At 41.0% G+C, this 144,179-nt stretch overlaps 2 protein-coding genes across 3 annotated transcripts; one reads left to right on the forward strand and one right to left on the reverse strand.

The window, feature by feature from the left end:
* Positions 1-26,440: 26,440 nt before the first annotated feature.
* LOC137260059 (helicase-like transcription factor) lies at positions 26,441-102,587 on the forward strand. 2 transcript variants are annotated; one of them, XM_067797749.1, is made up of 23 exons: positions 26,441-26,547; positions 32,645-32,972; positions 43,627-43,793; positions 51,339-51,627; positions 51,867-51,941; positions 52,180-52,345; positions 53,334-53,464; positions 54,958-55,297; positions 61,590-61,695; positions 62,170-62,465; positions 63,996-64,046; positions 64,688-64,785; positions 66,495-66,638; positions 69,040-69,175; positions 73,203-73,338; positions 74,593-74,772; positions 77,175-77,311; positions 77,657-77,847; positions 79,865-79,993; positions 81,031-81,143; positions 96,485-96,665; positions 97,831-97,911; positions 98,951-102,587. In XM_067797749.1, the coding sequence occupies exons 2-23, from the start codon at positions 32,646-32,648 to the stop codon at positions 99,098-99,100; spliced, it is 3,624 nt and encodes a 1,207-aa protein (XP_067653850.1). In that variant the 5' UTR covers positions 26,441-26,547; position 32,645; the 3' UTR covers positions 99,101-102,587. The 2 variants fall into 2 exon arrangements, with proteins under 2 accessions (XP_067653850.1, XP_067653851.1); XM_067797750.1 differs by lacking the exon at positions 74,593-74,772 and having other exon boundaries at positions 98,951-99,187.
* LOC137260060 (uncharacterized) lies at positions 102,248-109,170 on the reverse strand. The gene is made up of 2 exons (XM_067797751.1): positions 108,321-109,170; positions 102,248-103,310 (listed from the first exon to the last, which is right to left on the reverse strand). The coding sequence occupies exons 1-2, from the start codon at positions 109,093-109,095 to the stop codon at positions 102,874-102,876; spliced, it is 1,212 nt and encodes a 403-aa protein (XP_067653852.1). The 5' UTR covers positions 109,096-109,170; the 3' UTR covers positions 102,248-102,873.
* Between the last annotated feature and the right edge of the window lie 35,009 nt (positions 109,171-144,179).

Genomic DNA, 144,179 nt, shown 5'->3' on the forward strand with positions numbered 1-144,179 from the left:
GTCACGATGTGGCTGAAATTTTGCCGATTTGACATTACATCTACCTCCCTCACTCATTCAAACCGGGAATCATCTGAAATGTTTTATATCTTTAATCCTCGAAGGCCTGTGACTTTCATGAACAACTCAAAGATATTCCTAGATCATATTCTTGTTTTACTATAACATCCATGAAGGTCTTGTTACGGTGAATAATTTGCCGTGACAAAAGGTATAAGAAATCCTATATAAACAAGCAAAATGTAACAATGACAGGTATAAAATTTCCAATATTATGTGTTGAGCAGAGAGCAAGATAAACTCAGCAAAAATGAAAACTTGACACTCATTATTTTTCAAATAGTGTTTTGAAACTTTTCTTGTTGTGATTCTGATTAAATGCATTGTCAAGGGCATTACGTCACACATTCATTCCTACTGGTTGGGCCTACGTAGAAAGGGGGAGAGCACTGCATGCTAAAATCACGTTTCCACGTGCCACAAGTCATGTGACCTATTGATACACGTGCAATTGATCTCAAGATAGTAGGGCAGAGTGTCATCTCAGAAAAACACGGTTTTATGGTTAATTATTCGTTAATTTGCAATGCCACGACTGTCACTTTCAGCGTGAACGTGCCATTGGCATGCTGAATACAGGAACGTCCGTCACTGATGTTGTGAGGGTTATGGGATGCAGTCGACAGACCATCCACAATCTTCAGACACGTGTCCATCAAACTGGCACCAGAGCTGACCACCCCCGCCCCGGTCAACCACGACCAGAAGACTGACAGATTGTCTTACGCCATGTGCATAATCGGTTTGTCACTGCCACATCCACTGGGAATGTATTGCTTGGAGGTCGAGTGATGGCCCAAATCCTTCGAAATCGCCTGCGCTCTGCTCGTTTTCATGCACGGCGACCATATCGTGCACCAATTCTAACCCGTTTCCATCGACGCAAACGTCTTCTCTCGGCACGACGGCACCTGAAATGGACCTTGGGAGATTGGAATAGGGTTGTGTTTAGTGATGAATCAAGGTTCACATTAACCTTTGCTGATGGAAGGGTTAGAGTTTGGAGAACACGAGGAGAACGCTATGCCCAGTGTTGCGTACTGGAAGTGGATTAATTTGGGGGCGGTAGCGTTATAGTTGGGGTGATATCGAAGGTTATGGTCGATCCCGATTCATTGTCACCCGATTCATTGAAACCTTAATGCGTCGGCATACAGGGATCAGGTGCTCGTTCCAGAGCTTTTACCATTCATGGCAGCTCATGGTCAGACTTTCCAACAGGACAACGTCAGGCCTCATACGGCCAATTTAAGAACAAATTTCCTCATCAATATCATGGACCGGCCCTCAAGATCTCCCCACCTCAAACCCATAGAGCATGCGTGGGATGTGTTAGGCAGGCGGCTCCTTCAAGTAAGGAACCCCCCACAGAACTTGCAGGAGCTTGGTGCCATGTTGGTACAAATATGGCGGCGCATTCCCCAAGCTTTGTTCAGACGCATCATCCAATCGCTGATGTGAACGCCCATGGAGGACACACCCGATATAGACATGATTTCATTACGTTATGACTCACAATTGATCATGGACATTGTAGTGGCACTTCCGGTGGAACCGATTCCATGACAAACATGATCTGTATGATATAGCATCTTTAATGACAAGAGAATTGAATACAATCGTTATTTCAAACCCATTTTCCAAAATGTTCATATTATTTTGAAACGAATGTAAAGTTTTTTTTATTTTTGTTGAGGTTACAATGATTTACAATAGAGGTTTCTAGCACAATGCAACTGAGATAAGTCTAAAATAATGGGTCACAAACATAATATCAACTCACCAAAGTCTTGGTTTGAGAGTTAGAAACAGATATACTGAATGTAACACGGCGATGTTGGATGTAGGTCAGTGTTCACAATTAGACGAAGAGGTAGACAGACGTATAATAGGACGAATAATGACAACTCCAGTAAATCCGTGTATAAGTCCGTGTGTGTGTCGTCAACAAAATAACCAGTCTTATATTTACAGTCACTGATTCCTGAATATTCGAGCACTTTGCATCCACATTGCCACTCTCATAACAATATACAGTCCTCAGTTTTAGTTATATGTAATGATTACCACCAAAGAGTTACACATAACATGGTTATGGCACTATGAGCATTGATCTTGGCAAGTGGGATGCGATGGCATACATCAAACAAGTAACTGAGAACGACCACATGACCACAGTAGTTCCCTCTTATGACAACCTCGGTTGACAAAGATCAATTTTGACCTAACATACTTGTGAACCTCAATAAATATATAGTATGTGTCATGATATGGGTTGTATTAGGGCTGGGACAGGTAGCCTGGATACCCGTGAAGGGTGGATTGCGAGTTGAACCTGAGATCCCGCCTCAAAACCAGGACCCGTTATGCTCATGTGACAAATAGATTAAACACTGCAATATGTTGTATATTCATCCATGAATAAAAGGTTGCATTATCAGGGAAGATTTAGACACAATTTGCAGTCACGTTATTATTATAATACATGGTTATGATATTGAAAAACTCGAAATTTTAGCTTCAATGCTGAAGAATATATTTGGTGTCAGGAATTAATATAACGGGTAGGGTAGGGTAATAGAGGATGGGGTACGCGTGTTGAAAATTTGCACCAGTTTCAGCCTTTGACTGTATATGATTCCCAGTAAATGCTGTTACTGACAGCACAATGTATGTCGCCAGTATCAGCTGGTCTCTGCATCAATCGTACCTCAGTGGGTCTATTCTCAAGTTACATGTAACTAGTCAATAAGCGCACAGAAGTTGGTATTTACGCAGTCACACGTTTTCGACGTAGATTTTGTACGTAAAAACCTTCACATTGTCTGATACATACCATCTGTCGTTCCTTTCACTCTTTCAGTATGTCGCATGACTACCTTGTCCTTTAAGCAGAACGCCAATGAACTGACATGGAATTGGCTCAGTTGAGTCACTATTTCATCAGCTGATGAACGTCGACAATACAACATCAGCTCTAAAATATTGACAGACCTCACTAAACGAACACTACCAAGTCGACTGTAGTCAACTGCATTTTTCCAAAAGATATTATGAGCCTGCCAGCCGCGATCAGCAGGGAGTGCGTTAAATGCCAGTTCTATACACAGTGTATTTATATTCCGAAATGCAAATGCTAAGCGGTTTAATGTGTTTTGCTCCTCGTCCGAACCATATTTCCTCTTTATGGCTTTCTTTGTTGCAATAGTCCAAACTACAGCCACTCCAGACCCTCTCCTATACGTTAAAAATCTTAGGGAATCCTCATTTTTCCCCATTTACGATTAAAAATATAAAGGAAATTCATCAATGTTGATATGATATTCTTGAATGTTTTGATAGTGCATCATCATTTGCACTTCCTTAGTTATTTGGAATGTAGTCGCTTTTGAAAGATGATTGGTTTATGGCATGTAATTTGCATGTATACGATTTTCATTTTAAAAAACGAATTGAAAGAAACAATAACAAATGTGTGATGTGTCAAAATTAATGTTCTAAGTGATTCCTCGATCTTTTTGCAAAAAATTGGTCCACCAACTCGTTTACAGTGGGTTGCGACCCTGTGTCGGTGGAGGGAGGGATCCTATTGCCCAACACACCACTTGGGCCCTGACTTCACGTAGACGGGTGGTTGAATGGGCCCGGTTCAACCTATCGGCTGGTCATGCCAAGCCTTGTGCATGGACTGTGTATGTGTCATTGCAAGAATTTGATTTGGAATTGTTTGAATGTCGGTCGTGGTACTATTGTTGATCTGTAGCTTTTCTGATTTTGAAATATGATCATAATTATTATGAATCTTGCCTAGAGTCCTATGGCAGAAGGCGATGGCTCATGGCGATGACCAATCTAGTGGATTAGTTATTTATAATTCTTCCGTTGGAGTATGTCATCTGAGTATCCTTGGTGCTATAAGTCGGATACCCACTTGTCATTAGCATTGTCCTTGTGAGGTGGGTGGGGAGCTCAGATGATGAAATCTAACTAACTAAACATAGCTTACGAGACCCCTAAAAAAAGACCAAGCGTCATCTTGATACTGATCCCGTTGAAACTGACCACATACGACCCAACTCAATTGATTACTGGACACGTTTTCTTGTCGTTGAGACTATTTACAAGACACCTTTTAAGTTGAATCCTTTGTCGTAGCTAAGGGTATACAAGGCATCGCCGGTGATGTTAAGAACATTAGATGATTACGTTCGGGTGCTCTTCTTGTTGAGTGTGCAAAAAGGCAGCAAGCCACCAACCTTATGAGTACTAAATCTTTTGTCGGTATTCCAGTTACGATCTCAGCTCACAAAAAAACTTAACACAACAAAGCAATTGTCAGGGATCGTGTTCGATTGTTTGCTGACATGTCAGAGCTTGACATTGTCTAGGACATGAAGGATCAAGGTGTGCTTTATGTCAAACATTTTACAACCCGTAGAAATGATGCTACTGTAAAACCAAATAGATATTTGTTCCCTTTCTCTTCTCCAAATGTTTCAAAATCACTAAAAGCAGGATACTGTAACATCAACGTTGAAATATACATTCCAAACCCTCTTCGATGCTTCATATGCCAAAAATTCGATCATGGGGTTAATAATTGCATATTGTCTGTAGTTTGTGCTCACTGTAGCGAAAAAAACACATACAACAGAAGATTTTGACAGCAACGTTAAGAAATGTACAAACTGGGCTAGCGCCCATTCATCATCCTTTTTAAAGAATGTCCTGTCTGGAAGTATCACATGGAGATCAACAAACCAAAAATCACCCGAAACATTAGTTTTGCAGATGCCAATAAAATTGGTCCACAGTTCTGAACCTAAAGAAAGCTATGCTTCAATAACCAAAACATCGTTGGAAGCATGTTAAAACACAATCAGCCACAAGCTGTCAAACTGACTAGACTTGGATTACATCAGAAGCTCTGATTTGTTCACCTACAATATCTACTCAAACGCCAGAATCACTTTCGTCTCAAATCCAATCAGTAGCATCCTCTAATCATGAACCATCTTCTCAATCAACTCCAAAATCTTCAGAAACCATTACAACTAAACCTAAAAAGTCAGATCCTTTGAAAAAACTAAGTGGCAGAGCCCCGAAAGGGTCAGAAAATAGAAGCAAACTGTACAACAAATATGGATCACTTGAGGACATGGACATGTCGGAAAACGTTCGCTCTAGGTCACACAGCTTGTCGCCCTCCTAACAAGTGCGGGCAGATCCCCCATAAATCCACCCGAGAGGTAGGTTATCAAAATAATATCATACAGTGGAATTGCAGAGGACTAAGAACTAATTTCAATGAATTACAACTATTAGTCCAGGATTTTACAACATCAGCAATATGTCTGCATGAGACATACTTAAAACACACGGATACTTTTGACCTATTTCAGTGCTTATCATTCTTTCTCACATCCGGGTGATCGGGCCACTGCCGGATCTTCGATCCTTATCAAACAGAATATTATCCATAGCCCAGTTACACTTACTGTACTGTTGATCACTTAGTGTGTTTGGAATCATTTCTTAAAAATGTTGTAATTAATAAACAACACGCTGTGTCTATCTTTTGTGATCTAGAAAAACCATGTGACATGACATTACCTGGAAATATGGCATTTTAAGAGATTTACATGACTTCTGATTGTGAGGTCGTTTGTCTGAATTTATAGACAACCTTTTAAATGACAGACAAGTCCGGGTCCGCGTGGGTTCTACCCTGTCTGATCATTACAATCAGGATCAGTGTGTTCCACAAGGTAGTATTTTGTCTGTCACACATTTTCGTATAAAGATCAGCAGTTTATCAACAGTTTTAAACAATTTGGTTGATTGATCGTTATTTGAGGATGAATTTAATATTTCTAGCCGTGGGGAAAATATGCATACTATTGAACGGCAACTACAGCTATGTTTAAATAGATAAATAGGTAAACGGCTTTAATTTTTCAAAATCAAAAACCAACTGTATACACTTCTGTCGTAAATACAAACCTTACATACAGACCCAGAACTATTTCTAAGTGGCACCTCAATCAAAGTTGTCAAGGAGGCCAAGTTCTTGGGACTTATTTTCGATTCACATTTGACCTTTTTGCCTCATATTAAATCCATTCAATTTAAATGCCTGAAGGCACTCGATGTGTTAAAAATTGTCTCAAATTCTAAATAAAGAGGTGATCAAGCTTCCCTTTTTTATCCATCTGTATCGATCACTTGTCCGTCCCAAACTTGATTATGGCTCCTTTGTCTATGGTGGAGCCTGTAACAGCAACCTAAAGCTGTTAGATTCTGTTCCCCACCAAGGTCTAAGACTTTGTCTTCGGTCCTTTAGAACCTCTCCTGTTGACAGTCTCTATGTCGAGCAGATGAACCATCTCTTACACAACGCCGAATAAAATTAGTTTTACAATATATCACAGAATTATACGCTAACGAATCTAACCCCGCAATCCTCTCTTTGTATACCAACAAGTCGTCTCTTGTCCCACCTCCTGGGCACAGAATAAAGCCATTTATTGCTGCTGCTGGCATTGAGCTGGATAATATAGCTCCTTTCCGACTTCTTTCTTCTCCTCCCTGGCAATTAGTTAGACCACAAGTTGACCTAACATTAACTACATTTAAAAAATCAGAAACGAATTACAACATAAGCGGGAATATAATCCATTAAAATGTAAATATAGCAATTACAAATCTTTATTCACAGACGGATCCAAGGATGGTTGCGAGGTTGCTTGTGCCACGGTCATTGGATCCAGGAGAATATCTACTAAATTGCCAGATAACAGCTCTATTTTCACAGCTGAAGCAAACGCCATATTAACGGCTCTAAAATATATTCAAAGAAACCCTACACTTAAACATTATATATTCCATTCAGACTCTCTTTCTTGCCTTCAGGCCATTAAAAATTTAACATGTAAACATCCACTTTTAATATAAAATATTGAATTGTATAGAGATCGCCTGTTGTTGGTTACCCAGCCACGTTAGTATTTCTGGGAATACGATGGCCGATCTTGCTGCCAAAACAGCACTCAACAAATCTGTGACACGACTTCTTATTCCATATTCAGATTACAAAGCGAGCATTAGAACGTATATCCGTGATCTGATGGGACACCCAAGTAGGTATAAATAAATTACATGACATAAAACCTTACATTGGTTATTCCTACTTGGGCTATCAGTCCAGATTTGAAGATGGTGTTTTAAGACGATGTCGTATTGACCATACAAGATATACTCATGCATACCTGTTAAAAGTGAGGATCACCCTTTTTGTATCCCTTGTGATGAGAGAGTCACGGTCAAGCATATTCAACGATTGCTTATTTCATGTTTAACCTACCAGCTTGAAACTTTCTATTTATAACCACCACATCCTGTGCATTCGCGGAATGCTAATATTTAAATCATATTGTTCCTGTTTCACAAATGGTGACTAAATTTTTAACACCGATCATACATTCGCCAACAAAACAAGCACGCGATCACTGCAAATGCATTCGGACAGTCACCCTATCACTGCACCTCTGCCGGACAGTGGTTCCAGGGGGGGATCAAGGATCTTTTTAACACATTTAGTTCTCATTTAATTATTGTTTTGTTTTTAAAGGATATTGATTTCATTGTTGAAGTTTGAGTAATATGTTCTGTAGATAGATTATTAGGTAGATAATTATTGTTGTTTAGATTAGTAACTAGAAATGTTAGTGGCTGTATCCTCAAAGAAGTTTGAATTACTGGAAAATTATTGTCCTCCTGAGAGGGTACGTTAGTCCTACAACATTCGATGTAAATTTAAGTCTACCGAGTTTTTTAATCGTTGTATTGTTATTTCAATTTCGGCTAGCATTTTGTACACTAGCCTGCGGCTAAAGGGAAGTGTAAATCCATCTAGGGTAAATGCAGGTAGCAAATGTACTGTAAGTCCCTATGGTACCTAATATGGTTATCTGTAGCCAGTGTTTTATATTGTATTGTCTTCTTTAATTAAAATGTTTTAGTCTTCATGCTAGTCTTATGTTTATATCTGTGATATTCTAGTATTTCTCCATGTTAATGTTCCCGTCACGATATGGCTGAAAAATAACTATTGACTCACTCACTCACTCACTCACGTTTTGGGGCTGCATTTTGCCCCTGCACCTGTTGGTAAGATGACAAGACTGAGCCCAGTACCATCGTGTAATTTTTGGTATTGAAGCTATGCTTGACCGTATGGAAATGGAAAAATTAAAAATTAGTCTGAGTGCATTGTATGTGTGATCTCGTAATTAGCATGATTATTTTCTCCCGTTATCCTTGGGAGAGGGAGAGAGAGAAAGAGAGAGAGAGAGAGAGAGAGAGAGACAGAGAGAGAGTAATAACTGGTTTAAACAACTATCAACCTCAATGTGAATGACAATATTTAAGTCCACAAACATTCAAAGTAAAGTCATACTCTCCGCTATTTTAATCATATTATATGTGTCATTTTAAATGTATGGCTAGATATCCTAAATTGCTAACGACTGAGGGAATGGTGTAAATCCAGCTAAGATCCATGCAGGTAGCAAAAGTAATGTAAGTCCCTATGGTCCCTAGTATGGTGATCTACCGTCGTTTGTTAGCAATCTATAGTCCATTTTTATATTGTATTGTCCTCTATAGTTAAACAGTTTTAGATTTAATTACTAGTCTTAAATGGATATCTGTGATATTTACTAGTGGTTAACAGGGTTTTAGTTTCTTATATTCGTTCATTTTACAATGTCATTATTACTTGTTCTCGTCACGATATGGCTGCAATGTTACCGATGTGACCATAAATATTAACTCACTCACTCACTGTAAGCCCGCAACATTTTCATCCCTTTTCTCCTGCTCACATTTCCCGAAAGAAATGACAATGGGTTGAAGCGAAGTGATTAAGCTGGTGGTCTCATGGAAACCTGTTCGCTTGCATAACAATACCGTGCAAGTCCTGCTGAATTTATGTATATTTCAATTGTGTACTATATGGCTTTTCGTCCAGTGAAAGGACACTTTCTGGTAATGAAATGAACGGCCGATGTATGAGTGAGTGGGTTTAGTTTTACGCCACACTCATCCCATCGTTTTGCACAATTGAGAACCGATGACAAGTATCAACCAAGTCAGCGAGTCTGACCATCCGATACCTTTAGTTGCCTTTTAGGGCAAGCATGGGTTGCTAAAGATCTATTCTAGCCCGGACCTTCACGGGTGGGCCGATGTATTATGCATGTGGTGCTTGTGTTGGTTACAAATAAAACAAATTCTGAACATGGATTCAATTCTTAGTTTAATATGAGCGATCCATCTTGGAAGATGTTGGCAATGCATAGCCTGTTTTTATATAAAGTCAACACCTCCCAGTAACTTCCTTTCACAGTGGGTCTGATCCTTAAAGATCATGATGTAGAATAGGCCTTATCAACCCACGCTTGCCACAAAAGGCGACTATGCTTATCGTAAGAGACGACTAACGGGATCGGGTGGTCAGGATCACTGACTTGGTTGCCACGTGTCATCGGTTCCCAGTTGCGCAGATCGATGCTCATGCTGTCATCAGTGGATGGCCTGATCTAGACTCGATTTTTTTACAGACCGACGCAATATATCTGGTTTATTGCTGAGTGCAGCGTAAAACACTACTCACTCACTCACTCTTAATATTGTTATACAACATGCACTGACAACATTTCTGTTTGGTTATTTACAGATCGCCGCCATCATTCAGCTGGAATATTGCTGAGCGCGGTGGTAAACAACAAACATGTCTTCAGCAACCAAAAATCTATGACAACCCAGCTGTTTTCTTTACCTTTGTCTGGCTGTATCCGTATTTCCATTAACAATCAAGTGTTGGAATAACACGCTGATCGATCTTGGGTTTCATACATTCATATGTTTGTCAGTGCTTTCTCACTCATTTCCTCAGTTGTGTTAGTAAAACAGACAGTGTTTGCAATACTTTAATTTGACAGCTGCCCATAAGGGCCTGTTGGCTTTAAAATCTACAGTTTGGTGAGGTTAGTTTTACACCGCACTCAGCAATATTCCAGCTATATGGCGGTTAAAATCTACAGGCCCTGAAAGAAATCTGCGGACCCATTCTGTCAAACCAACAAAAACAACGACTAGACTCTGTACACTAGACTACTGCTTACACAATCTGTTAGCGAAGCCTATGGCGCAGAGACAAGTTTTTATTTGTTAAAGACCGGTGTTGACATTCCTATGCGCAGAGCACTCTATACAAATAGCATGAAGTGAAACTGTAAGTAAGAATCGTATAGATGGATGATTCCCAACGTTAATATAGCAAAAATATATTTGAAAGATTCTAGTTGAAAAAAGACAGATAATTTACTGAAGGCCACAAGGGCCTGCAAATATTTAAAACTGCTGGCACGGTACAATAACAACCGGCGCTTGGCCTCCTGGCCGGCGATTATTGTTACAGAATAATACCAGAAAGCAACCGTGTACGCATGTGTAGACCTGACGTCGCGATCTCACGTGTAACTGGCTGCGGGTGTGGCGTCTCTAGGGTTGCAAATGGTGTGGATGACGTCAAGGACGTCCATTATGCCTCGTTCACTGTTTTTGAACTGGCGTAGCGTGTTGCGTCTGGGCTTGTCCTGCGAGGCATGCTGCTTCAGACCTAATTATATATAAAAGAAACATGGCTGATTATAATATTTGGCGGAGAGGAAATATGGCAGCACGATACATGCCTGTCAGATTTGTGAAAGTATCCGTGTTTTACAGAACGCCATAAAGAAACAACCATTTCAGAGAAAAGGGAGGTTGATTATGGTTTCTGCATTTTAAGAAGTTTAAGAAGCACATGATTTACAGTAACACAGTAACTGTATTAAAGAAAATACCACCGCTCTCTCCCTCGTTAATTACTGTATATGACATTTATAACCTTAAATGCGCACTCTCACGCCACATATCTCTAAAAATCAATATTGCATTTCTCTCATTAATACTTTCAGCCCTCATGAAAGCTACCGTTTAATCTATTTCGAAACAAATACGCATTAGAATTCCAATATGAAATTAAAAGTTAAATTAATTCATGCAAACGTTGCAGTAAATGGACGCTCGCGCTCTCTACCGACAGAACTTTATTTTTTTAAAAATCCTCAAAGTTTTGTCCTTTGGAAGGCTTTTTTACGAACCTCCTTTCACGTAACTTGAGGCTGAGGCCAGTTCGGCAAACACCGACAACACCGTGTGCGACAGTTTTCGATGTACGGAGGCAAGTATTTGGAAGCTGTTCGCCATGAAGTTTCAGTTATCGATATTCATTAAAGTCGTAATGGAAAATGAGTGTTTTATTGTATCAACAGGAAGCTAATTTAAAGGTGAGTGCACATGCCCCAATATATACTACAAAGAGAAAGTATGGGAACACCCTAAAATTTGGTAGTCATATATAAACTTATACATAGTGACGTCATTTATACGGTGAATTTAGAGTGATTATAATGGTTACTTTAAACGCCATGTTAGAATCTGCAGTGAAGCAACTGATGCAGTATTTACGGCAGCCTATTAGGGCCAGGATCACAAGATTTTACGGAAGCCTGTTAGGACCAGGTCATTTCTTCATGTCTCGCTTCAGTAAACATTCGCTGGGTTTGTGTGAAATGAAACAATGTCAATAACAGCGAAAACAGGGGTGCTGAAACACACCAGCACCATGTTTGATTCAGATGCCTAACACCACAGCTTAGTGCATGTGGAAGATGGACGCTATGCACTCAAACACACAAAAAAATGTCGAAAATGGATTTTCCTCTGACGTCAAACGACGACATTTAGATCGAGCAGCAATACAGATACCGGGGGCACAATCGGCTCACTTGGAGAGAATTTGCTGTACATACAGGCACACCATTCCGTGATGTTTCTTTCGTTCTCTGTAAACCAAGCTACTCCTGTGTAAACATTCCCCTTGTGACCGGACATGTGTCTGTATTATGACAATTAATAAATGTTTTTTTCAAAGAAGGACGACATTGTATTATTTGAGATAGCAGGATATATCGATATGGATGGCTCTATCCAATGTGTAAATTAGATCTAAGATTCCAAAATTGTCCTGTTTGTGAGGATCTTTTTGACAAATTTTTCACCATTATAACAGTAATAGTTAGCCAAAGGAATAGTTTCAAATGTAATGCAATTACTGAAAAAGTGCACGATTGTAGTTCATTGGTATAAAATGAAAAATGAAAAAGGATAGTTTTTCTTGTATTAAACTATCCGACTAATGATGTAAGGTCTATCCAAATTGAGACATGACACGGTGTATATTTTTAAAAAAAATATTTTCGTAGGACTATATTCAGTTCGATAAATATCGAACCTCGATAATTTGTAATCCAATATGAATCTATAAAATAATCAAAAACAATGAACGTTAAACGTTGGTGACAGGCGCACACCTGGCTAATCATTATATATCATCGGTTTGTCTACGACACAAACAAATTCAATGAACACGACAGTTCATTTAAAGATTTATACATTTCATAAAATATATATAAATCATTTTCTTTTATATTGTGAGGATTACTTACAAGACTGACGTACATTACTGTGTTATAACATGTTCATACGAAACTGTAACACTGGTCCCATTATTGAATATTGCACATCATATGGACTAAAATACATGTTGCAGTTATGACTACGTTTAATCTTGTAAGATTTGTGTAAAGGATTAAAATATCATGTGCAGCACTAAATATGTCAATTCCTCATGTAAATTATTCAAACAGACATATTCGTGGAATAAACACGTAGAGCTGAGTCGGGCTAATCACTATTTAATAATTCAGTAGAAAAATACAAAAGGAAAGTCCATGAAAATGAGTGCTGTATTATTTTTACCGCTATCACTCAAATGATATTTTGTTCAAAACGCAGGTCTTATATTTACTTGTAAATGATATAACTGCCAAGAATCAAACGGGTATTCCTGAACAGAGTCTGTGTACATTCGCTTTACAAACGCGTTCCAGTCTCTGTCTATTTATCATCTTTTCTAAATCACCTATCTTTATTCAAAAGTTTTATTATTCTGTCTATTTGACACGTCTAGTCGCTCTTTTATTGAAACATTATTTCAGTAATGTATGTTATGTAAAAAACTGAACTGTTTTGTGTGCAAAGAGACTTGATCACATAATGACATTAATTCGAATATCGTTAGTGACTACTTTCTATTTTTTTCTGAATAAAACCAAAATGGGGAATACGGAAGGTGAGAATACAAAAAAGAACTAATGGAAGCCTTACTTTAATTACATAATTAATGTGTATACTTTTGGGTGATATGTGGACGTGTTTTATGGAAGACAACATTAACTGCCCACGAAGTGTAATGGAATTACGTATTTCAATAGCGTCGAAGTTAAAAAGTAATTGACATGCAAGGTGCCCGTCCGTCAGTAACGGAGTAGAGTCTTAGGGAAACTACTCTCAACAAAGTCGTGAAATTAATATATAATAATATTCCTAAACAATTAAACAATATTCATATAAGGTCACGGTCGAATATTTCAAACTTTGTTGCTGATGTAAACGTAAATTGTCATATTTGACTTGGGAGAAGGCGATAGCTTGGACAATAAAACCCATTTCTTGATGAAGCAATCATCGTGTTTTTCAGCAGGGAAAGTTTCCAAAGTTGACGATTATTCACACAGGACAAGTTAAACTCTAACACCTACGAATGGTAAATGGAGACTTGAATGTAAAGAATGTAAAGGAGCAGATCGAGGAGAAAAAGGAAGATGTGAGCGGAGGAAGGAGGAGAAAAGGAGAATCAAAGAGAGTAGGAAGGAGAAGAAAGAAGAAAGCTTAAGAGGAGCGGGAAAAGCATTGAGAGAAGAGCGGCAGAAGGAGATGGAGGAGAAAGAAAAGAGGGCGATGGAGAAGGCAAATAGGTTGAGACGAGAAGGGAAGGAGAGAGAAAGAACAAGGAAGGGACACCCAAACAATTTGTTTAAATGGCCACTAGTTAGAAGACGAAGACAGGAGATGCCTGGTGGTCATGGCGTCCGCCACATCAGCATCTCTGTTGTGAAGTGGTGGACGCTAGCAGAGGAGTAGGTGTCTACATTGTGGACACATGTAAATAGGAGTCTTCATGATTATAGAAGGTATCTGATGTAAGAATCCTCACATTTGTAAATATATATTATGAAAAAATCCCCACAATTGTAAATATATATTATGTAAGAATCCCCACAATTCTAAATATACATCTAACACTACTTGGCATTCAACTAAAGACCTTTCTTGGGCGCTCTTGTAGCTGATACCTGAGTTTTGTTTCCATTTCAAACGAGTGTAATTAGTTCTATAATACAGACCGTTTGATTTGCCTTCAGAGGATAATGTTATTTTCCTATTTTGGTTATTTTTGTTCTGTTTTTGGTGTAAATGAGTTCAGTTTTGATGATATGTTCCATGGTGGACCTTTATAAGAGGCGAATCACACCCAGGAGCAAAGCACAGTTAAAAGTATATGCTTTGTATAAATAATTTGTTAATGTTGACCAGAACGTATTAAAATTATTAATATTGATTTGGGAGATTTTTTAATTAGAGATATCAGTCAGTTGTACTGTAGGACGTCACGGCCAGCATGTACCGATTTAGAGTATGTTTCTAATAAGTGTCTTTGTAAGCGTATATTTGTAGATATGTTACCATATTAATAAATTAGTATTGTTGAAATGAATCTTGTACGTTTGTTTCAAAGACGTTTCATGTTTCTGTTTCAAACGTTTCGATCCCACCCGTGAAGGTCTACCCGGGGTAGAATAGGCCTTCAGCAACCGACCCGTGAAACAATCCATGCTTGCCATCAAAGGCGACTAGGTTTGTCGTAAGGGGCGACCAACATGATCGGGTGGTCAGGTTCGATGACTTGGCTGACACATGCCATCGGTTCCCACTTGCTCAGATCGATGCTCATGCTGTTGATCACCGGATTATCTGGACCAGGCTAGATTTTTCACAGACCTCCGCCATACAGCTGTAATACCGCTGAGTGTGCCGTAAAACTAAACTCACTCACTCACTCACTCACTCAAAAGTTTCTGAGTTATGGACAGTGAAAGTTTGCGGGCTCGGAAACCAATGACAAGTCTAGGTATTAGTAAACGTCAGGTAGCTAATTATATATGCATATAGCTGCAGGGATGGTGTAAATCCAGCAAAGGTATATGCCGGTAGCCAAGGTACTGTAAGTCCCCTTGGCCTCTAGTAGCTGATCTACCTTCAGTCGTTGGTCATATGTAGTCTGTTTTTTGTTGTTGTTTTGTTGTTGTTGTTGTTTTGTTTTTGGTTTTGCTTCTTTTTTTGTAATTTTTTATTGCTGTTTTTTTTTTTGTTATTTTTTGTCCTCTCTAATTACAATGTTATAGTTTTATATGCTAGTTTTATGTTCATATCTGTGATAATATACCGTTTTTACTGTCCTTCGATGACAGGTTTTTACGTCCTCAATTTATTGACTTTAATATTGATATAAATTAAATTGTTTTGTTTGGTTTGTTTTTTTTGGGTTTTTTTTGTGTGTTTTGTTTGTTTGTTTGTTTGTTTGTTGTTGGGTTTTTTGTTTTGTTTTTTTCTTCTGACTCTAATATTGATATAAATTAAATTGTTCTCGCTACGATATGACTGCACTATTGCCGACGTGATGCTAAATATTAACCCACTCACTACATATTTCTTAACTCTTTTATTTTTGATGAGTCTACGTATACACATCTAAGTCAACATCTTAGCGCTGTTTACTGTCACTGAGAAAACATCCTAAAATCTCGATTTGCGCAGTGATTCTTTGACACATGAGCTGTACGGGTCCATATGTGCTGTCATCGAAGCCACGTGGAGAGCAAACAATGCAACCGGTTGCCACAGGCTAATCTGCATATCACGTGACCGGACTTTTCTCTTCTTTGTAAACAAATGCGCATAGTCATAAGCTGAGACTGGCATGACGCAAGCGATTCGGCGAGGTTTTCATAATGGTTTACGCTGATACGTAAATATTCTTCTACAAGTGCCCCAGTAAGGTTTATGACAATACATATTTATATTTCAAACCGGCTGCATCGTTTGCTCTCCATTGGGCTTCGATGACAGCACGTGGAACCTTACAATCGATGTAAACAAAGGGTCGCAACGCAAATCAAACTAGTGTTACACGTTTTAGGATAATTTTTCAGTGAAACCGAACCATTTAACAAAGATTATTAGATATGAAATGTGTACATAACATTGATTGAACTATGTAGTGACGAATCGTCACATCTTTCTGGCCTGTGGCAGAGGTACTCTGCTGGCTCGCCGCATGGAGCTCTGGGTAGGAGAGTGGAGCGTGGCTAAATCATCGCTGGTAACAGTGAGATGACAGCGCCACCTGTAAATACTGTCTCGTGTGGAGAGGCTTCCGTCGCAATCGGAACTCAAAATGTTTGAAATGTTCAGCTTTCACAGAAGTTGGGGTCTAATTACTAATATTCTGCCATAGAACGTAATGCACTTTGAGAACCTTCGTAAATGTGATCATAACTTTTGAAATAACGCTCGCAACTTATCAAGTTGACCATCGTGTGCTCGTGTAAAAAGCCAAACATAAATATCACGTGACTCGAATGGAATGTTGCCGACGTAATAAAAACAAATGAACACCGAACTGATCGTTTCTTATATATTCTTTTCGTGCAGCAGGTACTAGGCATGTGACCTTTGGGTTCATTTAAAATACTTCTGCGATCATATTGTACTGCGCACATATGACACGTGTTATTGTCCCTACAGCTGCCATGGCGGGCCATGCAGTCAAGAAGAATAAAATGTGCAAATGATTGAATAACTTACATGTAAATATGTTTATTTTTAACAAATTTCACAAAAAATTAAAATAATCAAGAAAAAAATTACCCGTTTGCTTGGCTTTTAATTAAAATGATACGTTTTATTGGTTGATTTCTGTGGAGAAGAATGCATCACATGCGCTTCGATACAAGGGCATTACCCCGCGCTATAACGAGTAACCCGAAAACGTGGTACGTCACTTCTAGCGCTCGTGCTTGCGGACAAGACACGAAATGTATGTTGCATTGGAAACCAGCTGACGACAGAACATTCTAACAATAAATTTATAACAGGTGAGGTCATATTTATTTACGGAATTACAGTTTTGATAATCTACTGATACTTAGTAATGTTCATGATCATCTTTTGTGCTGTTACCCCGAAAACACGTTACACCATGGTAAGATAAGGTCATAGAAAGGGAGAAAGAAAGAAAGTTGCTCTATTTCTTTGATAAGAAGTAACGCTATTTTTCGAAGGCCTTCAATGACTGCCGGATGAGGGAGGGTTTATGTAAATGATAATCCACTGAAAATATCTCTTGCCGCTATTATAGCTAAAATGGGTTTAATTTTTAATATAATAAAAACAATCAACGGTATCGGCTTTGAAGCATTTACTACGCAAGTCACTGACGCACCGTTTTACAAATATGGAAACGTCATCTATGTAGAACAAAAGATATGAGAGATGATGTCATGAGCGAAAAGACATTTGTAAAGTCTTTGCCTAAATGAATTCACAATATTCATTTATCTATATCTGAATGGATCGTGAAGTGATCGGGGTCCAATGACTGTGCACCCACTGTGCATGCTACGGTGATCGTATTCTTTCTTGCAGTGATCGGTATCGTACAGTCTTTTCAAACATGCGCGTGGACCATGTAGATGTGAAGGTGACTGAAATACATCGTTTGTATCTAAGCTTTATTAGACTCAGAAATTAACCCCCTGGATGCCGGGGGTTTTTTTTCTGGCGCACATTTTCGCAAGGTTTGAAAAGTGAACGTTGTACAAGAATTGTGCTCGCGTTGTCCTGGATCTGCGTACGGCTATACACTTACAATATTTAATTTCCTTTCCGTTGGTAGAAATATAACTGTGACTACATCAGGGGTTTGAAAAATAAACACTGCTAAATGTTGTCCAAAATTTTTGTGTGCATTAAAAAACAGTAAATTTCCCCATTTTTTATCCTGCACCAATAAAAGCACTCTGCTACGAATTTTTCAATTTGTCATCTTTCGGTTACGGAAAGTGTGAGCGAAGAAAATACAGCTTCATATCTGAACGACATAAGTGTATGTGAAATAGATTTATAAGCTAATGTAAAACGTCATACGCACAAAATCAAAAATGACCTGCAATAAATGTCAAAAATCGACTTTCTTCTATCACGTCAAATGTCGAAAGACAGGTCATAACACGTATAAAGATAAGGGGGAAAAACTCCGCAATGCTTTACATTAGGTCAATGTAACTCAGATCACATGGAGAAAATTTGCTGTGGATACGGACAGTATATTTTCGTTATGTTTTGTTCACTATGAACCAAACCATTCCAATACAAAGTACCCCAATGTGAGCGGATACCTTTTGGTAGTTTCACAATTTGTAAGAAAAGATGCCAATGTACTACATCAGAAAACAGATAATAGCGATTTGGATGACCCTATTCGATACACAATTTAGTGCTTAGCTTCCCATATTCTCCTGTTTGTGTAGATGTATTTTGATTAATTTTTCATCATTATTAACGGAGTAACAGACACATTTTCAAATGTAATGAAATAACTGAAAATAATGCGACATTTTAGTTGACGTCATGACATGTTTTGTGCATTTTGTGACGTCGGTAAAAGACGACACTGATTTGCTGATTAGTATATATCTAACCTAATTTCCACTCAATGTGCAAAAGGTCTGGACTTCTATGTCAGAATTCAACTCTGTTTATACAAAACATAAAATGAATGGTTTTACCACTGAAAGTGTCCTGAATACTAGTATATCAACGATTAGACGGTTTTACTACGTATCATATTGTGGGCAACACGCGCACCTGTCGGGCATCAATTTGCGTAAATGAAAATTTCACTACACCTGAATATTCATTAAGTATTCATTTAGGATATAAACGTTTTTCCTAATGATTATATAATTATTTCTCTTCATAAGTATGCAATGAAAGGTACAAAGAGAACGGGTTTTTTTAGTATGGAATTATTAGAATTTGGACGTAAGGTTTGTCCAAATTATGACATTACCTGGTTTATAAACTAGTATTTTCAAACAGTTTCCGCAAAAATATTGTTTGAGTTGGATATTCTGCCATCAGATATATTTTAATCGAATTAGGATTGACTTTATTATCGAAAAAAATGATAAAGAATCATAAAACGTTCTTGACAAACTCGCACCTGATCAATCAATATTCATAAGTGTTTTGTCTATAAAAACGACACAAACCAATACAATGAACAAGACAGTTCCTTTAAATATGAGTGCCTCTACATTTCATAAAATGTACAAATCATTTTCATAAATATTATCAGTTTTACTTACAAGTTGGAATTAAATAGCTGTTTATTAACCTGTTCATATGAAACTGCAATATTTGTCCCAATGTATTGAATATTGTACATCACGGGAACAAAAGCATATGTTGCAGTAATGGCTACGTGTGATCTAACACTTGTGTAGGGGCACAGATTGTGGTATAGTACACTTACTGAGTCAGTTTCCCATGTAAATATTATTCAGACAATCAAAGCCTTTCAAAGAATAAAAGCGCATAGCCTATATCCACATGTGATATCATGTTGAACATGGATATATGTAGATAATAAAATCACTTTCATGAAAACATATCTGATCGATACGCAAAATATACACCAGAATACTGAAAGTGCAATCGGAATGTTATGTTTACTTTTGTTCAACCGACCTTCACCTCAAAGAAATTGTTTAATATGTGCAACAATGTTGACGTGTGACATCACTACCGAATGGTACCGATGACCGATTTCTTTCAAAATGGTGGCTTCGCTGACGAGGGTACACAGGATTTTGCGAGGACACTTTCCTTGATTCAGGGATCTTTTGTGCATTAAACTGAGATATAAGTAATCAGAATTATTCTGACTATCTGTTTATTGTTATATGTTTTTTTATCGTTTACTTTGTAAATGAAGAAAGACGCCAGAAATGCCGATAAGTACGATTTTGCATCAGTCATGGCGTAACGCTGCACGAAAAGGTTGACAGTTTCTTATGAATTATGAAATGATTGCATTGTAACTACTTTCAATTTTCTGTTTCTTGCAACGATACTCTTCCCCTGAATATTCTAAGCGTATTGAGCCGTTGTAGGCAATGATTACACGGCTGGATGTTGGAAAATTTCCGAAAATGCTACGCAGTGTAAAATCGGCATTGTTCTTTGTTTACATTTCAAACAAGCGGAGTCTTTCGAGCACAGCGTTTGTTTCCATATACCCAGTATGTTTCGTTTCGTTTTATCTAGACAGGTAGTATTGGTGACAAGTCCATTTGTAATTTGATTCTAAGATGTTAAGGGAATTAAATGATGCATTTGTCGCAGCTGACTATGAAATACACGTGATGTAATAGTCGTCTCAATACCGGCCTTCTCGAAACGTGATTTTGTAAACACTATTCAATATGGTGGAAAGCGCACTGCGGCGTTCGTGTAAGTGTATTTTCGAAAACATCCCAACCGGTTGTGGGTTCATCGGCGACGTTTCAGAATTATAATTACTGGTTACATGAAAACTAGATATCAGTACGTGATCCAAAAATATGTTATTTTTGAAATTCAATACTCACAGTATTTATCCGATTTTCACATTTCAAAACATACCGCAAATAACGCTCTGAATCGCGATTTCGGATAAGGCGAAAAACGGCGACATTTACGATGAAGCCTATTTTGAAAAGCAATTTAAAGCACTTTAAAAATTTAGCTTGGTCTGCGATAATAGTGGATGGTATCAAGAAACAGGGAACTTTCCGCAGAATTCAAAACTGTAAAGCACATTAAAGCCCAAGCTATTGTTCCGCTGAAGTCAACTAACCCCACAGCAAGCAATTTTTATTCGGCTTCATACGGAAGCCTATTAGGGCCACGCTTCGCTATTTTTCGGCATCTTGTATCTTGAAAATTCAACTTGGTATGTTGAAAATTCAGCCTGCTATCTTAAAACATTCAACATAGTATTTTGAAAATTCAACTGAGTATCTTGAAAATGTAACTTACTATCTTGAAAATTCAAATTAATATCTTGAAAATTTAACATCCCATCTTGAAAATTCGCGTTACTATCTTGAAACTTCAACCTACCTTTGCTGAATATTCAAGTAAGAATATTGAACATTCAACTTAATACCTTGAAAGTTTAAGATAATTAGTATTTAAGTGAAATGTTCTTTGTTCATCGTATGCATTTCAGGCTTTGATTTATATGATATGTGCCGAACATGCCGATGACAAGCACATGTTCTTCGTACAGTATTTTTAAATACAGTACCAAACGTACGTTCTTAGCCATGCGCATCAGGTGTCACCAAACATCATCTACATTCAGATATGATTTATGAAAGAGGGTGTATAAAGATATAGAGGACACTGAACGACCTTTCGTGTAATACTGTTTTTTGTTAAACGAGCGAAAACGAGTTTGATACTAAAGCTTTAACGAGTTTAATTAAAATGGTATTTCACGGAAACGAGTTTAGGAATCTGTTTATTACTCGCCAACATAAATTGACAGAAACTGCGTCGCAGTTGCCTACAGCGTGAGGACTCTCACCTTTCCGCGCCTCACGCGAGGTCTAGTAAAACTGCGACAGCGATGTTAGCATTGTGACGTCACAACTTTGAACCATTTTGAAACTTCGTTGAATATTGGTTGTTGCTCAACATGTAAACATGATGAGGGTACGTAAGGTTCATAGCGGCTTTCTGCCATACAACTTTTGGACTTATTTTCCCAGCGTGTGATGTTTTATGTGAGTGATACAATTGTTCATCGTGCCACTGAAGTCATATTCACCTCGAATTAATTTGAAAAAGATAATGTTCTGTATGAACCATTGTTTGAACAACAGGCCAAAAGACAGATTACACCCACGTTTGCTGACCAAAATGAAACAGAACTAATGCATAGGAATGGCTTGCCATACACACGTGAGTTGCGTATCAAAGTGTCATTTTGACTTGAACCATAAACAAAACGAGCGCAAACTCTATCCAGTGATTAGGACAGGGATTTCTGTTTCAAGTCCACAGGCGGCAATGTCGATACCTTGAAACTTGCAAGAACGGAGACGGACGCATGTTGATTTAAGCGTTATATTTTTTCGTTAAATGATTAAATGAATATTTTGAGGAATATGGAATTTCACAGTTGAAATTATAGGCAAGTTCATGTTTACTTCTCAGATGAGAACGCAATGTTTCCCGATTCTTTTTACATGGAATACACTCAAAGGTTGACATTTTCGAAAGAGAGCCTATTCGGTTTGAATTGAATCCGTTTTCATCTGTAAAGAGCACACCACTGGACATAATGTGTACTTCATGTCAAACGCGTGGTGGTGTTAATTTGTCGACATAATGCACGTCGCTTCCAGCAGAGTCTGACTGGCCTTAGTCGACGACCGGTGCCCCTGGATGTCCTTATACTGTTAACACTGAAATGTGCTATCTGAAGCCCTGCTGCGTTAAGGAATCGGTCACGTAACGGAGCGTTATTCGTGTGCCTATTATCTCAGACTGCTGTGACTGGTTTGCAGTCTTGAAATCTCTGCCACAGTCTACCATCCTGACTCACAAAAATGCGGATAGCAACCTACCGCTGACTTTGACCAGAATATTGCCGAGTGCGGCGTAAAACTAAACTTACTCACTTACTTTATTTTCAAATCACTGTGTTTCTGCACACAATGATTCTCCACTGCAGAAAAGTCATCCATAGGAGGGCAGTATCCACACCTCACCCTCTCATTCATGTTGCTCGGTCTGAAATTTAATGAAAATATACTTTGTTACATCGAAACACATACCTATTCCTATTTCCGATAAACTTCGATCCTTGCATATTCCAAATTTCTGAATCACTGAATTATGTGTTCACTGTACGCCCGCGATCACATCACTGAATATCAGTTTTACATTTTGTACAATGACTTCTTCAGTTTTGACCTGAATGATTTCCCCTTTTCATAGAGGCTATTACTGGTGATACTTATTAACTCTGTATGTCATTCACAGCAAAAAAGGAAATATACTTAAGTAATTTGGTATTTGTCTACGTGAAAGGATATGTTCTGCCGATAATCGATGATTGCGTTCTTCATGTTTAGCCTAGCAACTTGAAACTTTCTGTTCACGGCCATCAGAACCTATCTATAATGCATTCCTGAAATGTAAATACTGAAATGATATTATTCTTGTTGCACAAATGGTGACTAACACCGATGTTACTTTCACCACCAAAACAAGCAAACGCAGCTGGACAGTCACCGAATCGCTGCACCTCTGCAGGACAGTGGTTCCAGGGAATGCAAACGAGCACTAGGACATGCAGACATGTCAGTAAACTGAGACTTGACGTTGGTTAATTTACGTCATTCAGAGGTATATAACCACGGTATGTATTTCTGATTTTCCAACGCGAAGAGTCTGTATTTTCTAAAGCGATCTAAATAACGCGGTTATGTTAGCATGGAGATAAACGTATACCGTATTAGATAATCGGAGTGAGTGAGTTTAGTTTTACGCCAGTATTCCAGCCATATGGCGGTGGTCTGTACATAGTTGAGTCTGGACCAGACAATCCAGTTATCAACAACATGAGCCTCAATCTGCGCAATTGGGAACCGATGACATGTGTCAAGCAAGTCAGCGAACCTGACCACCCGATCCCGTTAGTCGCCTCTTACGACAAGCATAGTTGCCTTTTATAGCAAGCATGGGTTGCTGAAGGCCTATTCTACCCCGGACCTTCAAAGGTCTGGAAAATCAGATGTACGTAACGGAATTATAAAACTACATTAAAAAAGTGAAATGTTTCTCGGGCATCGGGCGTCACTTTTATTTGAGCGTGTAACAATTTTTTTTCTTGCCATTTTCAAAAAAATAATTTTAACTTTGCCGCGTCCAGATCATCAAGTAATTGTCCACTATAAGAATGAGTGTCTGTAAAGACAAGTGTGACTGAATCTACGACTCATTAACACGTGCTAAACTTTCCAAACTGTATTTCTGTGAGAAAAAAAGGAAAAAGGTGTTCATCCCTCGTCACGTTTTCTTCTATCACAAATTTTCAAAAAGTCCTACCGCTGTCGTCACTTTTGAAAAAAAAATGTGCCCGAGAAACATTTAATTATTTTCCTGCAGCCTTACAGCTATTACAAACCCGCCTCTCGTATTCTACATCATTCTATATCTATAGTCAAAGGGGCGTTCTTATATATCCAGGTTTTCTTCATAAATACTTGTGTGGGCTTTGAAACGATGTATCAAGTGCATCACTTGGGTGATTGAATATCAAGAGCTAAAAAGGCGGTTTGACAATGGCTCGTGGTGAAGCAGTATCGACCCAAAAGTGAGTGATCCGCTTAAATATCTGATAACATGCATATACGGGAGTTTTAATGATAGTTCTATCTACTTTAGCTATAATTAATAGATTATACTATCAATATTTTTAAGCAAAGCTTAAGGTCAACTTTTGAAAGTAGTCCACGTTGTTTATATTGAGAAATTAAAAATACGCCAGAACAGAAATACTAGAAAGGGACAAAGCGTGAGATTCTCTCTCTCTCTCTCTCTCACACACACACACACACACACACGCGCGCGCGCAGAGGGAGAGAGAGGGAGAAAGAGAGAGAGAGAATATGCGAAATTGTTCCTAAATCCTGCCAGCAAGACGTGCTAGCTGTTCTTGAAAGTTAATAATCCGCACATGGCAAATGCCTTTTGACATATATATGCATAATCATACAACTTCCTGACTATAAATTATGTCAAATTAAGGGGTTTACACATTCTATAGTAAACCCTCTCATAGTTAACCTGAGGCTTCCCCGTTCATTCTCCAGTATGAAATACTGAAAATTTGAAATTAATTGTTCTGCAGGTATAAAGTCACATGTTGCCAGTTCAGTGCTCAAATACGAAGTGGAACTTCCATGGTGAACAAGATTATCTCAGCGATTTGAGTTAAGACATTTTATGTAACTATTTTGAATCTATAACTACTACAAGAGTTCCATCTTTTTCACATTTTGATGTTAACAAATCCCAAATCATTTTACAAGTTATTTTTTTTAATTAGTTGTGGCTACGTGAATAGTTTTAGTCTGTATTTCAAAACTAGTACTTAGAATGTTTACCAGTGTTTCGGGAATTGGGATGGAGAAGTTTAACAGTGGGCTAATTTCAGGATTATTAGCCATTTTCTGAATTTAGAATGGGCCACTACCCTTGAATCAATAGTAAACTTTAAAATGTTAATGGGCCTTTTTGTAATCTTATATGCGAAATGGCCCATACCCGCTGCCTTGCCCAATCCCTGATGTTGTTAAAACGTCAAAATGTCCTCCCGTGGCGTCATCCCCTACATGTTTTCTTTGGAGTTTTAATATCCAGCTGGGTAGAGTTGAACATGTATCATATATGTGCTATAATCTCGTGTCAAATTCATTAATATTGAAACATTTTCAAATGATTTACGGCATTTTTAGCTTGATATCTGAGTGTTGAAACTAAGCAATAGATAACGAAAATAGATGAGAATAATTAAGATATATTGTCGACATATCACAGGGTGACAACATTAAGCTGGTAATATGATGAACAGTTTTATCAGGTCATAATCTTTCAGGATTTAAAAATGTGTTATTACAAGTCGGAGAGGGTGATATATTTACAGAATGACCCCATATGAAATTTCACTAGCGTCGGACCATGCAGTGACTATACATGCACATGGGGATGTACTGGCCCCAATGGATTTGTACTAGCCACAGGCTAGTGACTATATTTCGCACACTGCAGACACCCACAGAGAGAGAAAAACAACCACGAAGAAAACGGGGGTGCCAAATCACAACAAACCACCCCTGACTAAAACAGTCAACGTGCCCATGAAACCGCGTGAAAAACATCATAAGTCATAAACAGTTCCAGAAAATCAGCAAGTTAAGTTTCGAGAAAAAAATCCGGCATATTCATTTTCTTAATGTCGCCATATAGTTGGAATACTGCTGAGTGCTGCGCTTAATAACAATCACTCATTTCATTCTGATGTGAACGGAATATATTTAATGTCCTCAGTGGTCGCTGGGGCTTTGTGACTGCGATCAGTTTTCTTTGGTGGTCAACGAGAACAAAGGGAGGTAAGCACAGTGGCAATGCATATACAGCTGTACACCAACATCCGGCGGGAAACAGCTGAATCGAAAGGAAGATAGACTGTGAGACCTTTTCATTGATGCCATCGAATTGACGGATTGACAGGTGCTTTTATTTACTCACATAAGTATATAGATGTACCATGTATGATACCACTGGTTGAAACTGCAGGTCTTGCATGACTTTGTGTGAGGCAAGAAATGTGGGATGTGGCCCCAGTGAGCACTCCATGCTTGTACTGGGCGACTAACGGGATCGGTACTGGCTGTCAAACAGTTATCACCGCGTAACAGTTATCGCCAATATACATGAGTATCACGGTTGAACAGTTCAGTCAATTACAATTTCGGTATATTTTTGGTTTATAAACACCGCTTATGACAACAATGAAGGATAGCAAAATAATATTCTTCACCGTTGGTTAGATTCACAGAAAAATTGAAGATAAACTTATCATAAAGTTATGAACACTATACTTTTTAAGGAAGGATGAGAATATGTGGGAGGACAAGTTTTTTTATTGTAATGAGAGCGACGTGTCGGTGTAGGTTCTAACCCCGTTATCAAACAAGTGACTAATATTATCGCTTGATAACGGTGATAGAACCTACACCCGTAATGTCGCTCTCATAGCAAAAAGGAAGTTGTTCATCCATGTCTTGTCATCCCACCTCAATACTCTGAACTTTTTAATGCCTCTCAAAGAAACTATGATATTTGTTAACCTAGTCGGGGAGATGTCACACAGTCTGTAAAGATCCAAGAGCAAGTTCAAGTTATCAAAAGTGATTGTTTCATTCCCTATCAATCTAATGTGAAAAAATCCCATTCAACTAGTTATACAAATTCGTGGCTAACTTTGACTCGTGGATTGAAAGGTAATATCATGCTTTCTCGTAAAAGTAAGTAAATTAATGTCATAAAGCATATTTTAGATGTTTACAATGCACAGGCGAATCTAGGGGTAGGTGCAGGGGTGCGCAGCCCCTCTTTTGCTCATAAATTTTCTTATATGACCATTGTAAATTGGGTGAAAATGAAGTGTGCACCCCCTTTTCTCAATGATGTACACCCCTTTTCTCAATAGTGTGCTCCCTCTTTTCTCAGTAGTGTCCACCCCTGTTTCTCAATAATGCACACCCACACTTTCTCAAATAGCTGTATCTGCAATGCCACACCTCGCAGACAGAAATGTTCCTAAGCTCTGCATTAGACATGTCAGTACCCTAAATCTAGAACTGTCTGGCAATGAGATAAATAGCCCAAGATCTCTAATGCCACCATTAACAAAGTATATTTTACAAAAAGGCAAGTACGAAAGATACAAGTACCTTTAAATTTTGCTTCACTCTTCTCACTTTTCCTGGTCAGCTTTCTATGGGGTCAGTATTCATAATTACTGCAGTGGGCTGTCATACATGTGGTACCATATAAAGTAACTAACTGCCTAATCTGCAAAACAAAGTGACGTCATAGTTTGTGGTCATGCGGTGGTGATTGCAAATGGCTTCTGTGAACAAACATTAAATATAGGCATAAATATAGGTATAGGGATATTAGGCATCTTCAGTTTGCTGAATTAATAAATAAAGTAATAAGGGAGTATTCAAAATGAAATCGTACATTGAAAATATGATATTTGATGCACTTCCCTATATCCATGAGTCAAAGTTGCCCGAGTGTATTTTTTCACAGATGACTTGAGAAATTCTGTAATTCTAAAAACTGTGTAAGAAAACATTTATTTGTACTGCCATGATCCTGTTGTATCTCTTTATGTAAAAACACAATCAGTGTCATAGAGGGGCAGGACAGAGCGATGAACAGCTATTTACACATCATAATTAATTCTGCTTTATAAATGTTATGAAAGCTGATAACAGTGCATCAGCCAGTGGTGATTTAGGCTCACCGCGTCAGTCGACACTTCATGGAATCCCAATTACGTAGGTCAAAGCTTATGTTGTAGAGATGCCAACCCTCCAAAATTAACCAGAATCATCCTGAAAAATGGGGTCGATTCCACCACACCGTCAAAGCCACATTCATTCAGGTTTCTTTCAAAACATAACCAACATGTAGACAAAGGACAAGGATCATCTTTGACTATAAATAATGATATGTAAATAAATAGAACACTTTATTTACTGAAGTTCTTTAATTGTTTATGCATGACAGTAATGTGATGTTGAGTATGCTGCCTGATAAACTCCACACACTGTTCATTTTATTCACCAGTACTGCAAACCAGTTTCAGTTGTAGAAGGATCACTATGTGCATTGATATTGCTAAACTTTCTTCCTTGAGAGCAACAATTTATAGAGATCCTTAAGTTTTTAGAGAATTCCTATTTTTTTCTGATCTTAGTGAGCTCAGATTCCAAATTGCACCAATTTGGGACTGGCATCTCTGATGTTGGTAATCACTGGATTGTGTGGTCTAGACTCGATTTACACTCCAAAGCCATATTACTAGGATGTTGCTATCTGTGGTGTGAAAGTATTGAAACATGATATATTGGAATCTGTCAAATCTGGAGCCTTTGTAAACTTTTCCCCCTTATCGGGACTACTTTCTGAGTCACAACAGATTTGTTCTTCATTTGTCATAAATCATGCTTTTTCATCCAGACTTCCTCAGTTATGGATTACCGACTAAAGTAACAGTTCTGACAATGGAGCTGCAATGAAAACAATGCCTTGGAAATGTATATTTTATAAGGAAATCAGACATGAACTCTTTGAGAAACTGGACATGTTCTTCAATGCCTTCTCTTCGGTGTGGGTTCGAATCCAAGATGGGACTTAACTAAAAAAAGTACTAGAATTTGTTCTTTACTGAGAAAGTGTAATCCCAAATATAACATATGTTAAATTTTACCACATTCTAAATGGCATTGACTAATTTGATCACGAATAGTTGATCCCAATTTCCATTTGGCATACTCATCCCATTCTGTAATCTACAAGATGTACTAAGTGATGTGACCCGTGAAGGTCTGGGGTAGAATAGGCCTTCAGCAACCTATGCTTGCCATAAAAGGCGACATTTCTTGTCTTGATCGGGTGGTCAGGCTCGCTGACTTGGTTAACACATGTCATCGGTTCCCAATTGCGCAGATCGATACTCGTGCTGTTGATCACTGAATTGTCTGGTTCAGATTCAGTTATTTACAGACTGCTGCCATACGGCTGGAATACTGCTGAGTGGTGTCGAATGTACCTTTACGGCATTAATTGAAAAGGACTGTAGATGTTGAATTCATTGTATAAATGGTAGGGTTACTCTTGAAGTTGAAATAAGTATTGTGATAGCAAGAATCTGCCTCTGCCAACGAACCATTGCTAAAAGCTGCATGAAATTATACTCACTCTCAAGTATACCTTCAACGACAATTGCTAATGTCAGTCAGATATGTCCCTGTCAAACTGTTTATGTTATTTTATAAAAGTTAGATACAGGTGAATGTCAGACCTTTTCCTTGAATGTCATTCATTTTTTAACAATATGTAACTGGAATTCTTTCTGAATCATGTTTCAACACCATTTAATAAGACATAACTAGCATCAGGGCTCCATTTAAGAGATAGTAACCTACTTTTGCCAGGTGTACTAAGATAAAAACCTAGTTGCTCCAGACAAATTCCAGATGCACTGCTTTTGAATTATTTGGATGTTAATTCAAAAGTTTATCTGCTGAAAAGTTTACATGCATCTGGTTCAAGTTATACTGTTGCTGTTAACTAGAAAATGTAGGGGGAAATGCTTGTATTACCGTCTTTCACAAAATAGTGTGGATGTACTAATGTTATTGCAACCATGACCAGTGAAACTATTGCTCATTTTATTTTGGCTACGATAGTCACATATAGCACCAAGCTCATTTTGAGAGAGCCATGGCCATTCTTGCAACCGTTTTTTTCTGAAGAACACTTGGTTTGGGATGTTTTTTTAGAGTCAGAGGGACCAGGGTCAGTCTCGGGGTTTAGCTGGCCTATCGATTTACCTGTCTCCTTAACAGACGTATCAGTCTGGGGAGACATGGTGGACACTGTTGCTTTCTCAGTGGTATTTTGTGCAAAAAAGTCAGTTATTTTCATTCGTTTGCATGGCATTATTCATGCCAAATTACCACAAACCGTTGTAAATAAGAATTTTGTATGCATTTGTCGACTGCAACTTCAAGTGATAAAATATCAATATTGTCTGATTGCGAAAACGAAGCTAAAACGAACTGATGTTCTGAAAAAGATTGACGAAACTGTGTTTTGCAAGTGCTGTACACAAGCACTATGTTAGTGTTCATAGTCTAACGTTGTCAATTAATTAGTTAATTAATTAATCATAACTTCATCAAAAAATGTTATCTATTTTCATACTGATATGAATGGAATTTAGTTTCCCCAGTGCCGATAGTGGTTCTAACCAAGGGAGGTTACTCTGTTTTGTTTACATGTTGTTACTCGAACTTGACTCTGTGGCTGACTCCGATTTAAAAAGTTATTCCTTGTCAATATAAAGCTTTTTTCATATGTTTTTTGAAAGGTAGTTAGGGAGCAAATTACTGTGCGCGACAGTTCACGCTTTGTTGTTTTTAAGAGCCGCGATTTGATCATTATTAGCGCGAATCGCACAATCGCACGTCGTAGAATAGACACTGTAAATTAAGTCGATGCAAACTTCTTTCACACATTCGTTTAATTTTTAGGAGGGAAACATAAATTTAGTTAGAAAGTATTTGTAAGTAGTAGTGATAGTTTTATGGCTTAAAAAAATTGGTACGGTGTATTTGAGGTGTGTGAAAAATATGATATATGGCCGATCTGTTCTGATCCGCCATTGAAATACTACACTGCGTTGTTCAAGTGTTACTAGTTATTGCTTCAAAAACACCTTTTATTCTTATGAGGGAAATACACTATTAGATGAAATGTGTTTGCCAGTAATAGTGATAGTTTCATCATCGAAACAAACGTGTAAGGGTGTATTTGAGGTGTGTAAAAAATGTGACATATCGCTGATTTGATCTGATCAGCCATGGAAATCCTGCATTGTTTGAGTGTTTCCAGTTATTTTTCTAAAACTTCTTTCACATACACCTTTAATCTTTATGAGGGGAATATACCACCAGGTGAAGGGTGTTTTGCAAGTAATAGTGATATTTTTATGATTTTAGAAAAATTGTTACGGCGTATGTGATGTGTGTGAAAAATATGACCATCTGATCTGATCCGCCATTGATGCTGGTGATGTTTGAGGGTTCTAGTTCAGTGACTTCTTTCTTGTTTGTTGATCTTAATATTTTTTGTTGATGTTATTATTTGACAAAAATGTTTATAATGCTTTGTGATAATTTTAAACTTTCTGTTTTTGAGGGATGTGTGACAGTGTCAGTTAACATTTTGTTAATATATATGGCATTCCTTACATACAATAATATATCTGAATTAATTATTAATGTAAACAAAAATGTCTTATAGTAGACTTTTTAAAAAGGACAGCTGATGTTAACACATGTGTTACTTTTGCAATATTTGTGCGTTCTTAAACATGTTTTGGGAGGGATACCCGTGGCGTATCATTTATTCTTTCATTCATTCACATGTACTTCTTTTCTTTCCTTAATTTCTTTCATTCATTCACTTAAAATTCTTGCTCTTAATTCTGACTACAATTCATTCATTGTAAAATTCCGACTGATACAGTAACCTGGCTGAAGTTCTGACGCTGAAGTTGTGAGCATGATGAGGCACACGTTAATTAGTACAAATGGTAAAGAAAGCAAGGGAGTGACTAAATCAAACCTAGAACAGTGTTGTCTGTCTCACCTGGATCACGTTATTTTCCCTTCTGCTTAGCCCTCCCTCCAAAGCTGAAGTTCTAAATAAAGTCTAGATTTCCTCAGGTTCTGAGTGATAAATGTTCTCGACATGATGTGGTTGAAATATTGCTGATGTGACGGAAAATACTCACTCACTCACTCACTCACTCACTCACTCACTCACTCACTCACTCACTCACTCGGGTACTTATTTCCAATCTCTCTGGTTCTATTTTTCATTTTAAATGGGTTTATTACATTATCAGCAGTGTCAGACACAGTTGTGTACAAGAAGAACATTCTCCTTAACCATGGTTCATCATTGTCATCACGCCTAACTGGAAAATATAAATGATTTTAAACATACACATTTTTTCCAGAATGGCACGAACAAAATCTGGTAAGCCAGGAGGCTGGCGGTCAAAGTCATCAGGGTTGGTGATAAAAAAGAAGAACAAAAGGACCAGAAATAAACTGAAACGGAATAGTCTGTCTAGGATGATGAAGGATGCCCCACAGCTGCCCTGGCTACCATATATGTCCCAGCTTGATGTGGACTTCATCTCAGGGTTTGCCTACGGGAGTCACCTTCATCCCCAGGTCATTGACTTGGAGGAGCTGGAGATGTCCCCGGATGAGATGGATAATGAAGTAATGTTTGGGACCCTCAGGACTGACATTGTGGGCATACAGTATTACAAGGGCACGGTAGGTGGCGTGCAGTACAACTGCAGTGTTCGCAGTAGGTTTTGTAAGACCGTGTGCAGAAATAAACTTATAAATATGTAGCCCAGATCTTTTGCTAAAATGTTCTGTACAATCCTGAATCCTTTCTAAATGTCTTGCTTTTTTAGGTCTTCCTGTTTTAAGGGACTTCGTAAAATTAGTCAGACAAGAATCTGTGCGTTCAGAACACGCATACCAAATATTTTTTGCATGTTTTTGTCAAGTTTTGCAATGAAAAACACAGCACTACTGGGACATGGTAGGTGACATACAGTACTACAGCGACATGGTAGGTAACATACAGCACTACAGGGGCATGGCAGGTGGCATACAGCACTACAGGGACATGGTAGGTGACATACAGCACTACAAGGACATGGTAGGTCGCATACAGTACTACAAGGACATGGTAGGTCGCATACAGCACTACAGGGACATGGTAGGTGACATACAGCACTACAGGGACATGGTAGGTGACATACAGTACCACAGGGACATGGCAGGTGACATACAGTACAACAGGGACATGGTAGGTGACATACAGTACTACAGGGACATGGTAGGTGACATACAGTACTACAGGGACATGGTAGGTGACATACAGTACTACAGGGACATGGTAGTGACATACAGCACTACAGGGACATGGTAGGTGACATACAGCACTACAGGTGCATGGTTGGTGCCATACAGTACTACAGGGACATGGCAGGTGACATACAGCACTACAGTTACATGGTAGGTGACATACAGCACTACAGGGGTATGGTAGGTGCCATACAGTACTACAGGGACATGGCAGGTAACATACAGCACTACAGGGGCATGGCAGGTGGCATACAGCACTACAGGGGCATGGCAGGTGACATACAGCACTACAGGGGCATGGCAGGTGACATACAGTACTACAGGCATATGGCAGGTGACATACAGTACTACAGGGACATGGTATGTGAAATACAGCACTACAGGGACATGGCAGGTGGCATACAGTACTACATTGACATGGCAGGTGACATACAGCACTACAGGGGCATGGTAGGTGACATACAGCACTACAGGGACATGGTAGTGACATACAGCACTACAGGGGCATGGTAGTGACATACAGCACTACAGGGGCATGGTAGTGACATACAGCACTACAGGGGCATGGCAGGTGACATGCAGCACTACAGGGGCATGGTAGGTGACATACAGCACTACAGGGACATGGTAGCTGACATACAGTACTACAGGGACATGGTAGGTGACATACAGCACTACAGGGACATTGTAGGTGACATACAGCACTACAGGGACATGGTAGTGACATACAGCACTACAGGGACATGGTAGTGACATACAGCACTACAGTTACCTGGTAGGTGACATACAGCACTACAGGGGTATGGTAGGTGCCATACAGTACTACAGGGACATGGCAGGTGACATACAGCACTACAGGGGCATGGCAGGTGGCATACAGCACTACAGGGGCATGGCAGGTGACATACAGCACTACAGGGGCATGGCAGGTGACATACAGTACTACAGGCATATGGCAGGTGACATACAGTACTACAGGGACATGGTATGTGAAATACAGCACTACAGGGACATGGTAGGTGACATACAGTACTACAGGGGCATGGCAGGTGACATACAGTACTACAGGCATATGACAGGTGACAAACAGTACTACAGGGACATGGTATGTGACACACAGCACTACAGGGACATGGTAGGTGGCATACAGTACTGCAGGGACATAGTAGTGACATACAGCACTACAGGGGCATGGCAGGTGACATACAGTACTACAGGGGCATGGCAGGTGACATGCAGCACTACAGGGACATGGTAGGTGACATACAGCACTACAGGGACATGGTAGGTCGCATACAGTACTACAAGGACATGGTAGGTCGCATACAGCACTACAGGGACATGGTAGGTGACATACAGTACTACAGGGACATGGCAGGTGACATACAGTACTACAGGGACATGGTAGGTGACATACAGTACCACAGGGACATGGCAGGTGACATACAGTGCAACAGGGACATGGCAGGTGACATACAGTACTACAGGGACATGGTAGGTGACATACAGTACCACAGGGACATGGCAGGTGACATACAGTGCAACAGGGACATGGTAGGTGACATACAGTACTACAGGGACATGGTAGGTGACATACAGTACTGCAGGGACATGGTAGGTGACATACAGAACTACAGGGACATGGTAAGTGGCATACAGCACTACAAGGACATGGTAGGTCGCCTACAGCACTACAGGGGCATGGTAGGTGGCATACAGTACTACAGGGGCATGGCAGGTGACATAGAGCACTACAGGGACATGGTAGGTGACAAACAGCACTACAGGGGCATGGCAGGTGGCATAGAGTACTGCAGGGGCATGGCAGGTGACATACAGCACTACAGGGACATTTTAGGTGACATACAGCACTACAGGGACATGGTAGGTGGCATACAGTACTGCAAGGAGATGGTAGTGACATACAGCACTACAGGGGCATGGTAGTGACATACAGCACTACAGGGGCATGGTAGTGACATACAGCACTACAGGGGCATGGCATGTGACATACAGCACTACAGGGGCATGGTAGGTGACATACAGCACTACAGGGACATGGTAGTGACATACAGCACTACAGGGACATGGAAGGTGACATACAGTACCACAGGGACATGGCAGGTGACATACAGTGCAACAGGGACATGGTAGGTGACATACAGCACTACAGGGACATGGTAGGTGGCATACAGTACTGCAGGAACATGGTAGTGACATACAGCACTACAGGGGCATGGTAGTGACATACAGCACTACAGGGGCATGGCAGGTGACATACAGCACTACAGGGACATGGCAGGTGGCATACAGTACTACAGGGGCATGGTAGTGACATACAGCACTACAGGGACATGGTAGTGACATACAGCACTACAGGGGCATGGCAGGTGACATACAGTACTACAGGCATATGGCAGGTGACATACAGTACTACAGGGACATGGTATGTGAAATACAGCACTACAGGGACATGGTTGGTGACATACAGTACTACAGGGGCATGGCAGGTGACATACAGTACTACAGGCATATGACAGGTGACAAACAGTACTACAGGGACATGGTATGTGACACACAGCACTACAGGGACATGGTAGGTGGCATACAGTACTGCAGGGACATGGTAGTGACATACAGCACTACAGGGGCATGGCAGGTGACATACAGTACTACAGGGGCATGGCAGGTGAGATACAGCACTACAGGGACATTGTAGGTGACATACAGCACTACAGGGACATGGTAGTGACATACAGCACTACAGGGACATGGTAGTGACATACAGCACTACAGTTACATGGTAGGTGACATACAGCACTACAGGGGTATGGTAGGTGCCATACAGTACTACAGGGACATGGCAGGTGACATACAGCACTACAGGGGCATGGCAGGTGGCATACAGCACTACAGGGGCATGGCAGGTGACATACAGTACTACAGGGACATGGTATGTGAAATACAGCACTACAGGGGCATGGCAGGTGACATGCAGCACTACAGGGGCATGGTAGGTGACATACAGCACTACAGGGACATGGTAGCTGACATACAGTACTACAGGGACATGGTAGCTGACATACAGCACTACAGGGACATGGTAGCTGACATACAGCACTACAGGGACATGGTAGGTGACATACAGCACTACAGGGACATTGTAGGTGACATACAGCACTACAGGGACATGGTAGTGACATACAGCACTACAGGGACATGGTAGTGACATACAGCACTACAGTTACATGGTAGGTGACATACAGCACTACAGGGGTATGGTAGGTGCCATACAGTACTACAGGGACATGGCAGGTGACATACAGCACTACAGGGGCATGGCAGGTGGCATACAGCACTACAGGGGCATGGCAGGTGACATACAGCACTACAGGGGCATGGCAGGTGACATACAGTACTACAGGCATATGGCAGGTGACATACAGTACTACAGGGACATGGTATGTGAAATACAGCACTACAGGGACATGGTAGGTGACATACAGTACTACAGGGGCATGGCAGGTGACATACAGTACTACAGGCATATGACAGGTGACAAACAGTACTACAGGCATATGACAGGTGACATACAGTACTACAGGGACATGGTATGTGACACAGTACTACAGGGACATGGTATGTGATATACAGCACTACAGGGACATGGTATGTGACACACAGTACTACAGGGACATGGTATGTGACACACAGCACTGCAGGGACATGGTAGGTGACATACAGCACTACAGGGACATGGTATGTGACACACAGTACTACAGGGACATGGTAGGTGACATACAGCACTACAGGGACATGGTAGGTGACATACAGTACTACAGGGACATGGCAGGTGACATACAGCACTACAGGGATATGGTAGGTGACATACAGTACCACAGGGACATGGCAGGTGACATACAGTGCAACAGGGACATGGTAGGTGACATACAGTACTACAGGGACATGGTAGGTGACATACAGTACTGCAGGGACATGGTAGGTGACATACAGAACTACAGGGACATGGTAAGTGGCATACAGCACTACAAGGACATGGTAGGTCGCCTACAGCACTACAGGGACATGGTAGTGACATACAGCACTACAGGAACATGGAAGGTGACATACAGCACTACAGGGGCATGGTAGGTGGCATACAGTACTACAGGGGCATGGCAGGTGACATAGAGCACTACAGGGACATGGTAGGTGACATACAGCACTACAGGGGCATGGCAGGTGGCATAGAGTACTGCAGGGGCATGGCAGGTGACATACAGCACTACAGGGACATTTTAGGTGACATACAGCACTACAGGGACATGGTAGGTGGCATACAGTACTGCAAGGAGATGGTAGTGACATACAGCACTACAGGGGCATGGTAGTGACATACAGCACTACAGGGGCATGGTAGTGACATACAGCACTACAGGGGCATGGCAGGTGACATACAGCACTACAGGGGCATGGTAGGTGACATACAGCACTACAGGGACATGGTAGTGAGATACAGCACTATAGGGACATGGTAGTGACATACAGCACTACAGGGACATGGAAGGTGACATACAGTACCACAGGGACATGGCAGGTGACATACAGTGCAACAGTTACATGGTAGGTGACATACAGCACTACAGGGACATGGTAGGTGGCATACAGTACTGCAGGAACATGGTAGTGACATACAGCACTACAGGGGCATGGTAGTGACATATAGCACTACAGGGGCATGGTAGTGACATACAGCACTACAGGGGCATGGCAGGTGACATACAGCACTACAGGGACATGGCAGGTGGCATACAGTACTACAGGGGCATGGTAGTGACATACAGCACTACAGGGACATGGTAGTGACATACAGCACTACAGGGACATGGTAGTGACATACAGCACTACAGGGACATGGTAGGTGACATACAGCACTACAGGGGCATGGCAGGTGGCATACAGTACTACAGGGACATAGCAGGTGACATACAGCACTACATGGGCATGGTAGGTGACATACAGCACTGCAGGGACATGGTAGTGACATACAGCACTACAGGGACATGGTAGTGACATACAGCACTACAGGGACATGGTAGTGACATACAGCACTACAGTTACATGGTAGGTGACATACAGCACTACAGGGGTATGGTAGGTGCCATAGAGTACTACAGGGACATGGCAGGTGACATACAGCACTACAGGGGCATGGCAGGTGGCATACAGCACTACAGGGGCATGGCAGGTGACATACAGCACTACAGGGGCATGGCAGGTGACATACAGTACTACAGGCATATGGCAGGTGACATAGAGCACTACAGGGACATGGTGTGTGAAATACAGCACTACAGGGACATGGCAGGTGGCATACAGTACTACATTGACATGGCAGGTGACATACAGCACTACAGGGGCATGGTAGGTGACATACAGCACTACAGGGACATGGTAGTGACATACAGCACCTGAGGGGCATGGTAGTGACATACAGCACTACAGGGGCATGGTAGTGACATACAGCACTACAGGGGCATGGCAGGTGACATGCAGCACTACAGGGGCATGGTAGGTGACATACAGCACTACAGGGACATGGTAGCTGACATACAGTACTACAGGGACATGGTAGCTGACATACAGCACTACAGGGACATGGTAGGTGACATACAGCACTACAGGGGCATGGTAGGTGACATACAGCACTACAGGGACATGGTAGCTGACATACAGCACTACAGGGACATGGTAGCTGACATACAGCACTACAGGGACATGGTAGGTGACATACAGCACTACAGGGACATTGTAGGTGACATACAGCACTACAGGGACATGGTAGTGACATACAGCACTACAGGGACATGGTAGTGACATACAGCACTACAGTTACATGGTAGGTGACATACAGCACTACAGGGGTATGGTAGGTGCCATGCAGTACTACAGGGACATGGCAGGTGACATACAGCACTACAGGGGCATGGCAGGTGGCATACAGCACTACAGGGGCATGGCAGGTGACATACAGCACTACAGGGGCATGGCAGGTGACATACAGTACTACAGGCATATGGCAGGTGACATACAGTACTACAGGGACATGGTATGTGAAATACAGCACTACAGGGACATGGTTGGTGACATACAGTACTACAGGGGCATGGCAGGTGACATACAGTACTACAGGCATATGACAGGTGACAAACAGTACTACAGGGACATGGTATGTGACACACAGCACTACAGGGACATGGTAGGTGGCATACAGTACTGCAGGGACATGGTAGTGACATACAGCACTACAGGGGCATGGCAGGTGACAAACAGTACTACAGGGGCATGGCAGGGGAGATACAGCACTACAGGGACATTGTAGGTGACATACAGCACTACAGGGACATGGTAGTGACATACAGCACTACAGGGACATGGTAGTGACATACAGCACTACAGTTACATGGTAGGTGACATACAGCACTACAGGGGTATGGTAGGTGCCATACAGTACTACAGGGACATGGCAGGTGACATACAGCACTACATTGGCATGGCAGGTGGCATACAGCACTACAGGGGCATGGCAGGTGACATACAGCACTACAGGGGCATGGCAGGTGACATACAGTACTACAGGCATATGGCAGGTGACATACAGTACTACAGGGACATGGTATGTGAAATACAGCACTACAGGGACATGGTTGGTGACATACAGTACTACAGGGGCATGGCATGTGACATACAGTACTACAGGCATATGACAGGTGACAAACAGTACTACAGGGACATGGTATGTGACACACAGCACTACAGGGACATGGTAGGTGGCATACAGTACTGCAGGGACATGGTAGTGACATACAGCACTACAGGGGCATGGCAGGTGACATACAGTACTACAGGGGCATGGCAGGTGAGATACAGCACTACAGGGACATGGTAGGTGACATACAGCACTACAGGGACATGGTAGGTCGCATACAGTACTACAAGGACATGGTAGGTCGCATACAGCACTACAGGGACATGGTAGGTGACATACAGTACTACAGGGACATGGCAGGTGACATACAGTACTACAGGGACATGGTAGGTGACATACAGTACCACAGGGACATGGCAGGTGACATACAGTGCAACAGGGACATGGCAGGTGACATACAGTACTACAGGGACATGGTAGTGACATACAGCACTACAGGGACATGGTAGTGACATACAGCACTACAGGGACATGGAAGGTGAGATACAGCACTACAGGGGCATGGCAGGTGGCATACAGTACTACAGGGACATGGCAGGTGACATGCAGCACTACAGGGACATGGTAGTGACATACAGCACTACAGGGGCATGGTAGTGACATACAGTATTACAGGGGCATGGCAGGTGACATACAGCACTACAGGGGCATGGTAGGTGACGTACACCACTACAGGGACATGGTAGTGACATACAGCATTACAGGGACATGGTAGTGACATACAGCACTACAGGGACATGAAAGGTGACATACAGCACTACAGGGGCATGGCAGGTGGCATACAGCACTACAGGGACATGGCAGGTGACATACAGCACTACAGGGGCATGGCAGGTGACATGCAGCACTACAGGGACATGGTAGGTGACATACAGTACTACAGGGACATGGTAGGTGACATACAGTACTACAGGGACATGGTAGCTGACATACAGCACTACAGGGGCATGGTAGTGACATACAGCAGTACAGGGACATGGTAGGTGACATACAGCACTACAGGGGCATGGTAGGTGGTATACAGTACTACAGGGACATGGCAGGTGACATACAGCACTACAGGGGCATGGCAGGTGGCATACAGCACTACAGGGGCATGGCAGGTGACAAAGAGCACTACAGGGGCATGGCAGGTGAAATACAGTACTACAGGCATATGGCAGGTGACATACAGTACTACAGGGACATGGTTTGTGAAATACAGCACTACAGGGACATGGTAGGTGACATACAGTACTACAGGGGCTTGGCAGGTGAGATACAGTACTACAGGCATATGACAGGTGACATACAGTACTACAGGGACATGGTATGTGACACACAGCACTACATTGACATGGTAGGTGGCATACAGTACTGCAGGGACATGGTAGTGACATACAGCACTACAGGGACATGGCAGGTGACATACAGTACTACAGGGACATGGTAGGTGACATACAGTACCACAGGGACATGGCAGGTGACATACAGTGCAACAGGGACATGGTAGGTGACATACAGTGCTACAGGGACATGGTAGGTGACATACAGTACTGCAGGGACATGGTAGGTGGCATACAGTACTGCAGGGACATGGTAGTGACATACAGCACTACAGGGACATGGCAGGTGACATACAGTACTACAGGGACATGGCAGTTGACATACAGTGCAACAGGGACATGGTAGTTGACATAAAGTGCTACAGGGACATGGTAAGTGGTATACAGCACTACAAGGACATGGTAGGTCGCATACAGCACTACAGGGACATGGTAGTGACATACAGCACTACAGGGACATGGAAGGTGACATACAGCACTACAGGGGCATGGTAGGTGGCATACAGTACTACAGGGGCATGGCAGGTGACATAGAGCACTACATTGGCATGGTAGGTGACATACAGCACTACAGGGGCATGGCAGGTGGCATACAGTACTAAAGGGGCATGGCAGGTGACATACAGCACTACAGGGACATTTTAGGTGACATACAGCACTACAGGGACATGGTAGGTGGCATACAGTACTGGAGGGACATGGCAGGTGACATACAGTACTACAGGGGCATGGTAGTGACATACAGCACTACAGGGGCATGGTAGTGACATACAGCACTACAGGGACATGGTAGGTGGCATACAGTACTACAGGGGCATGGTAGGTGACATACAGCACTACAGGGACATGGTAGGTGACATACAGCACTACAGGGACATGGTAGTGACATACAGCACTACAGGGACATGGTAGTGACATACAGCACTACAGGGACATGGTAGGTGAGATACAGCACTACAGGGGCATGGTAGGTGGCATACAGTACTACAGGGACATGGCAGGTGACATACAGCACTACAGGGACATGGCAGGTGGTATACAGCACTACAGGGGTATGGCAGGTGACATACAGTACTACAGGCATATGGCAGGTGACATACAGTACTACAGGGACATGGTATGTGAAATACAGCACTACAGGGACATGGTAGGTGACATACAGTACTACAGGGGCATGGCAGGTGACATACAGTACTACAGGCATATGACAGGTGACATACAGTACTACAGGGACATGGTATGTGACACAGTACTACAGGGACATGGTATGTGATATACAGCACTACAGGGACATGGTATGTGACACACAGTACTACAGGGACATGGTATGTGACACACAGCACTGCAGGGACATGGTAGGTGACATACAGCACTACAGGGACATGGTATGTGACACACAGTACTACAGGGACATGGTAGGTGACATACAGCACTACAGGAACATGGTAGGCAACTTAGACAACAGGGACAACTTATATTGGTAGCTATTTTAAACTTCTATGGTATGTCTGTTGGTTTTGTTTGAATATCATTAAGGGTGCATAAAGAAAAAATTAAATGTTTCTCCTGCAGATTTTTTTCAAAAGTGATGAGGGCAGTAGCATTCTTTCTTTAAGTTTTTGACAGAAAAATGTGATGAGAGAGGAATACATTTTTACTTATACAGCTTGCAAAAGTTTATAAGCAGGTGTTAATGAGTTGTAGATTCAGTCACACTCATTCTTGCAGACACTCATTCTTATAGTGGACAAATGGATGATTGAGACGCTGCGAAGCTAAAATATATTTTTGGGAATGGCATTAAATAAAAGCGACACACCGATGCCTGAGAAACATTTCAGTTTGTTTGTTTAGCAGTGTAGTTATTCACAGTTATTACTATTTTGTCAATGTACTTCTTTGCTATGTTGATTTTTTCTTTCATGACTTCTATCACTCCTCATTAACGTTGCAGGTGAACAATGGTGAAATGGTGAGCCTTGAGAGAGAGCCGCAGAATGTGTATGACCACAACGCGATCAGAGTAACAAACCTAGATCATGTGCAGGTCGGCCATCTGAAGAGGGAGGTGGCCAGAGCTCTCGCCTTCGTTTTGGACAACAGCCTGGCCAAGCTGGAAGGGTAAGACAGCATAATATGTCATCGACTGCCCCTTGCTGAGGACATGGGTTAGATTCCTCAAATGGGTACAGTGTGTGAAACCCATTTGTGGTGTTCCCCTCCGTGATATTTGCTGGAATATTCAGGGTACGATTTAGCGTTTTGTTCCGTGCACTGATGCAGTCCAATATTGCCACATGCGACCTAGTTATGAGTTTGCCTTGAACAAGATGCAAGTGGATTCTTGAGAAATTAGTCAACAATAAATCTAACATTTTAATAATGAATAGATTTGTAAGCACATTTTCTTCTAAACCTTGATTAGCTATGGGACGGAAACATTGCTATTCATAGACACGCCTTTGCAATGACACTCTTGTAAACAGAGATCAGCGATGTCTCTATTTTTGCTATGGTTTCATGTGCACTACATCACAGACATATGTTTTTGTGCATTGAAACCTCTGATGTTTGAAAATACTACATTGCAACAGGAATTTGGCTGATACAGCTTGGCCTTTGTGTCAGGTAGCACCAGGTGCAAGTAGGTTAACGTTAATCAGTTAAATCGAGACCTGAATATTGCTAAAAGTGGCATAAAATTGTACTCACTCTTTCAGCATGTGTTCTAGACTAACAACTAGTCTCTGAAATGAACATATTTTACTGAAAAAACGTTCATAGTGAAAAGAAAATAATATAATGAAATGGAGCCCTGAGACTTTCTTCATTTTCTGAAGCTAAGGAAATCTAGACTTGCCACATTTTCTAGACTTGCGTGGGCTTTCTTGGATATATATACTTCAGGGTCTGTACGACAGACTACAAGTGTTCTAGATTTCCAATCTAAGCACTTAACATGGAATTGTTTTGTTACAGAATGAGATGTGAAACTATCAATGAGCAATGTAGTTGGATACACAATGTTATAATTTACCAGTCACAAATCCACACAAATCCACACTAATCCACACTAATCCACTAATCCACACTAATCGATATCACTATGACTTCTATTAGTGGCATTTTAGTTTGGGAGTACAGCGTTGACAAACTTGATGTAGGGCTCAGTTCAAAAGATTTTAACCTACTTGCACCAGGTGCAACCTGAGATAAAAACCTAGCTGCACCAGCCAAATTCCTGTTGCAATTTAGTGTTTTAAAATGTCAGTGGTTTCGGTGCACATAAACTAATTTCCATGATGTAGTGCCCATGAAACCATAGCAACACAGACACTGCTGATTCCTGTTTGCAAGAGCTATCTTAGCTGTGCCTGTCCATGAATAGCATTGTTTCTTGCACTGGTGCAACCCATTATTAGAAAATGCAACCCAGTCATGAGTCTAACTTACACAAGGTGAGAGTCAATTTTTGAGAAGTAAACTAACAATAAATCTAACATGGTAAGCATAAACATGTCAGTTCATTTTTCTTCTAAACTTTGAATAGATGTATCTCCGAAACCAGATTCTAGTTGAGACAGCGCCCTTATGACATTGCTAAATGCTAAACATAATGCATTGTTCCTCAGGTGGGTCTGATTGGCACGCTATAAAAGTACTTTGACTTGTAACATTCATTTAAAAACATATCTATTCAAACTATTTAATATCTTGAACTTGTTTCACAATTTCGTGCAATCAGTTGGCATTTTTAGTCACTTCTGCGCTGTTCACGCTTTCCCTCATCTACTGCAGTGCTTAAATCAAAGCATGGAGCTTATGATATGGAGCATATTGTTATTATTATATATTTATATAGCGCACGTATCGATGCTTGCTCAGTGTGCTGATATTTGTTTCCCTCGATCATTGGATGTCAATTTCAACGTCACATTGTATCAATCTCAACTCCCAGGGGAGTATACAACTCTTGCTGCCACTAGGCGCACCGAGTATATTGTGGCTCTCTCTCCTCCTACAGCTAACAAGGTATCCAATTTACATCTGGGTGGACTGGGATTCATAGTCCCAGGTGTTTGCACATATTCATGTGGCCACCATCTGGTCATATACCAATGGATTCGTGGGTTCTTTTAGGTGTACATGGTTGCATACTGTACACATGGGGTTGTGACAACACGGAGAGAATCTGCACACAAAGTTGACTCCAATTTTACACCCGGTCAAGTTATGCTCTTTTGTTATACTTTTGGAGTGACACCCCTTGCCTAAGTATTTCCCAGGTCTGTATCAAAGGGTGGTAACTGAAGTGGAAAAGACAGTGAGCAGGTATCGAAACAAAATGTAGGGTAAAATGTCGTAAGAGGCAACTAACACGATCGGGTGGTCAGACTCGCTGACTTGGTTGATACGTCATCGGTTCCCAATTGCACAGATCGATGATCATGCTGTTGATCACTGGATTGTCTGATCCAGGCTCGATTATTTACGGACTGCCGCCATTTAGCTGGAATATTCCTGAGTGCTGCAGAAAACTAAACTCACTCACTCACTGATGGAACTGATAGTATCCCTACGTCCATGCTCATGAGACATGCTGAGAGTGCTGACCAAAATTAGTTGAATTATTGAAGGGACAAATGAAAATGGCTGTAAAAATGTGCTTTGTTAGAATGAAAATCAGCAACTCACTGTGTTAAAGTAGTTCTTTGGATGGTAAAGGAAGCCTTGTCGATTCAAAAACATCCAACTTTGATGAATCTTTTGAAAGAATTATGTTGTCCCTTCATTGAGAATTTAAAGATTGGGGAAGACAGTTTTTAGCTTTTGAAGGATCCAGAATTCAGTGTTTCAGTCACTTTTGAGGACAGTCTTGTTAATTTTCAATGGAGAAAACTGTTTCAAAAGATGTGAACAAAGTTACCTTGTGCCCAGTATTACCAAAGTGACTGTAAATATTTCCTGTTTTTACTAACTCAAAATTAAATAAGACAAAGAAGATAATAACTTATGGCCAAATCAATAGTGTTTAAATTAATGGTTTAATTGATACAAGTGAACAGCTGTTCTACCACGAATCAAGAAAACACTTGATTCTTATTGGTTGTTCAGAAAAATCAGACAACAATTCTGGATTGACGCCCCTCTGATTTTTTAAGGCTGCTTCACCGTGCATTAGCAAGTCTTATTGTGAGAACTACTTCCTTTTGACCATAATGATGGCAGATCAGAACAATGTGGAAATTTCCACAGAGGCAGTTCAAAATTTTTTGATTGAAAATGCTTCTGATTACACGGCACTTCACGGTACACATATATCTACAACACTGACACTCTACTTGAGCTTGACTTGAGCTATCTGTACAAGATGTGCACCAAAACATTAGTAGACATTTTCCTACCTGGTAAATGATCATTTTTTTCCGTTACACATTCCACTTCAACTAAAATTTGGAGACTATCCATTCGGTCAAGCATGCATCTATATGCCAAACACAGTTCATGTATCTCCTAATTAATCTATTTAAATATCATTTGACAAATCTATTTCTTTTTAAAATGCAGTAATTAAATTATAACTGATACTATTAAAAGTAATCTTTCATACTTTGTGATTTTAAATATTTATCCCATGTGAAGAGTGAAAATAACAGAAAACAACAACAAAAACAACAACACAGACCTTACGAAATATGAATGTGCAGACCTTAAGCTTGTGCTGTGATACCAGACCCAATGAAGAAACAGGAAAACACATGTTACACAGTCTATGAGTTAAAAACGTTTGTTTGTCAATTTCATTGGTGTTTGTGTTCTCTTCGTCCATATTCAGGAACGTTTCATGTATAAGTAAGTATACGGTGGCGATATTAAGATCCTTTAATGGGGGTATTGACCATGTTCCTGTTTGAGGGTATCAGATGCACTCTTTTAAATCACAATTCAGTTTGTGTGAAAACAGGTATTGTTTGGTGTTGACAACAGTATTTAATATTGATCATACGACACGTGTACGGATCACTTGCGTGAAATATGAATGCAATAGACGCAGTGGAAATTACTGAAATTCAAAAAATACAGTTATATGATTTTTCCTAAACAACTAATAATTATCCTCTCTGTCATGTTATTATGATTATTATCAAACTCAATAACAAGACACAGCCCCGAACATTAACAATATTTAACATTAAAATCTGGAAGCCTTGTAAAAATACATCCTCCTATACAAAATGTGTAGGAAAAGGTCAGTAAACGTATACCTGCTTAGTAAATGGTATATTTGTTTTCGTTTAGAATGGGAAATTTGCAAGATAATGGTCTTGTGAAACACTGAATTTATGGAACTCGTACAACATCATGTCCGGTTGTGCATTGTTCACAAAGTACATGTAAAACAATTGAACCACTAGAGGTATGCTCTTTGCCACAAGGCTGTCACTGTTATGTTTATACACTTTGGAAAGAGCTTGGCCACAATCCAGTTTCAAATGATGAAAACAGTGCTCCAATGAATCCCAAGTTAGTCGCATGTACACAATCTTAAAGCAGCACTGTCACTCATTGGTCGCATGCCGGGATGGAGGCAAGTCCGTCAAATCATCATCTGCACTCTCTGATCATTACAATCAACAGTCTTAGATGAGATACAGGTTGTAGATCAATCGGAAAAGGATCTATTCTTCGATTCTGCAGGGTTCTGATTCCACAGTCAAGTAGTTTCGTCTGTCACTTAAAATTCAAACTTTTGCAATATGTAAACTCTGGCTCAACCACCATTTGCAACTATTGCATAACTCTACTTACAAGAAAATGAGTAGGTCAGATGATTCCGTTGTAGTGTGGCCATGGGAAATACGGCACACAATCGAATAGGCTGGTTTTGGTTGTGTGACGTTTGGATCATGAAAACCAATCTCTTAGGTATTCCATGATTGCATTGAATAAACAGTAGTTGGTATTCTTTGGACAGAATATTTTTTTTACGTTGAAATATTAAAGAGATATAAACAGCACCAACCACTCCCTTCACAAACACATTCCATTTGTCTCGCATCCCGTTCCGAATTACTCAGTATCTTCCACAGAGCAAGGAAATTCTGTTTTAAATGTGTCATGGTAGAATAGATATATCTAATGTGTTTGAAAATCAGAGACATGCTTTACTGAATCAATGACAACTAAATATTTCAGTTGTAACGTCATGCTGCATGTTTCAGTTGTCGGCAACCAATATCTCATTTTTATGTTGTATTGTCCTCTATAGAAACATAGTTTTAGGTCTAATCACTAGTTTTAATCTTTACTCAGTGATATTCTAGGTAGTTTACTGTCCTTCGTTGACAGGTTTTTACAATGTATGTACTATTAATTCGTTTGTATTTTTATAATTAATCGTTCTTGTCACGATATGGCTGTAATATTGCTGATGTGATGTTAAATATTAATTCTCCCATGACTTCAGTAAATACAAGATTGTGATTGGTTAATCTAAGTCATCCAGAGGTATATAATCACGTTATATACCTCTGATTTTCCAACACGTTAAGTATCAGTTTAAAATCTGAATAACACGGTAATTGTAGAATGGCGAGAAACGTATTGTGTTGGAAAATCAGTGGTATATAACAAAATTATAATAGCTCTAAATTTTGTATTTAAGACCTCACGCTACGTGTTCGGTTTTAAATCAAATTTAGAGCTATTATAGTTTCGTTAGATACCTCTGATTTCCCAACACAGTATGTTTATCTCCTAACTCACTCACTCACTCACTCATGCTGTGTTCGCTTCTATTTGAAATTTAGTCACCATCAGTAAAACATGTCTCTGTGTTCAGACACACTAGGTTTATACATTGCCTCCCTTGTTTTTTCTGATGACCCAACTGCAATGGCAAATGTCCCACTAGTTTAATTAGCCATGGGCCCAGGGCCAACTTCATCTGAAAAGTAATTTAGACACTGCTATTCATGGTCATGTCTCATTGATGACAGCTCTTGTAAACAAGGAACAGCTGTGTTGCTGTGTTGCTGTATGGTTATTAAGTGATCGGAAACCTCTGATGTTTTAGCACACTACGTTGCAACTGGAATTTGGCTGGTGCAACTAGGCTTTTATCTTAGCACCTAGTGCAAGTTGGTTATCATCTCTTAAATTGAGCCCACTAAATGTCCCACATAACTGCTCCGCACTGATTAGCACATGTACAGTGTATGACAGGTGCATGGTTCGAAATTAATGCTATGAGGTACCAATGTATTGAGATACATATTGTATAGTGATCTCCGTATCGAGATAGGTATCGCATGGTGAGGCACCTGTATCATGGCACTGCTAACTCTGACACATGTTGATGAATGCACAATTAGGAACTTGTCCTATGTAACACCTGTTATATTTGTGATTACAGTCAGTAAACTACAAATTCTATTGCTACTATTAGCTGAATCCAGTGTTTTGAACCCACACCGTCAGACAGGCATCTACTCACCAGCACATCCGTCTAACCCACCCACCGAAGTGCTGCCAATGGTGTGTGCTTTGGGCAAGACGATTGACTGGCGATTGGATGCCGGACTTAGAGGCTTTGAGTTTGAATCCTGTATGGGTCTCAACACAAGCAAAGTACTAGAATCTGTGCTTCACTAAGAAAGTGTAATCCCAGACATGGCAAGTTTTACATATACCACATGTCAGAAACCTGGAAACTAAAATGCCGTAAACTTGTGGACTTGTGTCCAGGACAGGTAAAGGGCTTACGGCTGTAATGTATGGCTATAAATCAATGACATACGACTTAATATGAAATTTCATGTATGTACCTGTGCATGTCTATCATATCGAAAGTTCAACAGCTGAAAGGTTGCTTTATGTTATGAATAACAAACCACATCACCAGTTCGCTCACACAAATATATGTCAGTTCTCTGTCAAAATTCTGAGCACTTGTAATATGAGAGGTAAGTACACCAACCCTCAGGAAAGTTATCTGAGGACCTGCGTCTGAAGCAGGTACCCAGATAAAACCATGTGGTTGTGACCTTTCATACTTACAAGCAAGTTTCTTGTACCCTTGTACTCTCGACCATCTCCTGTAGTGTTGGGACTTGGCTGAAATCTCAAAGTTGGTTAGCGTCATGCTTAAGATTTTCTATCCAGATTGTTATTTCAGGTGAGTATAGCATGATGCAACTTGATACTTTGAAGTGATGACTAACATATCATGAACATAAACTTCCTGGAGTTGGTAAGAAATATTCAGCCATGACTTTTCAGTCAGTAAAGTATGTTTTCTAAGAATAAAACAAGGTTTCAGACCCCAACACCTTTGAACTTATGGTACAATGTCAGGTGTTTAAAGACTGTAAGAATACAGTGGAAGCTGCCTAAACCGGTACTCATTTGGACTGAAGAAATAATCCAGTTTAGACAACATGCCGGAATGTAGAGGTGATGATAAATGTACAAGCCACATGCAGAACTGAGACTTTATGCTGGTGTTGACAACTTGCCGGACTGGACAGATACCTGTTTTCACAGAGTCCACTGTAGGTCCAAAATCTGTGTTTGATTATGAGAAAATGTGATAGACTGCTTGGTCATGTGATCACTGCGACCTATGTTTACTATTTCAGTTAATCAGAACATCTCCTGTTTCAGTGTGGTTCCTTACGGAGCAACAAACATGTACAAGATGACCGTCGACCTGACACTGTGGGGCCAGCCAGAGAATAAACAGCGGGCAGTGGACGTCTTGCGGTCACATGGCCTGTTCATGAAGGTCACTTCCGCCGGCGTGCCATCCAGAGAGGCAGAAACAAGCATAGCCGGAAACAGAATGGTCGGATTCCGCATGGCCGGACCCAACATGGCCGCATTCAGCATTGCGGGACCCAGCTATGACTACAGCCATGTTGTCACTCATCGCCAGTTCCTGTCTCCAGCGGAGGTAAAGGACAAACCATTTGTATAATAGGAGACTCAGTGAGTGTAGATTACTTTTAGCAATATTCCAGCAATGTCAAGGCAGGCGACTCCAGAAAGGGGCTTCACAGATCGTTGCCATGTGTGGAATTGAACCAGTGTGTGACGTGATGAGCAATATTGGCCTCGATATAGGCTAGTTGACTCTCCTGATTCAGGATGGTCAAATCAAGTTTTCTTATGTATGCCTATTCCATGCTGTAGGTGAAGAACGAGCTTGACAAGCTGTTTGAGTCTCTCCAAGAGGATGACAAGACGACCATGATGTCCCCAGCACAGGTAGGGCAGCAAAGACATCCCATCAAATTATGTTGAGGAGAATGGTTTATTTACGTAGAACTAGCTTTTTGTTTTTTCCAAGTGAGTTGCAAAATTGTATTTGAAGTAGTCCCATCACAACATTCATAAATAAATATTCTTATTCACTACTGTATATTTGTAAAACATATCGTACTAAAACCCACCTATCCTTTTGCTTTAACTGTCAATAAACAAGAGCTATGAACCTTTTCTCAAGGCCATCAAGTCTGAGCTGTATCCTCATCAGAAGCAGGGGCTCAACTGGCTCATTTCCCGTGAGAACGCCAACAACCTGCCGCCATTCTGGGAGAAGCGGAAAAATGGCTACTTCAACAGTCTCACTATGTCCACCTCCAGCAACCAACCGAAGAGCATCAGAGGAGGTGATCGACCTGTCCTAGTGTTATGTTGATAAATGTGTATCATAAACAATGTCTTTGATTAAGTCTCAGATCATGGAATCCATGGTAGGTAACAAACAGTCCATTACGGCCAGCACTATTTGTTACCCTTTACTTTGGTGTTCTAAGCTTCAGGACAATTTCTAACGTTTTGTGGAGTCTTGTTTGTTCATGTCATTTTTCGTGCAGAAGATGTTAAGGCAGTGACGTTACTCTCACATGTTTGGCGAATCGAACCGTAGCCCTTCATGAATACAATTCATTATTCATGGTCACCAGTACCAAACGTGAATGAATATTTACATTTTTTTAATGGCGTATGTGTTACTTGATTACTTATGCAAGAGTGAAATATGTACTAGCCTTGCAGTAGTGCAAATCATGTTAGTTGTCAATGGCTGCACATGGTACTGTGGACTATCACAACTAGTCTATTACATACCAGATTTGTCTGTCATGTCAGGTCACTAGGTAATGCTACAACAAATAAGAGTGAAAATGGGGTTTACATATTGTGCATCAATCTAAGTCTTGTATTCGTGAATAATTATTCGTATTCGGTACCCAAAATTCATGATACAGTCAGACCTGGTATATCCGAACTTCAGATATCTGGATACCTCAGTTTCCGAACATTCTTCACAAAAAAACCTTTCTAGTGACAATTTACGCTGTATATCCGAATGTTTGGTTTTTGTATCCGAACGGTCAATTTTGCTAACGAACATATAATATGTACACGTAATATTTGCCATACAGTTTATTCTTTGCAGCCTTAGAAGCTATTCTTTGTTAATCCCATCATTGTGAATCTTGGCTGTTTTTATACTTTTTAATACCAAAGAAGATTTGCAGGCCTGTTGCTGTTGAAATATTTCAAGTAGGTTAAATATTGAACCAAATGAGTTGACTTATGTTGGGACAATGACCTGATTATTGGGGATAATCTGATTTTGCTGTCCCTCTGTAGGTATTCTAGCCGATGACATGGGCCTGGGCAAGACTCTAGAGATTATCTCACTGATTCTAACCAACTTTGTGGACAAGCAGCCTCTAGCTCAACCAGTCCCAGGGAGAGTGCGTGCATCCAGACACATAAAGGTAAGGGACAGATGTTAATGATGACAGTGAGTGTTTGATTGTCATATGCACACAGTGTAACATAGTGGCTAGTCACCTCCCCCTGGTCAGTCCCAGGTCAGTCCACGTAAGCCCCAAGTGTGTCAACATACAGCAGTAATCCGCCATGTCGGCAATGACACTTTTATGGATGAACACTACCTGTGACCAATAATGAGTTAATCCATGGGGAATCAACGCCGACAATTATGGCATGTGCCCAGCGATTCATACAACGTGGGGGGCTGCAGATGGCTGAGCCATTAAGACTGACCGAGGGGGAGGGAGGTGACCAGGCAGAAAGCAGAGGAGCGGAGAGAGATGACAGGGCTGCTTCCAGCCACCCTGGCTTCCAAGCCGAATAAACAAGAATTACTCCTTTCTTTGTCGTTCCTTACTTTGTTACATCAGTGCTCATCATCATCATTGGTAACATCATCGAGATCAGGTGGTCTGACTCACTGATTCACACACTGTCATATCGCATATCGTCATGCCCCATTTGTGTAGACCGATGCTCATGATGTTGATCACTGGATTGTTTATATAAATAGCAACATATACATAAAACTAAGAAATTATGAAATGATTCCGAGTTGTTTTGAAAATTTCATGTGCAAAAGATTTGGACTACATACTTATGTTTTCATTTCTGTATGCACTATTACAAAACCTACTGCGAACACTGATACCATTTTTATTAAGCGAGTTAATGATTTGGTATCAAACAAGCAAAAGCGTGTTTGATACTAACTCTTTCACGACTTAAATAAAACTGTTCTTTTCACAAAAGCAAGTATAGTATTCTGTTTAGTACTGTCCAACATAAATTGATAAGTAAATAAAGACTGTGGCGAAAGCTGGAATATTGCTGAGTGTGGCATAAAGCTAAGCTACCCCGAAGATGAAGCACTAAAAGTCTGCTTAACTGTGCGGTTAGTTTATGCAAAGCGATACAGTGTCGTTTCTTACCACCAGAAATAAAATTTGACGCAAGTGTAACCTGTCAATAAGCTGATCCCTGTCTACAGACTGCATTTTTGGTCCTCAAAATTTGGCTTAGTAACAGTCATATTCATTAATACAAAGCTCTGTAGAAGTTTTAGCTGGTGCAGTACCAATTCCACTGGAACTGAATTGTTGACGAAGTTATGCTCATGTAGAACCCACTCTGTCTCCAAGACCAGTGAAGATCAAGGTTGGAATCAATGATTAGTAACCCATCCTTGTCATAAGACCTCTAAGTATCTGAAACGGGCTGTTTGGCTCACTGACTTGGGTGACACATGTCATCAGTTCCCAGTAGTGTAGATTGATGCTCATGCTGTTGATCACTGGATTGTCTGGTCCACATGCCATTATTTACAGATTGATGTCACATAGCTGTAATTTTGCTGAGTGCTGGTGTTTAGCAACAAACCAGCAACCATCACCATGACTACCCAAGACCTCACATGCATTGTGTTTTTTTTCAGGCTCACAAAAGGAAAAGAAAACAATCTCTAGCTGATGAGTTGAACAGAGGAGGAAAAGATCAGGCAACAGAGGAGACCGCTTGCCCATTTGAAAAAATCCGAGCCTTGGAGGCGGAGATTGATTCTCTGGATGACCAAAAGGAAAACTCTCAGAGTGGAGAAGATGGGCCTTGCAGCGTTAAAGAAGAGAAGGCCAAGCTTCCGTTCAGACTTCAGCTGAAACAGGACTCCAGTTTTGTGGAGGTTTCAGGGGAAGGAAGGTCATTCCAGATGAAAAGTGAGGACTATGACAGCAAGACCAGAAGTGTTCAAGGTCAAAGTGACCTTGACCTATGGAAAGGTAATATTTTTCCCTTTGCGTAAATGTTTACAGTAAATGGAACTTGGTATAATATGAATAAAATTATCTTGCTTTCATGTAAAATGCTATAATTTCATTGGTCAATGGCAATTTAGCAAGTGTTGTGTCACTCCTCCCAAGACGGACAACTGGAAAAAAATACTACCCATTGCCATGGTAACTGCCAAACTCTCCACGAGAAGCTGTGTGGTAAACGATTGTACCAGCTCGGGTGAAACTGGTTGAAAAAGGAGTACATCAGACAATATTACGTCCTTCGAGAGAAGCATACAACTTGTATCATATGATCTAGTTTGTTTTTGATCCATTGAGACTGAAAAGCTTCTGAAGTGTTACTCTTTCCTGAAGAGTTATTTGAAAGTTTTCTTCCATTTTTGCTTTGCACATAGCTATGTAACAGGACATCCCCCAGATGACATCCTTACCTTGTCACTTTGCTGACGGGATTAACCTCTTTGGTCATGTGGACAAGGCATCCGAATTCTGATCAGAAGGTCCGTCTTTCGAATCCCAGCACGGGACTCAGGTCCATTGTTCGAATCCCAGCACGGGACTCAGGTCCGTCATTCGAATCCCGGCACAGGACTCAGGTCCAGTCCGAGCACGGGACTCAGGTCTGTCGTTTGAATCCCAGCATGGGACTCAGGTCTGTCGTTCCAATCCCAGCACGAGACTCAGAAATTTTGTGGTCGCCACAGCCATGTTTAAATGATTTATTGTCCCAGATTAGAAATAAACATTAATTTTTCCCCCCTGAAGTGTATCTCTCACTGCAATGGCATATGTACAGAATCATGTGAACTGGTCCACAGAGGTAGAGATAAGCTGTGGATTTGCATAAATTATGCATATTTTTATGGGAAAATTCAATTCCGTATATTACGTCTATTACGTAACTTATACTTGAAGTTTTGTAATTATTCAATAAATTTGATCTTACATGCGTGCACACAAATTATTTTAATTGCGGTATATCGAGAGGTTCTATTTAAGCACTTGGCACCTTGGTTTTTTTTTTCTGATTTTTTCTGATATACGTATATCAAAATATATAAATATCAAATTGAGTTTGAGTGAGGTGGGTACAATTTATTTGAATACTCAAAGGTAAATTCCTATACCCAATTTAGATGACGCGAGTACTCAATGACCCCAAAAGTAATCTGCAGCTCTCGGCTATGGAGGTGAAATAAGTGCTCATTATTTGGCCAACACTATCAACACTTTAGATGGAAACATGGCGAAAGCTTGCAAACAAAGAATAGTTCACCTCATATTTCCATCACCTATCACCTTTTCCAGTTTAACTAAGGAAGCTGTGTTAGAGGATTTATCAGTGTTGGACCATTGGGTCAGTGACAGGGCTTGATTCAGTGCTTTGTTACTTACATTGTTGGATCGTACTATTATGAAGTGCAATCTAGTAATGAGTATAACTTGCACATGGTGCAAGCCATTTTTTGAGAAATAGATAGACACTAAATCTAACACTATAAGTGTTTCCCCCAGAGCATTTTAGAAGGGCGCTACTCCTTGCCCTTTTTCTGGTGCCCTGCCCCTTTTTACTGCACCCTGCCTGGTACTTGCTAGTTGTGACAGAGCACAGGAACAGACTGAAAGTCAGCAATTGTAACAAGCATCTTATGATCAGCCTGAACACTGACAGCCACATTGACACCGACTTGGAAAAGCTGTTGTGAAAAGCTTCCTGAGAAAAAGGCAAAGGAGACTGTAGGTTAATAATACATGAGGCCCAATCTGATCATTTTGGTTTGGTTTTTATTGTGGTTTGTGCCCTTTTCAAACTAGCGTGCCCTTTTCTGTAGAAACTTCACCCTGCCCTTTTTGTGGTCTGGAGGAAACACTAACTATAAGCATAAATGTGTCAGCTGATTTTCTTCTAAACTTTGAATAGATGTGGCACTGAAACCAGATTCTAGTCGAGACACATCTCTGCTATGTTCAGCTGTGTCTCTGTGTTGCTATGGTTTCATGTGTACTGCATCATGGAAATTTGTTTAAATGCACAACCTCTGATGTTTTGACACACTGTGTTGCAAGTGGAATTTGCCTGGTGCAGCTAGGTCATTATTTTAGATTGCACTTGGTGCAAGTAGATCAACATCTCTTAAATCGAGACCTGTGGGATAAATGCTGTGCATGTTTACATCTAGTACCTCACTAATTCTTCACTACCTTCTAATTATAAAGCAGCTTGGCCTCCATTTCTAGGGATTTACGATCATGTTTTTTGACCATGTACATGAGTCTGCAGCATATGTCATATTTGGGATTTCACTTCCTCAGTAAAGTACAAATTCTAGTACTTTTTTGGTTGAGTCCCATTCGGGATTTGAACCCACACCCTCAGAGTCGGGCACCTAATCGCCAGCACACAAAGTCAGCCGCCTAACCTGCTCAGCCACCGCGACTTCCACAAAAATGAAAGTCGGACAACTGGTAGTTTAGACTGTGTACTTTTTGTACCCCTCTGATAAGTGTGAAATCCCAAATATGACATATGTTGCATTTGACCGCTTCCTAAATGGCATCGTGTAATCATACATGAGTCTGTAAGTTTTTGCTTTCCATGGGATGTTCACAGACACATTTTTGGTCTGAATGCCATCCTATGTATCCTAAGGGTTAATGCCATCCTCTGTATCCTAAGGGTTAAGGCCATCCTCTGTATCCTAAGGGTTAATGTTATTACTTGGACACATTTCTGACAGTAGTGGATTGACAAATTACAGAGCTCTGATCTTAGTGTCTTACCAGAAAATAAATGGCATCTTGACGCAACATGCAATGAGATGATTTTAGTCAGTTACCCAGATACAATGTAGATCTGTATAAATTATGCATGGGTAATTCAGATATGCAATCAAAAAGTCACTTCAGTGAGTGAAAGACAACTCGATTTCAGATCTCAAAGAGTGTTGGTTGTGTGTATTGAAGTGAAGTCAAGTTTTGTCTTTAATGTTCTTGATTCACATTCAGTTCAAGATTTGTTTGAAAACTTGCACTTAATTAGCAATGCCGTCACAACATTTCTGGTCAGTATCAATAATAAGACAGCTTTAGGGCTATTGCACATTATGTGATGGTCTTAAGCCAGCGTAGGAAAATGTGCAATATATCAACGTTGATTGTCATTTATCTCCTGTTGTCTGCAGTGAGAATGACTAACCAAGGAAAACTTGTTGAGTTTTTTTAAAGGGAAACTGTTTCAGATAGCAGGAAACAGTAGTAAGACCATGCAGCATGTAAATTAATCCTCTGTTTTTTTTAAAGGAAAACTGTTTCAGATAGCAGGAAACAGTAGTAAGACCATGCAGCATGTAAATTAATCCTCTGTTTTTTTTAAAGGGAAACTGTTTCAGATAGCAGGAAACAGTAGTAAGACCATGCAGCATGTAAATTAATCCTCTGTTTTTTTTAAAGGAAAACTGTTTCAGATAGCAGGAAACAGTAGTAAGACCATGCAACATGTAAATTAATCCTCTGTTTTTTTTAAAGGAAAACTGTTTCAGATAGCAGGAAACAGTAGTAAGACCATGCAGCATGTAAATTAATCCTCTGTTTTTTTTAAAGGGAAACTGTTTCAGATAGCAGGAAACAGTAGTAAGACCATGCAGCATGTAAATTAATCCTCTGTTTTTTTTAAAGGGAAACTGTTTCAGATAGCAGGAAACAGTAGTAAGACCATGCAGCATGTAAATTAATCCTCTGTTTTTTTTAAAGGGAAACTGTTTCAGATAGCAGGAAACAGTAGTAAGACCATGCAGCATGTAAATTAATCCTCTGTTTTTTTTAAAGGGAAACTGTTTCAGATAGCAGGAAACAGTAGTAAGACCATGCAACATGTAAATTAATCCTCTGTTTTTTTTAAAGGAAAACTGTTTCAGATAGCAGGAAACAGTAGTAAGACCATGCAGCATGTAAATTAATCCTCTGTTTTTTTTAAAGGAAAACTGTTTCAGATAGCAGGAAACAGTAGTAAGACCATGCAGCATGTAAATTAATCCTCTGTTTTTTTTAAAGGGAAACTGTTTCAGATAGCAGGAAACAGTAGTAAGACCATACAGCATGTAAATTAATCCTCTGTTTTTTTTAAAGGAAAACTGTTTCAGATAGCAGGAAACAGTAGTAAGACCATGCAGCATGTAAATTAATCCTCTGTTTTTTTTAAAGGAAAACTGTTTCAGATAGCAGGAAACAGTAGTAAGACCATGCAACATGTAAATTAATCCTCTGTTTTTTTTAAAGGAAAACTGTTTCAGATAGCAGGAAACAGTAGTAAGACCATACAGCATGTAAATTAATCCTCTGTTTTTTTTAAAGGAAAACTGTTTCAGATAGCAGGAAACAGTAGTAAGACCATGCAGCATGTAAATTAATCCTCTGTTTTTTTTAAAGGGAAACTGTTTCAGATAGCAGGAAACAGTAGTAAGACCATGCAGCATGTAAATTAATCCTCTGTTTTTTTTAAAGGAAAACTGTTTCAGATAGCAGGAAACAGTAGTAAGACCATACAGCATGTAAATTAATCCTCTGTTTTTTTTAAAGGAAAACTGTTTCAGATAGCAGGAAACAGTAGTAAGACCATGCAACATGTAAATTAATCCTCTGTTTTTTTTAAAGGAAAACTGTTTCAGATAGCAGGAAACAGTAGTAAGACCATGCAGCATGTAAATTAATCCTCTGTTTTTTTAAAGGAAAACTGTTTCAGATAGCAGGAAACAGTAGTAAGACCATGCAGCATGTAAATTAATCCTCTGTTTTTTTTAAAGGAAAACTGTTTCAGATAGCAGGAAACAGTAGTAAGACCATGCAGCATGTAAATTAATCCTCTGTTTTTTTTAAAGGAAAACTGTTTCAGATAGCAGGAAACAGTAGTAAGACCATGCAGCATGTAAATTAATCCTCTGTTTTTTTTAAAGGAAAACTGTTTCAGATAGCAGGAAACAGTAGTAAGACCATGCAGCATGTAAATTAATCCTCTGTTTTTTTAAAGGAAAACTGTTTCAGATAGCAGGAAACAGTAGTAAGACCATGCAGCATGTAAATTAATCCTCTGTTTTTTTTAAAGGAAAACTGTTTCAGATAGCAGGAAACAGTAGTAAGACCATGCAGCATGTAAATTAATCCTCTGTTTTTTTTAAAGGAAAACTGTTTCAGATAGCAGGAAACAGTAGTAAGACCATGCAGCATGTAAATTAATCCTCTGTTTTTTTTAAAGGAAAACTGTTTCAGATAGCAGGAAACAGTAGTAAGACCATGCAGCATGTAAATTAATCCTCTGTTTTTTTTAAAGGGAAACTGTTTCAGATAGCAGGAAACAGTAGTAAGACCATGCAGCATGTAAATTAATCCTCTGTTTTTTTTAAAGGGAAACTGTTTCAGATAGCAGGAAACAGTAGTAAGACCATGCAGCATGTAAATTAATCCTCTGTTTTTTTTAAAGGGAAACTGTTTCAGATAGCAGGAAACAGTAGTAAGACCATGCAGCATGTAAATTAATCCTCTGTTTTTTTTAAAGGGAAACTGTTTCAGATAGCAGGAAACAGTAGTAAGACCATGCAGCATGTAAATTAATCCTCTGTTTTTTTTAAAGGAAAACTGTTTCAGATAGCAGGAAACAGTAGTAAGACCATGCAGCATGTAAATTAATCCTCTGTTTTTTTCAAAGGGAAACTGTTTCAGATAGCAGGAAACAGTAGTAAGACCATGCAGCATGTAAATTAATCCTCTGTTTTTTTTAAAGGGAAACTGTTTCAGATAGCAGGAAACAGTAGTAAGACCATGCAGCATGTAAATTAATCCTCTGTTTTTTTTAAAGGGAAACTGTTTCAGATAGCAGGAAACAGTAGTAAGACCATGCAGCATGTAAATTAATCCTCTGTTTTTTTTAAAGGAAAACTGTTTCAGATAGCAGGAAACAGTAGTAAGACCATGCAGCATGTAAATTAATCCTCTGTTTTTTTTAAAGGGAAACTGTTTCAGATAGCAGGAAACAGTAGTAAGACCATGCAGCATGTAAATTAATCCTCTGTTTTTTTTAAAGGAAAACTGTTTCAGATAGCAGGAAACAGTAGTAATGTTGAGGAGTGAAGTATCCCTGAGTTAAAATAATTATCTAGAGCCCTTTTTAATAATGTTGATGATTCAGATTTTCTGTCAATGAAGATGTGCAGTTATACATTTCTTGACAGATTCATTTGTAGAGGGCACACTATTTTTTATCTGGGGAAATGCTGTATTTCTGTAGGACTTGTGGTAGAGAACTCTGCTTCACTGAAGGAGGTTGATGCCAACTATCTGCCAGAGGTGGATTTCGAAGTAAAGAGAGATTCCAAGTCGGCCCGACCTAGGAGGTAAATGGATTTAAACGTCACATGACCAGTGTAATTACCTATGACAGATTGGTTGTTTGGATTTTGTGGAATATTTAGTACTTCAGGAGCTCATTAAACTTGAGCTTGATTTTGTTTGTTTGTTTAATCCTGCACTAATCTGTGTTCTTGCTATATGGCCGCAACAAAGTCAGTGAGCCTGACAACACGATACCATTAATAGACAGGCATGGGTTACTGAAGACCAATTCTTTCCCGGATCTTCACAGCTAGAATGATGAGCAGATGATTATTGTCTGTTGTTTGGGCAATTGGGATGGCAAATGATTCCACAGAACTACGTGGATTTAAGCACAAATCAGTGGTTCCTAGACCCAGTTGGGGGCCTATGACCCCCAGATACCCAGCTGATTTTCCACTAAAATCCATTTCACCTGTTGCCATCCGTGGTATTTAGTGATCAGCAGTTCAGTTTGTTCATTTTGATCATTTTAGGTGTGCCAAAAAGCCAGCCAGGTACACATTCAGTGACACAGATGAAGATGTAGCATGTGAGAAGGTCAACGAAGAGATGATAGATCAGGGAACAGGTCAAGGTCATGGGAGAGGTCGTGGAAAGGGAGCCACATGGACAGGAGGGAAAGGAAAGGGGAAGAGTAAGGGCAAGGTACGGGAAAGCAGCTGTCCACCTCTACCTCGTCTGGACATGGATGAACTTCCGGATCTCGAAATGCCAAGTAGCACCCAAGATGGAGAAGTGTATATCCCTGACGAGTCGGACACAGACTCAAGTAGGTTTCATCTGATGTTGTATTGGTGACAGTGTGCATTTATTTAACACGTTGACTACCTCCCATGAGTATACTGGCATTATCAAGTCTAGTCAAGTTTGCCACTACCAGTTGTCTTGTAGCTATATCATTGTCAGTCAACATGTAAAAAGCTCAATCATGCACAGTTTGTTCACTCAGTTACTCAGCAAACTCTTTCTTGAACTGGTTTATGTTCATGAATAGAAAACATAAATAAATTCAGATTCCAACTGTTATTTACTAAGAGCATGGGTAATAAATAGGAAATGATGAACTGTTATAGGTGCTGATGAACAGTGTGTTAAAGGTGATGTTGAACTGTGTGTTATAAGTGATGATGAACAGTGTGTTATAGGACATTATAAACTGTATTTTTATACGGTGATAAAACGAACTGTTATAACTATTTGTTATGTGATGAACTGTATGCTGTAGGTGATGATAAACTGTTATAGGTGATGGTGAACTGTTATAGGTCATTAACTGTTAAAGGTGATGATGAACTGTGTTATAGGTGATCATGAACTGTTGTAGATGAAAATGAACTATGTTGAAGGCAGTGATGGTGTTAAGGGTGATGATGGCCTGTGTTATAGGTGATGTTTAAGATGATGATGGACTGTGTTTAAGGTGATGATGAACTGTTTAAGGTGATGATGGGCTGTTTTTAAGGTGATGATGGACTGTGTTTAAGGTGATGATGGACTGCATTAAAGGTGATGTTAAAGGTGATGATGAACTGTGTTTGAGGTGATGATGGACTGTATTTAAGGTGATGATGGACTGTGTTTAAGTTGATGATGGACTGCATTAAAGGTGATTTTAAAAGTGATGATGGACTGTGCTAAAGGTGATGATGGACTGTGTTAAGAGTGATGATGGACTGTGTTTAAGGTGATGTTAAAGGTGATGATGAACTGTGTTTAAGGTGATGATGGACTATGTGTAAGGGGATGATGAACTGTTTTTAAGGTGATGATGGACTGTGTTAAAGGTGATGATGGACTGTGTTTAAGGTGATGATGGACTGTGTTTATTGTGATGTCAAAGGTGATGATGGACTGAGCTGAAGGTGATGTTAAAGGTGATGATGGACTGTGCTAAAGGTGATGATGAACTCTGTTTAAGGTGATGATGAACAGTGTTAAAGGTGATGATGGACTGCTTAAGGTGATGGACTGTGTTTAAGATGATGATGAACTGTGTAAAAGATGATGTTAAAGGTGATGATGGACTGTGCTAAAGGTGATGATGGACTGTGTTAAGGTGATGATGAACTGTGTTTAAGGTGATGATGAACTGTGGTTAAGGTGATGATGGACTGTGTTTATTGTGATGTTAAAGGTGATGATGGACTGTGTTAAGGTGATGATGAACTGTGTTTAAGGTGATGATGGACTGTGTTGAAGTTGATGATTAACTGTGTTAAAGGTGATGATGGACTGTGTTGAAGGTGATGTTAAAGGTGATGATGGACTGTGTGTAAGGTGATGATGAACTGTGTTTAAGGTGATGATGAACTCCCAGATGTCCAGGTTCCATTCAAGTGGAATGAAGCAGGTAATGTAGATGTTGGCCATGTTTGTCCTGAAATGACTTTATACAGGTGCTCATGGTAAAGTGGGAAGGTCAGATTTGATCTCTAGAAGCTCAGGATTGTTGAAACAGACCCAGAGTTGCCAACCCTTACTCTTTTGGCATACTTATTACAATTTTGACCAATTACTTGTGCCATTATGTTTAATTTGTGAAAATTACGCTTTTCTACGGGTTTTAGGAAAACGAATGAAGTGGGAACAAATTTTACAAGGAGGTGTTTAGTAAGGCACTAATGTAGGGGTTAAGAAAAGGCGTTACACCAATACAAATCGCTTATTCTTGGAATCACACTCATTCCAATGAATTTTTAAGGAATTAGAGTATCTTGTGTCACCCGACCAGTATGTTTTGATGCATGGAGTTTCAGAATGATTGGTGGTGACATGCATTTCTGTCTAGAATATTCCTTTTGTGAAAACATGCCTTAAGTCGAAAGCAATCAGAAGTATTACAGTTTTGAGGTCTACATCATACTTTTTGACATCCTTTACCAGTTAGGCCCAAAATAGGGTTGGCATCTCTGCAATCCAATTTAAGTTATTCAGCACAAATTCAGGCTTTGTTCCACAATATACTGTTTGATTCTAAATCTCACTTGTCAGGGCTCAGCAACTGTGATATGACCACAGGGAGGACTCACACAGATGGAGCTCGGGCAACTCTCATCATCTGCCCCCTGTCAGTGCTCAGTAACTGGCTGGTAAGTTAACTCTGATCATTTATTCCCTGTCGGTGCTCAGTCGCTGGTAGTAAGTCAACTGTCATCATTTGACCCTGTTGGTGCACATTAACTGGCTGGTAAGTTAACTACGATCATTTATTCCCTGTCAGTGATCAGTGACTGTGGTAAGTCATCTTTGATTATTTGCCCCCTGTCGGTGCTCCGTAGCTAGTGATAGGTCAACTCTGTCGGTCTGCCCCGTCGGTGCTCAGTAAATAACAGATGAGCAGTGAGTGTTTGCTCCCTGTCGGTTCTCAATAACTGGTGATACGTCAGCTCTCACTGTCTTCCCCCTGTTGGTGCTCAGTAACTGGTTTGTGAATCGTGTTTGGTTGGTTTCGCATTGATTCCTATGTTGAAACTGTTAGTCAAATGAAGCTTGTTAATGAACTTGCTGTGAAACAAACAACCAGCCATTCAATTATCTATTCAGTACTAAAATTAACTATGTTTACAAATATAATCCATATGTGTTACAATAACTGTATGGAACAGATTTGCTGTGCAGAATCAAAGGCAGTGTGATTTAGTTTGGCAGTGCCATGTAGCAGTGATTTAATCAATAGCAACAGTGTTGATGACTTTCTTGTATCTGGAACAGTGATTGAAATACTTTTTCAACTCAACCTGACAGCCGGGCTGGTGGCCAATAAATGTTGCCTGCCCATCTTGAAAGATGCCTGCCCACCTTTAAGTAACCCTCTCTTTGATTGGTTCTTATTTAACCATGTTTCTACAGATATCAAACCATAGCGTAGCTTACCAAGCCAGCCAGTTTTGCTATCTTCACTGGCTGAAGAGGTGTCAATGTATAATCATGGAATGTGCTCGTAGCTTTCATTCATCTTTCTTAAATCAAAATATAACATGACAATTAAAATGGAACGGTCGTCCTGAGAGCGAACTGACAGTAGGTCAACCTTAAAATTTTCAGCCAGACAATCGGGCTGGTGGAGAGAATTTCCAGGCAGCCCGACTCAAAATTTACTGGACATGGGCAGTCGGGCAGGCCGTTATTTTGATCAGTGGTCTGGGACAACTAGTCACGTTTCCGAATAGGATTAGGCTATGTGTCCAATATAGAAAGTGATCTTTGTACAAGTGCAGGTCTTATGTAATGGGAAGGGACCAAGAGTTTGCTCCCTTGATGTACATGATAAAACGGTTCTGTAACAAACCAGAAGGGTGCTCCAGGTCCCTGGACACTAACATGCACTTATTACTCAAACACTCTTAAGATAATATCACTTTTGAACTGTAGGTTATGTAGAAGACAGGTTGGAATTCCTAGTTGGCCAAGCCAACATGATAAAGATGGTGTGAAACAAAATTGTTAAAGCATTTGCTCGTCATGCTGAGCACCCGGAGTCGATTCCCCACATGGCATCCTTGATACGTCCAGGTCATATGTTCCGATAAGTCTCCACTATACCCTGGATGTATCTACCGTCGGCCCAGTAATTTTATTACCTCCCTTGCCAGTGTCAACAAAGATAGTGGTCACAACAGTGAAGGTTTGCTCGCAATTCAACTGAATTCCGTGATACTGCTTAAATAGCATAAAACTAAACTAAACTCACTCACTCACTCACTCACTCACTCACTCACTCACTCACTCACTCACTCACTCACTCACTCACTCACTCACTCACTCACTCACTCACTCACTCACTCACTCTTTTGTGCAGGACCAGTTTGAGGAGCACCTACACGACTGTGTGAACCTGGAGATCTATACTTACTATGGCGGAAGTCGCACCAAGGATGTCAGCATCCTGGCACGGCAGGATGTTGTGCTGACCACTTATTCCACTCTAAGTGCAGATGCCAAGGTGAGGCGCCACCCATTCAGATGGAGATTATCACTGAGTTTGAATAATTGTTATCTCCCCGGCATGTAATGGGGGAGGATATAGTCGAGGCCTTGTCCGTCCGTCCGTCCGTCCATTCGTCTGTAATCATTTTGTTTCCAGAGCATAGCTCAGAAACCATTCAATATTTTTAGACCAAACTTGATAGATATAGTAATCTCAGCCTATGGTTGTGCCTTTTGCTATTTACAGATTTTGGGCATTTATATATTTTTTGTTTTTCCATGGAACATTTTGGTGTTAGTCTTATGGTGGGGTGGGCTTCGTTTCCGGAGCAGAACTCAAAAACTGTTCAATATTTTTCTGCAAATCTTGGTAGATATATCAGTCAGAAGCTGAAGTGGTGCCCTTTCACTATGTACAGGTTTTTGTGATTTCTTATTTTCTTGGTTTCCATGGAAACATTTTGGACTTAGTCTCAAAATGGAGGGATGGGCTTCATTTCCGGAGCAGAACTCAAAATCCATTCAATGTTTTTCTGCAAAACTTGGTAGATATATCAATCGGAACCTAAAGTGGTGCCTTTTGCTATTTCCAGGTTTTAGTGATTTCTTATTTTCTTGACTTCCATGGAAACTTCTCGAACATAGTCTCAAAATGGAGGGATGTGCTTTGTTTCTGGAGCAGAACTCAAAAACCGTTCAATATTTTTCTTCAAAACATGGTAGATATATCAATCAGAACTTATAGTGGTGCATTTTGGTATTTCCATTTTCATTTTTTGGCAGACCCCAAAGTGGAGCCTTTTGGTTTTTAAAAGTTTTTGTGATCTATTATTTTCTTGATTTCAACTGAAATGTTTCGAGACTTAGTCTCAAAATGGAGTGCTGTTTTTCTTTCCCAGAGCACAACTCGAAAACCATTTCATATCTTTCAACAGATCTTGGCAGATATATGAGACAGATCTTGAAATTGTGACCTTGCTGATTACGGATAGATGCCATTTATAATTTTCATGACTTCCATGGAGACAATTCAAAATTAGTCTAAGAAAACAATGAGTAACTGTCAGATGATTTGTCCTTTCAAACATGTGCGGGCTGGGGGGATATGTCATCTTCTGATGACTCTTGTTTGAAGTGTGTATAATTTTCGATGGAGTAGCCAACCACTCAGATGGAGATTTTTGCAGAGTTTGAATAATTGTTTTAAGTATGTATAATTCATTGTATGAATAAATGTAGTTCGGATGGTTTATAGGATCAGAGTTATCTCCTCCTCTGGTTCACTTGAAATCTGTTAAAGTTCCCTTCTTGAAGAGAAAGTACAGTCAGACTCACCCGTGAGTAGCCTCCCTTTATCCTTTGGCACCCTAATCAGTCACATGACATGCCATGCTTGTCACTGTCTCCTCCATCACCCTGCATGGTTGGAAGCATCTTGGAATCCCGATAAGGCATTTATATTCTTTTATATTTAGGTCCCTAATCAAAATTTAGGTGTGTATGGCTTTCGGTTTGTTTTTCTTACCAGTTTGCAGTTCTTGATAAATATATGTATTCGTTTATTATGGCAGGTTAAAAGGATCATTATTCAGAAGTAGGAAGAATGTTAACGATCATCAATATGTAAATTCATCTATCTGTGTTTGTGGTAGGTTTAGTATGACTGTGTGTAGAAATAAAACTGTGAATTTGTTGTCCAAATCTTTTGTATGTGAAACTTCAGTCCTGAATCATTTCAAAATTTATTGTTGTTCTATATGTTGGTGTTTTAAGGTACTTTTCAGAAGTAAGTAGATCAGAATCTATGAGTTAAAAACATGCATGCAAAATGTTTTTATGTGTTTTTATTTTATTTTTGCGTGAAAAACACAAGTCTCTTTAACGCGAACACTGACCTGTGCCATCTTACAGCAATGTGTTTTCTTTGCAATGATATTCACATGAGTGACAGGCATCTAGTAGATTTTAAATGTGTCATTAACCGCAACTTCTCTGAGGGGTATTTTGGAAGGTCAGAAATACATTATCAAGAAACACTTTTTGAACTTCTTTTGTTTTTTCAGTGTGATGGTTTGGTTCTTGTACTCTCGTTTTACTTGACATCGGTCCAAGAATTTGTACTGAATCATCACACTCATGAAATTATAGAAATTGCTATTAAACAAATTGGTTTTAATCCTCCATGATTTTGAAGGTATAGGGTTCTAATGGTCTGTACTTTCAGCATTGATTATATTTAATCATAAATTTTAAGAAATCTGACAAAAGTTGTTAAATATCAAAGACCTTCATCAAAATATGAAATGATTAAAAAGCACTGGACCAAACTCGCCTGCTCAATCAATCGATCGATCAATCAATCAATCAGTCAATCAGTCAATCAGCTGCAGAAGCCTTCAACCAGACAAATGTTTCAGACCAAAGAGCGACCTCTACACAAGGTGGACTGGCTGAGGGTGGTGCTGGACGAAGGTCATGTCATTCGGAACCCCAAGGCCCAACAGACCAAGGCTGTGATGGAACTCAAGGCCCAGCGGAGATGGGTACTGACAGGTAAGTGGAAGAGCTGACACACACAGAAAGACAACAGACCAAGGCCATGATGGAACTCAAGATTGAGTAAAAGCATTTCCCATCCTGAACTGAAATGGTTACTAGATTCAAACGCAGTGGACAATTTGAGTTTGAGAGATTATTTATGTTGTTTGGGCTGTTTTTGGGTGGGTGGGTGCCAGATGGGTTAATGAGTTAAAAATTCAGCTGTGTCAAACTCAAGCAACATTTGTCTCAGAGAGTCCTGGGATGGGAGACTGTTTGGCAAATTGACACATTTCTTAAATATTCTGGGACTTCTGTTCTGCACAATAATGACATGTGATCTCACCTAGGGCACATGGGTTTATTGAAGACTGTCTGTTCACCCAGCAGAAAATGTGTACCCACAATAATAAAATAATAATAATAACTAGATCTTTCTATAGCGCTAGTTTCCAGTTTATGAACTGCTGAGAAGCGCTTTTGGAGGCAGCATAAAGATTAACAATATGTTTCGGCGAAAAGGTGGGCTTTCAACTTCAACTGAAAAGTAGTTAGTTCTGTGATGGCTCTGATTCTTGTGGAAGGCTGTTCCAGAGAACAGAGGCTGCTCTGGAGAAGCTGCGGTGGCCAAAGCGTGTTTTGTTTGGTTTGGGGATACTGAGAAAATTTTGTCCTCTTGATCTGAGAGTCAAGGTGAGGCTCCTTGATTAGTGGTGTGATCAGAGCAAACTTCATTGCCCACGGAACAGTGGACTGTTGGAGCGATTCATTGACCATGTGTGTAATCATGGGAACAACTTCATCAATGCACTCCTTCAGGAGCCGTGTTGGCATAGGACCCAGTGAGCATGATTTTGTAGGACTCTTCATGATTACCCGTCAGTGTCAGACATTGACTTCATTGTCAGTGGTAATGTGAAAGTTGGACATCTCTTCTAGTGTCTGGACATTATCAGTGATGTGGTTGTTTTGGGAAACTGATGCTGCTGATAGTTCCAGATTTTCACGTATACTGCTTAGTTTGTCTGAGAAGAATTCAGAGAAAGATGTTGCTAGGTTCTCGTCTGTGTATTCACTAGGAAATGTCTGAGACGCTGACTTGAATAGGAGTCTATTTGAAATCCTTTTGATGCTTATTTAGGCATCCTTTTCACCTTGAGCATTCTTGATAATGTTGTCAAAGTAGCTCAGTTTTGCTTGTTCAACCAGAGCTGGGAGGTCGTTGAGTGCCGAGAAGTGCATCTGTCTGTGAATGGTCAGGCAACTGGATCGCTTCCGACAAAATCACTTGGCTGTTCGAGTTTCATTGTTATACCATGCCTCCCTGGTATGAATGGTTACCACACAGGTAGATACTGGTGCATTCCTTTGAACAATGTTACGAATATTCTTTTTGTAATGTTCATAGCTTTCATCATGATCTGAGCAGTGGTGATTTAGTCTGTCAAATCAATGTTTTTACATTTCCGATACGATATTTGGCATGTTGGTCTCTTGGGCACTCTGAAACTGGCAGTAGCTGTGATTGTAGAGTGATCAGTCACTACAGAATGATCCATGCATGCATTTCTAATATCTTGTTCATTGTTTCTCGTGATGACAAGATCCAAGGTGTGGTTTTTGACATGGGTTGGTTCACCAACATGTTGAAATTAATCAAAGGCTTCTAGGAGTTCCAAGAATCTGACAGTGTCACGATGTCTTTTGTCCTCCATATGAGTGTGAAAATCCCCACAGATAAGGAGTTTCCCTGCTGTCATATTGAATGAATCGAGAAGCCAGCTGAAGTCAGTAATCACTCTCCTACCCAGAGTTCCATGCGGCGAGCCAGCATAGTATCTCTGCCACAGGCCAGAGAGATGTGACGATTCCACACATCTTACACAGTTCATTCAGTATAATGTGCACATTTCATAACTGTTTTATTTTCTATGAGTCTACACATCTAATTAAATATTGTTGTTAAACTGGTTCAGTTTTACTCAGAAATTATCCTAAAACGTGTAACACTATTTCAATTTGCGCAGCGATCCTTTGTTTACATGGGTTGTACGGCCCCACGTGCTGTCATAGAAGCCTTATGGAGAAGATACGATGTAGCCGGTTGGAAATATAAATATGTATTGTCGTAAACCTTATTGACGTAGTTGTAGAAGAATATTTACGTAACAGTGTAAAAAATATGAAAACCTCACTGAATCACTTGCGTTATGTCTGTCTCATCTTATTTACAAATATGCGCATTTGTTTACGAACAAGTGAAAAGTCAGATCACATGACATGCAAATTATCCTGTGGCAGTGATGTTATGCTAAGTCATCGCTGCACCAGGGTGTGGTCAGTAATGAAACATCCACTTCCATCTTTGTCTTCAGAGAGTGAGATTCTTCCTGGGGAGTCTGTACACCCCAGAGACAATCGTAGTTTGGTCGTCAGATTGTAGCTTGATAGAGAGCATTTCAAAAGTATTGTAGGTATGTTGTGGTTTCATTAGAGAACTCTTCAATGAGTGATAATAGATAATGGCCTCACCTCCGCCCCTTCGGCTGGTTCTAGGTGCATGGGTACGTCTGTATCCTGTGGGTGTCATCTTGGAGATAACAAGGCCATTGGTATCCCCTTCCTGCAGCCATGTCCCGGTGATTATAAGAACATCCAATTTGTTGTCCAGAATAAGGTCTCTGATAGATTCTGTTTTGTCCATTTTAGCCGTTTGAGTTTTCACTGACTTGGCGTTTAAGACGCTCAATCTAGTTTGCTTTGTTTAAAAAATTGTTGAGGGTTTGCTTTTGGCATACATTTGAGGCACATAATTTTGACTTTGTTTTGAGTCCACCACGGCACCCTCTCTTAGTTTTCTTCACATTACATATGTTGAATGACTTCAGTAATTCCAGGGTTGACAAAGGTATACTGTGATGATTTGTCTCACATTCTTCAAATTACTGAGTGAATAGACCAACATGATTGCACTCCAGGCAAGTGTTACATAAGCACACATTGTTCTGTACCTAGGGCACTGGCTGGCAATCAAGCAACTACTGGAGTCACCGATTGATCTAACAATGGTGGATGCAAGCTTGGCTCGAAACAGTAGCTTTGGTGACACTATCATAGATTTCAGTGCTTGTCAGAGGCAAAATTAACCCTGAGATATATCCATAAGTAAACGGTCAATATTCACAAGAATTACTTTGCCTTGAACACCACAAGTTCACACATCTTCTTGCATATTTTCAATGTTGTAGATTCTGTTAGTCAATAGATACATAAAGTGCAGACTCCACACGAGATGCAGCCTACTACTGGCTCACCTCTGTCTTACAATGGTGACAGGCCCTGGTTGATAGTTCACATCCAATTGTTGTTTGGTCCACAATATGTCGGTGCTAACATTGTTATCCTGTATTTTGTAAAGGTCACTTTCTGGTAGTTCCCAGGATTGACTTTCATAGGAACCTCTCTATTGGTCATTGGTCAGACACGGGAAGGTGGAGGGTAGAATAGGCCTTCAGCAACCCATTCTTGCCACAAAAGGTGACTGTGCATGGTTGTAAGAAGTGACTAATGGGATCAGGTGGTCAGGCTCGCTGACTTAGTTGACATGTCATTAGTTCCGATTTGCGCAGATTGAAGCTCATGCAGTTTATGACTGGATTATCTGGTCCAGACTCGATTATTTACAGACCTGCGCCATATAACTGGAATGTAACTGATAACGGTGTAAAACTACACTCACTCACTCACACACTCATTGTTCATTGGGGCGCTGGGGTAGACTGATGTTAGCTCATTACACTGAAGGTCCTTGTCTGATTCCCCATATGGGTGCAGTGTGTGACTCCCATTTCTGGTGTCCCCAGCTGTGATTTTGCTGGAATATTGCTAAAAGCGGCAGAAGTCTCAATCAGTCACTCACGAAACAAACCAAGTCAGAACTGGACTACTGCTGAACAACACTGAATGTGTCATTCGTGTGGAGATTCATCTGTGTTGACCACCACTGTATTGTCAACTCTTTGATGACTGTATTCTGTTGCAGGTACTCCGATTCAGAACTCAATGAAGGATCTGTGGTCCTTGATCAACTTCCTACAAGTCTCCCCACTCACAGAGAGACAGTGGTGGTATCGTACCATAGAAAGGCCGCTCGCACTCGGGGACAAGTGTGCTCTAAAGTGAGAATTATAGTTTTGTGTAAAGGATCAGTGTTCACGTTACCCTGTGTCTTTCATGCAGAAACACACAAACAATATTTTGGTGTGTGTTTTGGAGTCATATATTCTGATCTACTTAATATTTAAAATTACCTTAAAACAGCAACATATGAAAGAAAAAATGTTGACATGATTGTAATGAAAATATCACGCGCAAAAGACTTGGACTACATATTTATAATTTTATTTCTGCATGCAATTGTACAAATTCTTCTGCGAATACTGAGGATGCATTCTAAGTTGCAGATATGAAGACGGACATTTTTTTTTCATTGGTAATTTTTATTACAATAGATGTGATATTTGATTTGACACATGCTAAGTTGGTCTGCAATGATTCATTTCAATTCATTGAAAGCCAAATGACACCCCAATTTAGATTTTAGATATCCACTATTTCAATTCAGTATTGGGTTTTGAGTGCAAACATAAGGACCTGTGAAGGTCCAGGTACAACAGGCCTTCAACAACTATGCTTGTCGTAAGAGGAGACTTACAGGATCCGAATTGTCATTGGTTTCTAATTGCACAGATTCATGCTCATGCTGTTGATCACTGGATTGTCTGTTCGAGACTTAATTATTTACAAACTACCGCCATGTAGCTGGAATATTGCTGAGTGTGGCGTAAAACTAAACACTCAGTCACTGACTCACTCGCTGACATGAGACAAAACATAATTGGTTAATGCTGGACTAATTATCAATTGAGAATTATTGTTAGGAGACATCACCAAGTTGACAAAGAATATCATGCTTAGCAAAGCCGACTCTGAGAGTTCAGTGAACTGAAGTTGTTTACTTGTATGAAGAATGAGAAAATGATTGAATTGATGATCGATGATCCAGTATCGAAAATCATATTCAGTTGAGGCCTGGGTGAATTGTTGCAGCACTAATGCAGAGAATGTCATCAGTGAGTGAGTGAGTTTAGTTATATGATTGGTGGTAGTGCTCTTTTCCAGAGCAGAACTTAAAAAACTTTTAATACTCTCCTTCCACTTTGTTATATACACGCCACGACATTAACATACTCATAGCTAGCAGACATTCATAAAGAGTATTTTGCAATTGCAAGGGGATATTGATGTTGTCCGTCTTGCAATTAAAACTTTTTATAAAAAATATTTTATACATTGCAATCCTTGTGTCAGTACTACTTCTAGGGGTGAGAAACGGTTCTCAAATAATGCTTGACTAACCTCATCGTCTCCAGACGCGTGCAGCACCTGATGGCCAACGTAGCGCTACGTCGTACAAAGACCATGAAGGTGAACAACAAGCCTCTAGTGGAGCTGCCTGCTCGGAACACCTTCATTGAACGCATCCAGCTGTCAGAAGAAGAAAGGAAAGTCTACACAGCTATGCAGAATGAAGGCAAACTTATCATCAGCAAGTAGGTGCAGTCTGCATGATCTGACGATATTTTGTACTTTTACTTTGCACACATCATGGCCACAGATTTTCTTTATTATCCATACTCTGAAATATAGCCAATGCCAGATATATCATATTTACATATGTACACATATCACCTTTGCTAATGAACCATTGTTTCTGTGTATTGTCATCTGTGATGTCACAAAACAATGGAATGTGATGTCACACTTGTTTGCTGTATTTTACTGCACAAATATGCATGAATAAAATGGATGATAAAGAATGTTTTACGCGCAAACATTTGGGTCATTTGACTTATATGAAACTCGTGCTAACTTATGTATTGTCCTCGCTTTCACTCTAGCAATGCAAATTTCACGCTTGTATATTGTAAGTCGTATGACACACTACTGTCACGTAATAATCTCCATGTCAGCCTGTCTCTCATTATTTGTTTCATGGTCTGTGAGAGAACTGTTAATTCCTCAACCAGCTAGTATAGATCCAAGCTAGAACTGATCTCCAGAAACAGAGGCAACGAACAGGAACTGATGGGTAATGCAGGTCATGGTATCCAGTTGTGTAGATCAGTGCTCTTGATGTCAGTGACATTATCGCCCGGTCCAGAGCCCGGTCCAATCAGGACACATTTTACATTGACGGATCCAACTTGACTAATACAAGCATATGAAGGGACACAAATATCCCTCATCTGCAAGGGACATGTTTTGATGTGACCCACATGCATCTAATGACAAGCATGTCCGTTGTCAGCGAGGGCTAAGGAGACGCCATTACATGACTGAGCTCTGTCTAGATTAAACATATGCATATCACGCTAGGGAAGAGGCTGTAGTTTTCCCAAAGCATACAGGAATTACCGATGCCTTACAAAGGATCTTTTTGTAAACAACGTCTCTGGTTGAACAACTAAATGTGACTGCAACCAGTTACACTCACTCCATGAAAGGGTCATATTAGAACAGAGGTTCTCCGGAAGATATGACAAGTACACGAATGACAAGAATATTTGTTGCCCTGATAGCCCTGCCCCTGATTGGTAGCGAGATATAAGAAGGATTGGACTGTTTTCATGTATGTGCTACACATGCAAACCTTGAAAGTACCTAAACTTTTTCATAGATGCAACAAAACTGTGTTCATTCATAAACAGTTCCCACTAAGTGTTAGTGAATCGCACTTAAGTAGTGATGACAGCAGGTGTTCGTTATCAGTTCACTGAGTGAGTGAGTGAGTGAGTTTAATTTCACACCACACTCAGCAATATCCCAGCTATGTGGCGGCAGTGTGTTAATTATCAAATCTGAACCAGAAAATCCAGTGATCAATAGCATGAACATTGATCTATGCAATTGGGACACGATGATGGGTGTTAACCAAATCAGTGAGCCTGACCACCCAATCCTGTTAGTCAGGTCTTACCAAGAGCATGGGTTCCTGAAGACCAGTCAGAGTATGAAACTCCTTAAAAAAGCCAGGAAATCCACAGGGCTGATAAGTAAATAATGTCGCAGGCCCTGTTAACATGTACTAGCCCTGTATTAAAAATAGGAATTTGAGATATGGTGTTTAAATAATGTGATCAATGAATTACTTGTAGTGACGTAAACTTAAACATGTGCAAAAGCAAATTTAATTAAACCATTACTTGGTGGTCACTGTTCATTCATTTAGTGTCACTGCCATCTGAATCAGAAAAGAGGGAAAGAAGAACATTGTTCATTGGCTGAAAGGATTATGTAGACCAGTCACATTTAGTGTTAGATAAATGGTAGGTTTATCTGTGGTAGTTACAGTTTGAGTGATCATGACATATACAGACGTCGCCTAGCTACCACAAATTATTTTCAAAATATTTCCCATAGTCAATGACATGGTCAGTTATATACCCTTGGAAAATATATTGGCCCCCAGGACTGGCTCTAAGATAAAGTTGTATGCCTACCGTGTAAGTAGCAAGCAGTGGGCTGCAGGGCAGACATTATTTCATACACTGAGACCAGTTCTAACCTGAATCTTCATGGGCTGTTACAGTTCAGATACAACTAACTTCATTTCAAGGTAGCTTTGAAGGTAATCACTCCATGAAATGGTAGTTTTTTTTCTAAAAGTGTTGTTAGCATGTATCTTTCATACTTGTAACACTGTCTTCACTTCCATTAAGTAAGGTTCTGACATTTGACTGCATTGTGTTGAAGGTGAAGGTCACTTGGTGAGAAGTAAATGTCCTCAAATCAGTTGAGCCTTTATCATTGTATTTTTTTAAAGAATTGATTATTAAGGTGCATGAACTGATTGAGTTTGGTCGTACCAACCATTGATCTAGAAACCCAGTTACAGATGTCTGAGGAATGGTGGCAGCCTGAGGTTAAAGATGTTCTCTTTTGTGTTGACCAGATATTTTCGTGAGGGAACGCTGCTACACAACTACGGCCAGGTGCTGGCTATCCTGATGAGACTGCGGCAGATGTGCTGCCACCCTTCCCTGGTGGCCAGGGCTGCTGAAGCTGTCAAGGACACACAAGACTTCCTAGGTTCCGGAGTTGTTAATGCCTGTTCACTGTGTGGGGAATGAGCCGTCATTGTACTGGGGTGGGAATAGGTTTGATTCTGCTGGTATTGGCCATAGGTATGGATTGTACTGGTGCTGGCAATGGTATGTTATGAATAGGCTAGGATTGCATTGTTAGAACAGTCTCTGATTTTATCAACATTCTTTCTGATAACTTGTTGAACTTGTTCCACACAAGAGTTCATGAGTTTATAGGAACAGAATCAGGTGTTCATGTTTTTTTGCATGATGAATGTTCATCAATCTTTGGTTTGTGCTGTATCAGAACCACAGTGTCCCATCTGACAACAAACGTTCGATGTTGCAGACAAACTAGACAAGGGTGAGAATGCTGATGAAGCAAAGCAGAAGCTGGTGGAAACGTTGCTGATGGTGCTCAAGTCGGGGTCGGATGAGGAATGTGCTGTGTGTCTGGACAGCCTGAAGAACCCTGTCATCACTCCTTGTGCTCACGTCTACTGCCGGAGATGCATCGTCACGGTCATCAACAATGAGAAAGTATGTTGACGGTTCTTTGATACTGATACCCATGAACAATCCTACAGTTACAGCCCGTTCAAGTGTGTGTCTGACCCGTGAAGGTCACAGGGTAGAACAGGCCTTCAGCAACCCATGCTAGCCATAAAAGGCGACAATACTTGTCTTAAGAGGCAACTAACAGGATCGGGTGGTCAGACTAGCTGACTTTGTTGACACATGCAGACCCTTGCTCGAGTTGTTAGTCACTGGACTGTCTGGTCCAGACTCAATTATTTACAGACTGCCACCATATAGATGGGATATTGGTAAGTGTGGCATAAAACTAAACTCACTCACTCACTCACTCACTCACTCACTCTTACAATTACTAATTACTCTGCTTCTTACATATTAATTTGTTATGTCAATGGTAATTTGTATGCATGTTTGTAAGCATGTGGGACTACAGTGGCTGGCCATAACTGAGTTGTCATAAGTGAAACTCCCATAGACATGCATATTAATTAACTCTTGCAAGAATAATTTTCATTAACTTAATTCTGGTTGAATTGCTTGCAATACTTATCCACCAGCTGGGAAATCATTTTAGCTATGTATGGATAATTTCCATTCCATTTTCTGATGATTATTAAGAAAACTGCAACTATTTAAACAATATATATTAAACAAACCAATCAGGTTTACCATGACTGCCTATGGTATAAAATAAAAATTGTACCTGCATTTATGGTTCTCAGTCAGGTGTCATGAGATAATTAATCTCAGTCAGGTGTCATGAGATAACTAATCTCAGTCAGGTGTCATAAGAAAACTAATCAACGGAAAGATGAAAGAAAATTATGGACACATTGATGAAGATGATTTCTAAAAATGTTTTCAGAATATCAAAACTTATTGACTTCTAAATTCATGAAAATTTTTCTTGCAACAGTTAATTCATATGGGAATTTCACTCACACATTCACTCACTCACTCACACATTCACTCTTACAATTACACTGCTTCTTACATATTTACTTATTATGTCAGTGGTAATTTGTTTGCATGTTTGTCAGAATGTGGGACTACAGTGACTTTCACTAATGATGACTCTCTTATTCTCCGGCTTCGTATTTCGTCCACAACAATGACATGACACACACTGGCATTGGGTACCCTGTACCAGCTGAGAGCCGAAATGTTGAATGACAGTAACTTCACACATGTTAATGAGCGTTTGTTCCAAGGATTGTTACATATTATTTATGTACTTATCCTGATCACACATTACAACCCGTCACTACAACAAATAGAAATACATGTCATACACGTATATTATGAACAACTCTCTGTATGTTGTCAAAATCACTTCCAGCATCTCCCATATGGGGATCTCATCCATGTTGTGTACGCTGTAACTAAGATTGGCATATTCAAACTTCTTCACCCCTTATACACTCTCTTGTAACGCCCCCTACATACATTATCTCCCTTAGCTGTATCTTCCTACTCTAGAAGACAGACATTTCATTCAAGTCCATACTTCAAATGAAAGAAATTATGTTGGCTAACTACGGTAGTTCCAATATTTGGATGCTAAATATTTTCCTCCTGCCTATTTTGCAAGATAATTGCACAAGTCGTATTAGGCTAAATAAAAAAGTGAAATGTTTCTCGGGCATCGGCGCGTGACTTCTATTTGTGTGCGCTACATTTTTTTATTGCCATTTAAGAAACATAATTTTGACTTGGCTGCGTCCAGATCATCTATTTGTCCATTTTAAGAATGAGTGTCTGTAAGAATGAGTGTGACTGAGTCTGCAACTTGTTAACACGTGCTAGACTTCCCAAGCTGTATTTCTGGAAGAAAAAAGTGAAAATGCGTTCCTCCCTTGCCACTTTTTTTCTAGCACCAGGTGCAAGAAGCACTTAATTTTTTTATGCAGCCATCTTGCATATGAAATAATAAAGGTATACAAGAAATACAGCTGAATCGTAACTCGCCAAATGTGGTGATGTCTTAACATTACTTTACGGTAGCTTATTACATGTTTAGCCCAATTCCAAGTGCCCTCTCTGTAGAGGAGACATCAGTGAAGCCAGGCTGATTGAAGTGCCCCCTGAGCACCAGACAGAGCACAGTTCCGAACCACAGTATCTGGCAGACTGGCAGTCCAGTGCAAAGGTAAGTTGTCCAGGTCAGGGATTAGTAGTCTGGTAATTGCTGGAGGAAAACGGTATATAGAGAATCTCACCCAAGTGTCTGCTGACATCAAATTTATCAATACGAGCTGATAAAGTAACAAATATCCGAGGCTTGTCAAGGATGTGTCTACCTTTATAAATGAGTGTCAATGTCTATGTTAAACTTGTCTTGCATTAAGCATTCCTTACTTACTGAAGGTTTACAATGTTTTCATGAAGGGCCTGCTTCTGTCAGTGCAATTACTACAACATCTTCACCTTAACCTGAGCCGCTCTACATATGCATGATCCAGGAGGTCAAATGGCACAAATGGCAGGCCGAGATAACTTCATTAAGTCGTGGAGAAGAGCATGTTATCAATGTAGCGTTTGTACGAAGCATGCACACATTAAATCATCTTTAGCTTCATTTTTAAGAAAATCGACATTGCTGACAATTTCTTTACACTGAGATGTCAAATGGCAGCCTTACCTCGGCTGTTGAGTCATGTTGACAATCAACTGATAAAAAGGTGCACCCCTTCACAAAAATAGACCCAACCAGTGGTAACACGGTCACTGCAATAGTATTCACTTAATCAGGTCAAGTTGAACAAGCTGTATATTTCCCTTCAACCACAGGCAAACTGTAGCAAACATAGGGTTGCACAAGAGAGGGACAAATTACCTGCCTTTCTGTATGCAAGCAAAGACAACTGATTCCATCACTAATTTCACAGCTATCGGCCATTGTGTGAAATTCTTGTCAAATTTTACTATTCAGATGGGCTAGCTATGCCTGAAAGTTACCAGCCCACAAGATAGTTCAGTAGTCCAAAATTTGAATATGGATACAGGTTTCACCATTAAGCTACGAACATGGGGAACATTTTCACCAGGCCATAATTTTACATGATTTAAAAGTGTGTTTAAAAGTCTGAGAGAGTGATTTATTTGGAAATGTCCTCATGAAAAATCACTACCAACTCTGGCAGCGACTACTAGCCTGACCACTAACCCCTCCAGCATCTGTTGCAGGTGGATGCACTGATGAGCAGTCTTGTCAAGCTGAGGACTGAAGATCCTACAGTGAAGAGCTTGGTTGTGTCACAGTTCACCTCATTTCTTACACTTCTAGAGGTACCACTCAGGTATGTCAACATTTTGGCTATCTGTTACACTTGTATTTTGTCTGTAAACCCAGACAACCTGTATGATTTTATTATAGTCACCACCAAGTTTAGCCTCAAACTGCACCAATTAGATTGAACTAGGAGTTCTATGAAATTTGAAGAGAAAATGGCAATAAAATTTGTATATGCAGACAAAAACAGGAAGAAATGTAATGCTGTTGGACGTATGTGAAATTGAGGCTTCACTCTTAATTTTTATGACCTTGATTGTAAATTTATTAGTTGGCTGCTAATTTTTATAGTTAAAGTACCAATTTTGATCCCTGAAACTACTATTTGCAGCACTTTAGGGTTTGCATCTCTGCGACCCTGTTGTGTTGTCTGTAACACTTCCATCTTGTATGTAACTCTACTAACTTGTCAGGACTCGTGAAGGTCCAGAGGTAGAATAGGTCTTCAGCAACCCATGCTTGCCATTAAAGGCGACTATACTTGTCATATGAGGCGACTAACAAGATCGGGTGGTCAGACTTGTTGACTTGGTTGACACGTATCATCGGTTCCCAATTGTGCAGATTGATGCTCATGTTGTTGGTCACTGGACTGTCTGGTCCAGACTCGAATATTTACAGAGCGCCACCATGTGGCTGGAATATTGCTGAGTGTGGCGTAAAAGTAAACTCACTTGTTCTGTCAATGACATGCTGTGTTGCCCATAACACAGGCCAGTTGGGTTAGGTATGCCTGAAAGTTGCCAGCACTTAAAATAATTCACTAATCTGAAATTTAAATGTAGACAAAGGCTAATGATAAGGCTGTTACGAAGAACATTTTCTTTTAGGCCATAACCTTGCATGGTTCAAAAGTGCGTTATAACTTAACAGAGAGAGGATGGTATGTTTCAGGGGTCGATTTAGTGCTCTGTAACATGCTCTGGTGCAACCCAGTGTTACAAAGTGCAACATAGTTATTATCCTAACTTGCTCCAGGTGCAAGTCAATTCTTGAGTGGGTAAACATCTGCAAAGAGCATGTAAATATTTGCATCTGCATGTTGCAACGAAAGCGGTGCAGCTGGAATTTGGTTGGTAAAACTAGGATTATATCTGAGGTTGCACCTGGTGCAAGTAGGTTAGCACATCTTAAATCAAGCCTTATATTTAAAAAATGACCCCATGAACATTCACTAGCCAGTGTCTATGGAGATTTGCTGGCCTGCCTTGACTTACACAAGCCATGGGCAAGTGGCTTTTACACACACTGTATGTAGGAGTACAATGGGGGTTTTAAAACACTTTCAAGAAAAGTCTCTACAAAGCCTTATTTACTAAATAAGGCTTTGGTTGGGCCCTTAGCTCTTGCTACTATTACCCCTACTACTTAACGTGTGTTGGAGGTAACACTGTGCCGTACGGTACGATCAATAATTCTTCTCTTACAAACCCCCTACCCGGCCCATCCCTCAAGTAGTATAAGTTAGGTTCGTCGGTTTTCATATCCACTTTATCTATGTTGTAAGTTTTGACTGACCATATAGGATCGGTGGCCCGCTTACGGCTATCACCCTCGTGTTTCCCCGGCTGGTATAGATACCTCACTAGGGCCCTATCTGGTATCTGTTTCTCCTTCCCACGCAATGGAGCGGCCGACTCTGCAACTATTGATTTTAGTTTGATAGCGTCTGCCGGTCTCTTACCGGTGAGACGGGTGACTTCATGGTTGATTGCCGACACCACCTTGGGTAACCTCGTGACCCATTCAGTCGATCGTTTTCCAGGGGTGACCATCTCCCTAGCATACTGATGGCCGAACAAGCGCTCAGCCAAAGTCCTATTAAATCTCTCAACTATGGCTTGGCTGCGATGGGCTCCGGCCGTGCCACGCCTGACCTTTGTATCGTGTTTGGCTAGCAGTTGTGACACGGCACCCATGAACTCCCGTCCGGGGTCAACTTGCAGCTCTGTTGGCCACGACAGCGGACTGCGTTTGTATATGCGTTCGAATCCTCTGGCTACCTGGGCCGAATCTTTCGTGGTCAAGGGTTCGGCTTCCTTGTAACGACTGGCTACGTCCACTACGGTTAAGGCATACTTGTACCTCTTGTCGTGGGGTAGGAACAGTAGGTCTGCCTGGTGAACGCTATTAGGTATGTTAATACCGAACCTCCTTCTAGGCACGTAGCGTGGTGCCGGCAAATAGATCTGCCACAGGGCTTGTTTTTCAAGCCACGCTTTGGCTTCCTCCGGGGGTACTCGCGCTATTTTAGCTAGTTTATCTACTGCGCTAGCTCCTTTCCAGTACCCACGCGGGCTGTAGTAAATAGCCTCAAATTTTTTCATGTCCATACGCGTATGTGTTTATCCCATCAATAGCTATCCAACGTTTAGTGTCCATAGGCGACAGGGACGTCTTGTTTATAGTCAGTCCGTATATCTTATGTCCATCACTTCTAAGTGTGTTCTTTTTATGCCTAAAGGTACGGGTCTTGAACAGGGCTTCCTTGAATCTGGCGTGCTTGATGTGTTGTTTCACCACATACTTCTTAACCCCCTTAGCCTTCCGGATCTCACTATTGTCGGCTTTCAGTATGGAGTACATCTTAGGTCTCAAACCTATGTACTCGGCTATGGGCGTGCCAGCACACTCGTCCTTCATCTTACCTAGGACCTTTTTATTTACCGTACTGTGTATGGCATGGGTCTTAGGGTAGTCGCTGGTGTCGTATAAATCGAGGTGTTTTTTCATGTCCTCGTACACGTCCTCGGTTCGAATCTCCATCAGCAGGGAATCCGTGTCAGTGTACAGCACTTCACACCTGTCACCGTACTGTTTCTTGAGCTCGTTGTAGTAAAAGTCGTACATCAGGTGTTTGGATAAATCGAGGATACTCATCCCCACGTAAACAGGCCGGTTGAATTTTATGTGGCTTTTCTTCATGTGTAGGGCAACCAGGTTGTCTGTGAATATCTTACTACGGTTGAATGCCGGACTGGCTATCAATCTCCTGAGCTTGTCTTCCTCACTCGACCGAACCAGCTTCACGGTCACGCGTTTCCTCAGGTTCTCCATAGTCTTACCAAACACCGAGTTGTTCATGAGCTTGTAGAGATTTTTCTCAAAATCACTGGTGGCTTTTTTTCGTAGGTCTGTGTTCATTCTGATGTAGGGCTCCATCCATGGGCTCTGGTCGAACATGAGCACCCTGTGTATTTTGGTCAGCCTCATACCCAACGACAGGTACAGCTGTAGGTTGCGATAGTGAACGATGTACTTGGTCTTATTCATTAAGTTAGGCACGAGTTTTTCAACGTCTGTCACACGCCCACCTAACAAGTTATGTTGGTACTCAGACATCCAGTCTGGGTTAACCCTCATACGTTCGGGGGCCAGGGGGTAGCTGTTGTGTGATGTGTGTAATTCCTTGGTATACTCTAAGTCAACCTCGAGGATATACCCTTTGTTCGAATCTGGTGCAACCCCCATAACATCAACGTGGGGTACCCATTCGAATCCCCCTGTAGGTAGATACTGGCTCATGGCCCAGCCGTACAGGTTGTTTGCGTCGAGGTAGAGAATGTGATTGGTTGGCTTGTTAGGATCGTAACCTTTCACGTATTGATTATTTGCTTTCGCGTATCGTTTGGATACCATGGAAATCCCACCTCGCAAGCCTTTCTCAATGAATAGGTGCATGTCGTAATCTGTGAGCAATTCCAAATTAACTCCGGTCTTTTTAAGCAAGGCGTCCCACGACAGACCTGGGCTGGTGTAATACCATGCGGGGTCGAGTTTATACTGCTTGAAACACGTCCGCCTAAACGTCTCAAACACGTCGGCTAACAGCAGTACATCTGTCCTCAAGTACAGGTCGTGATAATCACCCAGGTTCTTACAACCCAGTTTATTCCATACGTTAGTCGCGTGCGAGTAATCATCTCATGAGACAGACGCCTCATTCAGCTTGCTATAAAAGCAGTCAATAGGGGGTAGTCTGGTCTCGGTGAACTTGACCCAACTATCCATGTACTCATAGGGGTACACACCCTTCCTCATAAGCAGGGGTCTAGTCTCGGCGTCTGTGTATCGATCGGTGATAGGGAAGGTATTGTTGACCTTGACCAGACTGTCGAGTGACGACAGGAGGAACTGAAACGAGTCAATGAACCTAAGTCCTTTTAAGCTGAAGGAGATGTAGCTCTCCATGTTGTTGGGGATGCACGTTATATTACCATCGATTTTCGCGATGGCCTGCATGATCAAGTGTGAGTCGTACCCTCTCAAGTTGTGAAAGACAACGGGGATGTTTATTGTCTTAGGGTTGATTTTAAGCTTGAGGTTGCACGCGCTGTGAGCGGCGCCTCTATACTTACCAGTTATGTGGCAGTGATCTCTCACCGAATCACCGTTAAGTGGTGAGTCACACACGTGACAGTTAGTGCTACTAGCGTGAGCTAGCCTGTCGACTCGGGTCATACGCATGGGAGCGATTCTATACAATGCATTCCTAATAATTTTTTCTTCCTCCTGCAAACACTTTAGAAACCTTTCAGCCGCGTCAGGGCCCCTATACACTACCGGAGCTTTCGTTTCCCCGTCACAACGGACGACAATGTATCCAAACCCACAGGCTTTATGCTCTTGTGTTTTGTGGGTGAAGCTACCACTGGGGGCCTCGCCGGCGGCACCACTGGGGGGTGTGGGGGAATCCCCCACCACCAAGGCTTCGAAGTCGGCGTATATGATATAAGGCACAGACATTTGGTTCTTGTGGTTACCGAATTTTAGGATATTATCACCTTCCTTAGGCATGTCGACTCGTATGGCCGTCTGCCCCACACCTTGGCAATCCTCCCGGTGGGATTCTAATAAATCAGCTCGTGTGAAGCCATGTAGGCATCGTTCACAGAAGTGGGTCTTTTCTCTGTGTGCCGATTGGTCATACAACAGCCTGCTAAAGTGTTTTATCCATGTGTAGTGATACTTGTCACCTCGCTGGATCATGAATATATTGATAACTTGGCGATCCTTCACCGGGCTGACCCTGTGTACTATTGTTGTGTTACCTTCGTGCCCAAAGACATTTATAGCCAGATTATTCTGTTTTTCTACTTTAGTGATCTGGGATATGGGGGTGGGTTCATCTATACCATCCCAGTTGAGCCCATCATCCTGAGGATAATTAGAAGACCTGTTCGGATTAGTGTCAGCTGGAAATAAGGCTGACCTGATAGCTAACCTCAGGCAATCGTTTCCTCTATTCTTAACGTTTACTATGGCATGTTTGTTCCTATAGTAGGGGGGCAAGGCTAGGTATGATCCGCCTCTGAACGGCACGTAGTTAGCTATGTCTAGATAGACATTATCGATTTTATCTACAGCCCACCCGGACCCCAAGTGTGTGTAGCGTTCTAGGTATTCTCGTATCTGCTGAAAACTGGTATCGATTGATGCGTCAATGGTCTCTGTATGTGTGACAACCTCTTGTTTACCTCGGAAGTAAGGCTGAACATACTCATCCTGCTTATCGAGCGACATTTTCACTGTGATCTGAAACTTGATACTTCCTAGGTTATTTAGTTCCTGGTTGACCTTATCAGCTATCAGAGGCTTGATATCTGTAATGTCTATGTTTCTATCAACGTGCATGCGCCAACCTCTCAAATAGTTGCCTACAGCGCACTCAGTGCGCACGAACTGTAGGTCAATAGCTCTATTCTGTTGTAATAATTCTACAAGCTGTGGTTTTCTCATACGGGAATACCCGCCTAAACCCAAATCGTGTGCCTCGGCTTTCAGTTGTTTTACAGTGGGAGGTTTTGCTACGGGGGCATGTGATAACAATGCGGTTAACCCGGCTCTCCCCAGGTTTAAATAACCCGTGTATCCAAGCTGTTTTGCTTGAGCTTTTAATTGTGTTACCGTAGGAGGGGCTTCTAAACCTAGTAATCTCAACAATGCTGACTTGACCTCTCTGTTTTGCGACCCGCTTAAGCTCGCGTACAGTAGTCATAGTGTTTACACCTAACATAACCAATGTCTAATTGGAGTCTATCTTGAGCAGTCGCCTACGTTCTTTTATGTAGCCCTTTTTATTCTCGTAGATGAGTTGATGTCTGACTACGTTCGCTCCGTGAGCTTTACATAGACAGTAGTGCCCTTTAACCCCGATACCACACACAGAACACGTGTAGTTAGGACTTCCCATATGGAAACAACAGAACCTAGTCCTGCATTTCCTACCACAGGCCTCGGTCTTCCCCATAAGTATGTATTCGCATCGGTATGGAGCGGGTCTCATGTTTACTTATATGGGTATTTAATTTAATTGCTTCGCAACCAACGCAGTAGCTGCTATACCCAAACACTATGAAGCCCAGTTCACGATTCATTTGTCCCTTGGATGGTGTGTAGTACTGAGCGAGTGTGGGTTTATTGAGCGGTTCCAATCGTTTACCAGTTAGTAGGTAGTATTCTTTCATTGCTTCATCGACATCGTTGAATGTTTGAACGGCATGGTTTTCACGCTGGAGTTGTTCGTTAATAAAATCGATCCTCTGGAGGCGTTTTTTAGCGTACTCGACCTGTGTCTTTTGTAAGTTCTCAGTAGCGAGATCGTGCCGCTTCCTTTCTTCCTGTATTTCAGCCGCGTGATCATCTCGTAGTTTCGAGAAGAGGAAATTACTCCCGGAAAATGCCAGGGCATTCACTAACGCCCCACCGACCATCATAGCTATCGTGGCCATCCTATATTTATTTCATTATATTTTCAGGTATTATCCCTTGTTTTACTAGGATGTCTTTTGTGGCCATCGCCATACCAAGGTTCATTATGAGCATACCCATATCCTGCAGGTTGAAATCTAGCTTGATAGTTGGTTGTTTAAGCACCATTTTAGTCAACCGAGCGTACCCTACGGCTAGACTGGCGACCACTGTGGCGTGGTATGCGTCGTTGACGAACGTTTTCCCCTCAGACATTATGTATATATAAAAATATTAAAATTATAACATGATATGCGGGTCGACCTCTAATTGTGTTGGGGTGGGGGGTACCCCCACGTTTCCCTCACGGTGAGGGTTTCCCTCACTATATAACCACGAGATAACCAAGGCAGCAACAGTCGGGTTGGGTTGGTCACTGTAATAATTTTATGTTGGTGACACCACCGTTTTTTACCGGCAGCTACTCTCTTAGGATTCTTCTGTCTGGTTACTGTTGGGGGTACCCCCACTGAAGGGGTCTCCTCCAGTGGAGTTTCCCTCACTGTGGGGGTTTCCCTCACTGTTGGGGGTGTGGGGGGTACCCCCACTGGGGTTTCCTCCTCCTCCCTGGGGGATTGTGCAGCATCCATCTATACTATTATTATTATTCTTTCTCTCAAATTGACAATGCTTTGCCGTGATAATCGCCGCCGTCACTGGAGCCAACAACATGCCATATTTGTGGTACAGCTCGCAGCTGATAGAGCTCACGGCGTGTTCGATAAAAGGGTCTTTCTCGAGGTCCTCCCACAGGTAAAGTCGGCGCTCTGGTGGAATGGGAAGGAAGTATGACACAATACCGGTGTATGTCTGGGTCATAGCCGATCCTATTGTCTTTGTCATTTCTGCTCCGAGCCGGGACTCGTATCTAGCGTACAGCTTATCGATTTCTTCGGCTGACATTTTGTGAATATTATCCGGAGTGTAGTCTCCAAAGTAATGTTTGGCTTTGCCGCCAACAGCCAACGCCACCAGTTTCTCTCGCTTGTCATCATCCCCAGACAATTGTTCGAGCAATTCCTCACACTCCATCTTATAATATAACAAGTAAGATTTAGTTTTAACTATATAATACCCGATACAGACAAAACACAGAGAAATGAAGGTTAAGTTGCACACAACAAACACTTCAAATATCATAGCTATACTTAGCATTTGCTTAGCTTTAGCTTAGCTTTGCTTAGCTTTGCTTAGCTTTGCTAAGCTTTAGCACACCCTATATGCTACTGGTTGGTCGGTCTTGAGCACGAGCTTAGCGTGTTTAGTTTCAGCGAGCTGTTTCTTCACCCGTTCCCGTTCTAATTTGCTCATCACATCGTTCTCTCTCAAACACTCCTCGAACGAATCCCTGTCCTTACAGTGAAATAAGGCCACCCATCGCGTCTGCTCCCTGAGGTCTTTCAACACCGAGTTGAACTTCTGCGTTAGCACCCAGACGCTGTGATTTGCATGCCGGCCGGAGAAGGCCAGGTACGATAGCATGTCTCTCTTTTTTGTTATCTCGCGATTAGCGCTGCAGTCGTCCAGTATAAACAGCGTCGGTTCCCCTTTAAATTTCTCGTGAAGAGCTTTCAACCAGTCCTGCAGGCGTGTTCCAGGGTCGATTTTGTGTACGTCCGGGTCCGTCATCACCCAAGGTCGCGCGTACGTTTTATTCATGCTCAGAGTAGGGCACATGATAACGATGTTATCGAACACATCCTTGTAGTAACCCTCCAACATATCCAACACGAAAACGGTCTTCCCACAGCCAGTCTGCCCGCACACTATGGCGCAGTGTGGGTCAGTGGGGAGGTCAATAGATGGCTTGCACGAATCTCCCATTGTCTATATTAAGTTGCGCGTCCATAATAACGTACAGATATAATTTCAACTTACCAGCGGGTTGAGCCTTCTTAGTAATCTGGATGGTTATCCCTTCGCTGCCGTTATCTATACGGCGCCCGCTACCGTGCAGTTTATCATCCTCCGTGGATCGCATGTCCAACCATAGGGCGTACTTGGTGGTCAGGTATTCACCGATCTGCACGGAGCCGAGGTCCAGGTCATTTGTTATGTAATCCCCCACTGGTAGCTTTTTCATCTCATCCCACTGCTGGTGTGGTCTCATACCATGACTGAACAGCTGGTTGGGCACGCCCTCGATGGTCACTTCCACCTTTTCAATCTCGGGGTTGAAAAACTTCTCGCTGTCCCTCCGGAATGGCTCGTAATCCTCCACGGGGACGACCAGGATACCTTTCATCGATCGCGCCGGCACGTTCAGGTTGATATTCCACACAGTGTCGCTCTTATCTCGCACGACTGATCTATGCCTCAGTACGCGATCGTACAGGATAGCCATCTTCCCAGAGTACTGGCTTCGAACCTGCCTGGCCAGCTCCGGGCTAGTGACCATGTCGAACTCCAGAGAGATGTTGTCTATGGCATAACTGGCCTCATCACCGTTCGGCGTACGCACTACTTTGCTATAGTCGTTAAACGTGAGCTCGTATTCGAGCCTATCACCCAGCGCGGCCTGGTAAAACGGCGCGTGTCCCGTGAGCAACTCGAAGTCGAGCGGCACGCAGAATCGATTCCCGTATGCTCGAGCGATGGCCTTTTCACCGTCCGATAGCTTGTCTAGCTGGTCTGGCGTGAAGGCATACCCTATGCGCGACCGGGTTGATTTGCTGATACCCTGGTACACATCATTGACTCGTTCTCCCTCGCTTTTCCAGAGATCCCCGTAGCAGTGAAACACATCGATGTCGTCGATGCTCAGCACCTCGTTACCGCTGATCTTGACGGTCGTTTTCTTGATGATAGCTCGACCCACGTTCCGCACTAGCTCGCGTTTGTCGTTGTCGGAGGTCAACGTGATATTGAACGCCAGTCGAACAGTGCCTGGTACAATGAGGTCATTCTCACCAAGGTTTGGAAATCTAACCAGCAGAGTTTGATTCTGGTCTATCTTGCTGGGATTGTTGGTGATGGTCACCGACTGGCGCACGGCTCTGGCTCCTAATGGCTCTCTCAATCTTCTGAAAGGATCTAATTTTCTGCCGTACATTGTTATATATAAATGAAATATATTTTTAATACTAAATAATGGATGAATACATACCTATGGATGATATGCGGGGCGATAGTGCCCAGGCATCCGATGAGCAGGAGACCTCATTCAGTACTGGCCTTCTACAGCAGGCTGTCAACGATTATTACAACGAAGTTGAAAATAAATCCAAACTCAAGCCGTTGGGAAGGGAATATTTCAGGTTTACCCTCGATAGCAATGGCACGCTGCGTTTGAAGAGTCACCCGGAGATCGATCTCGTGAATAAACGCACGAGAGAACTGCTTGCCTTATCAACATTGGGCAGTCGACATGGGAGTAACTTTATCCGTGATGAACTAGGCTTCATAGATTACGGTGGCGCGCGACCTAAGCAGTATCCTCCGAAGTTAGTTCAAAGTCTGGAAGACATCAGGGACGCCACATCGGTTCAAAACATGACTTATGATATTGAAAAGGTGTTGGACGACTACAAGAACAAGCCCTTCCCGGGTTTCGAACTTACCTTTCGGGAACTGCGGGGGTTGGACCTGTTGATGCAAACCATTCGTGGACAGATCGCGAAAAGCACGGCCAAAATGAGTGAGATAGACGACCACATCGACTATGAAAAGGAAAAACTCGGTGAAACTGAGGACGAGTCTATGAAAGCCACCATCGAGGAACGAATACGTAATTTGGAAGATGAAAAGCAGGTCTGGTTGGAGACAGCGTCCGGCCACAAAGAAAAGCTTCGATCCCAGGTCAACTGTGTGCGGGAAACCATCAATCAAGTCCTCTACCGAGACACCACGTTAGCAGACAGGATTCGGATATTGTTCCGGGAGCAAGGGATCACCATCGCCAGCATTCTGACTGCATTGGGTTTCATCATATCAACCCTGGTGGTGTCACTGACAGGGGGTACCCCTGTGGGGCCTACCGGCGGTGGAACCCCAAGTGGCGGTGGTGTTAAAGACTGGATAAAAAAACTCGGTGAAGGCCTAGCTAAACTGGCTGGTAAAGCCGCCGAAGCCCTTCCCGGCATCCTGGGTAGCATCGTCTCGTGGTTGTTGGGCGCTCTGGCTAAAACTGCCACGTGGCTCAGTCAAAACCTGTGGGCAGCCATCGTCGCCGTGGCGGGTCTGGTGTACGTAGCGGCTAAGAAATTTTTAACCAAATAAGCCCCAAAGCTACCCCACCAACCACCAGGGCCGTTTTACTATTGATGTGATTGGAGGCCTGAATATGAGGGTGTGTGGGGGGTACCCCCACATGAACTTTAGACTCCGGGGGTGGCGCCACTATACCCGTTTCACGTGGTGGGATATGTGGGATATAGGGGGTGTTAATATCGGGGTTGATACCCAACTTTTGATCCGCCGTTGCTATGACTATTTTGTTGTTATAACCCACCACTTTTTTTACTCTCAGTTGCATATCACTCGGAGCCATGTACAGCCCCACGCCGAACACGTAGTTGACTTTCGATCTGGCGTATTCTAACACGTTTTGGTAGCGTTCGATGGCTCGCGGGAGATCAACTGGAGAATTGATAGCATCCTCAACGTTGACAACAAACTGTTTCTGAGCGTCGTAAGCAGTTCCCTTACCGATGATGTTGGAACGCGTCATCGACTGCGCACCCAACAGCGCCCACACGTACGTTCGAATCGAGTCGTTCAACCTGACTACCCCGGCATTAGTAAACCCTTTCGACGTGTCCAGCATGAACATTTTCCACCCGTCTGCGGTTGACTGCTCCACTTTCTGGACTGTGAAAGCAACACCACCTTTAAAGTTCATACGATCATCCCTCCATTCATTACTCGACAAAGCAAAGTCCTGGCGTAGTATATCTCGTTTCAGTAAATCATCACTGACTTCTTTCACTGGTCGCCCCCCATCATAAGGAATACCCAACCCGTGGTTCGGGCCCGGCAAACGCCAATCCGTCTTCGGGTTTATTTCGAATTCATTGCAAATACGTTCGTAGACCCGTCTATCATACGGGTTGTTTGTTGCGTCCCACGCTTTGTCCTGTGGGAGGGGGGCGCTGATCTCTTTAAGGATACGTCTGACCTGGTAGTACACGTGGAACCTGAACACAGACTGACTCAGCGGTCCACGCCGAGTGTCGGTCAATGTCACACCACACCCCGTTGTAGCGCACCACACGGCAAAGTTGAATTGATTCTGCCAGAACTGCATAGGGTTGTTGAACCAAGCGTGGACTGCCTTGACGTTAGTCACCGAAAGCTTATACTTATCGAACACATCTAAAAGCTGGGCATTGAAATACAACCCAGGAGCAACCACGATCTTCATGGGGGAGAAATCTACGTCCAGTTTAGGGTAAAACACACCAGGGGAATACATTTTAAAACTATTATATAATGAGCATATATACTCTAACATGTACATAACACTTCCAGGAATAACGAGCGGTGAGGCCGTTCAGCTGACGCACGCGATCGATAACACGTCAGGCCAACTCGAAGTCGCACTCTGCGATATCACCTACCTACCGCAATGGACTAACATCAACGCCAGCAACAATAAGCTGTTCGTCAGTGGAACTCGCAGTCAGATAACTGACGGCTACTACAGCGTGTGCTCTCTAAACGACGAGGTCTTCAAACCCCTGGGAGCCGAACTCAAGATGAACGACTCAAACGGTACAGTGGTGTTAATCAACAACGGAAGAAACCCCTTGAGGCTCGGCCGACCATTAGCGAGGATACTCGGTATGTCTCCTGACGAGATAAAACCAACAACAACCGTCACAGGCACGAAGTTACCCGATCTAGTACCGTACCGAGAGCTGTACATTCATCTCAGTCAGGTGAGCACAACGTACAACATTCAAGGAGGTCACCCTTCCACTATACTGAGAGCAGTGCCGGTGAAAACTGAGAAATACAACGACGGTAGAACCGAGTCGTTTTCACCACGGCAGTATAAGAGATTAACCCAGGGCAACATACCTGAGCTGATAATATCGGTGTTAGATATAAATCATAATCCTGTAAATATAGGATACCTCAGCTTAACGCTTCATGTAAAATGACCAGCGCACAAGGGCCCGGAGTGAAAAAATGCGTCAATATCGGGATCTCCGACCTCGGAGACACGCGCGGTTTCGACGCTCCCGGAGTAGATGGTAAATCGTACGCCTTGCAACTGAAAAACAACATTTACAAACGCGTTGAAGTCCCCTCCGGTGGAACACTAAGTGATATAGTAGATACCACAAGAGCAACAGTCAACACTAAGTACGCCCTTGTCAACACTGGTAATAACTGGATAATATACCCATCGTTCGGGGGTAAACTGTTCGACTTAGACGATGTTGAGAGCACTACCGTCGCCCGAAACAAGCCATATATGCTCGTCTTCACCGAAGATGACAAGTGGGTGTTGTTACCTGATAACGACTGGTTTCTCAATATTAGACTCGGCTCCCCCTACGTGTTCACGGATAACAAAGACAACCACATAAACAAAGTCGTGAACAATGGAACCCTGCTCGTGGCTTACGTCCCAACTCAGAGACGTAGCGTAGTCGTCAGCCCACTCGACACTATGGCAGCCCACATGCTATCGAGTAAACCGGCCATACAAAACGTGACATTGCAGTTGGTGTCTGAATTCGAAGGCGTGGTCAGTATACTAGAGAGTCTACCGGCAAACTCAACACTGATCATCAAAGTCTACCTAGGGGAACCATCGGGGAATGATGTCGAGATCGTGAAGGGGATCAAACTCGGGTGGGGGAAACGACACCAATATCAAGTTTGCAACGTTTACGTGCGGGTGGGTGTCGGCTCCAACACCAGTCTGCAGGGGGTCAACGTGATCGTGGAAAACAAGATATCACTAACCAAGATCTTCCTGCCTGACAACATACACTTCATGGGTATGAAGTTCACCCCTGAACTATTATCAGAAAACCAGTTGGAAATTATATCATAATAGTATAATAATGACCAGTCATCGTCCCAACACTACGCTTAACGACCTAGGAGATACGGAGGGATTCGATCAGCCTGGTGAGGAAGATGAATTATACATCCTGCACTTGAAAGACAACGTGTACAGACGGGTGTCGTTATCAGATTTAAAAGAGCCCAAGTGGCTGATCAACTTAACACTCGCCTCACCTTATATCACAATAGACGCAGATACGTGGCACATCTCTAAGATTAGGAACAACGGTATCTGGGTCGGGGATTTCATTCCGGAGAATCACTTAGCATCTCCGATACGTTTGTATACCGAAACAAATGGGTTAAGTTCTGGATCAAAAAAAAAATTAACATTTAGCAGTAATTTTTTGATCCCGGGGTCTCTTGATAGAATATCCTCCCCCTACACACTCATCATAGAAGTCGTCTTTACGTATTTTGACAATGAAAACTCCTCGAAAGGACGCCAAATTTTACCCGGGTTGGTAATACACTGGTATACCGAACACTTAGACCAATATTGTCGTATTGTTATACAACGGGATTCCCCCACGGGTTCTATAAACCGCTTAATAAGCCTCAGTGGGGTTTTTATTACAACAGAAAAGTCTATTAGCCTCTCACCTATTATCATTGATAATGATCTATCCCTTGTAGGCTTCAAATACATTGATAGAGTATTAACTGAAACCCAATTAAAATATCTTTCAAAATATATATTATAGGATGGGTCTGTACCCAGGCGTAGATGAAGTAGCGAAGACGCTGGAAACCGTAGATGAGTTCCGCTTGAGGCAGTTATGTGACGTGAAACGCCAACTAGAACAAGACCGTGACACGCGGAAAGCACTATATAAAAAGTACCATGGAGCTTTCAATATCGTGGACGGGGCTGACACTACCCTTATGACAACCAGCATGGGACTAGGGGCGGCAGGTGTTGGATTGTTAGCTACCATCGTGGCTACACCTATAGTGCTAGGTATTGAAATAACAGCTGGGGTGGCAGGGGTGTTAGGGTTGGCACTTAAGTTGATATCACGCAGACTGCATCGTAAGGCATTGAAACACGACGAGATCAGGGTTCTGGCCGAAGCAAAGCTCAACACAGTAAGTGGGCGTATTTCCACGGCACTCTCTGATAGTAAGATCTCAGAAGAGGAGTTTCGTTCAATCCTCTCTGAACTCACAAAATATAACGGAATGAAACAAGATATTCGGTCCAAGTCTCGTAAGTCTGCTATCAGCGAAGACGAGAAAAAAAAGTACATAGAACAAGGGATACAAAAAGCCCAGCAAGCCTTTATTACGAACACCAAAGAGATCATAGGCGGTTCACGTTAAACTGTTTCATCGATATAAACGTGACATAGGCACAGTGTTACCTCCAACACACGTTAAGTAGTAGGGGTAATAGTAGCAAGAGCTAAGGACCCAACCAAAGCCTTATTTAGTAAATAAGGCTTTGTAGAGACTTTTCTTGAAAGTGTTTTAAAACCCCCATTGTATATACTACTGTAGGTGAAGGTGGTATCTCAGTAAAGATGATATTTAATGTGTAGAACCAATTGACTGTTCTGTGTTTATTTCTTCCAGAGCTAATGGCTTCAGGTTTGCTCGCTTGGATGGCAGTATGTCTGCAGGAAACAGGGTAGCAGCCATACAGGAATTCTCTGAGTCAGGCCCCGAGACACCAACAATCTTCCTCCTGTCACTGAAAGCTGGTGGTGTTGGTGTGAACCTTACAGCTGCATCTCGGGTGTTTCTCATGGACCCTGTGAGTATATCATGAAGTTACTATGGGCTATCCAGATGGTAATTTCTCATGGACTGTGTGAGAATATGATGATTTTCAGTGCTGGTTGGGTATTTCTAATGGCCCCTATGAATTTACTAGGGGTCTATCTGGTTGGGTATTTCTCATTGGGATTCTTCTACTGTTGTCTTGTCGTAACATCAGCATTTCATTTCTCATGGACGCTTTGAGCATATATTAAATTTAGTATGGAAATCTCCTAGTCTAGATGATTTACCTTTGATTTGGGTGGAAGACATGAGGATCTGGCAGTGTTAGATTTGAGTGAAATTTTGAGTGGGTCCAAATTGATGAAAATAATGTTTCTGGATCCCTTTCAATGTTAAATAGAGGGGCAGATGTAAAATAGAGGGGGTCCTCACTGAATTTGATGACTCAAAACACTCCAAAGCCCTCTCTAGAGCCAACACTGATCTGGGGCTGGGACAATTTTCAACCTGGCTGTTGACATGACTGAACTTGTGTACCCACTGTACGTCTCATACATTGCCCATCCCTGCACTATTTGGGTACCAGGCTGACAACATGAGGCATGCATAACTTCATTCCCAAAAATATTACAACATGCTATGCTGGCACATACTGAGAAACGTAAAGCTTGTGTCTTTTCAAAGGCAAGGGGTTGCAGTAGGGTAGCCTAGTGGTTCAAGCGTTTATTGGTCACACCCAAGACATAGGTTCAATTACCCAATATGTGAAGTTCATTTCTTGTATACCCAGCCATAATATTGCTGGAGTGTTGCTTAAAGTTACAAGTGGCTTAAAACCCTCCCTCTCTCTCTCTCTTTCTCTTTCTCTCTCTCTCTTTTTTTCTCTCTCTCTTTCTCTCTCTCTTTCTCACTCTCTCTCTCTCTCTCTCTCTCTCTCTCTCTCAGGACTATTAAGAAGACAAGTGATACTCAGCTATAATATTGCTGGAGTGTTATTAAAAGTGGCATACAACTCTCTCACTCAGCCTCTCTCTCACTCTAAGGACTATTACCAACATAGATATGTGATACGCTGAACAAGACCACCTGCTATGGGTCTCAAGGCTTGTGACATGAAGCATCCTTCCCTTCACATTTCCAACAATTTTACACATATTGTCCAAGCACATAAGCATGTACATGTCTTCTCCTCTTAGGCATGGAACCCAGCAGCAGAGGATCAGTGCTTTGATCGATGTCATCGCCTGGGACAGACCAAGGATGTTGTAATTACTAAGGTAGGTCATCTTAGTTCATATGTTGCGCTGAATACGTCTTTGATGATCATTCCAGTTTCAGTCAAACCCCATTGTCTCAAACCTGGTTCAGGCGAATTCTCAGTTGTTTGCAACTTATCTCTCTGTTCCTCATTTTCCCTGTTTATCATTGTCTCTATGCTAACTGATGTGTCGAACACTCGGATAAGTCAATTTTTTCCTTTTGCAACTTGGACTCAATGGGGTTAGACTGTATATCACTTCATATCACTAAATACAGTAATAGCAGCCATGTGGTAGCATAGTAGTGAAGGCTTTTGCTTGTCATGCCAAAGGCCCCAGTTCGATCCCCCACATGGGTGCAATGTGTGAAACCCATTTCTGGTGTCCCCTGCCATGATGTTGCTGGAATATTGCTAAAAGTGGCATAAAACCGTACTCACTCACTAATACAGTAATAATTTCCCAATATACGTGTTTGTTTTGCTACACTGATATTGGTGAAATTGTTGGGTCCATATCTGGATGTGGCGGGATAACTCATATCTTCCGTAGTATGATATGTCACCCCTCAATTTTGGGCGCGACATCATGGAACGTAACTTAGTACAATGACGCCATGACAATGACCTCAGATTTATGACAAAGGTGTGTTCAAATTATGCAAAATCCCCTTTAATGGGGTTGCAGCTGACAAACATAGAAACACAATAAGGTTAGACCAGCATTTGAAACCAGCCTCAAAGGTTTTGTATGTGGCAAAGGACATTAAGTCTACAGAGCAAATTCACCACGCCAAAGACCTGGGCTCAAATCGCCACATGGGCACAATGTGTGAAGCCCATATCTGGTGTCCGTTGCTGTGATATTGCTGGAATATTCCTGAAAGCAACCTAAAACCGTACTCACACACATCAGATGGGCCACATGTGCTGTAGTTAACTGGTTGATATTTTTGTTGACTGAGACATGATTAGTTGGTCAGTACTACATCACAAGATGCCCAAATAAATGGATTTGTGACATTTTGACAAACAGGAAAACTTATGTTCTTATACAGTTCCTCGTAGAGGAGTCGGTGGAGGAGAGGATGCTGCAGCTGCAGGAGAAGAAGCGCCTGTTGATGCAGGGAGCCTTTGGACAGAAGCAGAGCGCTGAGCAGCGTCGACAAACTCGCATCTCCGAGATCAAGAACCTCCTGGATCTGTAACCCATTTTGGCAGCAACTTGCAGGAACAGAAGGCTTGGACTCTCTTATGTTTCTACACCTGTGTGTTAGGCTCTGTGTCTATGTTATGATCTGTGTGTCTGTTATGATCTGTGTGTCTGTTATGATCTGTGTGTCTGTTATGATCTGTGTGTCTGTTATGATCTGTGTGTCTGTTATGATCTGTGTGTCTGTTATGATCTGTGTGTCTGTTATGATCTGTGTGTCTGTTATGATCTGTGTGTCTGTTATGATCTGTGTGTCTGTTATGATCTGTGTGTCTGTTATGATCTGAGCCTGTGTGTGATATAATCCATGTATGTATATGTCATCTGCATCTGTATGTGTTGTGATCTGTGCCTGTATGTGTTGTGATCTGTGCCTGTATGTGTTGTGTTCTGTGCCTGTATGTGTAGTGATCTGTGCCTGTATGTGTTGTGTTCTGTGCCTGTATGTGTAGTGATCTGTGCCTGTATGTGTTGTGTTCTGTGCCTGTATGTGTAGTGATCTGTGCCTGTATGTGTTGTGTTCTGTGCCTGTATGTGTAGTGATCTGTGCCTGTATGTGTTGTGTTCTGTGCCTGTATGTGTAGTGATCTGTGCCTGTATGTGTTGTGTTCTGTGCCTGTATGTGTTGTGATCTGTGCCTGTATGCGTTGTGTTCTGTGCCTGTATGTGTTGTGTTCTGTGCCTGTATGTGTTGTGTTCTGTGCCTGTATGTGTTGTGTTCTGTGCCTGTATGTGTTGTGTTCTGTGCCTGTATGTGTTGTGTTCTGTGCCTGTATGCGTTGTGTTCTGTGCCTGTATGTGTTGTGTTCTGTGCCTGTATGTGTTGTGATCTGTGCCTGTATGTGTTGTGATCTGTGCCTGTATGTGTTGTGATCTGTGCCTGTATGTGTTGTGATCTGTGCCTGTATGTGTTGTGATCTGTGCCTGTATGTGTTGTGTTCTGTGCCTGTATGTGTAGTGATCTGTGCCTGTATGTGTTGTGATCTGTGCCTGTATGTGTTGTGTTCTGTGCCTGTATGTGTAGTGATCTGTGCCTGTATGCGTTGTGTTCTGTGCCTGTATGTGTTGTGATCTGTGCCTGTATGTGTTGTGATCTGTGCCTGTATGTGTTGTGATCTGTGCCTGTATGTGTTGTGTTCTGTGCCTGTATGTGTTGTGTTCTGTGCCTGTATGTGTTGTGATCTGTGCCTGTATGTGTTGTGTTCTGTGCCTGTATGTGTTGTGATCTGTGCCTGTATGTGTTGTGATCTGTGCCTGTATGTGTTGTGATCTGTGCCTGTATGTGTTGTGATCTGTGCCTGTATATGTTATGATATGCTCCTGTGTTATAATCTATGCCTGTGTCTGTTATGATCTGTGTGTATGTCACATGATCTGTCTGCATGTATCTTATGATTTGTGTCTGTATTTGTATATCTGTCTGAATGTGTTATGATCTGTGTATGTGTTATGACCAGTTTATATATCTGTTACAATCTATGTATGTATCTGTTATGGTCTCTATCAGCATATATGATATGATCTGAGACTACATGTGTGATGATCTGTATGTGTGATATGATTTGTGTATGTGCCATGCTATGTGTTTGTATGTGTTAATATGTGCTATGATACATATATGTGTTATGATCTGTGTATGTTCTATGCTGTGTGTATGTATGTGTTATGATCTACGATTGTATGTGCTATGATCAGTGTCTGTTTGTGTTAAGCTCGGTGTTGGTGTCATTATCTCTCAGCAAGGACTTGACACAGATTCTGTTTGTGCTAAGCTGAGTTTGATGTTCTGTGTTTGTTACAATCTCTGTTTATGTGTCAAGTGCTGTGTTTTGTCTACCAGTCTCTTTATGAGCAGTATGACACTAACCTAAGGGTTGTTGAAAGTGATAATGACATGCTGTTGATTTTGTCTAGCAGTGGGTGAGAACGTTATATTTAGTGTCTGTTTGCCTTGTTTATTAATAAAGTTGTGGGGTGTGTTAGTCTGTCTGCAATATCCCGACCTTGTCTTCAGCTGTCAATCAAGAATCTCAAAACAGTTTACAAGTTTGTTGTTGAGCACTGCTGAATATTTGCTATAACCATTAATCAGCTTAAGTAAATATTTCTCATAAGGATGACTTTCACAATCAAACCCTTGTCTTTCAGAAGTACACTCATCAAGATTACTTGATATGTCAAATCACTATGGAAAAACAATCGATCTGTTCCCCAAAACACTTAAAACCTGCTGTACATGTTTTTTGCATCCTTATCAGTTCATGGTGCTTCTTGTTACAAATAGTAGTTTTTGTGTGTATTCCAGGTGCTCTTTAGCTTGTTTCTTGGTATGTTTGCTCTTTTAAACATTCATTTGTAGTTTTGTTTTGTTCGTATTATATCACTTTGCAATATTGAGAGTACATCTTGCAAAACTGTTTACGCTTTCCCTTATCTAGTCAGACATTGCTTGTCCTTAGATGTTCTCCCTAAAGTTCAGTTATAATTTTTTATAACACTCTGGGCCCAATGACCTTGACAAGTGGCCTACTGTATCCTAATATTTATCTCTTCTTGTAGATATGTATGCATATCACAAATGCATCACCAGAAAGGTTCCAACATATTGAATCTTATCATTGTTAGTTAATAATGAGACAGACTCACAAATTCTACATTTCAAAATGAGGTTAACCTGTAAATCATTCCCAAAGCAAAGGGAAGTATATCATTTTTATGTTTCATTTTTATTATTTGACATCCAAGTTTTTTAACTTACGGCAGTACTCCAGAGACTCAAGTTCGATTCCCCACATATGTACAACATGTGAAGCTCATTCCTGATGTCCCTGCCGTGATATTGCTAGAATATTGCGAAAAGTGTCACAAAATCGGGCTCATTTTTTTTGCTTGAAAATACCTCAAGGCTTTTGATGTTAAGAAGGTTGTAGGAATTGTAAGTGTTGACTTTTCTATTCTGTGTATACAAAAACTTTCAATTATAAGATCTGTACCAGATATATTTTGCCTTAGACTCATTGATATTTCCCAATCACACTGGAGACCTGGGGTTGATTCCTTACATTGATACAATGTGTGAAGCCCATTTCTGGCGTCCCCTCTCATGACATTACTGGAATTATAGCTAAAAGCAATATAGAACTGAACTCGCTCTAAGTGTTTATGCCAAAATTATTTGACAGTAACATCTGTCACAGTAACATCTGTAAACTTGGTGCTGCATTTGTTGACACAGTAAGTACATATCCAGGTGAACTACAGGTCTGTGGCACAGATTTTACACGTATTTAGATGAGTCAGACATTACTGACATAAGGCTTACAGTGCCAGCTGTTAGTTGTGAGGGTGAAAGTCGGAAAGAACAGATTGCATGTTATGCATGGAATGTCTAGACATTAAGTCAGGGACTTGGATAACTGATTTGTTATGCCAGGTTGTACTGTATGAAACATTGAATAAAATGTCTTACATGAACTAAAAAATTAGCTTTTTAGTTATAAACATTGACAATTCACAGATAAACATTGCTTCATCATTTATACCCATTGTTAAATAATATTTATTCACTTAAGCGCTAATCCTGTTATTCACACTGTAATAAAATAAATGTTGTTCAAGACTACTAACAACTAACACTTCAATGGAATTTGAATTGTCAGCACAATATTATAATTCAGAAATCACAGTTTATAAGGAAATGGTTGATTAAATGCTGCTGTTGACACTTTTGCCAAAATGTTACACTGCATTATTACATCACTACCACATTCAGTCACTGTACAAGAGAGCACCACCAAAATAGGATGATGGCTGATCCAGAGAGCCAAAGACCTTCCGTGAATCACTCGTCACCACCCACACAGTGTCCCCTTTCTCAAGGTGACATGCGCTCTGAGCTGACACCACAGAGTCAACTATATCTGTGTCTGTTTCCACAAAGCCAGCACCTATGGTACTCTTTGGCGGCTTGCTCTGGGAAAACCGAACAATATACAGGTACATAGAACTGCCGGTCTCGGCCATCTCCAGCTGTGTCCAGAACAGGTAACTGCCAGATACTGGTGCAGTGAATTTCCCCGAGGAGGAGTTGTAGGCAAGCCCAGCATTATGAAGGACGTGGGGGAATTTCAAAGGAGCAAGAGCCACTGTGTCTGTCCGTAGTCCCGAGTTGGCAAGAAGAGCTTGAAAGGAAACGTCTCCAAAAACTGCAAAAAGAATGTCTTATTATGTCTCCTACAGCGGCAAGGACGAATGACTGTCCAACAGCAGACAGATTACATCAACCTAGATAAGCTTCAAGGTCACGTTAGTCTGCCAGAATGAGTGGGTGGGTGTAGTTCTATGCTGCACTTGGCAATATTCTGGACTCGACACTGTAGTTAACCAACGTTTTAGGCATCAATTGATGCAACAGGGATACGATGTATCCTGATCCTGTTAGTTACCTCTTACGACAAAGATTGGAAAGATCAGTTATATTTCTAACATGGATCTTCATGGGTATAGTCTGTCTGAAGAAGGACATGCTTGAGTTCAACATACCAAACAGCTACCAAAAGAAAATTGTTTGTCTCCTCCAATTGTAAGAATCTCACGTTCATTTACTACAGCTGCTTGATGGTCACATTAATCTCTTATAGCTGTAAAAAGGTCACATTAGTCTCTTAAAGTTGTATTAAGCTCACATAAGTCTCCAACTGTTGTGAGAAGGTTACATCAATCTCCTAAAGCCGTTATAAGGTCACATTAATCTCTTATAGCTGTACAAAGGTCACATTAGTCTCTTAAAGTTGTATTAAGCTCACATAAGTCTCCAACTGTTGTGAGAAGGGTACATCAATCTCCTAAAGCCGTTATAAGGTCACATTAATCTCTTATAGCTGTACAAAGGTCACATTAGTCTCTTAAAGTTGTATTAAGCTCACATAAGTCTCCAACTGTTGTGAGAAGGGTACATCAATCTCCTAAAGCCGTTATAAGGTCACATTAATCTCTTATAGCTGTACAAAGGTCACATTAGTCTCTTAAAGTTGTATTAAGCTCACATAAGTCTCCAACAGTTGTGAGAATGTTACGCCAATCTCCTCAAGCCGTTATAAGGTCACATTAATCTCTTATAGCTGTACAAAGGTCACATTAGTCTCTTAAAGTTGTATTAAGCTCACATAAGTCTCCAACAGTTGTGAGAATGTTACGCCAATCTCCTCAAGCCGTTATAAGGTCACATTAATCTCTTATAGCTGTACAAAGGTCACATTAGTCTCTTAAAGTTGTATTAAGCTCACATAAGTCTCCAACAGTTGTGAGAATGTTACGCCAATCTCCTCAAGCCGTTATGTCACATTACAGGTGTGCGAAGGTGACATTAATCTCTTATCGTTGTGAGAACGTCACACTAGTCTCCTGCAGCTATATGACTGTAACATAAGATTCCTGCACCTGTAAGAAGACCATCTCCATCCCCTACAACCGTTCGAATGGTACATTAGTCTTCTACGTCTGTAAGAAGGTCATGTCCATCCCCTACAACCGTTACAATGTTATATTCGTCTCTTACATCTGTAAGAAGGTCATGTCCATTCCCTACAACCGTTACAATGTTATATTCGTCTCTTACATCTGTAAGAAGGTCATGTCCATTCCCTACAGCCGTTAGAATGTTACATTCGTCTCTTACATCTGTAAGAAGGTCATGTCCATTCCCTACAACCGTTCGAATGTTATATTCGTCTCTTACATCTGTAAGAAGGCCATGTCCATCCCCTACAGCCGTTAGAATGTTACATTCGTCTCTTACATCTGTAAGAAGGCCATGTCCATCCCCTACAACCGTTAGAATGTTATATTCGTCTCTTACATCTGTAAGAAGGCCATGTCCATTCCCTACAGCCGTTACAATGTTATATTCGTCTCTTACATCTGTAAGAAGGCCATGTCCATCCCCTACAACCGTTAGAATGTTATATTCGTCTCTTACATCTGTAAGAAGACCATGTCCATCCCCTACAGCCGTTAGAATGTTACATTCGTCTCTTACATCTGTAAGAAGGTCATGTCCATTCCCTACAGCCGTTACAATGTTATATTCGTCTCTTACATCTGTAAGAAGGCCATGTCCATCCCCTACAGCCGTAAGAATGTTACATTAGTCTCTTACATCTGTAAGAAGGTCATGTCCATCCCCTACAGCCGTTACAATGTTACATTCGTCTCTTACATCTGTAAGAAGGTCATGTCCATCCCCTACAACCGTTAGAATGTTACATTAGTCTTCTACGTCTGTAAGATGGTCATGCCCATCCCCTACAACCGTTAGAATGTTACATTAGTCTTCTATGTCTGTAAGAAGGTCATGTCCATTCCCTACAGACGTTAGAATGTTACATTCGTCTCTTACATCTGTAAGAAGGCAATGTCCATCCCCTACAGCCGTTTGAATGTTACATTCGTCTCTTACATCTGTAAGAAGGTCATGTCCATCCCCTACAACCGTTAGAATGTTACATTAGTCTTCTATGTCTGTAAGAAGGCCACGTTAATCTCCTACAGCCCCTACGTCATATTAGACTCCAACGACTGTAAGAAAGTCACGTTAATCTCCTACAGCCCCTACGTCATATTAGACTCCAACGACTGTAAGAAAGTCACGTTAATCTCCTACAGCTGTAAGAAAGTCACGTTAATCTCCTACAGCCCCTACGTCATATTAGGCTCCAACGACTGTAAGAAAGTCACGTTAATCTCCTACAGCACCTACGTCATATTAGACTCCAACGACTGTAATAAAGTCTCGTTAATCTCCTACAGCTGTTAGAAAGTCACATTAATCTCTTCCATTCGTAAGAAAGGCACACCCATGTACAGCCGCTACAAGGTCAAATTAATCAGTGGGAAGGCTGTCACATTACTCTTCTACAGCATTTAGAAGACCCCGTCCATCTAAAGTCGCTGGAAGGTCTCCACGTCCATCTCCTACAGCCGCCAGCTCACATTAGCCACACCTGTAAGGTTATATTGGTCTCCTACAGCTGTCAAGTGGCATGTATCTGCTACTGCAGTAGGAAGGACACGTCCATTGCCTACAGCCGATAGAAGGGCACACAGCTGTAAAGTTGCATTGGTCTCCTACAGCCATATAGGGTCACATTGATGTCCTCCAGGTGAAAGAAAGTCACCTAATCTCCTACAGTCGCTGGGCCACATTAGTATCCTACAGATACCAGATGGTTACGTCCATCTTCTACCGCCGCTTAAAGGTCACCTAAGTCCCCTACAGATACCAGATGGTTACGTCCATCTCCTACCGCCGATTAAAGGTCACCTAAGTCTCCTACAGATACCAGATGGTTACGTCCATCTCCTACCGCCGCTTAAAGGTCACCTAAGTCCCCTACAGATACCTGATGGTTACGTCCATCTCCTACCGCCGCTTAAAGGTCACCTAAGTCCCCTACAGATACCAGATGGTTACGTCCATCTACCGCCGCTTAAGGGTCACCTAAGTCTCCTACAGATACCAGATGGTTACGTCCATCTACCGCCGCTTAAAGGTCACCTAAGTCCCCTACAGATACCAGATGGTTACGTCCATCTCTTACCGCCGCTTAAAGGTCACCTAAGTCCCCTACAGATACCAGATGGTTACGTCCATCTCCTACCGCCGCTTAAAGGTCACCTAAGTCTCCTACAGATTCCAGATGGTTACGTCCATCTCCTACCGCCGCTGAAAGGTCACCTAAGTCTCCTACAGATACCTGATGGCTACGTCCATCTCCTACCGCCGCTGAAAGGTCACCTAAGTCTCCTACAGATACCAGATGGTTACGTCCATCTCCTACCGCCGCTTAAAGGTCACCTAAGTCTCCTGCAGATACCAGATGGTTACGTCCATCTCCTACCGCCGCTTAAAGGTCACCTAAGTCTCCTACAGATACCAGATGGTTACGTCCATCTCCTACCGCCGCTGAAAGGTCACCTAAGTCTCCTACAGATACCAGATGGTTACGTCCATCTCCTGCCGCCGCTTAAAGGTCACCTAAGTCTCCTACAGATACCAGATGGCTACGTCCATCTCCTACCGCCGCTTAAAGGTCACCTAAGTCTCCTACAGATACCAGATGGTTACGTCCATCTACCGCCGCTGGTAGGTCACCTAAGTCTCTTACATCTGTAAGACGGTCACGCCAATCTAAAGTCATTAGGTCGCATTTGTCTTTTCCTTGCCACAAAAGGCGACTAACGGGGTTGGGTGGTCAGGCTTGCTGACTTGGTTGGCACATGTCATCGGTTTCCCATTGCGCAGATCGATCCTCATGTTGTTGGTCACTGGGTTGTCTGGTCCAGACTCGATTATTTACAGACCGCCGCCATATAGCTGTAATATTAAGGACTGCAGCGTAAAACTAAACTCACTCACTCCTACAGCCCCAAGAAGGTCACATTAAACTCTTACAGTTGTAGGAAGGTCACGTAAGTTTCCTACACCTACACGGTAACATTCGTCTCCAACAGAAAACCCCGTCCATCTCCTACACCCGATATAAGGTTATATTACTCCTCTACATCTGAAAGAACTGCAATTATGTCTCGTGAACTGTATTCTGCAATCAGATATATCTTGTTTTGCATGGTTCGGTATGACACTTTACACCACTGGCTGATAGCACAGATATGGTAATAACATTTTGAGGCGCACAAGCTTACACATTCGATCATTGTTAGTTTGTTCTTAGGACAAGAAGCTACTCTTTCGAGGAAATTTCAATGTTATTTTGTTTTGTTTGTTTCATAAATACTGCAGTCCATGAATGGGAGATGAGGTTAACCTTAGTAATTGTTGCTTCGTGAAACGGGGTCCAGGGTCTCCTTTCACAAAGCAACCTTTGCTAAGGTTAACCTTATCTCCCATTCTTTAACATTACACTAAGGTTACCTAAGTCTAGGGTAACCTTAGTGCAGTGTTAAAGAATGGGAGATAAGGCTAACCTAAGCAAAGTAACCTTAGTGCAGTGTTAAAGGATTGGAGATAAGATAACTTTAGCAAAGTAACCTTAGTGCAGTCTTAAAGAATAGGAGGTAAGGTTAACTTTAGCAAAGGTTGTTTTGTGACAGGAGGCCCAGATTTGTAATATTTTCCGTAGGTACGTCATTTGCCTCAGCTATGAACATTACTAAACCTTTCCAAATCAAGGACTTCATATTGTAATCAATCTCACCTGTCTTCAAAGATCCGTTCCTTAAAGAATTGGTATTCTCACGTAACTGCATGGTGATATTCGACACGTCATGTAACAAACCATTAATTTGGTCCTCCCTGCCACTGTTATCTGCGAACAGTTTCGCAATATTCGTGTTGATCAACCTCACGTCGTTAGTTATGCTGTTGACTTGAACCGATGCTGCATTGACATCGCTCTGGAGCTGCCCTAGCAGCTTCGATGTGTTCTGTGCCAGAACCTTGGTCAGCTGAGCTGTTGACGAATCCAGTGTTTGTTGTTTCAAAATGCTTTGCAGCTGAGCGGAAGTATTCTTGCTGCAGTCACACGACGGATTGTTCACAGTGGATTCTAGGACACTGAGTCGATTGTTCATCATGTGGAAATCGTTCATCAACAGACTCAGTTGTATGGTGTTTGCCTTGATGTCATGAGTAATAAGATTTATCCCAGTCAGATTATCGTGAGTTTGAAGATCCAAGGTGTTCTCGCTCAAGTGTTTCAACTGTTCTTTCAGTGCCGCCATTTCCACAGCTGAAGATGCCTGCTTGTCCTGAAGCCTTATCTGAGTGTCCTGAAGCTGGACCTTGGTGCCTTGAAGTTCCAACTGAAGCTGGGATGTCGTGTTCTTCAAACTGGCTACAGTCTCCTCCAGCTGACTGACATGATTCAGGACAGCTGACATCGCAACCGTGTCAGTTTGTTTTTCGGTAGAAAGGAGAAGACATGATATTTGGCTGGGAAGTGCCAATACGTAGATGAGGACTATTTTCATGGCAGCTCAATAATGTGTGCGCTGAACTACAGACAACTGCAGCCCAGTCTAAGTACTTGGTGACAGGTGTTAGTCAGATTACATTTCGCATGACATAGAAGGCGATAACGAGTTTATATGTCAATTCTTATGAGAGTAATTCTGATAATACAAAAGCTCGTTCATGTCTCTATCTGAAAGGACAGTTGCGTTATAAGAAAGGCTCATAAGGCATGTTCTTGCACGAATGTTCTACAATAGAAGTTGTCAAAACCGGCATCTGTCCAATCCGGCACTTTCCCACACCAGCTTAAAATCTCATCATCAGCTCCACAATCCGGCATGTCGTCTAAACCAGATTATTGTTTCCGTCCTGATAAGTGCCGGTTTAGGCAGCTTCCATTGTATATTCAGAGTTGTGTTTTACATGCCATGTATAAGTAAAACTTCTGGATGATTTCGTAAATCCGGAGTTTCTGGACGTGGCAGGTGGTGACTAAATAGACGACGATGAAACTTAGATACAGATAATGAATTCAGTTCACAAAGTGGAATTTCACAAATGTAATTAAGAAATACAGTTCGCTCTACCAGTGCATCACTTTTTCTTGCGTCCGAGTGCTTTAACGATATAATAGTTCAGGGCGAAAGTGTGCTTTATTACACTATACATGGTGGTAGAGCGAACTGTATTTCGTTTCTAAAATGTCGTATTTAATTATTTCTAAGCCTAATTTCGATTAAACTATGGCAGAAAACAAACGACGGTGTCTGTGGCCTAAATTAAGAATCCTGGCACAGGGCTAACTGACGGGCTGTTCTTTTGACGTCTCAGCCCCCTACGTTAACCCCCTGGATGCCGAGTTTTTTTTCAGGCGCACATTTTCATAAGGTTTGAAAAGTGAACGTTGTGCGAGATTTGCGCTCGCGTGGTCCTGGATCTGCGTACGGCTATGAAATTGCACAGACATGTAGAATATTTGATTTCCTATCCGTTGGTATAAATATATTTGCGGCTACCTCAGGAGTTTCAGAAATAGACACTGCTAAAAGTTGTCCAAAACTTTTGTGTGTGTTCAAAAACAGTAAATGTCTCAGTTTTTTATCGTGCACCAATAAAAGCACTCTGCTACGATTTTTTAAATTTGGCATCTTTAAGGAAAGTGTGAGCGAAGAAAATACAGCTTGATATCTGAACGACATAAGTGTATATGAAATGGATGTATGTGCTAATGCATAACGTCATACTCACAAAATCAAAAATGACCCGCAATAAATGTCAAAAATCGATTTTCTACTATGACGTCAAACGTCGACAGAGAGGTCATGGACGTATAAAGATAAGGGGGCATAACTCAGCTATGGTTTACATTAGGTCAATGTAACTCCGATCACATGGAGAGAATTTGCTGTGGATATGGACAGTATATTTTCGTGATGTTTTGTTCACAGTGAACCAAACTATTCCAATACAAATTTCCCCAATGTGAGCGGATACCTTTTGGTAGTTTCACAATTTGTAAGAAAAGATGCCAGTGTACTACATCAAAAATCAGGCAATAGCGATTTGGATGTCCCTATCCGATACATATTTTAGTTCTTAGATTCCCATATTCTCGTGTTTGTGTATATGTATTTTGATTAATTTTCCATCATTAGTAACGGAGTAACAGCCACATTTTCAAACGTAATGAAATAATTGAAAATAATGCTACATTTTAGTTGACGTCACAGCATGTTTTGTGCATTTTGTGACGTCGGAAAAAGACTACTCTGGTTGCTGATTAGTATATATCTAACCTAATTTCCACTCAATGTGTAAAAGATATCGACTTCTGTATCAGAATTCAACACTTTTTAGCCAAAATGTAAAATGAATGGTTTTATCACTGAAATAGTGTCCTGAATATATCAACAATTACACGGTTTTACTACATATCTTATTGTGAGCAACACGCGCACCTGCCTAGCATCAATTTAGCTTAAATGAAAATTTCACAACACCTGAATATTCATTGAGTATTCATTTAGGAAAAAGACTTTTCTTCTCATGATTATGAAATCAATTCCCTTCATAAGTATGCAATGAAAGGTACAAAGAGATCGCTTTTTCAGTAAAGAAGTATTAGAAAATGGACGTGATGCTTGTCGAAATTAAGACTTGACCTGATGTATATATTTTTAACAATTTCCGTATAAATATTGTTTGAGTTAGACATTCTGCCACCAGATATATTTTAATCGCATTTGAATTGACTTTATTATCGAAAAACAATGATAATGAATCATGAAGCGTTTTGACAAAGTCGCACCTGGTCAATTAATATTCATAATAGTTTTGTCTATAAATACGACACAAACCAATACAATGAACAAGACAATTCCTTTAAATAGTAGTATGTGTGCCCCTACATTTGATAAACTGTACAAATCATTTTCATTAATATTATCCGTTTTACTTCTAAGTTGGAATTAAATCGCTTTTTATTAACTTGTTCATATGTAGCTGCAATATTTGTCCCAACGTATTGAATATTGCACATCACGTGAACTAAAGCACATGCTTCAGTAATGGCTACGTGTGATCTTCCAACACTTGTGTAGAGGCTTAAAATGTGGTATAATACACTTACTGAGTCAATTTCCCATGTAAATATTATTCAAACCATCAAAAGCTTTCAAAGAATAAAAACGGATACCTTATATCCACACATGATATGGTGTTGAACATGGATATATGTAGATACTGAAATCAGTTTCATGAAAAAATATCTGAACGATGCGCAAAATATACATCACAATACTAAAAGTGCAATCGGAATGGTATGGGCATTGTGTTTACGCTTGTTCAATCGACCTTCACCTCAAAGAAATTGCCTAATATGTGCAACAATGTTGACGTATGACATCACTACCTATGACCGATTTCTTTCAAAATGGCGGCTTCGCTGACAAGGGTACACAGGATTTTGCGACGACTTTTTGCTTGATTCAGGGATCTTTTGTATATAAATGTGAGCTGTAAGTAATCAGAATTATTCTGACTATCTGTGTATTGTGATATGTTCTTATCGTTTACATTGTAAATGACGGAAGAAGCCAGAAATGCCGATAAGTACCGTTGTCGTTCTCCGTGATTTTGCGTCAGTCATGGCGTCACGCTGCACTAAAAGTTTGACAGTTTCTTATGAATTACCAAATTATTTCATTGTATGTATTTTCAATTTGCTATTTTTTGCCACGATACTCTTCCCCTGAATATACTAAGCGTATTGAGCCATTGTAAGCAATGATTAGAGGGCTGGATGTTGGGAAATTTTCGAATATGCTACACAGTGTAAAATTGGATTTTTTCTTTGTTTACGTGTCACAGCGTTCGTTTTCATACAAAATATATTTCGTTTCGTTTTGTCTAGACAGTTGGTATTGGTGACAAAGACTATTTGTAATTTGATTCTAAGATATATGGGGAATTCAATGATGCATTTGTCGCAGCTAACTATGAAGTATACATGATGTAATGGGCTTCTCAATACCGGCCTTCTCGAAACGTGGTTTTGTAAACACTATCCAATATGGCGGAAAGCGCACTTCGGCGTTCGTGTAAGTGTATTTTCGAAAACATCCCAACCGATTCTGGGTACATCGGTGACGTTTCAGAATTATCATTCCTGGTTACATGAAAACTTGATATCAGTGATCATTAATATGCTATTTTTGAAATTCACCACTCCCAGTAATTATCCATTTTCACATTTCAATACATACTGCAAATAACGCTGTGAATCTCGATTTTGTATAGTTTGAAAAATGGCGACATTTACGAAGAAGCCTATTTTGAAAGGCGATTTTAAGCACTTTAGCTTGGTTTGAGATGATAGTGGATGGTATCAAGAAACTGGAAATTTTCCGCAGAATTCAAAACTGTGAAGTATTTATATATGCGTGGTATATTTAGAATTTTATTGGACTTCCAAGTGAGGTATGTAGAGGAAGGACATATATGTCCCTGTGGCATCCAGGGGGTTAAGACAAACGTTACTAGAAAAACAAATGATGAACAGTTTGGTGAAGGTTTATGTTCGGGTTAAATATCTTCTCTAGATCATTTCAATTACATCTGTAATTCTCTTATACCATACAAGGCAATATGACCATCTCATTTCTACTACCAACGAAAGTTTAGATCAGTACATTCAGCTGAAGCTGACTTGTCATGCGACATTCCACGATTGCATTGTGGGAATGTAAACATTGCAAACATGACCGTGTCTCTGTAAGGTTTTGAGTCGAACTATGAGGCATTTTATCCTTCGGAAAATATAAACGTAATATTTCCACCAGTGATGTTAGCTGTGTGATGCAACTGCAAACCAAGAAACGGAATGCGACGAAGCAGTTTACTGTAGATGGCTGTACGAGGCGATGGCAACTGACATCCATCGTGACGTCGGTTACATTGTGACGTAATGCAAAAAAGTTCGATTACGAGGGGGCAGACTGGAATGGCGCATTGACGTCAACACATTGTGATGTAATGCAAAAAGTGCACATTATCGTCTGATAAAGTATTGTCGGCGCCTTTGATCTTTTACCGAAGCATCTTAGAATTTTGGTTTCACTGCAGTTGCTTTCATTCCACGTGTATGCCACTTTACTCAAACGTCCATGCAGTTGCAATCCCCACTGCTTTCTGTAGGTCCCCAGTGCATCAACATGATGGCGATGTTGTCATGTCAACGCCTCGTTTTGGCATCAGTCACAAATGTACTCCTGCCCAAAATGAATCTACAGTAGAAAATGAAAAGACCCTCACCAAATGAATTAAGAATTAAACGAGACCTGGAGGGTGAAGTTTAATTACAATCCCCCCGAAGTATAGGGTAATGAGTAATTACGTTAGATGTACACATGCGCCGAGTAACCAATGTTTAAATTAGAAATTTGATTCTCTGATCCAGAGGGAATGGGTTTGCCTCAATGTTCCATGAATGGGTGGAGTTATGATCGAACTTCATCCTATAGCTAAATGTCGTTATTCTTAATTTACATATCAGCATTCTGTATTATAGGAATCATGTGAGATTTTAGGGAAACACTAACTCTGTTAAACATCAGAAAGGACGTTTAAAAGAGCTTTCAATTTATCTCAACCCTAGTAGCAGTGGGCATGGAACAGAAACATGCCGTCCACATCCAGTTCACAGTCAAATCAAACAGTACCTCAAGCTGAAAGTGTGGTAGTATTGTGACAATTCAATCGACAGACAAACTACTCTTCCTCTGCATTGTGATTCCATTAATCGCGTTGTTCCCACATGAAAGTTAACAACTGAAATCTAAGTACTTTCATGTGTAATGATATTCCGATAGAAAGTGAAGGGACCGACGTTCATGTGTGTCTCATGCGCACCATCATAATAATTTCTACCGTGAAGTACTAGATTCTGATTGGTTGTTAAGAACAATTGGACAGCAGACCGTAAATAAGGAAAATACTAGATTCTGATTGGTTGTTAAGAACAATCGGACAGCAGACCGTAAATAAGGAAAATACTAGATTCTGATTGGTTGTTAAGAACAATCGGACAGCAGACCGTAAATAAGGAAAATACTAGATTCTGATTGGTTGTTAAGAACAATCGGACAGCAGACCGTAAATAAGGAAAATACTAGATTCTGATTGGTTGTTAAGAACAATCGGACAGCAGACCGTAAATAAGGAAAATACTAGATTCTGATTGGTTAAGAAAAATCGGACAGCAGACCGTAAATAAGGAAAATACTAGATTCTGATTGGTTGTTAAGAAAAATCGGACAGCAGACCGTAAATAAGGAAAATACTAGATTCTGATTGGTTGTTAAGAACAATCGGACAGCAGACCGTAAATAAGGAAAATACTAGATTCTGATTGGTTGTTAAGAACAATCGGACAGCAGACCGTAAATAAGGAAAATACTAGATTCTGATTGGTTAACAAAAATCAGACGGCAGACCGTGAATAAGGAAAGTACTAGATTCTGATTGGTTGTTAAGAAAAATCAGACGGCATCAATTCTGAATTGTCACTCATCTGATTTTAAGGAAGCTTCATCGGAACATACATATTGGTAACGATATATGAAATATACACGTACGACAAATAGGAGTAGGCAGACACCTCAGATTTTAGTGTTTTTCGATAAGTAAGACAAAGCGATTGTAATCCAACCATGGAGTAGAGATAGTATTTATTTTCATATACATTTAACGCACGTAACTAGTACATAAAACAATGGTTTGCTGTACTTGAAAGTATAATCTTCACCTTGATACGTATGAATATCCAAAGTAAAGTACACATATTACAGAATTCACGAAGCGACACGACACTAAATTATTTATTGTATTGTATAAACTTGCAGTTGAATCTCACGTAATATTTATGCAGACGGGCCTTACCTAAACATTACAGAGAGGGGCGTGACTCCATAAAGCAAGTTGCCCAATGATATAACAGCGCATCTGTTTATTTTACATTCGTCGGGGGACAAACCTTTCAACAGGGACGTAAGTACACATGTATTCTACTGTAATTTCAAGGTGAAAAGGGGTGTTCAGTTATCTCATTACTGTAATCTGAATAAATGCATGTGTATGGATGCCGTAACTGATACACTATCCAGCTTGTATTGAGGATAGATCAATAGAGGTCAAATTCAAATACCTATGACACTATTCATGCAAATTTGCTTAGAAATGTGACAATATAAGTTGACATGAAACTTTCAACAGCTTGAAAAAATGCTTAAAATACATGCATATGTCTTTCATGTAATAACTTATGATATTGCTTCTGTCTATGTCTAAGACTTTTATTTTCAATACCAACTTACTGTGTTTTGTAGCAAACATAGCAACATATTTCATTGTTGTAATAACACTGACATGTATCAATATTCGGTGCAAGGCGCGACTTATCACTTTATATTCCATTAGGTACCATTATCAACTTTAGAGTATGGAAAATAACTTGTTACAATTCAATACGCTTTCAGTTAGTAAGTTAATTTAAGTCTAATCTATTCGTGTTTGGATGTATTATTATTTGTGTTTATACATTATATACTATTATATGAAACATGACAACGTAATATAAATTCAAATTAATCTATTGAATTATTTGAATGTTCTTGAAATTTACTGTTAAGAAGTTGAAGAAAGTATAATCTTCAGTAACCCGTAAACCATTACGTCTAATTCAATCAATGTGAAGAAGTATTTTAGTATCCATACCCCATGAAGATTGAAAGACAGCTACCTCTGTAAATATGTCATAATCCCCTTTCTCGCCGACAAACGCTGTATAAACTTATGATAATGATTAGCAAGTGCTATCAAAACGTAACATCTCTCGTAAAAAGCTAATATTTGCTTAGCACTACTAAACTGGTTAAAATAACAGGTACAGTGCGATTCTTAAAACTACGACACACAGTTTTACGCCGCACTCGGCAATATTCCAGTTATGTGGCGGCGGTCTGTAAATAATCGAGTCTGGACCAGACAATCCAGTGATCAACAACAAAAGCATCGACCTGCGCAATGGGAAACCGATGACATGTGCCAACCTGACCACCCGCTCCCGTTAGTCGCTTCTTACGATGAGCATACTCGCCTTTTATGGCAAGCGTGGGTTGCTGAAGGCCTATTCTACCCCGGACCTTCACGGGTCTACTAAGTAGAGACATATGGAATCATTGTTACTGTTATATACATATATGATAACTAATGTAATGAAACTGAATACCCTTTGCTGTGACTATTGATTTTGTAAATAATGGATTGCGTTATGGGATACAAGTACGCCTGTCTCTTACCAGCAATTTTACTTATTGCACATTGACGTAACGCGTCATGTAGACATACAAGTACATGCTCGCCAGTCCACGGAGCGTAGCTTTGCGACAATTGTTGCTTCAAGTTAGGAAATCTATCTTAAGATGCCTTCTTAACCCACGGAGATGTTATTTTTGTTTAGTCTCACCGTCTATTTTGTGAATCTTTCCCTATTGTGTTACATCGCTTCCTCCAAATCATACATATTTTTGCATGCGCGTCGTCTGCAGGTTTATGACGAGAGAAAGCTACTAGTATCTAAAATACATACTTTCACAAATGTGACCAAGATAAAATGTTCCAGTGTATGTGGAAGACAAACATTCTGCTTGAGTTTTCTCTTCTATTCCGATGCGTCAACGTGTGTCACCTTGCGAGAACGTTTTGAGCATTTTACGGTGACCTCAACTGATGTCGCTGGGTACGAGCTTTTCCAGACTGATAAACGTAAGTATGATTTTTTTTCTGGAGTGTCCAAACATACAAGGCCATTTCTTTCTGTGCGACTACACCTCATCTATGCTTCGTTCTTCCTCGTTTAACGATGCAGGGAAGCCTGAAGGAGATGTTATGCCATAAACAAAGAAAACGTCTGGACTTTCCTCAGGAAAAGTTTCCAGATGGTGTAACTACCACCTGTTTTTTGGCAAAGAAAGGTACCTTTGTTCAGCCCTACCGGTAGCACCTGTCTTACACACAATTTAGAAAATGAAGCAACTGAAAATTTCGTTGAGCAACCATTAATCATAGCAAAGGAAATTATCCCAATCTAAGTTTCACTTTCTATCTGGAGAATGTGACCGTCAGGGGTACTCACGTGGAATTAAAACATACACAAGATCACAAGATCAAGTTTACATTCATGTGAGGGGCACCGCAACACCATCAATGAACACCTGCAATACCATACTTGGTCTAAGATATTCCACCGATATATGCAGTGTTTCCTTGTCAAAAGAAACCGATTTTCGTCCAACCAGTAGTCCGTTTCCCATGGCTTGAAACCAAGCTCGTTTTGTAGTGATGGGACCGGAACTCATGTCTGATACGTTGTCTGACAAGCAGATGAGGCGTGTGTGGGGATATTCTGTTGGACAGACGTTGAGGCTGAAGTAGCTCTATCTTCACACTCCACTTTAGACGCACGGAAATTTGTGACATTGAGATTTGCTTCATCTTCTATGTAAAGTTCCACTCTTGGTCGACGTTAACTCAGGCGGTCAAGGTAAACTTGCAACCTTTGAGCCATTATCCGTTGAGGTGACCAGGGTCATAGCTATCATAATAAAGCTTGTATCGAGCTTACACGAAAAAAATTGCTTGCTACGCGCATTGGGATAGTGAGGAGGTTGAGTGCATCCCCTGTAGTAAGGCTGGTTCGATTCCCCACATGGGTACAGACAATGTGCGAAGTCCATTTCTGATCATGATGTCCCCAACCTGTTGGAATATTGCTAAAAGTGGCGTAAATCCATACTCTCTTACTCATTTGTGGAGGCCCCATATGTGCTTATCAATACTGAAATCAACTGCTTTTTTCAAGATATGGAGCTCTGTACTATAAGTTGATATGTATTTAATGACAGAGACAAGTATTGTGCATATAGCACGTGCATATCCAAGTTCCACGTATGACGAAGAGTCTAGATAATCAACGTACATATGATGTGAATAGTATTCACACTGTATTGGGATTAATAGCCACATGTGTTGCGATACATTTTCACGCATGTATACATTTTGTTGGATATTAAAATATTTCAGCTCATAGGTTGTTTGTATTTTAGACACTGTCAAACTGCACATTTAAAACAAGTTTGGCATAATGTGTCTGACATATCACTTTACGCCATTCCCCATTGCAACAACATTAATTTTTTTAGCAAAGTCATGACCATGAGTTAGTGAGTTAGTCTATTTTTACGCCTTGAGTTTAGTTTTATGGTGGTGGTCTGTAAATAATCGGGTCTGGACCAGGCAATCCACTGTTCAATAGAATGAACATCGATTTGCGTGATACGATGACATGTGTCAACCAAGTCAGCAATCCTGACCACCCGATCCACTTAGTCGCCTCTCATGACAAGCATAGTCGTCTTTTGAAGCAAGAATTGGTTTTCTGAAGACCTGGTCTACTCTGGATCTTCACGGGTCTCATGGACATGAGGGGGAGAGTTAGTGAGATAAGATTTAATGTCACATGGGCAATATTTCACCCATGGAGTGATGAGAACATATGTGACACTGAAATGAAATATGTGTATAATATAAAGGACTGTTGTCAAATGACAGTACAACTACTAGAATATAACAATTACGACTAAAACTAGCATGGGAAGTTGAAATTAATATCACTGTTATTATACACAGTTCAACATAACAGCTGGCTCTGCAGGGTCTCATCTTAAGGTATATCACCATGCAAGGGGCCATGGGAACTTGCTGTAACCTTTGCTACCTGATTTGACCCCGAGTGGAGTTACATTATCCGTATTTAGGAAACATTAGGCAACTTTAAAATAGCAAAAATAATACGTTTTAAAATCCTGGTAAGATTTAAATTTACTTTGACGGATTTGGACTTACGTACTTCTCAGTAATTTTGCAATACTTTAACCTCCATCAAAGGAGGTACGGTCACTAACGTCCCAATTTAAACTTCCAATCATCAAAAAATATCTATCAGTCAATCAAAATGTATCAAGCACTTCAATTTCTTTAAGAAGTCAACAATTAAATGAGAATTAACCTGGTTGAAAAGACCATTTACCGTGTTATCACTGGAATGTGTATCTTTTGTGATCGGAAAAGCAGGCCATGATTGACCGTGATTCTTTATATCACAAGGGATACAAAACGAAGGATCCCCACCTTTTAGTACACATTCATGCGAATATAGTCTGTGGCCAATGCGGCATCGTCGCGTGATGACCTCTTCAAATCTGGACTGACAGGTGAAGTAGGTGTAGCCAATATAGAGTTATAATGCATACCTACTTTTATGTGTCCCATTTCTGCATTGGTGCCAGGATTTACGTTCTAATCCTAGCTTTGTAATCAGAGTATGGAATAAAAGGTGGTGGCACAGGTTTTGTGAGTGCTGCCTTAGCAGCAAGATCGGCCATAGCGTTACCAGAAATGCCTACGCGGCTTGGTAACAAACGAAAGATGATGTCGCACTGGCCAATAGCAAGATCATTATATACTAGCAATTGAACGATATCAGTTAAAAGTGAATGCTGAGAGGACAGTGTTTTATAACGCGAAGGCAAGACAGATAATCTGAAAATATTATGTATTGTTCATGTTTAGGTTGCTTATTACAGTGGAACCTGTCAAAACCGGGTCCAATCCGGCACGTTGTCAGCACCACCATAAAATCTCAGCTCCATCCATGGCTTGTACAGTTACCGTCAGTTCTACAAGCCAGCACTTTGTCTAAACCGTATTATTTCTTCAGTCCCAGTGAGTGCCGGTTTAGACAGCTTCCACTGTACTATATTTAAGAGTTGTATGTATAGCCTTAGTTTCCGCTGTGAAAATACACCTCATAACCTACAAGATATTACTCTGTATCCAATACCAGTGACACAAGACACTGCGCCACCATCCTCCCACCAATCTGTAAACAATGATTTGCATCCATCATACTTACATTTTAACTGATCAAATTCTTGTTTTATACTGTAAGTCATTATTATCTAAATGTTGTCAGTGTTAGGTCAATATTTGGTCTCACCCATTTTGGAAGGAAGACGGGAAGGAGGTATACTCTCCAGCTCAGTGCCAGCAGCAGTAAAGAATGGTTTAATTTTGTACCGAAGAGGCGGAGTAAAAGAAGAATTTGTTGCATAGATGATCATAAAGGGGACTGAACACTCACTTAGAGCCATGGTTACATTCATTAGAGTACAATTTGGTAATGGTGTATTGTAAAGGCAATGTTATCCAGTGTTGTGGTTCATCGGACTATCAACAGGAGAGGTTCCACAGGACCCAAGAATGGTTTAATTCATATCCCAAGAGGCGGTACAAACGAGTCTGTGCTATGAGAAATGCCAGACACATCGATGGGACGTAAAATACTGAAGAAACTTCATGCAAAGGAAATAAAACTGCTGTCCATAAATGTAACGCATGTTAATAAAATATGGAAGGGTGTATTCATTGTTAACATTAGATGTATGTTCATAAATGTGGCTTCAGCGCTTGTCGATAATATATATCATTCACTGACGTCAGTTCCACCATAGCTTCATAAGTTGTAGTGAACTTAGCATCAGCACTGAAGGAATTTCAGTTTTCTACGTTTATCTTCCCCTCCTGCGAAGATCTATGTATTCTCAGTTTCTATCATAAATTGAGTTTTGTCACGAAAAGAATTAATTCAAGTCTTAAAGTCTTGAATATCTCATCAATCAAACAAATATTTGCGCAGGCAGACAGATATTACCGACAAAAGTAAGCCACTTCTGTTATCGAAATTATTACTGCAACATTTTCAACTGATAAAATTAAAATGACTCTGATATTTTTACCTGTGTGCCTTTATGAAGCATTAGCGAAAGTGCACTATAATATCGTTTTACCGTTTTATTTTGATTTATGCTTTTAAGTGAATTTCTAAACGAATTGTGAAATTATTTTCTTGGAAATCGACAATTTAGACATCGAATGTGCGCAGCCATTATCATGGTTACCGAAACAATGTCCAAACTGAATTATGGTCAATGTCGGAAGCAAACGACATGCGAGCGAGGCAGTGACCTTGTGCAGTGACTTTGTGCAGTGACCTCCATGTCAAGTTCATGAAGAAAGCTCGAAGAATCGCATTCCGTTCCTTTACCAGTGCCAAGTTCTGAGAGATCCTGACCCGTGATGGTTGGGGTGTAGAATAGACACATGCTTGCCTGTTCACTGGTGCTGGGAGGCCCATGTACATGCGCCGACCGAGTTCATCCCAGGCATGCTCAGTTTGGTTGAGGTCTGGTGAGCAAGCTGGCCACTCACTCCCTTCTACACCCTGTTGCCTGGAGAATTCTCTGACAACCCTGTCCCCATGGAAGGACACACAGAACCTGCATTCATATGTAAAGAGAATACGAGACAACTGACTTAGCTTCTAGCGGCCATGATATGTACTCCATCTTCATCTCACCCGGCCCGGAGTGCGGTTGACCTTGAACGTCCACTGAAGGTGCTCCTGCATATCCTTAATTGCGTTTTTCAAGCAATTTGTTAGATAACATAGTCACTAACACTATCGACCACTACCAATAACGGCCACTACCAATGCCGACCACTACCATTACCGACCAGTACCACTACCGACCACTACGTCTATCGACCACTACCATTATCGACCGCTACCAATACTGGCACATATGATGTCTTTAGTCCTTTTTCAAACTGCGTTCATCATCACAACATTTTGTTTCAAATTTGATTCCTGAATTATTGACATGGCGAGTTAAATGAAAAGTATCCATCTTTCAGCTTTGGCTGCGGTTGGATCTGACTGTGAACTAGATGTGGACTGCAGGTGTCTGAGCAATTCCCACTGCCACAAGGGATCTTGTAGGTGTGACGTTGGACATCGTCCTGATGGAAACACATGTCGCAATTACACAGGTACAGTCTACTAAAGGCTTTTGGGTACTAGTAAATATTGCCCAATGTATATAGTATGTCACAGTACTATCAACGCGGTCAGATATAAATGACGTGATAGGAAGCAAAACCTACACATCTGAAATACAGAGAGAGTAAATGTAAACAGAGAGGGTAAATGAGAGTAAACTCCTTACACAACATTAAAAATCTATTACTGACCATGCAGGAGCCTGAATGAGATAATAACGCACACGCACACGCACTCACGCACGTACCCACACTTACACACGCTCTCTCTTTCTCTCTCTCTCACACATACAGACACACACACGCACACACACACACATCTAAACAGCCAAATTATCGCGACCGTTTAATTTTCGCGTCGGACTTCATGACGCGAGAATACAACACGCGATAATACAGATACATTGTATACCTTTCACTTTATTCAGATAAGATTACAGTATCTAACTGGCGATCTACCTTGATCAGGTGGTCAGGTTCGCTGACTTGAATGACACATGTCATCGGTTCCCCACTGTGCAGATCGATGCTCATGATGTTGTCTGAATTGTCTGGACCAGTCTCGATTATTTACAGACAGCCGTCATAGAGCTGGAATATTGCTGAGTGCGGCGTAAAACTAAACTCACTCATTTCTACTATAAATGGAAGTAAAACTGAACAGGTTGTGCGGTAAAAACATTTGTCAAAAATGCCAAAATGAAGCTTACATCATATTCAGTGTCTCTCATACATAAATTATATGATGCATCGCGTATATACAGTAAGTTTATAGAAAATTTGGATTGTGATACCTTTTTAATTTATATGCAAGTTAATAATTAACAGATATTTTCAAGTATAAGTGAGGTCTGCCCTTTGTAATCATTATAATTAGAAACAAATTGTCCTACTAGTGACTGTGTTTTGTATAAACAGTTAATGTTAAGTTTACACGTGTGTCACTGATCATTTTGAGGTGCAAAGATCACTAACAAAATATGTCAATACCAGGCAAAAAAGCAGTGTCTGTCATATAGAAATCAACACTCTCCACGATGATATGCCCACAAAGAAAGTGTCACTACTTTATGTACGAAATAATGCACATTCAAAGAATTATATAACAATTCCCAACAAATACCTTATTTTTGCGTTTCAGTGGCATGTGCATCTGCACCTGGTTACACTTGGGATGTTGACACTGACATGTGCTACAGGATTGAACCAAGATCGAAAAGGACGTGGTATTATGCTCAGAGAAGCTGCATCTTCAACCAGGGGCGCCTAATAAAGCCGGACACTGAGAAAAAGCATAGTAAACTGAGGACGCTTCTTCGAACGCTCCGCTTATGTATGAAAGAGTCGTTGTATTTTTTCCTTCGGTACTGACCCGTGAAGGTCCCGGGATAGAACAGGCCTTCAGCAACCCGTACTTGCCATAAAAGGCCACTATGCTTGTCGTAAGAGGCAACTAACGGGATCGGGTGGTCTGGCTCGCTGACTTGGCTGACACATGTCATCGGTTCCCATTTGCACTGATCGATGCTCATGTTGTTGGTCACGGGATTGTTTGGTCCAAACTCGATTATTTACAGACATATTGCTAAGTATGGCGTAAAACTAAACTCACTAATCCCTTGGGTGTTATTATAATGATTTTATATAATCGAACAGAGCTCCAATGCTGTCTAAAGTTGGTTTATGATCAACATCCCATGATTGAAGTCTGCGTTTATAATGAAAATCAAAGAAAGATGGCACCAGATGTTTCTAGTAGTTCCTAGTAGGTAGACATATAATACGCAATAGGTGGCATCAGCCACACACACATGCAAATACTGGTCAATTGTTTATCTCAAAGATTTCTGGATTCATTGCTAGACACATTAAGTCAAAATATTTAGCAAGATACGCATATTTGTTATTTGTCCCGAGTCTTGATTATGATATTTGTCTCAAGAGGTAAACCAAAGGCTACTATATAGCATATTTCATGAGGTTAATGTTAGAACACGTTCTGAACTTAACTCTCTATAAACCGTTTGACTTTGGTAACTCTGTATAAACCGTTTGACTCTGGTAACTCTGTATAAACCGTTTGACTTTGGTAACTCTCTATAAACCGTTTGACTCTGGTAACTCTGTATAAACCGTTTGACTCTGGTAACTCTGTATAAACCGTTTGACTTTGGTAACTCTCTATAAACCGTGTGACTCTGGTAACTCTGTATAAACCGTTTGACTATGGTAACTCAGTATAAACCGTTTGACTTTGGTAACTCTCTATAAACCGTGTGACTCTGGTAACTCTGTATAAACCGTTTGACTATGGTAACTCTCTATAAACCGTTTGACTTTGGTAACTCTCTATAAACCGTGTGACTCTGGTAACTCTGTATAAACCGTTTGACTTTGGTAACTCTCTATAAACCGTGTGACTCTGGTAACTCTGTATAAACCGTTTGACTCTGGTAACTCTGTATAAACCGTTTGACTTTGGTAACTCTCTATAAACCGTGTGACTCTGGTAACTCTGTATAAACCGTTTGACTCTGGTAACTCTGTATAAACCGTTTGACTTTGGTAACTCTCTATAAACCGTGTGACTCTGGTAACTCTGTATAAACCGTTTGACTTTGGTAACTCTCTATAAACCGTTTGACTCTGGTAACTCTGTATAAACCGTTTGACTCTGGTAACTCTGTATAAACCGTTTGACTCTGGTAAGCAGCCAAACACCCATCCAAAGACTATCTTAACCCAACGTTAACAACTGATTAGTGACCTGAGCTCTATGCCCTTGTATGAATGTAGTGAGTGACCAATGGCCCCAGTTGACTGTGTGTGAAGGAAGTACCTACTCCAAATAGTCCAGCTGTATAGCGGCGCTGTGTATGTAAACGATTCTGGACCAGGCAATCCACTGATGAATCCAGTGATTGATATAGGGAGAATAGAATATCTTATTATATGTCACGGTTATGTATACACCATATATGCTTAAACTGAATTGGTAACTCTGTTCTATCTATTGTAGCGGCAGCTTGGATTGGAGCCCGAAAAACTGCTGACGCTGCACAATGGCAGTGGCTTGACGAGACTCCCGTCACATCGCCTGTTTGGGGCAAAGGAGAACCCAGCGGAGATGGCACCTGCGCTATTCTCTTGAAACCGATAAACTACAAGTGGAATGATGCCCCATGTTCAAACTTTGAAAATTACATTTGTGAAATTCCACTGTAGTAAATTTAATTACCTTAATGGTTTCTATCTACATTTGATTTAAAACACCTCTTTCTAATCAGGAAATTCTTTTTTTTTGTCAGTTTGTTCCGTAATTGTTTGTGTTAGTTCTTACCTTAACTTTTGCTTTCTCCTTGAAGTACAAAATCAATGATCGTTAATCATCCGTTTTATGTCAAACAGCTACCTTTATCTGAAACAGTTTTGATGTGCATGTAGTTAACATCACGTTTGTATCAAACAAAATGAAATATTTGCTGATCATTGAATATTTCTAGTGATATGTAAGTCTGGCTTGAGTATGTAACTCCCATACTATCGCCTTCGGTCGTATAATCTCATGACATATCCTATGGGACAAAAGAAAGTTATCCCCGTTAAAGGAATTGCATGAAGAAAAAACATAATGTCCTGCTTTTGGCCTAGACAGAAAGTATTTGCCACAAACGCAAAATGGTCCCAGTAACAACACAACTGTTCAAAAACTTTGTGCGACGTCAATGCCTGCAAGAAACCACGAGCAGACGAATAGTCCTTCGACGTTTTGGAACAGTCGGTGTACGAACCTAGCGCCTCTTCTGTGGAATGACTTTGATACGTCTACAGCGTCAGCATGGAACGCAGTGGTCACAGACTGTACATCGGTGGCAACGGAATTACTGATTAGTTGCAGATGAAAGTCGGTTGAGTGGGCACAGACTGTACATCGGTGGCAACGGAATTACTGATTAGTTGCAGATGAAAGTCGGTTGAGTGGGCACAGACTGTACATCGGTGGCAACGGAATTACTGATTAGTTGCAGATGAAAGTCGGTTGAGTGGGCACAGACTGTACATCGGTGGCAACGGAATTACTGATTAGTTGCAGATGAAAGTCGGTTGAGTGGTCACAGACTGTACATCGGTGGCAACGGAATTACTGATTAGTTGCAGATGAAAGTCGGTTGAGTGGGCACAGACTGTACATCGGTGGCAACGGAATTACTGATTAGTTGCAGATGAAAGTCGGTTGAGTGGGCACAGACTGTACATCGGTGGCAACGGAATTACTGATTAGTTGCAGATGAAAGTCGGTTGAGTGGTCACAGACTGTACATCGGTGGCAACGGAATTACTGATTAGTTGCAGATGAAAGTCGGTTGAGTGGGCACAGACTGTACATCGGTGGCAACGGAATTACTGATTAGTTGCAGATGAAAGTCGGTTGAGTGGGCACAGACTGTACATCGGTGGCAACGGAATTACTGATTAGTTGCAGATGAAAGTCGGTTGAGTGGGCACAGACTGTACATCGGTGACAACGGAATTACTGATTAGTTGCAGATGAAAGTCGGTTGAGTGGGCACAAACTGTACATCGGTGGCAACGGAATTACTGATTAGTTGCAGATGAAAGTCGGTTGAGTGGGCACAGACTGTACATCGGTGGCAACGGAATTACTGATTGGTTGCAGATGAAAGTCGGTTCAGTGGGCACAAACTGTACATCGGTGGGCAACGGAATTACTGATTAGTTGCAGATGAAAGTCGGTTGAGTGGCGATGGTGTAGGTCGAGTTTGTCGTCCTTGAGGAGATGTTCGTCGGTTCTATGGAGAAATCATTGGCGTATTGGGCCAAAGAACACCAAGATCAGGGATAGAGGGATGGAGTGTTGAGACATGTTTGTGTGCCCTTTAATCGGTAAGAGTGTGTTATAACTCATCGATTCGGAGCGAGTGATATATTTACGAAACGAACCCAAGAACATTCACTAGCCAGTCGGGCAACTGTCAGTGGACATTTACTGGTCTGCGACTTTCACAAGGCATGAACAAGTAGCTATTTCGCACTGTGTATGTGGGAAGAACTGTTATCTCTGTAAAGATGACATACGTGGTGTAGAACCATCTGAATGTCTGTGTGTTGATTTCTTCCAGACCTAATGGCTTCAAGTTTGCTAGCTTGGATGGCAGTATGTCTACCGGAAATTGGGTAACAGCCACACAGGAATTCTCAGAGTCAGGCCCGGAGATACCAACAATCTTCCTCCTGTCATTGAAAGCTGGTGGTGTTGGTCTGAACCTTACAGCCGCATACTGGCTTGAAACTTACAGAGATAAAGACCAAATGTGTACATTTCTGTCGGAGGTATAAACCTCATAAAGATCCGAAACTGTTTTAGATGTTTCTCCAATAAAGCTGTTTCTGGGACTGAATTTCGACAAACATTTGACCCTTTTACCACATATTACATATTTGACAACTAAATGCCTGAAGACATTAGATCTATTAAAAGTCTTATCAATTTCAACGTGGAGTGGGGATCAAACTACCCTCCTTCATTTGTACAGATCACTCATCCGTTCTAAACTTGGTTACCGCTCCATCGTATATTGTGGCACCTGTAAAAGCAGCTTGAAACTACGTGTCTCTCTCCACCACCAAGGTTTAAGACTTTGTCTCGGACCTCCTATTAACAACATTATTGTTGAAGGTGACGATCCTTCCTTAAATCAACACAGTATCAAACTAATTTTCCAGTATAGTACTAAATTATATTCGCTCAGACGAACCCATTTTCTTCCCACAGAGGTTACCCCTGTCATATCTTCCTACGTAACCACTCTTCTTATACGGCCATATTTCCCGGCCATCGAGAAATCCCCTTGCGGCAAAAAATCACAACAGGAATCGTCCCCCTTGTTACTATCCAATCAGAACACGCGTTAAATAGACTTATCTCCAATACGGCGGCCCAAATGGAGTTGGTTCATCAACGTGCGAAGGAAAGATTCGGTGTTTCATGTTTAACTGAACATCAGAAACTGGCAACAGAGAGTGGGATCAATCGCCATGACGTGTTTGTAGAAACAAAAACTGGTAGTGGCAAGTTTCCAGATGCATTCGGAAATTACTGAGATCTTGCGAATGATCACTCTTGAAACAACGTCTCTGATTGCACAACTACATCTAAACGCCTCCAATCGCGAGTCTTGAACACTCGCACCATGAACGGGTCGTATTAGAACCGAGGTTCTAACAACTACAGTACCACAATTTGAATGAAAACTAGCTTGGAAAGATAAAAAATAATATCACTATTTTGACAATACAATATAAAAGCAGACTTTTGATCGCCAACAACAGAAGGTAGATCACCATACTAGGGACCATGGGGACTGACAGTACCTTTGCTACTTGCATGGGCCGTAGTTGCATTTACATCGTTCCTTCAGCTGCTGGCGATTGTAGGAAATGTTAGCCTAAATTAAAACAACAAGAACACTACGTTTAAAAAGTATTTTAAGTTTAAGTTAACTTGAAAGTTTTGGGACTTACGTACCCTCTCAGGAGGAAATTTTTTTTACAACACTTCAGTCCCCTTTGAGGGTACAGCGAATAACAATGTCGGTTACTGGTCTAAACTACCAATTTTAAAATAATTATCTATTTACAAACCATCTAATTTTAAAATAAGAACTTACGTCATTAAAAATATCCTTCATAGTCCCTTGACCGTAATTCTTACATGACATGGAGAATCCTCATCTTTCAATAGGTATTCATGTCTATATGTGGTATGCAGCGTCGTAGGATGGATGACCTCTTCCAATCTGGACTGACACCCCAAGTGGTCATAACCAATATAAGGTTTTCATGCATGTAATTTATTTTCACCGACTTGGGTGTCCCAATTCTTGTGCATATCACGAATGTACTTTCTAATGCTAGCCTTGTAATCAGTCTATGGAATAAGAAGTGGCGTCACAGATTTGCTGAGTGGTGCCTAAGCAGCAAAATCGGTCATAGTGTTCCCAGAAAGGCCTACATGGCTGGGTAACCAACAAAAGACAATGTTGAATTGGCAAGTACCAATTTCATTATATGAATCAGTCATTTCTCTCAAAAGTTCTGGCACCCGTGGTGAGCCACTTCCTCGTGGTTCGTGCTAGGTAAAGCTAAGTGCTCGAAAAACACCCGTCGTGGCAGATTTGGTCTTCCAGGCTATTAAAATGTATCTTTTAACATCCACTTTTAGCTGACATCATTGAATTGTATAATGATCTTGCTACTGGCCAAAGTGACATCGTGTTTTCGATCTCTGAGGACAAATAAACACGCCAAAGTGATTATCTACTCTTATTTGTCTTATGTGTATATTATGTGTATATTTCATATATCGTTTCCAGTATGCATGTCCCATATCAACGTATGGTGTTTTTGCACTTAGCAATATTCCAGACATACGGCGGCGGTCTGTAAATAATAGAGTCTGGACCAGACAATCCCTTGATCAACAACGTGAGCATCTATCTACGCAATTGGGAACCGATGACATGTGTGAACCAAGTCAGCGAGCCTGACCACCCGATCCCGTGAGTCGCCTCTTACGACAAGCATAGTCACCATTTATGTCAGGCATGGGTGCATGAAGGCCTGTTCTACCCCGGACCTTCACGGGTCCGCTTGTAATGGAACAATGTCTCTGCCAGAGACCGGTGAATTGCCAAATGCTCAGATCAGTGGAATTTCACACACATAATATAGTGATTTCCAGCATTTCTCGTCATTCCAGTAGTAACCCTGCTTCTTCAAAAGGTCCATGCAAGTGCCATCTCCGCTTGGTTCTCCAGACGCCCACCTCATCGACGTAATGGCAGTGTTGTCATGCCAGCGCCAGGTCCTTGACATACGTCGGGCTCCTATCCAGAATGCACCTACAGTGGACAGCAATATTTTTAATGTAGCTTGGCACCACTATCAGAGGGATATTTGATTTGCCTTTGCATGGGTTAGTGACGGATGCAAATACAGACTACAGTCGCTTTTCTGCAAATACCTTGCTTCCTTTTGAACGGTGGTTCACTAATAGCGTCAATATGGTTTGTCGGATACCACTTGGGCACAGAGTTTTCATTAATATGAGTGTATTATAGATCAATAGAATGATAAACTTAAGAACAGTAAACATACTTGTGTATCACAGAAAGCCAATTAAAACCAGTACCTAAATCTAAAGCAGATAACTAGAAATAATAAGACAAAGTAATAACTTGCTATGGATGGTCAACAACTGACGGTAGATCATCATACAATGGAGGACTTATCACTGAAACCCAGTACGGAGGTCCATTTGACATGTGGAAATATTCCAAAAAAGTTTCCAAGCTAGGATGATTTGTGATTTTTTTTCATAGTGTATTATGTGTTTGTTTAAACCGAAACGATTTGAAGTTAAGTATTCCGATTGTGTTTGTGATACCACTGGAAACATACTGAATGGTAAAATACGGCTAAAACGTACGTCACCGGTCAATTTTATACTTCTTATTGTTCACAAAAGACACAAAAACTGACATTTTAAAATATTTTATTAAGCAATATGAAACACATTAAAGCACCATACATGTGGTTACACTTGTCCAGTATGCACATAAAGTCCTTTAGTCCTTCCCTTCTGGAACTTACAGAATTGCAAACATAATGAAACAAGTGACATATGTATTAGACCAAAAAATCAGACTTAGGCATCCTATGTTGCATGGATGTGCTGCATGTCTCTCTTTTCAATCATTTCAGCATAATGCAGTATTCACACTGTTCAGCATCAGCTGCTTCAACCTGCTTAAGGTATCCCGGCACCCCTCAGAAGAAAAAGAACTTCACAGATTTCATATTTGATGATATTGTCCATGTGAAGAAACCTTTGGGATCCTGGATGATTCCACTACGGATAGCTTCATCAGTTTAGTTGTACCTCCTCATACATGACATGGCCGCGTGCCATGACCTGCTTCTAAATACTTCCGTCGGGCTTTCATCCCCCAAAAAACTGTTTCATGGTTAGCCTCGGTGTTGAAAATAACTTTGTTCCGGTGCTGACGTTTACGACTGTCTGTCAAATAATGGATTCCATATTCTCATCTAAGGCCTGAATATCAAGAATCAACTTATAAAGTATTGCAATAGCCGTAGACGATGCGTGAAATAATTTATCATATGTAACAGTAAAACCCTGATGGGTCAGCTGACCTGCATTATTCCTGTAGGAAACTGCAATCGAGTGAAGGATCAGTCCAACATGGTTCCAATATTTTATCTGCAGTTTTGCAAGAATATGTTTCTGCAAAATCCATATAACAAATCATCTGATGTTGAGGAAGGGCATCCTCTAACCTTCTGATTTCTGCATACTGTATTTGTATGCGATCGACACTTTTTTTTCAAAAATGAAGATGTCCCTTGTCACTTCAAAATCCACAATTCTGGTCCCCTATTATTGTCATCACGTTCAAGGAACGCCAGGACACTAGACTTGTATATCTGCAGAGTCCTTCTCCTTTTCCCATTTGTCAGCATAAAGCACTTATTCCTAACATTTGATAACTTGTGACGAACATAGATCAGTCTGTACACTCAGCTGAACCAAACATCGATATTCCCCCGAGATAATGCGATGCAGAAGAGGACGGTTTGAGATCTTCATTTCTTTCTTAGAATGAGTAATTCCTGAAATAAGAGAGTTAGCTAAGAAGCAAATTTTTCCTGATTATTTGTGTCGAACTTGGATTGCTATAGCATTGCCGTAGTTTTAATTTTTGGCGTACTGACTGAACCAGCTGCCATTCTCACATCATGTCATTTTACTGTTCTTTTCAGTGAAGAGCGAGTAGTGTTTCTTGGATAATACATGATCTCTATCTTTGAGGTGTGCAAAGGTTCGGTGGGCCTTTGCTAATGCTCCGTTTGTTCTACGTCTCGGTCCCAATCTTCTGCAGCTGGAATTTGGTACGGGAAACCGATTCACCAACTGTGAAGCTGCACCCTGACTCCCGTAGTCACTTGTTTCTAGTTCGGGTTCATTTGCAAGTTCTGCAGCCACAAGCAATGCTTTCTTCTTAGACCTGTGTCTCTTCAAACTATCAAGATTCTTTAGGTTTCAACTCTTTGAGACTTTAGTTGAGATTCTGGAACATACTTTGGACGTTCTGACGTTCTTTTTCAAGATATGCCTCGCCGTCCTTCAATTGATAACGTACATTTCACATTACAATCACCATGAAGAAAGTTTCCCTTGAGTGCATATGACGTTGAAATCAGCCTAGACATTAAACTAAAACATCTTCCCACAAATTAATCGCAAATAAGCCAGTAAGATGAGCTTTATCAACGCTACAAAAGCATAGTCTTTCATAGTCTTACCTGAGGTTCATTCTGGACAACTGGACATATACAGTAAACGTTGTTAAGTTACAGTTGGTTGGTTAGAAATGGCAATGACCCTTCTTACATATTGTCAGTATTTCTAAGAGAGTGAGGAAGCAGTAATATTATATAACAAAATGAACCATCGATGTCATTTGGGTAGACAGATTCACATTACTCACGTTTCGACGTTACTGGGACCAGTAGTATTTCCGCATTGGATTTTAACTAACAAAATAATAAAAATAGAAAATAATGACACCAATGATAACAATACAAAAATTCTGAAAAACATATCATACCTAGGGATGTTCTTTTTAGAAGCATTCTCAATGTGTTATGTTTGCTTGCTGTGTCCGGATTGATTAGATGTCCCTGGTTGATGGTGCAGCTTCTCTGAGCATTAGCCCAGTTCTTTTTGTATCTTGTTTCAATCCTGTAGCACATGTCGCTGTCAACATCCCAAGTGTAGCCAGGTGTAGATACACAAGCCACTGAAAAGTAAAGTGTGTGTATGTTTTAGAGTGAGTGTGTTCAGTTTTACGCCGCACTAAGCATTATTCAAGCTATATGGAGGCGGTCTGTAAATAATCGTGTCTGGACCAGACAATCCAGTGATCAACAGCATGAGCATCGATCTGTGCAATTAGGAACCGATGACATGTGCCAATCAACTCAGCGAGTCTGACCACCCGGTCCCGTTAATCGGATCTTAAGACAAGCATAATCGCATTTTATGGCAAGTATGGGTTACTGAAGACCTATTTTACTCCCGGACCTTCACGGGTCGTATGTCTTTAGATACACTGTTTCATGCATATTAGTGTTGACAAGGATACAATTTCAGATATCCGAGTTTGACTGTACTGTCATAGACAAAACACAGAAGTTTTTCACTGAAAACCAACAGAATTTTATTATTCATTGCATACTAGTTAAATCAAAGTCTCATGCAGTCACGTTGTATTCCATTGTTTGAATAACCCAGTTGGTGACAAAATGAAATGTCTATGTATATGCAGACTTGGTCTCGTCGCTATATTGCTGACAAAATACCAATGCGACGTAAAACTCAACTCATCTCAACTGGTCAGGTTGACTGTACAATCAACAGTAATACGTCGGACCAAAACACTGCTGAACTAATGAGCCCCTAGTATGGTGGTCTACCTTCAGCTTTGGACGATCTATAGCCCGTATGTTTTATAATGTATTGTCTTCTTATCTTACAACGTTTTAGTTTTCCATGCTGGTTCTATATTGATATCTGTGATATTCTTGTATTGTACTGTCTATCGTCGACAGGTTTTTATGGCGTACATATATTCCATTTTAGTGTAAAATGTTCTCGTCACGATATGGCTGAAATATTGCCGATGTGACGTTAAATATGAATTCACTCACTCAACTAATGTACTCGCAAATCGTCCAAGTTCATTTCAAGTTACACTGGATTTCTTTCGTCACGATATGGGTGAAATATTGCCGCTGTGACGTTAAATTTTAACTCACTCATTCGCTCAAGTTACAGTGGGTTGAATTTAAGGACAGACAATGTCTTGACATGATAACGTAGTTTAGAGAATGTTTCAATTCCCACTTTTATTGTCACCACGGTCATTTGCTTTCAAGGCATAAAATTCTTAATAACACCTCAACTGAATGAAATTGATATGAAATCAACGTTGACCAGTCAATAATCAGTGGTGTTACATGTTTACAGTATGGGTGGATTTCTTGTAATTGTTTTCTTATGGAGTCACCTCCAGATTGCTTGGTGCACTAGCATCAGCACAAAACATACCCAGTAGACTATTTTACCTGTATAATTGCGACATGTGTTTCCATCAGGACGATGTCCAACGTCACACCTGCAGGATCCCTTGTGGCAGTGGGAATTGAGCAGAGACTTGCAGTCCACATCTAGTTCACAGTCAGATCCAACCGAAGCTAAAGCTGAAAGAGTGTTCTCATTTTTAATACTCCCAATGTCAGTTATTTCAGTATCAAATACGAGAGAATTTAATGTGGTGACTAGATCTACTTCACAGCACTACAGGGACATGGCAGGTGGCATACAGTACTACAGGGACATGGTAGTGAGATACAGTACTACAGGGACATGGTAGGTGACATAGAGTACTACAGGGACATGGCAGGTGACATAGAGTACTACAGAGACATGGCAGGTGACATACAGTACTACAGGGACATGGCAGGTGGCACACAGTACTACAGGGACATGGCAGGTGGCATACAGCACTACAGGGACATGGTAGGTGACATACAGGAATACGGGGACATGTTAGGTGACATAGAGTACTACAGGGACATGGTAGGTGACATACAGTACTACAGGGACATGGTAGGTGACGTACAGTACGACAGGGACATGGTACTGACATACAGCACTACAGGGACATGGCAGGTGACATACAGCACTACAGGGACATGGTAGGTGACACACAGTACTACAGGGACATGGTAGGTGGCATACAGGAATACAGGGACATGGTAGATGGCATACAGCACTACAGGAACATGGCAGGTGGCATACAGTACTACAGGGACATGGCAGGTGACATACAGTACTAAAGGGACATGGTAGCTGACACATAGTACCACATGGACATGGTAGTGACATGCAGCACTACAGGGACATGGCAGGTGACATACAGCACTACAGGGACATGGTATGTGACATACAGTACTACAGTGACATGGCAGGTGACACACCGTACTACAGAGACATGGTAGGCAACACACAGCACTACAGGGACATGGTAGGTGACGTACAGTACTACAGGGACATGGTAGGTGACGTACAGTACTATAGGGACATGGCAGGTGGCATACAGTACTACAGGGACATGGCAGGTGACATATAGTACTACAGGGACATGGTAGGTGACATACAGTACTACAGGGACATGGCAGGTGACATATCGTACTACAGGGACATGGCAGGTGACATACAGTACTACAGGGACATGGTAGCTGACATACAGTACTACAGGGACATGGCAGGTGACATACCGTACTACAGGAACATGGTAGGTGACATACAGTACTACAGGGACATGGTAGCTGACATACAGTACTACAGGGACATGGCAGGTGACATACAGTACTACAGGGACATGGTAGGTGACATACAGTACTACAGGAACATGGCAGGTGACATACAGCACTACAGGGACATGGTAGCTGACATATAGTACCACAGGGACATGGTAGTGACATACAGCACTACAGGGACATGGTAGGCAACATACAGCACTACAGGGACATGGTAGGTGACATACAGTACTACAGGCACATGGTAGCTGACATATAGTACTACAGGTACCTGGCAGGTGCCATACAGTACTACAGGGACATGGTAGGCAACATACAGTACTACAGGGACATGGCAGGTGGCATATAGTACTGCAGGGACATGGTAGGTGACATACAGCACTACAGGGACATGATAGGTGACATACAGTACTACAGGGACATGGTAGGTGACATACAGCACTATGGGGACATGGCAGGTGACATACAGTACTACAGGGACATGGTAGGCAACATACAGCACTACAGGGACATGGTAGGTGACATACCGTACTGCAGGGACATGGTAGGCAACATACAGCACTACAGGGACATGGTAGGTGACATACAGCACTACAGGGACATGGTAGCGGACATACAGCACTACAGGGACATGGTAGGTGACATACAGTACTACAGGGACATGGCAGGTGACATACAGCAGTACAGGGACATGGCAGCTGACATACAGCACTACGGGGACATGGTAGGTGACATACAGTACTACAGGGACATGGTAGCTGACATAGAGTACTACAGGGACATGGCAGGTGACATACAGTAGTACAGGGACATGGTAGGCAACATACAGTACTACAGGGACATGGTGGGTGACATACAGTACTACAGGGACATGGCAGGTGACACACCGTACTACAGGGACATGGCAGGTGACATACCGTAATACAGGGACATGGTAGGTGACATACCGTACTACAGGGACATGGTAGGCAACATACAGCACTACAGGGACATGGTAGCGGACATACAGCACTACAGGGACATGGTAGCTGACATACAGTACTACAGGGACATGTCAGGTAACATACCGTACTACAGGGACATGGCAGGTGACATACAGCACTACAGGGACATGGTAGGCAACATACAGCACTACAGGGACATGGTAGGTGACATACAGTACTACAGGGACATGGTAGCTGACATATAGTACTACAGGTACCTGGCAGGTGACATACAGTACTACAGGGACATGGTAGGCAACATACAGTACTACAGGGACATGGTAGGTGACATGCAGTACTACAGGGACATGGCAGGTGACATACCGTACTACAGGGACATGGCAGGTGACATACCGTACTACAGGGACATGGTAGGCAACATACAGCACTACAGGGACATGGTAGATGACATACAGTACTACAGGGACATGGCAGGTGGCATATAGTACTGCAGGGACATGGTAGGTGACATACAGCACTACAGGAACATGATAGGTGACATACAGCACTACAGGGACATGGTTGGTGACATACAGCGGTACAGGGACATGGCAGGTGACATACAGCACTAAAGGGACATGGTTGCTGACATATAGTACCACAGGGACATGGTAGGTGACATACAGCACTACAGGGACATGGCAGGTGGTATACATTACTACAGGGACATGGCAGGTGACATACAGTACTACAGGGACATGGCAGGTGACATACCGTACTACAGGGACATGGTAGGCAACATACAGTACTACAGGAACATGGCAGGTGACATACAGTACTACAGGGACATGGTAGGCAACATACAGCACTACAGGGACATGGTAGGTGACATACAGTAATACAGGGACATGGTAGGTGACGTACAGTGAGTGAGTGAGTGAGTTAATATTTAACGTCTCATCGGCAATATTTCAGGCATATCGTGACGAGAACATTTCTATGTTGAAATGAAATATGTATACATTATAAACACCTGTCGGCAAAGGACAGTAAAACAACTAGAATATCACAGTTACAATTAAAACTAGTGTAGAGAGTTAAAACAAATACCACTATTTGGACAATACAATATAAAATACGGGCTGTAGATCGCCAACAACTGAAGGTAGATCACCATACTAGGGACCATGGGGACTTACATTACTTTTGCTACCTGCATGGACCCTAGCTGGATTTACACCATCCCCTCAGCCGTTGGTGATTGTAGGAAAATGTAGCCGAAATTTAAAATGACAAAAATACTACGATTAAAAAATTGGTCAGTTTAGATTTCACTTTGAAAGTTTTGGGACTTACGTATCCTCTCAGGGGGACAATAATTTTACGCTACTTTAACCCCCTTTGAGGGTACAGCCACGAACAATCGCAGTTGACAATTCTTACCACCATGGTTAAAATATCAGCTTTCTATTTACAAAACATGTTATTCAAAATTTATGTAATAATTCTATTTTCTTTAAAAATTCAATAATTAAATGATAATTAACATTAAAAAGATCCTTCATTGTTTTGACATTAAAATATTTATCCCTTGTGATGGCAAAATCAATACAGTCAAGCAAGATATGCTTGACCGTGATTCCTTCATCACAAGGGATACAAAACGGAGGATCCTCACCTTGAAGTATATATTCGTGAGTGTATCTAGTATGGCCAATGCGACATCGTCGCATGACAACCTCCTCAAATCTGGACTGACAACCCAAGAAGGTGTAACCGATATAGGGTTTTATGGCATGCAATTTATTTATGCCTACTTGAGTGTCCCACTTCTTCTGCATCAGATCCCTGATATAAGATCTTATTGTAGCTTTATAATCTGAGTATGGGATAAGAAGTGGTGTCACAGATTTGTTGAGTGCTGCCTTAGCAGCGAAATCGGCCATTGTATTACCAGAGATTCCGACATGGCTTGGTAACCAGCAAAAGACGATGTCACACTGGCCAGTAGCAAGATCATTGTATAATTCGATGATTTCAATTACAAGTGGATGTTGAGAAGACAAATTTTTAATAGCCTGAAGACAAGAAAGAGAATCCGAAAATATTGTGTAATGGTTATATTTAGGTTGCTTATTAATATATTTAAGAGCCGTGAGCATGGCATAAGCTTCTGCCGTGAAAATAGAGCTATTGTCGGGTAATCGGGAAGATATTATTCTAGATCCAATAACAGTGGCACAAGCCACTGCATCACCATCCTTGGATCCATCTGTATATAAGAATTTGTATGCGTCATATTTACTTTTCAACTGATTAAATTCCTGTTTATATTGAAGGTCATTAGTTTCAGATTTTTTAAATGTGGTCAGTGTTAGGTCAACTTGTGGTCTCACCAATTGCCAAGGAGGGGAAGAAAGGAGTCGAGAAGGAGATATACCATCCAGATCGATGCCGGCAGCAGCAATCAGTGATTTAGTTCGTACTCCAAGAGGCGGAACTAGAGAAGACGTTTTGTTGTACAAATCCTCACAAAGAGGATTAAATACACAGTTATATGCAGGGTTAGACTTGGTAGAATATAGTTTTGTGATATATTGTAAGGATAGTTTCGTACGACGATGTCTTAGAGATGGCTCATCAGCTTCTACATAAAGACTTTCAACAGGAGAAGTTCGGAAAGATCCAAGACACAATCTAAGACCTTGGTGATGAACGGAATCTAATAATTTAAGATTACTTTTGCAGGCTCCACCATAAATTATGGAACCATAATCGAGTTTAGAACGGACGAGTGATCTGTATAAGTGGAGAAGGGTCGTTTGGTCCCCTCCCCACTTGGAGTTTGAAACAACCTTTAATAAATCAAGTGCCTTCAGACATTTAGCCCTCAGAGATTTAATATGAGGTAAGAAAGTAAGATGTTGATCAAATATCAATCCCAGAAATTTAGCTTCCTTTACAATTTTAATTGGAGTACCTGCAAGATGCAATTCTGGGTCTCTGTGTGGCTTATATTTCCGACAGAAATGGATGCAATTGGTTTTAGTTTTTGAAAATTTAAAACCATTTTGTTCTGACCAATCATTAATTTGTAATCTGTAATTGTCTCTCAATCGTGTGCATATTTCTACCACGACATGACACATTAAAATCATCTACAAATAATGATCCATCAATGGATTCATTTAAAACTTTAGATAAGCTGTTTATTTTTATGCTGAATAACGTTACCGATAATACACTACCTTGTGGTACACCTTGGTCTTGATCGAAAATGTCAGACATGGTGGAGCCCACACGTACCTGAAATTGCCTATCTGCTAAAAACTCAGATATAAATTGACACAAACGGCCTCTCAAACCCATTCCATGAAGATCTTTTAAAATTCCATACTTCCAGGTCGTATCATAAGCTTTTTCTAAATCGAAAAATATGGATACGGCATGTTGTTTTTTGATGATAGCATCCTTTACAAACGTTTCCAATCTAACCAAATGGTCTATAGTACTTCTATTTTTTCTGAAACCACATTGAATATTTGTTATAAGATTATTTGTTTCAAGGTACCATATCAGTCGGTTATTGACCATTCTCTCCATGGTCTTACATAAACAGCTGGTAAGAGATATTGGCCTATAACTAGAAGGGTCTGTATGATCCCGGCCAGGTTTAGGTACAGGAATGACGACAGCATTCCGCCACGAAGAAAGAAAAGTCCCTGTAGTCCATATATGGTCAAAGATACATAATAACACTTCAAGACAAGTGTCAGGTAAATGTTTCAATAACTGATAATGAATATTATCACCCCCTGTTGCTGTATTAGGTGCTTGCCCTAAAGCAGTGCGCAATTCATGTAAGGAGAAAACTTCATTATAGTCCTCACCGTTATCAGAAGTGAAATTAAGTTTCTTTTTTTCTTCCTGGTTTTTAAATTTCTGAAATATTGGTGTGTAGTTTGATGAGGAAGAGTGTTTAGCTAACGATTCTCCAAGTTTGTTTGCGATATCTGCCGTATCTGTTAGTAATGTGTTACCCTCCTTCAGATGGTGAACATGAGATCCGGAACCTTTTCCTTTAATTTTTTGTATCATATTCCAAACTTTAGACATTGGAGTTCTAGAACTGAGTTTAGATACATACGTCTGCCAAGACTGGCGTTTCGATTGTTTGAAGATACGTCGGGCTTTAGCATTTGATATCTTGAATTTGTTTAAATTGTGGACTGTAGGGTGATTACGGAAATATTTTTCTGCCTTCCTCCTGGCTTTTCTAGCTAGTTTACAGTCGTCAGTGTACCATGGTTTACGTATATGTGGATTTGTAGAGGATTTAGGAATAGTTTCATTTGCAATTGCCAGTAGTGCTTCTGAAAAGATTTCAGTCGGATCAGAAGTATTCAAAATTAATTCTGGTGTAATTGTACGTAGGCATAATGTCTCAAATGAAGACCAATTTGCCTTTGTAAAATTATATCTTGTCGAAGGTGGAATATCGGCTGGATGAATGAATGAAAGTATAGTTGGAAAGTGGTCACTTCCACAAAGGTCATGATGAACTGACCATTCGAATTCGGTGAGTAGTCTTGAATCTGTCAATGACAAATCAAGTGAGGAATATGTGCCTGTACCAGGGTGTAGATATGTATTTGAATCATCATTAAAAATACATGTCATTATTTGTAATAAAATCTTCTAGGACCTTGCCCTTAGTGTTTGTGTGTAGACCACCCCAGAGCGGATTGTGGCCATTCAGATCACCCATGATGACACACGGTTTAGGTAATTGATCATATAATGACTGAAGATCAGATTGATGAAGACCAGAAGAAGGAGGAATGTACAACGAACACAGTGTAAACACCACATTTAATGTAATTCGAATGGCAACAGCCTGGAGATTACTGTTCAGTTTGACAGGGCTGTGGATCACTCCCTCTCTCACCAAGATAGAAGATCCTCCAGTGGCCCTTTCGCCTGGGGGAGAAAAACAATGATATGAGTTGTACTGACGTAATTTTATTGTATCTGTCTGCTTTAAATATGTTTCCTGCAGACAGAAAGCTGATGGTTTGTAGTCTTGGACCAGCAATTGTAAATCATTAAAATTTGTTTTAAATCCTCTACAGTTCCACTGAATTAAAGGTTGTGAACTATTCATCTCTTTGGCGGATTGACTGGAGATCTGGCACGCCCATTTCTTTTAGGCGATAGACTAGTTGTCCTGCGATGGATGTTTTCAGAAACATCCATCCGTTCCAGTGATCCAAACTTGTTGTAAAGTTTAACAGGATCATTTGACCCTTTGGATATCCTCTCGGTCTGTTTGTTGCGAGAGGAAGAGTCAATTTTATGTCTTGCTAACGCATTCCTTTCTTTCCTAGATTGGGAGTTTGGTGATGAATCATTATGTGATCCTGATCTCTGCGGAGGTGTCACAGAAGTAGGTTCTGAAGAATCAGAAATCTGTTCAGCTGGGAATGGATCTGCTGTCTGCGTAAAAGACTCAGATGAAGAGTAGGGCTCAGGATTTACAGAACTGATCCATGTCAAATCTGTTTGACACTGAACTGTTGCTGAGGAAACTGTTGGCTTTTTGAGAACGGAAGCATATGTTCCAGTCTGGTCTGCATTGGATACCAGTTTCTTTGCTTCTGGGCAGGCTTTGCTCGATGATGAGTGTGCTCCAGAACAATTCTGGCACTTTTTAACATCACTGGTACAATCTTCTGTAACATGGGAAGTTTGGCTACAGTGTGCGCACGTGATTTTGTTCTTACACGAATTATACCCATGACCAAATTTGTGACATTTAAAGCATCTCAATGGGCTTGGTATGTACATTTCAACATGCAAGTTGCAGTACCCTGCTTTAACTGATTTTGGCGCCGTTGGAGATGAAAAAGAGAATAAGAAAGTGTTTGTTTTGAACGTTTCAGTGCCTTGTCGCCTGGTAAATCGTTTCACAAACGTAACCCCTTGATCATGCATTTCTGAAACTATATCAAACTCTGACATGTCATCAAAGAGTCGATCACGATCTCTTATGATGCCTTTGCTGGTGTTCAATGATCTATGAGGAGATACTGACACTGATATACCGACAAGTTCCTCGATTGACATTAGGTTCATGGCTTGCTGTCGCCTGGCACATTCAATGAGAATAGATCCATTCCTCAGACGTTTGATAGTTTTTACATCACCTGCAATTTCATAAATTCCCTTAGCAACCGCAAAAGGGTTTAATCTGATTGGTGTCTTATCAGGTGTTTCCATCACCAAGAATCGGGGCCAATACTCCACTGATTTTGATATAGGAATCATATCATCATTCTCTGAATCAACTTCCAGTGTACGTTTTGATTTTTTATGGGGGTTGGAAAAGCCATGGTTGTATGATTAAGTTTCGTCATCTCTACTCCCCACCCGCCACCGAGTGCTAATAAAGGCGATATCCTATTGCCTGTGGATGTCCATCAGACAGATACCAGGGATATAGAGATGATATACACCAGTAGTAAGGCCTACCAGTTTGGCCCATGAGCCATCGCCTTCTGGCACTGGCATCTAGGCAAATTTTCACAAAATTGAAAATTGATTTATTATCTTATACACAAAATAGAACATTTCAACATTGCATCCAAATAGAACCAAGCCAAAATATGATAGAGCAATGAAATTTAGTGCTCAGGGCTCAGCATGACCAGCCGATTGGTTGAACCGGGCCCATTCAACCTCCCGTCTAGGTGAAGTAAGGGTCGAAGGGGTGTGTTGAGCAAAGGGAACGCAGTCACAGGCCCCCAGTGCCCTCAACCCCCAGACTCCCGTCCTCCACCGACACAGGGCCGCAACCCACGGCAAACGGGTTGGTGGACCAAATATCCCCCCGGGTCCACTACGGGGGTGTCGGCGAGCTCTTGGCGTTACCAAGCACCAACCACGAGGAGGTGGCTCGCCACGGGTGCCGGTGACGTACAGCACTACAGGGACATGGTAGGTGACGTACAGTATTATAGGGACATGGCAGGTGACATACAGTACGACAGGGACATGGCAGGTGACATACCGTACTAAAGGGACATGGCAGGTGACATACAGTACTACAGGGACATAGTAGCTGACATACAGCACTACAGGGACATGGTAGCTGACATACAGCACTACAGGGACAT

This window comes from Haliotis asinina, chromosome 13 (assembly GCF_037392515.1).
Source record: "Haliotis asinina isolate JCU_RB_2024 chromosome 13, JCU_Hal_asi_v2, whole genome shotgun sequence".
NCBI classification, from domain to species: Eukaryota; Metazoa; Mollusca; class Gastropoda; order Lepetellida; family Haliotidae; genus Haliotis; species Haliotis asinina.

Excerpts from the sequence above, each read along its gene's own strand:
- LOC137260059 (XM_067797749.1), top strand. The coding sequence starts at position 32,646 with ATGGCACGAACAAAATCTGGTAAGCCAGGAGGCTGGCGGTCAAAGTCA. Across the intron at positions 32,973-43,626 it reads TACAGTATTACAAGGGCACG|GTGAACAATGGTGAAATGGT; the intron begins GTAGGTGGCGTG and ends TTAACGTTGCAG. Across the intron at positions 96,666-97,830 it reads GGGTGTTTCTCATGGACCCT|GCATGGAACCCAGCAGCAGA; the intron begins GTGAGTATATCA and ends TTCTCCTCTTAG.
- LOC137260060 (XM_067797751.1), bottom strand. The coding sequence starts at position 109,095 with ATGAAAATAGTCCTCATCTACGTATTGGCACTTCCCAGCCAAATATCA. Across the intron at positions 103,311-108,320 it reads GAACGGATCTTTGAAGACAG|TTTTTGGAGACGTTTCCTTT; the intron begins GTGAGATTGATT and ends TTCTTTTTGCAG.